Source organism: Gadus morhua, chromosome 23 (assembly GCF_902167405.1).
Source record: "Gadus morhua chromosome 23, gadMor3.0, whole genome shotgun sequence".
Lineage (NCBI taxonomy): Eukaryota > Metazoa > Chordata > Actinopteri > Gadiformes > Gadidae > Gadus > Gadus morhua.
This window is the reverse complement of record NC_044070.1, coordinates 9,874,318-10,016,597: the sequence shown is the minus strand read 5'-3', so window position 1 is coordinate 10,016,597 and position 142,280 is coordinate 9,874,318. Positions and strand designations below refer to the sequence as shown.

General features: G+C 46.2%; 7 protein-coding genes across 32 annotated transcripts in view; 2 read left to right on the top strand and 5 right to left on the bottom strand.

Annotated features, from left to right (window-relative positions):
- The window catches only part of LOC115537137 (sialic acid-binding Ig-like lectin 14), a 13,505-nt gene extending 213 nt beyond the window's left edge, over positions 1-13,292 (bottom strand). Inside the window, exons 1-9 of one of the 3 annotated variants that reach the window (XM_030348839.1) lie at positions 12,734-13,292; positions 11,920-12,069; positions 10,926-11,315; positions 3,423-3,677; positions 3,061-3,321; positions 2,694-2,814; positions 2,567-2,627; positions 1,714-1,874; positions 1-1,591 (exon numbers count right to left, since the gene is read on the bottom strand). The exon at positions 1-1,591 is cut by the window's left edge and continues 213 nt beyond it. In XM_030348839.1, coding sequence (XP_030204699.1) covers positions 1,519-1,591; positions 1,714-1,874; positions 2,567-2,627; positions 2,694-2,814; positions 3,061-3,321; positions 3,423-3,677; positions 10,926-11,315; positions 11,920-11,974 — 1,377 coding nt within the window. In that variant the 5' untranslated portion in view covers positions 11,975-12,069; positions 12,734-13,292 and the 3' untranslated portion in view covers positions 1-1,518. Of the gene's footprint in view, positions 1,592-1,713; positions 1,875-2,566; positions 2,628-2,693; positions 2,815-3,060; positions 3,322-3,422; positions 3,678-10,925; positions 11,316-11,919; positions 12,698-12,733 lie in introns of those variants that run through there. The other 2 variants (XM_030348840.1, XM_030348838.1) reach the window with 2 other exon arrangements.
- A 1,336-nt stretch (positions 13,293-14,628) lies between these two features.
- LOC115537657 (B-cell receptor CD22) lies at positions 14,629-19,247 on the bottom strand. The gene is made up of 8 exons (XM_030349702.1): positions 19,238-19,247; positions 19,011-19,067; positions 18,128-18,169; positions 16,960-17,169; positions 16,573-16,833; positions 16,224-16,344; positions 16,104-16,155; positions 14,629-15,495 (listed from the first exon to the last, which is right to left on the bottom strand). The coding sequence occupies exons 1-8, from the start codon at positions 19,245-19,247 to the stop codon at positions 15,235-15,237; spliced, it is 1,014 nt and encodes a 337-aa protein (XP_030205562.1). The 3' UTR covers positions 14,629-15,234.
- A 5,754-nt stretch (positions 19,248-25,001) lies between these two features.
- On the bottom strand, positions 25,002-30,927 carry LOC115537143 (sialic acid-binding Ig-like lectin 14). Its single transcript, XM_030348847.1, has 8 exons — positions 30,798-30,927; positions 29,905-30,030; positions 28,663-29,052; positions 27,254-27,508; positions 26,892-27,152; positions 26,627-26,729; positions 26,359-26,422; positions 25,002-25,937 (listed from the first exon to the last, which is right to left on the bottom strand). Exons 2-8 carry the CDS (start codon positions 29,957-29,959, stop codon positions 25,842-25,844), a joined length of 1,224 nt encoding a protein of 407 aa, XP_030204707.1. The 5' UTR covers positions 29,960-30,030; positions 30,798-30,927; the 3' UTR covers positions 25,002-25,841.
- A 5,222-nt stretch (positions 30,928-36,149) lies between these two features.
- On the top strand, positions 36,150-40,577 carry LOC115537591 (tubulin alpha chain, testis-specific). The gene is made up of 6 exons (XM_030349604.1): positions 36,150-36,286; positions 37,263-37,485; positions 38,085-38,233; positions 38,325-38,477; positions 39,257-39,784; positions 40,129-40,577. The coding sequence occupies exons 1-6, from the start codon at positions 36,284-36,286 to the stop codon at positions 40,423-40,425; spliced, it is 1,353 nt and encodes a 450-aa protein (XP_030205464.1). The 5' UTR covers positions 36,150-36,283; the 3' UTR covers positions 40,426-40,577.
- A 411-nt stretch (positions 40,578-40,988) lies between these two features.
- On the top strand, positions 40,989-115,661 carry scrib (scribble planar cell polarity protein). Of its 23 annotated transcripts, none has more exons than XM_030348288.1 (46): positions 40,989-41,338; positions 41,789-42,020; positions 67,656-67,773; positions 68,012-68,090; positions 69,500-69,589; positions 70,480-70,536; positions 70,974-71,037; positions 72,172-72,246; positions 72,828-72,972; positions 74,482-74,600; positions 75,533-75,732; positions 76,481-76,647; positions 76,938-77,068; positions 77,366-77,491; positions 77,896-78,069; positions 78,676-79,104; positions 81,551-81,613; positions 83,917-84,006; positions 84,133-84,210; positions 84,433-84,750; positions 86,827-86,907; positions 89,216-89,473; positions 90,581-90,691; positions 91,305-91,481; positions 91,891-92,007; positions 92,268-92,456; positions 92,958-93,077; positions 93,431-93,487; positions 94,091-94,147; positions 94,369-94,449; positions 97,772-98,260; positions 99,383-99,454; positions 100,895-100,951; positions 101,197-101,319; positions 102,506-102,616; positions 103,094-103,141; positions 103,584-103,730; positions 104,452-104,611; positions 105,572-105,902; positions 106,575-106,664; positions 106,861-107,049; positions 109,239-109,378; positions 109,928-109,965; positions 110,359-110,433; positions 112,429-112,483; positions 113,847-115,661. In XM_030348288.1, the coding sequence occupies exons 2-46, from the start codon at positions 41,862-41,864 to the stop codon at positions 113,960-113,962; spliced, it is 6,171 nt and encodes a 2,056-aa protein (XP_030204148.1). In that variant the 5' UTR covers positions 40,989-41,338; positions 41,789-41,861; the 3' UTR covers positions 113,963-115,661. The 23 variants fall into 23 exon arrangements, with proteins under 23 accessions (XP_030204148.1, XP_030204158.1, XP_030204157.1 ...); XM_030348298.1 differs by adding an exon at positions 112,684-112,717 and having other exon boundaries at positions 41,011-42,020; positions 113,850-115,661; XM_030348297.1 differs by adding an exon at positions 112,684-112,717 and having other exon boundaries at positions 41,011-42,020.
- A 47-nt stretch (positions 115,662-115,708) lies between these two features.
- kif9 (kinesin family member 9) lies at positions 115,709-131,973 on the bottom strand. The gene is given in 21 exon segments (XM_030348313.1): positions 115,709-115,834; positions 116,636-116,737; positions 117,172-117,275; positions 117,776-118,233; positions 118,699-118,866; positions 119,255-119,388; positions 119,534-119,621; positions 119,931-119,986; positions 120,334-120,438; positions 120,681-120,749; positions 120,851-120,928; positions 121,764-121,828; positions 122,182-122,329; positions 123,131-123,223; positions 123,432-123,515; positions 124,091-124,240; positions 124,275-124,376; positions 125,480-125,586; positions 125,965-126,127; positions 126,705-126,783; positions 131,762-131,973. Coding segments are annotated over 21 exon segments (2,451 nt in total). The 5' UTR covers positions 131,791-131,973; the 3' UTR covers positions 115,709-115,765.
- Positions 127,970-129,741, bottom strand: LOC115536864 (putative nuclease HARBI1). Of its 2 annotated transcripts, none has more exons than XM_030348311.1 (3): positions 128,718-129,741; positions 128,269-128,635; positions 127,970-128,096 (listed from the first exon to the last, which is right to left on the bottom strand). In XM_030348311.1, exons 1-2 carry the CDS (start codon positions 129,385-129,387, stop codon positions 128,274-128,276), a joined length of 1,032 nt encoding a protein of 343 aa, XP_030204171.1. In that variant the 5' UTR covers positions 129,388-129,741; the 3' UTR covers positions 127,970-128,096; positions 128,269-128,273. The 2 variants fall into 2 exon arrangements, with proteins under 2 accessions (XP_030204171.1, XP_030204170.1); XM_030348310.1 differs by having other exon boundaries at positions 128,000-128,134; positions 128,718-129,718.
- Positions 131,974-142,280: the final 10,307 nt, after the last annotated feature.

Genomic DNA, 142,280 nt, shown 5'->3' with positions numbered 1-142,280 from the left:
TGAAGGCAGGGGGACGCAAAGGGGAGTGAAGCAGCAGGGTGTAGGCCAGGGGACCCCAGTGAAGCAGGGTGTAGGCCAGGGGACCCCAGTGAAGCAGCGGGGTGGAGGTCCAGAGTGGAGGTCCAGGGGACACCAGCATGGGTGAATACTTTTTAAAACATGTTAACATTGAGGGCATTTAGCAGTCATTTTAATCAAAGCAACTTACAATAAGTACATTTGTCAGAAGAAAGATAATCAATATATCGCTGTCGGTACAGGAGGATGTTCAGAAACAAGTGCCAAGCACTAAGAATTGTTAGGATAACCCATTCCCTATACAACTGATTTATGTATAACATTGTTGTTGGCTATTATAACATTTAGGTTTATATATTTACAACCTTGTTTATAAAATGGTCTTCGATCTTTTAGATCAATGATGTTGATAGATGTGCAACAACAAGCAGGACTTCTGATGATTAAGCCTGTAGAGCCAAGTGTTGAGCGGAGCTTTCATTTGATGTTCTATTTAAGTAACAATAGCCTATATTGTGTATTACAGAATAGTCCTTTGTGAAGACTCAAGTCGACCTCTCATACTGAGTTCTCAGCTCGGATATTTTCCACACTACTTCTGACTTCTGGTGATACTTTTCCTCGAAGAGTCTGTGTTTGCATTCGGAATGCCACTTAATATTCCCGCTTTTTTATCAGCGCCACGGTTTCAACACATAAAAGACACAACAAAGGTTTAGTACTGCCTTGCGGGCGAATGAACATGTATTGGTCAGCCCATTCATCTTTAAAATTTCTGTTTTCGTGGTCAACTTTCCTAATTTTCGAGCAAGCCATTTTCTCATTCCAAATCACTCTTCCGGTAAACAAACGATTTGATTGGCTATTTTTTGAGTGCCGCTATTACGCACATGCCGTGACAGACGGAGGGAGGGGGGGAGTTCGGCGAGTGCATGATCTCCGCTCTGTGAAGATCTTTGCTTTTTGCTGTTTTTATGCTGTACTACGACTATTCTGCCTTTAATTTGTAATTTAGTGAGGAATGTCTTTATTAACATAATCATGCTTTGTATAGTGAAATCATAAAAAAAAAAATCGTATTATTTTAAATTGGTCAGGGGTCCGGATAGGACCGTCACTTGGTCCGGACACGGACCGCGGTCCGCCGTTTGGAGATGCCATTTTAAAGTCTACGTGTGATCAAAACATGTGGACACATTTGGTAGTGCTGGTGCACATTGATGACGTAATTTACCTGCAGTTCTTTATCATAGTTCACTTGGTCTTTGTGCATTCAACATGGTACCGGTAAGTGTCTTATCGTTTGCGCCTTGGACACTATTTGTCTGTAAATATCTGATTGTTTGAACTGCTATAGTTAGATATGTTAGACATTCTTCATAAAGCTAATTCGTTTCACTGTCATGAATCATGCATTTAGCTTCAATCTTAATATGGGGGGTTGGTCACTTTTGTTGTTGACCCAATTATTGATAGATTCAATCAGCAAGGTTGTTTGATTCAAACGCTGGGTTTTTTTTGGACAGTGCTGTACATCTCTGAGGTTTCTCCCGACTCTGTCTGGTCACAGTCCCTGAAAAGAAAACATCAAAATAAATAATAAGAAATATTCTTGCGTTCTTCTTTAGATTTAGGTTGAAGTCCCAAACCTTGAGGATTTCTATTTTCTCTCTAGTAATACCAAGAGCTGCTTACTCAGCGACAGCATTGGATCTTTGAAACTGGACCGCAGAGTAAAGGACCTGCTCTGTCGGATGTGATTGGACATGAGAGCCAGCCGACTGGTGAGGAGGCACTTCCTGGGTCTCTGAGCGAGGGAAGTTGATGAAGGAATACTGCTGTTCTCTTGGTTCTCCCTGTGCCGCAGGAGCAGAGTGATTTGCAGAGATGAGACATTGTATCACGCAGCAACAGGAAGTGACTGACAGAGCGAGAGGACAGAGGAATACATGTAGAAAACCCATGACCCTTGGTGTGTTTGTAAGGTCAGAAGTGAATATGGTCAGAAGTCAATTAGGTAAGAAGACTATAAGGTAAGAAGTCTAAGGTCAGTAGTCTCTTGTTTTGCAGGAAAATCAAGCAGCTTCCAAGGGCTGTGTGATTTTAGCATATTCATAGATTCTAGCATTAATGAGTGAATCCATCTTTGGGGGTTAACATTTTTCTAGCATGTCCTCTAAACTCGCCGAGTTCCCTCCAAGAGTTGAGTTGAACGTTAAGCCATGGCGCCTCCTCATGGTTTCCTTTGTTTATGAATTGAGATTAATGACCTATACATTGTTAAACCCTTTGCTGACTTTTTATCAGCTTTGTTTTGTTATTGTGTAACAAAACAAAGCGTGAGATGAGATGAAACCTACGACTGCATGCGTAAGAAAGAAGAACAAAGAAGCCCCACCACCATTTACTGTGTCCCAGCAGCAGCCCCAAACACAACCGGTTTCCTTTCTTTCTCACTTTTTCAATTCAACTCTCGAAGTATAGGTTTCACCTGTGTTCCACTGTGTTGGTAAAGGATGTGTTGGTCAAATGGCTTCCTGTTTCTCACCTCTTCTGTGGTATCTGGCCTTCCTCCCTGGTCACGTGCGTTTCTGGAGGCCCTCCTTCTTCTGGAAAGAGAAGACGAGTTAAAACAAGAAGTGAATGCATGTCTAATGATAGAGAGAATATCTCACCTCAACCAGAGGAAGATGAGGAAGAGTACGGTGGCCAGGAAGACTAGAACAGCTCCTAGAGTTGCGGCTGTTATCACTGATGGTGATGGGGGTGATGATGATGATGAGGATGAGGATCTCTCTGGAAAATATGGACCAGATTTAACAGTTGGAAAATTATTCATTTGTTTGAATTGACCATAAGGAGGATATACACCGGTACCAGAAGCAATGTCTATTTATGAAAAAAATATTGTAGTTTCTGTCCCCTAAACTATATAAATACAAGAAATCAAAGATTCTTATTGATATGCAAATGCCTCTTTACATTTACAATGCCTTGTGTTTTTCTATGAACAATGAGGATTATTTTGAAAACAACCTTTACCTTTCACATTAACGGACGACCAGGTGGAGTTATGATGTCCGATTGCATTATGTGCTTGGCAGTAATAGTTTCCTCCAAGCTCAGATTTGATATTAGTGATGGTGTAGTTCTGTCCTGATCCTTTCACTGAGTCATCATGTTCCTTGAACCAGGTGAACTTAGCTGCTGGGTTAGCATCACTGCTGCAGCTCAGAGTCACTGAACTGCCCTCCTCTACTTCACCAGAGGGACTCACGGTCACTGAGGGGGTCTTTGGAGCATCTGTTAAGATACATTCCAATATTATATGAATTACTAACAGTTTAACACGTAGTTCTTGGCCCTAGTGGTCAATAAGATAACATACTGTGGAGTTGACTTACACACTGAAGGAGTGGGAAAACTTTCAAATCCTTTAACAGCACATGCATAGCTGTCTTCAGAGTTAAGAATGGCCCTGTCGTCCTTGAATCGTCCACTGTAGTACCTTCCTGTTCCTTTTGTGCGTGCTGTTCCTGCATTCTCTCCATTCCTGAACCACTTGTAGGAGGTGGTAGTGATATCACAAATACTGTGACATTCCAGGTCTAGCCAGGTAGGCTTGTCCCTGTCAAGAACGACCACTTTCACCTGCAGATCTGTGACGGAGAACAAACAATTGTAATGTATTCAGCCCTAAAACCATAGTATTATTGTAGCACTAGGTCTCAAGGACGCTGAGGAGCAGGGGAGGGTATAAATACAGCAGCACAAGGCTGCGGCCTCCCTTTGTACTAAGCCTGGTTTGAGTGTTTGGTGAACCGATCGCCAAGGCAGCAGCGACAAAAGGTAGTGCATTAAATTGTGATTTTAACATCTGCTGAAACACTGCATTTTATATAGCTTCCTTTCCATGCGTTATTTATGTGTATTTAATGTAATGTATTTGATTAATCCACTACAGGAAGCTTGGGCCTTTCGTGTTGTTCTTATGTCCTGTTTAAGTGTTTGTAGGACGGCGATCATGGACAGCAGCTATTAAAGGTCCCATGACATGAAAATCTCACTTTGTGAGGTTTTCTAACATAAATATGAGTTCCCCTAGCCTGCCTATGGTCCCCCAGTGGCTAAAACTTGCGTTTGGTGTAAAACGAGCACTAGCTGTTCTGCTCGCCTTTGAAAAAACGGAGGCTCAAGCGCGCTGATTTGGAATGTCTGTGCTCATGACGTCATGAGGAATCTCGGCTCCTCCCCTTACTCTGCCTGGCCCGCCCAGAGACGTTGGCCCGCCAATGAGACTCGACCGTGCGAGCGCCATATGTGTGTGTGAATACACACACTGTAACGCAAGTGTTTCTTGTCGGTTCTTTGACGTGTCTTGTATTTCCACAACGAGACTGTCGTGGGGGTTATCTGAGCCATGTTTGAGAAGGAATTGGGGGAAAGGAACTTTGGTTTGACTCGCTGAAGTACATGAACTGCGACATGCCGCCGGTTGCCGCGAGGCACCATCGCCCGGCAGCGGGCAGCTGGCAGCAGGCAGCGCGCGGTTCAGTCGACTTCAGGTTGATGTGAAAGTGGAAGAACCAGAGACGTCGCAGAACCCGACAAAGTCGTTTGTGATTCATAATATCGTCTGGAGGCGCACACAATATATTATATGATATAGATATCTATGTATTATATGATATTATTTAGATATAGAGCTCCAGGACTGTAACGCAAGTGTTGTACACTTCCTTGTTATTTGGCGCATAACGCGTCGGACTCTCGTCTCTGGTATTTCTACAACGAGACTCGTATTGGGGGTTATCTATGTACGGAAGAGGATTAGGGCCACACATGTAAAAAAAAATTAAGTTCTGACTTTATTCTCAGAATTCTGAGAAAAAAGTCAGAATTCTGACTTTAATCTCAGAATTCTGAGAATAAAGTCAGAATTCTGACATTAATCTCAGAATTCTGAGATAAAAAGTCAGAATTCTAACATTAATCTCAGAATTCTGAGATTAAAGTCAGAATTCTGACTTTAATCTCAGAATTCTGAGATAAAAAGTCAGAATTCTGACATTAATCTCAGAATTCTGAGATTAAAGTCAGAATTCTGACTTTAATCTCAGAATTCTGAGAAAAAAGTCAGAATTCTGACATTAATCTCAGAATTCTGAGAAAAAAGTCAGAATTCTGACTTTAAAGTCAGAACTACGGGTATCTGTAAGGACCAACCTCCGTGGGAGAGACACTTTGCTTTATGCAGTAGGAGGAAACCTATGGAAGTCCAAGAAAGCCACAATCCGGCCCTAGAATGGCGCGGTAAAAGTGCACGTCCCATAGCCAACTCACCAAGCTCACCAAGTCCAGTATTCAGAATTCAAAGCATTTATTCACAAATACGTTCTATTTTTTTGACAAGCGGAGCCGACAGTCCTGTGCAAGTATGCACATTAGCCATGTGCGCCAAACAGAAGATAGACGCAATGTATAGAACTGATTGTTGTGCATTGTTGTGGATATGTAGGCTGGTTAGTTGTGGTTGTTTGTGGTCTTAGTGAAACAGCTTTGCCTTGGAGTTGGAGAAGTTGGAGTGATTGTGTGAATGTGCGAGAGAGAGCGCACCTGCCGTGGTGATGTTGGGCTTGTTGTTGGCTTATATGTGATCAATGATGTATCTGTCTGATCGTATTAGCTGTAGATGGATGGTTAAATAATGTCACAAGAACGGTCATACTGCAGGCTCTTATTTGCAAATGCACTGATTGTGTGCCTGTCTCCGATATATAATATATACCTGGCATTTATTCAGTTCATGTTCTTCTGAGTGCGCAAGAACTGTGCCAATTATTGTCGTGTTTGCATTGTAATGCACAACTTTGCCCCTCCCTGTTATAAAATAACGTGCATCCCAACAACTTTAGCCAATGCAGGCTCCTATTGCTATACCAGTTTAATGTGTGTGCGTGTGTGTGTGTGTGTGTGTGTGTGTGTGTGTGTGTGTGTGTGTGTGTGTGTGTGTGTGTGTGTGTGTGTGTGCGTGTGTGTGTGTGTTGTCATGTAGGCTATAGATATAGATTTATTGTCTTGGCTTGCTTGCATCCATGAAATATTGTAATGGTAGCCTAGCTGGCTACTGCATATCGAGAACAATCTGGGGATGAGGGCATCCCCGAATATTGACGGGTATTTCGAACACTGCCATCTCAATATATAGCCTAACATATACAAATATATCAGTGTACTAGACACAAATGTATTTTCCACTAGCTAGTGGTGGTCATTACATTGTAGTGAAACTAGTAAAGACAACACAGCTTTATGTTACGGCGAAACATGGAGGCACTGCAGCTCTAGTCTCGACAATGCGTTACTTTAGTCTGGTATTTCTCTTCACTGATTGGTTAGACAGCCTTCAAACTTAGTGGTCAAGCAAAGAAGAGGGAGGGCTCGTTCTGCATACCTAATAGCCGGAGTGAATAACTAATAGCCGGAGTTAATAACTAATAGCCGGAGTGAATGACTAATAGCCGCGGCTATTAGTCATTCAAAACCGTACGGAATTCTTGCCAAACCGCACAGGTTTTGCACTTTTACCGCGCCATTCTAGGGCCGGATTGTGGCCTTCTTGTCTTTCCATAGGTTTCCTCCTACTGCATAAAGCAAAGTGTCTCTCCCACGGAGGTTGGTCCTTACAGATACCCGTAGTTCTGACTTTAAAGTCAGAATTCTGACTTTTTCTCAGAATTCTGAGATTAATGTCAGAATTCTGACTTTTTTCTCAGAATTCTGAGATTAATGTCAGAATTCTGACTTTAATCTCAGAATTCTGAGAAAAAAATCAGAATTCTGAGATTAAAGTCAGAATTCTGACTTTTTTTCTCGGAATTCTGAGATTAATGTCAGAATTCTGACTTTATTCTCAGAATTCTGAGATTAAAGTCAGAATTCTGACTTTTTTCTCAGAATTCTGAGAATAAAGTCAGAACTTAATTTTTTTTTACATGTGTGGCCCTAATCCTCTTCCGTATCTACGGAAGAGGATTAGGGCCACACATGTAAAAAAAAATTAAGTTCTGACTTTATTCTCAGAATTCTGAGAAAAAAGTCAGAATTCTGACTTTAATCTCAGAATTCTGAGAATAAAGTCAGAATTCTGACTTTAATCTCAGAATTCTGACTTTTTTCTCAGAATTCTGAGATTAAAGTCAGAATTCTGACATTAATCTCAGAATTCTGAGAAAAAAGTCAGAATTCTGACATTAATCTCAGAATTCTGAGAAAAAAGTCAGAATTCTGACTTTGAAGTCAGAACTACGGGTATCTGTAAGGACCAACCTCCGTGGGAGAGACACTTTGCTTTATGCAGTAGGAGGAAACCTATGGAAAGAATAGAATGGCGCGGTAAAAGTGCAAAACCTGTGCGGTTTGGCAAGAATTCCGTACGGTTTTGAATGACTAATAGCCGCGGCTATTAGTCATTCACTCCGGCTATTAGTTATTAACTCCGGCTATTAGTTATTCACTCCGGCTATTAGGTATGCAGAACGAGCCCTCCCTCTTCTATGCTTGACCACTAAGTTTGAAGGCTGTCTAACCAATCAGTGAAGAGAAATACCAGACTAAAGTAACGCATTGTCGAGACTAGAGCTGCAGTGCCTCCATGTTTCGCCGTAACATAAAGCTGTGTTGTCTTTACTAGTTTCACTACAATGTAATGACCACCACTAGCTAGTGGAAAATACATTTGTGTCTAGTACACTGATATATTTGTATATGTTAGGCTATATATTGAGATGGCAGTGTTCGAAATACCCGTCAATATTCGGGGATGCCCTCATCCCCAGATTGTTCTCGATATGCAGTAGCCAGCTAGGCCATAACATTACAATATTTCATGGATGCAAGCAAGCCAAGACAATCAATCTATATATATAGCCTACATGACAACACACAAACACACGCACACACACACACAGACACACACACACACGCACACACGTTAAACACACTGGTATAGCAATAGGAGCCTGCATTGGCTAAAGTTGTTGGGATGCACGTTATTTTATAACAGGGAGGGGCAAAGTTGTGCATTACAATGCAAACTCGACAATAATTGGCACAGTTCTTGCGCACTCAGAAGAACATGAACTGAATAAATGCCAGGTATATAGCATATCGGAGACAGGCACACAATCAGTGCATTTGCAAATAAGAGCCTGCAGTATGACCGTTCTTGTGACATTATTTAACCATCCATCTACAGCTAATACGATCAGACAGATACATCATTGATCACATATAAGCCAACAACAAGCCCAACATCACCACGGCAGGTGCGCTCTCTCTCGCACATTCACACAATCACTCCAACTTCTCCAACTCCAAGGCAAAGCTGTTTCACTAAGACCACAAACAACCACAACTAACCAGCCTACATATCCACAACAATGCACAACAATCAGTTCTATACATTGCGTCTATCTTCTGTTTGGCGCACATGGCTAATGTGCATACTTGCACAGGACTGTCGGCTCCGCTTGTCAAAAAAATAGAACGTATTTGTGAATAAATGCTTTGAATTCTGAATACTGGACTTGGTGAGCTTGGTGAGTTGGCTATGGGACGTGCACTTTTACCGCGCCATTCTAGGGCCGGATTGTGGCTTTCTTGGACTTCCATAGGTTTCCTCCTACTGCATAAAGCAAAGTGTCTCTCCCACGGAGGTTGGTCCTTACAGATACCCGTAGTTCTGACTTTAAAGTCAGAATTCTGACTTTTTTCTCAGAATTCTGAGATTAAAGTCAGAATTCTGACTTTAATCTCAGAATTCTGAGAGTAATGTCAGAATTCTGACTTTTTATCTCAGAATTCTGAGAATAAAGTCAGAACTTAATTTTTTTTTACATGTGTGGCCCTAATCCTCTTCCGTAGTTATCTCAGCCAAGGTTGAGAATGAATTGGGGGGAAAGAACTTTGGCTTCGACTCCCTCAAGTCAAGAACATGAACCACGACAAGGAGGAGAAAGGGATCTTTGCCGGGCAGCGCTTAGGCACCTCCGCCTCCGGCGGTGGTCCCTCAGCGGGGCTCAAGCGGGGGACATTCGCCGCCAACAATCCCTTTCTCCTCCATGTCGTGGTTCATGTTCTTGAGGGAGTCAAAGCCAAAGTTCCTTCCCCCCAATTCATTCTCAACTTTGAATGAGATAACCCCCAATACGAGTCTCGTTGTAGAAATACCAGAGACGAGAGTCCGACGCGTTATGCGCCATCACACCAACAGCAGAACGGTTATCCAAATAACAAGGAAGTGTACAACACTTGCGTTACAGTCCTGGAGCTCTATATCTAAATAATATCATATAATACATAGATATCTATATCATATAACATATTGTGTGCGCCTCCAGACGATATTATGAATCACAAACGACTTTGACGGGTTCTGCGACGTCTCTGGTTCTTCCACTTTCACGTCAACCTGAAGTCGACTGAACTCCGCGCTGCCTGCTGCCGGCTGCCCGCTGCCGGGCGATGGTGCCTCGCGGCATGTCGCAGTTCATGTAGCCTACTTCAGCGAGTCAAACCAAAGTTCCTTTCCCCCAATTCCTTCTCAACCATGGCTCAGATAACCCCCACGACAGTCTCGTTGTGGAAATACAAGACACGTCAAAGAACCGACAAGAAACACTTGCGTTACAGTGTGTGTATTCACATTGATGTGGACGTTGAAGAACCAGGAACGTCGGAATATCGGCTCACACAGCTTTTGGCCGTGATAATATGTATTATATGATATAGATATCTGTGTAGGCTATATGATAATATTTAGATATAGAGCTCCAGGACTCCCGTGTGTTCTAGAATATTTACAGAACACGGCTAAAGGCTGTGTGCGCCTCGCCATTGCGATACATCCACTGTAAACAGAGCGCATGGTACCGTCCCTGGCTGCAAGCTGCTCAGGGCCACACCCCCACCCTCCTCCTTGACACGCCCACCGAAACAGCGCATTTGGGGGAAGCTCAATGTGCGACTGGCTCGGAGTGGCTGTAACTCTGCACCACGGCTGAATTTCAGGAACGTCTTTGAATACTGTGTTAGTTGCCCACTAATACCTATATTAAAGAATACATAAAATAGCATGTCATGGGACCTTTAACAAAAAAGTTATTACTTGCCCCTTTGTTAACATTTACTGTAATTGCATTTGAATGTATCTTAATTAATTTATTAATTGCATCAAATCTGTTTACATTTAGGCTAGCCTTTATTGTATATTTTATAACAGCAAGAAGCTAGGCCACGATTTTATTTGTGCTGCATTATTTCCTTTGGCTAACGTTGTTATTATTGAGGGCCGGGCAAGCATCATCATTTGGGCCAGGCACGTCAGTGTGAGGCAGGCTTATGGTTCTCTGTAGATCTGTGGCCTTTGTGTGCTGTGTATTAGTTCAAGTGTTATTGTGGTGCTGATTTGATACCGTCTGAGTTTGATGTGTTTTCCTCTTATTCTTGATTTGTTGTGTTAGCTGCATGCCCCTAATAGTAGTAGCCCAGTAGTTTGTATTGGATCTCCTCAGCCCTGTTTTGCCTCTCGCCGGTCATAGTCCCTCCATTATGCCCTATTCAATCTCTTATATGATTTATTATTATGCCCTTCCTGTGTTGCCATTAGATACTGTGTAGATTAAAGTATTATACATATTACTACATCAGCCTCTGGTGCTTTTCACCCTGGACCCATCCCTGTTTTGGGGACCCCTCACTCCTACATGTGAGGGTGGCTTCATCAAGACTCTATTAACGTGTTATATTCTAATAACCCATTACACACATTAATGGTATTAAGGGAATAATTATCATCACTAATTCCCATTTTGGCCACATTAACATGATATTATTGTCACGTTTACCTGTCACAGTTAAGTTCACTCCAGGGCTGCCAGTATATCCCCAATCTGTTTGTGCTGTCAGTATCCAGAGCTTGTACTCAGCAGAATCACTCGGTTTCAGGTCTTTGATTCTCAGGGTACACACTCCAGAGCACCCGGACCTGATACATCGGTCTTCTCCACAGCTGTATTCCACCCTACCTTTATAGTCGGTTTCTTTTTCTATATTAACCGGATAATTTCTGTCTATCTTGGTAAACCACAGTGATTCCAGGTTTATGGGAGAGCTCTGTGATTTAGATTTGTTGGCAGGGTATTCATAGTTGCAGTTGATATCAACCGTTGATCCTTTTGAAGCACAGATATGACTCGATGTGTAAGTAACCTTCCAGTCAGTTTTACCCTGTAGCGCTGTAAAAAACAACAAGCACATCTCATTGAGAAAGAACAAACATTTAATGTCAGGAAACTGCATTTTAATGTTCTACACCGAATATTCAATTTAAAGACCTGGATGCAGTATGCAAAAGGAACTCCATTAACCCCTGAAATGTTCAGATTATAACCAACATATCTGTACTGATATCTGAAATGATACCAGCGTAAAAAATGAAGTGGGCAGTTTTCCAGAATATTAACTAAATGAGGAGTACAAATGACACAGAACTAACGTATGGATAGGAAATATTTTACACTTTAAAAAACTTTTTTTCACAGACTCAAATATATATAGAAAAATAATGTATAGGCGTATGAATAGGCTATTTTTGGCTCCTTTTCTAAGCTTTCCCCTAATGGGATATTCTTCTGGGCTTTTTTGTCCTTACTCAGGACATATTGAGGATACAAATTCTGTTGAGTTTGTTTCAGTTCTAATTCTAGGTTGACCCCCATTTTGGCTTAAAAGGGTTGGATTATTAAATGTGAATCTCTTTTCATGTTTGTTTCAACCTCTCTTAATTTGGTTTTCATGTAAAACAGTTAATTTAAAGGTTCAGAATGTAATTGTACCAACCTGGTATTAACAGAAGGAAAGCTAGAAATCCACTAGCTGCTGATTGAAGAATCATTGTCACGCCGTCCACTCCTGCCACCTAGTGGGGGCAAGTCTCTTCATTCATTCATCTCCTGGGCTCTAAACCCGTGGGCAATCCTCCATCAACACCTATAACATCAACGCCGGATCTCCACAATCATCGCTAGATCGTTGTTTAACGCTTAACAGTAAGTACCACGTCCCTGGCTCTCCCTATGTCTAGATTGCCTAGTCCTTGTGTTCGGTCCCTCGCCCAAACAATCTCCTCCCTGTGTAGTGTTGCCGAACCCTTGCCTGTCTGACTACCCTCCTGTCTACCCTCCTGACTACCCTCCTGCTGTCGCCGAACCCTCGCCTGTCTGTCTACCCTCCTGTCGCCGAAAACTCGCCTGTCTGACTCCTCCTGTCACCGAAAACTTGCTTGTCTGACTACCCTCCTGCTGTCACCGAACCCTCGCCTGTCTGTCTACCCTCCTGACTTCGAACCCTCACCTGTCTGACCGACCCTCCTGTTGCCGAACCCTCGCCTGTCTCAGTAAAGACGCTTTAATTGATTATGCGTCATCAGCCTCCCTATGTGTCGAAAATTTGGGTTCACTATACTTGAACTGTATACTTCCCCATAACATTGATAGTTTGTCTCTCACACTGTCGCTAGAGATATTCAAACGTATCTGCGCTAGGGTTTAAAATGACAAATAAAAAAGTAAAATTCACATCAATGGTAATTTATCTGAGATAACCATCAAACGTATCTTCCCATGTATTTAATATATATCGCATTAACTCTTACCTGCTAGGCTTGATGTTTGAATGTAAAGGTTGCTAAGCATTTCAAGAAATAACATCTAGAGGAAGGAAGCTGGCCTGACGCAGAGTATGTTGTAAGCATATTTTGATAAGATGGTACACGAAAGGGGAACATTCAAAGACTTCTTCCTGTTTACACAAATAAGCACCAGAAGTAGCATGAGCTACTGAGCCTCCTTCAGAATCAAATGCAAGACGAAGAGAAAGAAGACCTTATTTGGAGCAGATTCAATAGATGGTCCAGCTCCACTGAGTCACAACGTTTTGTAATCAACAAGACGAGGTGAAAGGGGTGCGGGAGTTGCTAGGACGATCTCAAATGAAGGTAGCTGTACAGAAATGGCCCGGTGTGATGTGCCCTATGTGAATGTCTTAATAGAGCTCTAAAGGCTGTACCAACAGTACTTCTGTGTAAGGACCCTAAACTGTCCTCAGTGATTATGTTTTTAATTTTCTGAGCTTATGACACTTACCATCATTAGCTGTGGTAAAATGACCCTGACTGTAGATCTGGAATTCCAGACATAAAGCTCTTGCATGGCCTCAAGTTGAATCCAGCATGATACCACCAGCACGGTGGTCTCATGCTCTCATACTTCAGAAGACGATATCAATGTGACCACTACGGCTCTAATCTGACCCAAACTCTAACTAAAGTCAAAGCAGAATATGGCTACATCATCATGTGTTATATAAACCACACTTATGTATTTCCACTTTGTAGATCCAGAAAATGTCGACCTTAAGTCTAAACTATCACTGATCATTCATGTTCAAGTATTTTAGGAACTGTAGGAGCCAGAATGAAGAAGGAGAAAGGTTTCTTTTACTTGGTAGTTTTTGTTTTCCTCTGAGTTATATCCCTCTAGTCGCTGGACCATGCGGGTGACCTTGACATCTATATAAGGGCGACCCTACCTGGGGGGAGGGGCTTGAGCAGGAAGACACAGTCTTTGACCTTGTGCCAGAGAACCAAACTGAACCCTTGATTATTTTTGCAATCCTTATGTTGACTTAACTGCAAGAACTTTTGAGTTTTGCATTTTCATTTAGTCTAATTAAACCAATTGGAATTTTCATTAACCACTGTGTGGCTGAGCCACACAGTGGTTAATTATGGACAAGAGTTAACCACAACAGGAACTGTTTATTCCCAGTAGTGTGAGGCTGTCGACGTGCTCATTTGTCCAACACCCATACAGCACCAGTCTTATCGTCCACAATAATCTCACACTCATCCTTTCCGTTGCATCTGTGAGTTTGTTGAAATATGCTTCTATTCATATTCATACACTGGGACAGCTTGTCACAAGACACTTCTGAAAGACATTCAAGCTAGCATTTCCATGGTCATCTCTTTAGATCTCCTCATCTCTTTTCATCTCATTACACAGGATGCGATGTCATAGATGTATAGTTTGGACTTGTTCTTCAACCTGTGGTCATCAGCAGGTTGAATACTATGTTGATGGTTCATCTTGTCTGCAGACCCCATCAGTTAAAAAGTGTTAAATGTAATTCAGTTCTATTTTGTTTCTTCACTAATCCTTACGATATGAAGGTAAAACGAGAAGTTGGCCTTTGAAGCAGGTCCTGCTCCATGTCACCACACACTGTTCTCTACATGCACATCAAAGTAGGTGTTTGTGCTGTAGCAAAAAATAACGTGATGCCTACTGCGGAAAATACACTACATTTCTGATGCATGGATGTTATGGTGACATTCATGTACACAACTTCTCATGAATTAAATTAACATTGGGAAAATAGAAATGTATAGTAGTGGACAATGTTTAAGTAAATACTTGTAGGCATATAAGCTTCTCCTGTCCAAAAACACTGTACAATAATTGTTGAAGAAAAAGATTCAGTCTGACCTTCTGGTTAAATATTGCGTTAATGTTTAATGAAGCATGGTCATTGTTAGAGTTACAAGACAAATAAGATGTACTTTTTTCTTCAAAGAACAAAGGATAAGATACACGGGTCATATGGGAACAAAAGTACAGAAAACAATGTTTTATCTATAAAAACATATTGATAAAGCGTAACCATGTCTCGGGTTAGGGTTACCCATCTCTCTAACCTGATGACTAAACGTTACACAGTTTATATAGAATCAGGGGAAGGGAGGAGTACAGAAAATGTATTGTTTTGCAACTGTTGAAGACACTCCAAGAGGGGGTGTCTGTCATCATCTGTTGGAGACACTGCACTGCATGTTGTAACTAGGGTTTCTCTAAAATGGTCAGCTTTAGTTGTGGTCCTTATTATTATTATTATTATTATTATTATTATTTTCATATTGTTTTTAGTCTAGCAGCTCCCGTCCCTGTCCCTGAAAAGAACAGAGAATATATTAACTGCATTCCCATGTGAAGCATCGTACATGGATACAAAAATGTCTTTGCATCCTAAAGGTCTCAATTAGGCTGAAGTCCCAAACCTTGAGGTCTATTTTCTCTCTAGAATTAAATTTTCTGATTATTCAGCGGCCTCTGAATAATTCTTTTCAGCGGCCGCGTTTGGTCCTTGAAAGTTGATCGCAGAATAAAGGACCTGCTCTGGCTGATCTGATTGGACATGGGAGCCAGCCAACCGGTGAGGCACTTCCTGTTTCTCTGAGCGAGGGATGTGGATGACAGAATAGTGGACTTCATCCTGCTGTTTCATTGGTTCTCCCTGTGCCGCAGGAGTCGAGTGATTTGTCCGAGATGAGACGTCGTACAGAGCATCGGGAAGTGACTGACGGGGAGAAAGGACAGAAGGAAACATTTAGAAAACCCTTGACCGTTGGTGTGAGTGGTCCCACCGTTTAGATTGGACCTCAGGGGAGGTAATCGCTTGGCTGAAAGAATATTTAGAGACTTGCTTACTGTCACAGCCTCTCCTGGCACCAGAAACCCTTTCTACAACTTCCTCTTCTCCTACAACCCCTGAATCCCCATGATTCAGATTTTCCTGACCTCTCCAAGTTCCCATCATGTTGGCAGGAATGGCGCCACTGGCTGGAGGAAGCGGAGCCCCTGTTCTTAGTGTGGATCGACCACAAGAACTTGGAGTAAGGTCACACCTTATCCTTCTCCCGGTCCCCTACGCCCACTCCCGGGCCGCATCGCCCCTGGTCGGACATCTCCCAGGACTTCAGAAGGGGACTACCCCCTTCTGAAGCACCGTTCTTACAGTGTAGGACCGATTTTCCAAGATGGTGCACTTCATTCCTCAGCCCAAACTACCTCTCGCAATTTGGCTCCTTGCTTCATTTGTTCCTCGCTTCATTGGCTGAAACAATTTGAAGTTTCACATGTGTTTTTGTGGAAGATGTGTTTATAAAATGGCTTCCTGTTTCTCACCTCTTCTGTGGTATCTGGCCTTCCTCCTTTTCTGGAGGCCCTCCTCCTCCTTCTGGCGCAGAGAAGACGAGTTAATAACAAGAAGTGAATGCATGCCAAATGATAGAGAGAATATCTCACCCCAACCAGAGGAGGACGAGGAAGAGTATGGTGGCCAGGAAGACTGCAACAGTTCCTACAGATGCAGCTGTTATCACTGATGAGGATGATGATGATGATGAGGATGATGATGAGGATCTCGCTGGAAAATATTGATCAGATTTAACGCTTTGAAAATTAATTCATTTGTTTGATAGACCATAAGAAGGATTTACCGGTACCAGAAGTATTCCATTTGATGAAGAAATATTGTTGCTACTGCCCCCTAAACTATATTCATTAGACGACTTGTTACTGCTGTTAGTGAGGTTTTATTCAAGTGATTGGGTTATCTTTCAAAAATGAGGATTATTTTCAAAGCAACCATTACCTGTCACATTAACGGACGACCAGGTGGAATTATGACGCCCGATTGCATTATGAGCTTGACAGTAATAATGTCCTCCATGCTCAGATGTCATATCACTGAGGGTGTAGTTCTGTCCTGATTCCTCCACTGAGTCGTCTTGTTCCTTGAACCAGGTGTACTCAGCTGCTGGGTTGGCATCACTGCTGCAGCTCAGAGTCACAGAACTGCCCTCCTCTATTTCACCAGAGGGACTCACGGTCACCGAGGGGGTCCTTGGAGCGTCTGTTAAGATACATTCTATTATAATATGAAGTATCAACAGTTTAAACATTAAATGTACGTGGAGTTCTCAACCCGATTGTTCCATAACATCTGGCTTCATGTCAGTGCACTGTGGAGTTGACTTACACACTGAAGGAGAGTGAAAACTTTCAAATCCTTCAACAGCACATGCATAGCTGTCTTCAGAGTTAAAGAAGCCCCTGTAGTACCTTCCTGGTCCTGCATTCTCTCCATTCCTGAACCACTTGTAGGTTGGTTTATCACAAATACTGTGACATTCCAGGTCTAGCTTGGTAGGCTCGTCGCTGTGAAGAAAGGCCAATTTCACCTGCAGATCTGGGACAGAGAACAAATAATTGTAATGTATTCAACCACAAAACCTGAGTATTATTGTAGCACTTTGTCTCATAGGACGTTGAGGAACAGGGGAGCGTATAAATACAGGAGCACAAGGCTGCAGCCTCCCTTTGTACTAATCCTGGTTTGAGTGTTTGGTGAACCGATTGCCAAGGCAGCAACATCAAAAGGCAGCGCATGCAATGTGATTTTAGCATTTGCCGTAACAATGCATTTTATATTGCTGTTGCCTCCATTCAATTATTCTGTAAAACAAAAAAAAATATTACATGTCACTGTTTTATTTTAACTTCCCATGTTTTATTTCTGCTCCATTATTTTCTTTGGCTAACGTTGTTATTATTGAGGGCCGGGCAAGCATCGTCATTTGGGCCAGGTACGGCAGTGTGAGGCAGGCGTAGGGTTCTCTGTAGGTTCTGGGTCTGTTGCTGTGCTGTGTTTTATTTAAGTATAATTGTGGTTCTGATTACATATTACCATATCAGCCTCTGGTTCTATTCACCCCGGACTTGTCCCTGTTTGGGGGATCCCTCACTCCTAGTGAAGGTGGCTTCATCAAGCATCTTTTAACGTGTTAGATTAACGTGTTTACCTGTCACAGTTAAGTTCACTCCATGGTTAATAGTATATCCCCATTCTGATTGTTCTGTTATTTTTGTCCTGAACTGGTACTCAGCAGAATCACTCTGTCTCACGCCTTTGATTCTCAGGTTACACGTTCCATAACACTTGGACCTGGTATGTTTATGATCATGACAGCTGTATTCAACCCGACCTTCATAGTCCGTGTCACTTCCTATATCAACTGGCTGATTTCTGTCTTCTTTAGTGAACCACAGTGTTTCCAGGGCTGTAGCATAGCAGTGCTTTTCATGGTAAGGGTATTCATAGGTGCAGCTGAAATTAAGCGTTGATCCTCTTAAAGCGCAGACATTACTCGATTTGTAAGTAGCTGTCCAGTCATTATCACCCAGGAGCTCTGTAAAAAACAAACACATCTCATTGAGGAAAAACAAAACATTTAAAGTAATTGAAACTGCATTTTAATGTTAAATTCTGACTATTGCATTCAAAGACCTGGATGACCTACATTAACAGATGAATATTCTCAACAACTTTAACCTATAGCTTTCCTATATTGGCTAACAATTCTGTATTGTAATCAATACAGACTTGAAATTTCAAACAGTTAACGATACCCAATTTACATATTGATAGGATTTTTTATTTTGAAAAATACAATTTGGATAAAAGCACTTGAATATACAAACTGGTGTTCTTAACTAAACACACCATTCAGAAGTTTTAATATTTCGTTTTTATCTCTTTGCAACATGGGGATTGAACCTATCTTCATTTGGTTGTCATGTGAAACAGTTAAACTAAATGTTCAGAATGTAAATCTACCAACCTGGTATTGACAGAAGGAAAGCTAGAAATCCTCTCACTGCTGATCCAAGGTTCATAGTTTGTTCCTTTCACTCTGTTGCTCTAGATATATATTAAAACACACCTGCAGGTTTTAAAAATCTTTTTTTTTAAAGTTTGTATAATCTACATCAATGGTAAGTTGCTAGAGCAAACCACAATACATGTCTATGTCTTCCAATCAGTTTGAATGGTTATCCTATTGATTCTTAGTGAATTTGCTTGATACGCAAATTTTTAGCTCACATGTTAAGCAGTAAAACATTCATGTTTTTAGCTGAGAAAAACATTAAATGTTTTTTTATTTATTTAAATCTTGCCTCCTTTTCTTTTTATGTGATTGTTAAGATTGTTAAGCGATTAAAGTATGATGAAGTAAAAATACATCTTACTGTCGCGGCGGCCACTGGTATAGAACAAAAACTCAAGAACTTCGTTCCTCTTTTCCCCTTATACACGCACCCAAGTTATCGTTAGCTACTGAGCAAAGGCAAGAGGGAGAGAAAGCAGAAATACTTTCTCTTCAGTCAAGATTCAACAGATGGTGCAGCTACTTTGAATTACATAACTGCCCTATTCTGGGCAAAACTCAACCGCAGTCGAAGCAGAATACGCCTACCTCGTTGCATATTAGAAAAACAACATTTGGATATTTTCTACCTGCGTAGTTCAAGATAATATCTTAAGTCTAAACAAGGGTCAGATAGGTCTTGTTTCCTCTGTGGGCATGTGGTTTCACTTCCCTTTGTGGGTGGCTGAGGCAACTGTGACGATGGCATGAAGATGATGTCACACCTTGTTATAACGCTTTGGTAGAGGTCGCTGCCTCTGTTGGTCACTAGTTTGATCCTGCAAGGCGGATGCAGTGACAGGCCTGCATTTCTAGGACCCTAGTTGTTCAAATATTCGAAAATACTTCTTTATATCCAAGTACCGATAGCTTAAAAGTAACTCTAGTTTCACAGGTTAATCCACCCACAAACTGAACAAACCTCCTCTATTGCAGGAAGATGCTACCCCTGTTGGTTCTGTCTGTAGCAGTCACTACAATAGACACAGCTGCACGACTACAACACACCATAGGCCTCCATCTAGTGGCCAGCATTTCCAGAGTTATCTCTTGAAATCGCTTTATCTATTTTTCTCTCATTACACAGGACATGATGTCATATATGTTTCTCATAATCTGGAGACCCTATCTGTTATAGTATTAAATATAATTCAGTTATATTATGTTTCTTCAGTCATCCTTACGATTTAATGGTAAAACGAGTAGTAGGCCTTTGAAGCAGGTCCTGCTCCATGTCTTGTAGGCCGGTTGCTTTGCTACACCACACACTGTTCTCGGCATGCACATCAAAGTAGATGTATGTTCTGTAGCTGAATATAAAGTGTTGGCCTACTATGGGAAATACACTACATCGGTGATTTATAGATGTTATGGTTTCATGCAAACAATACTTAAACAAAAAAGACCAGAGAGAGAGAGAGACAGAGAGAGAGACAGAGAGAGAGAAAGTCTCACCCCACCCAGAGGAAGACGAGGAAGACACACAGAAGGAGAGTGGATACTTTCAATCCTTCAACAGCACATGCATAGCTGTTGTCAGCGTTACCAGTGCCTTTGTAGTACCTTACTGGCCCTGCATTCTCTCCATTCCTGAACCAGTTGACGTCCATGGAGAACAAATAATTTGAATGTATACAACCACAAAACCTGAGTATTATTGTAGGACTATGTCTCTGAGGAGCAGGGGAGGGTATAACCATGCCTGATTTCAGTATTTGCGCAAAGCCATCGACACACGCAAGGCAAGAACACACACGCACGTGCACACACCACAGCGACACTCGCCCAGGTAAGACGTTATGTTTTAAACATAACAGCTCCGCCGCAGACAAACTCTCACAGGTAAGACGTTCTGTCTAGACCGTAGGAAGAGACAATTTCTCACCTAGACAAGCAACGGCAGGTTGTTAATTTTGTCATATAAAAACCATTAAATGCATACATCGCGCCGACCGGCATATCAACACACAAGTGACGTGAACTTAAAGAGACAGTGTCGCTATAACACAACGAAAATATGTCAATAACACAGAATGGTGAATTATGCCTATAGAGTCAACCACAAGACTACACGCTCAAATTAAATATTACTCTCATCCTTGAGCCTCCTGGAAAGTATATATATACTGTGTGGTATCCCGGTGCTCGGTTGAGCCGGAATCCACGTACAAAACTCGCTCGGCATTGGGGTTAAAGCCATGGCAGGCATTTATTTAACAATCAACTTAACTCAAACAATCAAAGAAGGAGACGTGGTCTCTAGGGCCTCCGTGGGCCTCTAGGCTCTCTCACTGCCACGAGCCCTTCCTTCCTGCTCCCGACCCGTGCTGTGCTGTGCTGGTCCTCCTCTTAAGATGGCTCCTCCGCTTTCGGCCAGGTGTCCCCCATTGACCCTGATTGGGGAGCCGAATGGGCTGCTCTCCATCGCCGGCTGGTGGGTGGGGGTGGTATACCCAGTCCTTTACGGTACCCCGGGCCTGTCCAGGCCGAGGCTTCCGTGGCGGGATGCCACAACTGATATCCCCCTTTCCCCCTGCAGACTGTTTTAGTTTTCTTATGTTTTTTGTTTATGCTATGTGTTACTGTAGACTACTGCTGCCTGTCTTGGCCAAATGTCAAAGCACTTTTCAGCCCTGAATAACAGTAAAAGCTATTTAATAATTGATTTGCATGCATAGTATGCTTCACTTTCCATTGAACAATTACCCCTGTTAATTAAAACTAGTGGTTGAGCTCTAGTTGTAATGTAAAGCTTGAAAACTCTAGTTTATATAATTTCTCCCACAATGATACATTTCTTAAAAATTTGGTTTTGAGGGAATCTAAGGGTCAATGATCAGAAGTCTTGTAACTCCATAACACGTTGAAGAGTTATGATTGTGAAATAGTTTAAGGACTGGTATTTGAAGATTCAGTGACATCTTGTGACTAAAAAAACCTTTAGCCTCAAGTTGCCTTTGCATTCTTGTGTGTGGCCATTTTGGAGGGATATCGAAAGGGATATAACTGATGAAGTGTTTTTTACATACCGCATGCGGCATTGTTAAATACTTGATCCTGATTGGTCAATAACATTCAAAGGGTGTGCTTATTCAATAATGCGACACCTCTGCCTTTATATATTTGTAGGACAGTAAGCAGCTGGTAATGACCTAACACACATTACATGGTAAAAACAAGGGAATAGTTATAGTCATTAATTCCCATTCAGGCCACATTAACAAGATATTGTTGTCAAGTTTACCTTTTACAGTTACGGTCAAAGTATGGTAAACAGTAAATCCCAAATCTGGTAGTTTTGTTGATTTCCTGAACGTGTACTCAGCAGAATCAATCGGTCTCACGTCTTTATTTCTCAGGTCACGCGTTCCGTAACGCTTGGCACTAGCCCTGGTATATGTCTCATCTTAGCAGCTGTAATCAACCCAACCTTCATCATTTCCTACATAAACGGGCTTATTTCTGTTTCATTTAAACCACAGTTCTCCCAGGACTGTGGAATTGCAGGGCGGACCTTCGCTAGGTAGGTCATAGGTAATGCTGATATTAACTGTTGATCGTCTTAAAGCGCACACCGGACTAGAGCCCGAATAACTTGTCAAGGATGCACCCTGCAGCTCTGTAAAAAAAATAATATATCTCATTGAGAAAGAACCAACATTTTAAGTCAGGAAACTGCATTTTAATGTTAAATTCAGACTATTGCATTTAAAGAGCTGAATGCAGCATGGAAAATGAACTACAATAACCCATGAATATTGTCTAGAGAATACGGCAAACATGTAGCCTACTGATATCCAAAATGAAAAAAATTTAAGTGGGCTAATTCCCAGAATAATATCTAAATGCAAGAAGTACAAATGAGACCGAACTATTTAGCATTTTAAAAAATTAAACTTATTCCCAAAGACTATATAAACTAGTGTTATTAACCAAACCATAGCATTATGAAGTTGGATTATTATATGTGAATCTCTTTACATGTTTGTTTTTCAACCTTTCTTAATTTGGTAGTCCTGTGCAACAGTTCAACTAAATGTTCAGAATATAAATTTGCCAACCTGGTATTAACAGAAGGAAAGCTAGAAATCCTCTAGCTGCTGATCGAAGATTCATTGTTTGTTCCTCACTCTCTCGCTAGAGATATATTTAAACACATATGCTGGTTAGGGTGGAAAAATAAAAATAAAATACATACAATTAATCAGTCAATGGTAATTTACCTTAGAAAACCATCCAACAAATCTTGCTATGTATTTAATATTTATCACATTAACTCTTACCTGCTATGTATAAATGTTATGTTTGTCAAGCAATTCTCAAATCTAGAGGAAGGAAGCTGGTCTGACACAGATTCTGTGGTCAGCCTGGTTAGGATAAGATGGTAGACCAAGGAGGAACATTCAAGGACTTCTTCCTCTTTACACAATTAATATTCACCAGCAGTAACATGTGATACGGCCGTGGCTGTAGCCAGCAGATGCTCTGCTCTGTCTCCCCCTCTTGGTGCGATACTGTTTGTGCAATGGCCGAGGCATTCCCTTTTTTTACTCGGCTCTACACCTGTTGGACATGCACACCTGCCATCCATCTCCGGTCATCATCTCTGTCCTACCTCAACCCTGGTTCTTCACCCACTCATCGCCAAATCGTTGTTTCAACCACAGTGGTAGATGGACTGGGACTGGGACAAAAATTTGGCCTGGGACTTTCGGATGGAGTGGTCGTCAATGAGACCACGGGAACAGCGCATGTACAATTTTGCCACTGTGTAAAATAATAAAAACGAGTCCTTACCCGTGGATATGTGCATTGTAACTACATGTCAATATTGGGATGTGCGTGCGGTTAGAATTTTGTCAAGATCACAGGCAAAAATTGTATAAGCAATCTTGTCCATTTACAACATATTAGAAATTGCATGTGCCTAGAAAGGTTAATCAAGGATGAAAAGGTTCCAAATAGTTCAAGATAAAAGTATTTTAGTGGAATGAAAAAAGTTGGAGTTAGAAATTAGATTTACATAGTTGGATAAACACAAGTCACTTGCAGATGGCTTTGCATAGATAGGCCAAACATATTGAGCAGTACAGTTGTCTTTGTTACAGTATGTGAACCTTTCTGTTTATACTAATTTCTGTTTATTGTTTAATACCACTTTCATAGATGCTCACACCTTTTCTTGGGGGTTGTTGAGGGTGGGATGAAAAAATCTGTCAGAATCTTTTGAAAATGACAAGTACCAAATCATTCTAATTTAGCAGGCCAATAAGTGGCAATACAGTAGTGGAAATAAAATAAAACAATGAAAGACAAAGAAATAAAATACATCTAATGTAAGGCTATTATTATTGAGTTTAGTAGTTTAAGTCATTATTATACTGCCAACCATGCCCACTAGTGCACCTGTCATATCTGCTGTGTCCTGTTCCTACCTCATCATTGCTCTCCCTGAAGGTGGTATCAACCTTGGCCTTTCCACGGAAAGGCGTTGGTTAATTTTTTGCGCATCCTATTGCTCTGAAATTGCTCTTTTGTTGGCCAGTCCGCCCCTGACCTCCACCTCATTAAGCACCAATCACATTGATCTGTGAACATACAAACTGATGAAACAACACAGGTTAATATTCTGTGTTGGGAACACCTCAAGGACGGTCATACTCCTAGTCATCTAAGGGGGAAAGCATTGAAGATACTTCAGTAGATGATATCAATATCTCTGACATTACTGCTCTACTCTGACCAAAACTCAGACTAAAGTTAAAGCAGAATATGACTACATCAGGACTTGTTATTTAAACCGCACTGATATGTTTCCACTTTTGTAGATCCAGGCGATCTCAATCTAACGCCTAAACACAGTTGAAGTGTTATGTTCTCAGTGTGCATCTGGTTTTTACTTTATGACCAGTGTGTTTATTCATGTTCAAGTATTTTATTATCAACGACTCAGGGAACTCTTTGTCTTGTAGTTGGGAGGAATATGTGGTTGAAGGTATTTTTCTTTCACAGCAGTGTGAGGCTTTTGAAGTGCTCATGTTTGTGTTTCACACCCATATAGCACCAGTCATATCGGCCACAAAAATCTTACACTCATCCTTTCCGTTGCATCTGTTGCACTACATTTCTGATGCACGGATGTTATGGTTTTATGAACACAATTTCCCATTAGTTCAATTAACATTTGTGAAAATAGATATTTAGAGTATAGTAATGGACAGTGTCCTAGTAAATATTTGTTGGCATACAAGCTTCTTTGTCCAAAAACACAGTACAATAATTGTCAAAAAAATTATTCAGTCGACCCTCTGGACAGGCATTGCATTGATATTTAATAAAGCGCGATCATTGGTAGAGTTATCAACACAAATATAAGTCTTGAAAGCACAAATTGGAAGTTACACAGGTTATATTGGAACAGTGGTAGGGGGGAGAACAGAAAACAATGTATTATCTATGTAACCCTAACTCCTAGTGTACCAAAACATAACAATCTCTAACCCTAACCCTAACCTTATACCTAAACCTAACCATCTCTAATGTTATAACTAAACCTAACCATCTCTAACGGTATACCTAAACCTAACCATCTCTAACCGGGATAAACTAGGGACATGCCGGAGGAACCACACCTTTGAGGTCCATATCTGGAGATTATATACTTATGCTGAGGATTGACGTTCTATCATTTCTCCCGCAATGATACATTTCTTAAAAATATGGTGGGGAATCTAAGGGTGAATGATAAAAAGTCCTATAACTCCAAAACACGTTGAAGAGTCATGATTGTGAAATAGGAAGGACAGGTATTTAAAGATTCAGTGACATCTTGTGCTCATTAAAAACCCTTTAGCCTCAAGTTGCATTTGCATTTTTGTGTGTGGCCATTTTGGAGGGATATCAAAAAGGATATAACTCAACAAGTTTTTTACATACCGCATTCATACATGCAGCATCGTTAAGTACTTGATCCTGATTGGTCAATAACATTCAAAGGGTGTGCATTCTTATTCAATAACGCGACACCTCTGCCTGTTAACAGTTCTGGATCAATGCACTACAAATCCAACTTAAAAAATAACAGTAAAATACAACTATCAACCAGATGTGGTGGCTGACCACTGAGACCTGCTGTGTCTGATCTGATTGGAGGCTACAAGTCCTGCAGCTCTATTGGTTCTCTCTCTGCTGAAGGGGCGGAGCTGTTGGTCAGAGCTGAGATGTTTCCATACACAGGAACAGGAAGGGACTGAACAGTACACAGGAGGCAAGACAACATTTTGTTAATTTGGTTAATTAGTCAATGCTGATGGTATGTTTTCTCTCAGCCCAGAGATACAATGGAAACAGACTTTATCTGGTGACCATAGGGGAGGAACATGAGCTGTACCATTATCTGGTGACCATAGGGGAGGAACATAAGCTGTACCATTATCTGGTGACCATAGGGGAGGAACATGAGCTGTACCATTATCTGGTGACCATAGGGGAGGAACATGAGCTGTACCATTATCAGGTGACCCTTGGGGAGGAACATGAGCTGTACCATTATCTGGTGACATTAGAGGAGGAACATGAGCTGTACCATTATCTGGTGACCCTTGGGGAGGAACATGAGCTGTGCTTTGAGAGCTAGTTTGGGTCAACACTGACCCCAGACAGACCCTCACCTCTTCCTCGTCAAACGTTGCTGCTGCCTCCCCCAGACAAGATGCTCTCCTGGAGGCCCTCAATCTATTGATGGAGCAAACAGAGATATGAGAGAGAGAGAGAGAGAGAGAGAGAGAGGGAGAGAAAGAGAGAGAGAGAGAGAGAGAGAGAGAGAGAGAGAGAGAGAGAGAGAGAGAGAGAGAGAGAGAGAGAGAGAGAGAGAGAGAGAGAGAGAGAGAGAGAGAGAGAGAGAGAGAGAGAGAGAGAGAGAGAGAGAGAGAGACTCACCCCACCCAGAGGCAGACGAGGAGGAGTATGGCGGCCGATGAAACAACATAGTTTCTCACAGTGAATGCCCGTTGCGTTGAGTATTGTATCGAGGAGGATGCTTCTACAGGATAGCAACATATATTCTGATTAAAGATCTCTGATTAGAGTGATATTGATTTGTGTCAGGATTATCCCTAGAGTAATCAATTGACGGATGGGATTTACATTGTGTGTGTGTGTGTGTGTGTGTGTGTGTAGGTAGGTATTTTAAAGCAACCTTTACCTGTCACATTAACGGACGACCAGGTGGAGTTATGATGTCCGATTGCATTATGTGCTCGGCAGTAATACTTTCCTCCAAGCTCAGTTTTGATATTAGTGATGGTGTAGTGCTTTCCTGATTCCTCCACTGAGTCTTCATGTTCCTTGAACCAGGTGTACTCAGCTGCTGGGTTGGCATCACTGCTGCAGCTCAGAGTCACTGAACTGCCCTCCTCTATTTCACCAGAGGGACTCACGGTCACTGAGGGGGTCCTTGGAGCGTCTGTTAAGTTACATTCCAATATTATATGAATTACTAACAGTTTAAAACGTAGTTCTTGGCCCTAGTGGTCAATAAGATAACGTACTGTGGAGTTGACTTACACACTGAAGGAGAGGGGAATCGTTCAAATCCTTTAACAGCACATGCATAGCTGTCTTCAGAGTTAAGAATGGCCCTGTCGTCCTTGAATCGTCCACTGTAGTACCTTCCTGTTCCTTTTGTGCGTGCTGTTCCTGCATTCTCTCCATTCCTGAACCACTTGTAGGAGGTGGTAGTGATATCACAAATACTGTGGCATTCCAGGTCTAGCCGGGTAGGCTTGTCCCTGTCAAGAACGACCACTTCCACCTGCAGATCTGTGACGGAGAACAAACAATTGTAATCTATTCAAGTAGTAGTATTATTGTAGCACGCTAGGACGCTGAGGAGCAGGGGAGGGTATAAATACAGGAGCACAAGGCTGCGGCCTCCCTTTGTACTAAGCCTGGTTTGAGTCTTTGGTGAACCGATCGCCTGAGCAGAAACAACAAAAGGTAGTGCATTAAACTGGATTTTAACATCTGCTGAAACACTGCATTTTATATAGCTTTCCTTTCCATGTATTATGTATGTGTATTTAATCTAATGTATTTAATTATTCCACTACAGGAAGCTTGGGCCTTTCGTGTTGTTCTCAAGTCCTGTTTAAGTGTTTGTAGGACAGCGATCATGGACAGCTATTAACAACAAAAGTTATTACCTGGCTGCCCCTGTGTTAACATTTACTATAATTGCTTTTAAATATATCTTAATTAATTTATTAATTACATCAAATCTGTTTACATTTAGGCTAGCCTTTATTGTATATTTTATAACAGCAAGAAGCTACTAATTCATAGGCCATGACTTTATTTGTGCTGCATTATTTCCTTTGGCTAACGTTGTTATTATTGAGGGCCGGGTAAGCATCATCATTTGGGCCAGGTACGTCAGTGTGAGGCAGGCTTATGGTTCTCTGTAGGTCTTTGGCCTTTGTGTGCTGTGTATTATTTCAAGTGTTATTGTGGTTCTGATTTGATACCGTCTAAGTTTGATGTGTTTTCCTCTTATTCTTGGTTTGTTTGTTGTGTTAGCTGCATGCCCCTAATAGGCTATTCCAATACAAATAGTAGTTTGTATTGGATCTCCTCAGCCCTGTTTTGCCTCTTGCCGGTCCTAGTCCCTCCAGTATGCCCTATTCAATCTCTTATTTCATTTGTTATTGTGCCCTTCCTGTGTTGCCATTAGATACTGTGTAGATTAAAGTATTATTACATATTACTACATCAGCCTCTGGTGCTTTTCACCCTGGACCCATCCCTGTTTGGGGACCCCTCACTCCTACATGTGAGGGTGGCTTCATCAAGACTCTATTAATGTGATATATTGTAATAACCATTACACACATTAAATGGTTCTAAGGGAATAATTATCATCATTAATTCCCATTTTGACCGAATTAACATGATATTATTGTCACGTTTAGGCCTACCTGTCACAGTTAAGGTCACTCCAGGGCTGCCAGTATATCCCCAATCTGTTTGTGCTGTCGTTATCCAGAACTTGTACTCAGCAGAATCACTCGGTTTCAGGTCTCTGATTCCCAGGGTACACGCTCCAGAGCACACTGACGCGTTACATTGGTTTTCTCCACAGCTGTATTCCACCCGACCTTCATAGTCGGTTTCGTTTCCTATATCAACCGGATAATTTCTGTCTATCTTGGTAAACCACAGTGATTCCATGAGTAGGGAAGAGCTCTGTGATTTAGATTTGATGGCAGGGTATTCATAGTTGCAGTTGATATTAACCGTTGATCCTTTTGGAACGCAGATATGACTCGATGTGTAAGTAACCTTCCAGTCAGTTTTACCCTGTAGCACTGGTAAAAAACAACAAGCACATCTCATTGAGAAAGAACAAACATTTAATGTCAGGAAACTGCATTTTAATGACCATTCCATTTAAAGACCTGGATGCAGTATGCAAAAGGAACTCCATTAACCCCTGAAATGTTCAACATTTTATGCCGTCAGATTATAGCCAACATATCTGTACTGATATCCAAAATGATACCAGCGTAAAAAGGGAGGCCAAATGACACAGAACTAACATATGGATAGGAAATATTTTGCACTTTAAAAATCTTTTTTTCAAAGACTCAAATATATTCAGGGTTTTCTTAACTGTGACATTTCGTTGCCTATATAGTTTTTTTCTGTAAGATGTCCACACGTTTCAACATGACATTGTCACCTGGCTATACCGAATGTTTAGATCTGTTGTGGTATTTATGCAAATTAGCACATACGTAATTAGATTATGCAGCGTTTGCCCATGTTAACAAACAATTTCCAAAAACATGCAATGATTTTTTTTTGTCTCGATGTAAGTTATCAACTCAGGAATTTTCTAAATCTAAATGTTTACCATATTCACGTGAGAAAAATAATGTATAGGAGTATGAATAGGCTATATTTGGGTCTTTCTCTAAACTTTCCCCTAATGGGATATTCTTCTGGGCTTTTTTTTCTCCTTACTCAGGACATATTGAGGATACCAATTCTGTTGAGTTTGTTTCTGTTGTAATTTGTTCTAGGTTGACCCCCATTTTGGCTTAAAACGACGTTGGATTATTAAATGTGAATCTCTTTTCATGTTTGTTTCAACCTCTCTTAATTTGGTTTTCATGTGAAACAGTTAATTTAAAGGTTCAGAATGTAATTGTACCAACCTGGTATTAACAGAAGGAAAGCTAGAAATCCACTAGCTGCTGATGGAAGATTCATTGTCACGCCGTCCACTCCTGCCACCTAGTGGGGGCCAGTCTCTTCATTCATTCATCTCCTGCGCTCTAAACCTGTGGGCAATCCTCCATCAACACCCATAACATCAACCCCGGTTCTCCACAATCATCGCTAGATCGTTGTTTCACGCTTAACAGTTAGTACGACGTCCCTGGCTCTCCCTATGTCTATATTGCCTAGTCCTTGTGTTCGGTCCCTCGCCCAAACAATCTCCTCCCTGTATAGTGTTGCCGAACCCTCGCCTGTCTGACTACCCTCCTGTCTACCCTCCTGTCTACCCTCCTGCTGTCGCCGAACCCTCGCCTGTCTGTCTACCCTCCTGTTGCCGCCGAACCTTCGCCTGTCTGTCTACCCTCCTGTCACCGAAAACTCGCCTCTCTGACTACCTTCCTGCTGTCACCAAACCCTCGCCTGTCTGACTACGGTAGTCAGACAGGCGAGGGTTCGGCGTCAGGAGGGTAGACAGTCTACCCTCCTGACTTCGAACCCTCACCTGTCCGACTACCCTGCTGTCGCCGAACACCCGCCTGTCTGACCTACCTCCTGTCAGACCAACCCTCCTGTCGCCGAACCCTCGCCTGTCTCAGTAAAGACCCTTTAATTGACTCTGCGTCAGCTTCACTCTGTGTCGAAAATTTGGGTTCACTCGCTGTACTTCCCCATAACATTGATGGTTTGTCTCTCACACTGTCGCTAGAGATATTCAAACATATCTGCGTTAGGGTTTAAAATGACAAATAAAAAATCAATGGAAATTTAGCTGAGATAACCATCAAACGTATCTTCCCATGTATTTAATATGTATCGCATTAACTCTTACCTGCTAGGCTTGATGTTGGAATGTAAAGGTTGCTAAGCTTTTCTGTTCGAGAAAGAACATCTAGAGGAAGGAAGCTGGTCTGACACAGAGTTGGTATGTTGTCAGGCTTTATAGGATAAGATGGTACACGAAAGGGGAACATTCAAAGACTTCTTCCTGTTTACACAAATAAGCACCAGAAGTAGCATGATCAATTGAGCCTAATTCAGAGTCAAATGCAAGACGATGAGAAAGAAGAAGTACCTTATTTGTAGCAGTTTCAATAGATGGTCCAGCTCCACTGAGTCACAACGTTTTGTAATCAACAAGACGAGGTGAAATGGGTTCTGGAGTTGCTGGGACGATCTCAAATGTAGCTGTACAGAAATTGCCCGGGGTGATTTTGCCCTACGTGAATGTCTTAATAGAGCTTAATAGGCCTTCATTAGCTGTGGTAAAATGACCCTGACTATCTGGAATTCCAGACATGAAGCTCTTGCATGGCCTCAAGTTGAATCCAGCATGATACCACTTGATGAGAGCATGAGGTGGTCTCATGCTCTCATACTTCAGAAGACGATATCAATATGACCGCTACGGCTCTAATCTGACCATAACTCCAACTAAAGTCAAAGCAGAATATGGCTACATCATCATGTATTATATAAACCACACTTATGTGTTTCCACTTTGTAGATCAAGAATATGTCAATCTAAAGTCTAAACCAAGGGTCAGCAACCTTTTCAACATGCAGTGCCAGTTTGATATTTTCTCGTTAATGAATGTGCCTTAAGCAACAATATATTAAAAATGAAGCTGAATTATGACACAGCGACCAAAAACATTTCCAGAAGACCTGGAATCTTACTATTTTCATATAGTCCACAATCATGCATCAACATTTTAAATGTTTTTTTGGTTGTTATATTTGCAACATGGGCTTACAAATTATAATTACATGTGTCCCATCTTAAAACAACATTTTCAGAAACTCATTCAAAAACATATTTGCACTGTGAGAAATGTAAAAAAAGAGAATATATGAAAATGTTGGAACCATCCACATCAATATCTTAAGACATGTACAGCTATGCAAAACCATGTGAAGGCGATGCATACAGCAACAACACCACTTGCAAGAATATTTTAAATATTTTCTTTTCTATTACTCACAACATAGGTTTAATAACTATCAATTGATCCCATTTCAGAACACTGCTTTCTGTAACTAATTTTACCATATTTGCACTGGGAGGAAATGCCCAAAACAGAATAAAGTTAAAATAAAAATCGGTAGTAATGATTATGCTGCCGCATTGTGCTGTGAATTTTTTTAATAATAAAAAAAAAATATATATATACATATTTTTTTTCTTTTTCTTTTCTTTTCTTTTAAGACAGCCAATGATTATGCTGCCCCGTGCCAGTGGTGGCACGCGTGCCTAGGGTTGCCCTGGTCTAAACTATCACTATTCAAGTATTTTAGGAACTGTTTATTCACAGCAGTGTGAGGCTGTTGACATGCTCATTTGTTTCACACCCATACAGCACCAGTCTTATCGTCCACAATAATCTCTCACTCATCCTTTCCGTTGCATCTGTGTTTGTTGAAATATTTTTCTCTTCATATTCATACACGGCGGGTCGTAGCCAGGGTATAAAAAATAGTGAGGGAAATACTATGTTGATTGTTCTTCTTGTCTGCAGTCCCTTTCTGTTAAATAGTATTAAATGTAATTCAGTTATATTATCTTTCTTCACTCATCCTTACGATATGAAGGTAAAACAAGAAGTAGGTCTTTGAAGCAGGTCCTGCTCCATGTCTTGTAGGCCAGTTGCTGTGCTACACCACACTGTTCTCTCCACGCACATCAAAGTATTTAGTTTAAACAGTTAAACTAAATGTTCAGAATGTAAATCTACCAACCTGGTATTGACAGAAGGAAAGCTAGAAATCCTCTCGCTGCTGATCGAAGATTCATAGTTAGTTCCTCTCACTGTTGCTCTAGATATTTATTAAAACACACCTGCAGGTTTTAAACATTTCATTAAAAATATATAAGATGAGAAGTAAATACGAGTTTGTAAAATCGACATCAATGGTAAGTTGCTAGAGCAAACCACATTACATGTCTATGTCTTCCAATCAGTTTTAATGGTTATCCTATTGATTCTTAGTGAATTTGCTTGATTCGCGAATTTTAAGCTTACATGTTAAGAAGTAAAACATTCATGTTTTTAGCTGAGAAGAGGATTAAATGTTTATTTATTATTTAAATCTTGCCTCCTTTTCTTTTTATGTGATTGTTAAGATTGTTAAGCGATTAAAGTATGATGAAGCAAAAATACTTCTTACTGTCTTGGCGCCTACTGGTATAGAACAGAAACTCAAGAACTTCCTTCCTCTTTTCACCTTATACATCCACCAGAGTGATCATTAGCTACTGAGCAAATGCAAGAGGGAGCGAGAGCAGAAATTCTTTCTGTTCAGTCAAGATTCAGTAGATGGTGCAGATACTCTGAATTACAGTACATTACTGCCCTACTCTGAGCAAAACTCAACCACAGTCGAAGCAGAATACGCCTACATCATTACATATCATAAAAACAACATTTGGATATTTCTACTTGTGGGTTCTGTTGGTCACTAGTTTGATCCTGCAAACAAGGGGGCTGCAGTGTCAGGCAGGCATTTCTAGGACCCATAGTTGTTTAAATATAATCAAATACTACTTTCTCTCCAAGTACTGATTGCTTAAAAGTACCTCTAGTTTCACAGGTTAATCCACCCACAAACTGAACAAACCTCCTCTATTGCAGGAAGATGCTACTCCTGTTGGTTCTGTCTGTAACAGTCACTAAAATAGACACAGCTGCAAGACTGCAACACACCATAGGCCTCCATCTAGTGGCCAGCATTTCCACAGTTATCTCATGAAATCGCTTCATCTATTTTTCTCTCATTACACAGGATGTGATGTCATAGATGTTTCTCATCATCTGAATACCCTATTTGTTCAATAGTGTTAAATGTAATTCAGTTCTATTTTGGTTCTTCACTAATTCTTATAATATGCAGGTAAAACGAGAAGTAGGCCTTTGAAGCAGGTCCTGCTCCATGTCTTGTAGGCCGGTTGCTTTGCTACACCACACACTGTTCTCTGCATGCACATCAAAGTAGGTGTATGTTCTGTAACTGAAAATAACCTGTTGGCCTACTTAAGGAAATATACTACATTTTCTGATGCATAGATGTTTTGGTTTCATCTAAGGTTCTCAAACTATGGTACGCGTACCACTGGTGGTACGCGATGCGCTATCAAGTGGTACGCAGAGGAATTAGAAAAGAAAAAAAAACGTTAGATTAAAAACAATACTATGAAAATTCTAGTACGAATGCAGTGGAGGCTTCTCAAGTGAGGAGAGGGAGGAAGATCCTCCTTGAGAATAATAAATGTCGATTGCCCAGGCTACTAATGATTTAATATTATAGTATTAACACTAAAGTAGTCATTAAATATGACTATAGTGCCTTTGTATATGTAATGTTCGTTTCCCTCTGTAAAGGGACAATCACCTTTTGACAATTACTTCAGGGAGGACGTTCCTCCCTCAGCCTCCCTTGACTCCCATTAATTTCCCGAAAGTGTTGGCGGCCGGTGAATAACATGGGGTTCAATGGGAGAGAGGAGGAAAGTCCTCCTCTGAGTGGGTGTGACTAGCTAAGGGATCTGGATCCCGCCTACATCTGTTCATAGCCCATGGCTGCTTTATGAACCAATAAGGTTCTGGTTGTGGAGCAGCCTGGTGGGAGGGGTTATCACCTCAAGTCTAGGCTACGAGAACCAACCATGGACCATATGGCCGACGGCTCTCTGCCCAGACCATCCGGAACAGACTGCACGCAGCCAATCTCCGGTCTCATAGGGCTGCCAGGAGTCCTGCCATGACTGCCCTTCACCGTCAGGCCCGTTTGTGCTGGTGTCGGCAACACGTGCACTGGAACCTGAACATGTGGGGGAACGTTATGTTCAGTGATGAGTCCAGATTCTGCCTACGGCAGTTGGATCGTAGGGTCAAAGTGTGGAGAAGACGCGGAGAACGCTATGCTGATTGCTGCACCGATAGAATGACATATTTTGGTGGAGGCAGTGTGATGGTGTGGGGTGGCATCTCCCTCACTGGAAAAACGAGGCTTGTCATCATTGGAGGCAATCTCAATGCAGAGAGATGTAGAGATGAGATTCTGCAACCAGTGGCAATCCCATGTCTCCACAGTCTGGGACTGAACTCTACCCTCCAACATGACAATGCTCGCCCCCAAAGGGTGGGGTTTATCAGAGACTACCTCCAGAATGTGGGAGTGGAGAGGATGGAATGGCCGGCTAGCAGTCCTGACCTCAACCCCATTGAAAACTTGTGGGATCAGATTGGGCGTGCTGTTCGTGCCAGAGTGACCAACACAACCACGTTGGCTGACTTGCGACAAATGCTGGTTGAAGAATGGGATGCCATCCCACAGCAGTGTCTGAACAGGCTGGTGACCAGCATGAGGAGGAGGTGCCAGGCTGTTGTGGCTGTGTATGGTTCTTCCACACGCTACTAAGGCTCCTGTTTGTGAAATGAATTAATTGTTTAATTGCAAATATGTCTTGTTTCTTCAAACTTCAATCATCCAATCCACCAAACACCAAACGAGTCAATGGCAGAATAAGCTGTTTGGCATGGGCAGAGAAGATTTGGCAAATTTTTCATGGGCACAACCCACATACTCAGCTCTGCTGCTCATCCCACAAGTGGATATTCCTTACAAATGTCTTGTCTTTGAAAGGGAACTATGCAGGCTTTCAAACGGAGTAAGATTTATTGCCAAAAAGCATTGTGACCACAGAGAAATAATCAACCAAACACAAATTTCCTTACTTTTTGTGCTAAGTTTAGTTAAATAAAACTTAGATAGCTTATAGATAATATTTATTTATTTAATAGCTATATTTATTTATAGATTATATTATACATTATATATTATATTTAAAATACTTTTATTTACTAAAATGGACTCCCATTGTTATGGTTACACTGATTTGCACAATGACATAAGCATTTACTCAACATATTTACATTTAAATCAACGTAGAGGATGGTAGTAGACAATGTTTTATGTAACTTTTATTAAAGTAATATTTTCTTTTCAATGTTAATGTTCAAAAGTGCCGCGACTCGACCCCGGATAAACCTTAGAAGATGAGAAGCGTAGAAACGTCAAATGAAGACGGTTAACTATTCAAGACAGGAGTTCGTGTCCAATTAAAGATTAGGAAAGAATGAGTGACGGTTCAGACAACCGTCACGTAGCCAATCCTATCCCAAAGGGGGTGGGTCCAATGTCTTTATATCGATAGTGGTTCACCGCTTGGTCACGTTCAGATTGTTGTCTACTTGGTTCTCCTGCGGCCTCCTGTTTTATTTTTTAAAAGATAAGAAAGACAGTAGAAATTTGTTAAATATGGTAAGTTGCGTTACTATATGGTAGTTGTACCAATTTGCACTTAACATCAGGTATGTTGGACTCCTTTATCTTAAGACATGGACAAAGTGTATGGTAGCTTAGCGTTCAGGTAAAATGTCGTTAAATTTGTCCGGCCGACCCGTGTCGCTGGTTCAGCTCTACCGGTTTGGAAACGACTGGATTCATCACGGCTTAACACAACTTTGAGTATATTTTTATGTAGGTTATGCTGTGAGTTAAACGTCGTTCCGTCAACATCGATAGTGGTTCACCACTAGGTTCAGATAGCTGCTTACTTGGTTCGCCTGCGACCTCCGTTTTATTCTTTGAAAGACGTTAGAAATTTGTGAAATATGGCAAGTTGTAGTAGTATATGGTAGTTGTACTAATTTGCATGCAACAAACGTTGTGTTGGATGATTTTATCGTAGGAAGACATGGACAAAGTCAATGCCTCAGGCGGGCCGGACACATTTAACGGACATTTAAAAAACAACAAAAAAAAAACTGGCATTTTTTCAGGTAAAATGTCCGTTAAAAGGCCCGTTTGATGTTTCGACCCGTGTCGCTGGTCCAGCTCTACCGGTCTGGACCAGACTGGATTTATCACAGCTTAACACATATTTTTATGTAGTGTATGCTATGAGTTCACCGTCGTTCCGTAAACATGATATTGTTTTTTTTAAATTTGCCGCGCAATGGAGGCCGCCTTGTCGCTGCGCCCTTCAGTGAGCGCCATGTGATTTGATTTAATGGGGATACACTCGCCAGTATTACACCTCCAAAGATAGCTTGGCTCGTCCTTCGTATCTGCAGTCCTTTTGGTTTCACTGAAGTCCACGTGTCTAATGCGCAGCACCGCCACAATCATTTGAGATCAACAGTCGATCCGTAAAAATAAACCCTTTTCAAACCGCTAAAAAAAGTGTCTGAAAGGAGTGCAAGAAAGATTTCAGACTGATGTTCCATCGCTGTAGCGGGAGTGCATCTCCATCCACGTGGGCCAGGCCGGAGTGCAGATCGGCAACGCCTGCTGGGAGCTGTACTGCCTGGAGCACGGCATCCAGCCGGACGGAAAGATGCTCGGCGATATACCCATCGGGAAGGTGGACGACTCCTTCAACACCTTTTTCAGTGAGACCGGGGCTGGGAAGCACGTCCCCCGGGCTGTGTTCGTAGACCTCGAGCCCACTGTCGTAGGTACGTTAAAATGTTTAGAAGGACACAGCAAAACATCAGTATAATGGCAGTGGTCTATGGTCTACTGTCGTGGTTTAGACTTCAATTAAAGGTCTCTGACTGGAGATACTTTTTGCTTTCAGTTAACTTGAATGTAGATGCATATTTGATAGTAGTTCATTAAGTGTGACTAGTGAACATTGTTCTAAAATACGCAAACGTTAATCATTTGTGCCTCGGATGTTTTTAACCCAACCTGCACCTGTCCGATGCGCGGGATCTTTTTTTTTGTTGTTTTCAGGTAAGTTTGCACATAGGAGCTTGCTTAATGTGATGGTCTGGTGTGGTAAAGGATCAGATGCAACATTCAGCTGTACAAAGATATTTATTAGTGCTGTCAAGCGATTCAAATATTTAGTTGAGACTATTCCCGGTGGGCCGTTAATGTTTCGGGGCTGTCGGGCTGATTGCTGCGGGATAACAATATTGCGTTTCTAAAAGTTCCTTGCAGCGCTAAAAAATTAAAGCCGTTAAAATTGGTTTGCGTCAACGTGTTAAACTGACCGCACTAATATTTATATTTATCTCTTTGTGTCAATCGGTGTATTTGTGTTTCCCAGATGAGGTCCGCACAGGGACTTATCGCCAGCTGTTCCACCCAGAGCAGTTGCTCACTGGCAAGGAGGATGCTGCCAACAACTACGCTCGTGGCCACTACACCATCGGCAAAGAGATAGTAGACTGTGTGCTGGACAGAGTCCGAAAGCTGGTTAGTCAGAACATCAAGGCTTGTCCAGTGTCCACATTAAGTATACAAACCATGATGAAGTGCACTGAGTTGTTGTACATCTCTCCCCCAGTCGGACCAGTGCACTGGTCTGCAAGGCTTCCTCATCTTCCATAGTTTTGGCGGGGGCACCGGCTCTGGGTTTGCCTCCCTGCTCATGGAAAGACTCTCTGTGGACTACGGCAAGAAATCCAAACTGGAATTTGCAGTCTATCCTGCACCTCAGGTATGGGTGTACTGTACAGTCCACACCAGAGCATGTGAGCGGAGCGCCGCGCAATTCCCGCTCCCCGCTCAGGAGGATGTCCGCTCATTCGCTCTGCCGCTCAACGTTGTGCCAGGGCGCTCCGCTCAAAACCGCTCCGCGCTCATCTTAAATTTCCTGCCGCTCCGGCGAAATCGCTCCACGCTCCGCTCAAATTTGCTTCCCAAACTCCATCTTGCTACTCTCGCGGGCACACGAGGAGCCAGTGTTGCGGGGGGGGGGGGGGGGGGGTGGAAGGGTCTCACGTGACGCGTTTTATCCAATCAGGTTGCTTGGATGCTCCCATTGAAACCCATTCTATTCTACGTGAACCACCTACATGTAAGCCGCTAGAAGCAGTTAAAATCGGAGTGGACTGGAGCGGAGTGAAATCCCCGCTCCGGCCTTTGAATTTAAAACCGCTCTCCGCTCCAACCCGCTCCCACCTATTTCTTCCGCTCCGCTCCACCACCCGCTCCACGCTCCGCTCCGCTCACATGCTCTGGTCCACACTGTAGCTTAATTTAAGCTAATGGGGGAATCTCATCTTTAAACTGCCTAAAGTTCAGTCAAGGTTCTCCTTATACACCCAACATTATCTGAGATGAAAGTGCATAATTTTTTTACATAACTAAATTATATACAGTGACCGACATTTTTAACATGGATTTATTATTTCTCCAGGGAGAGGTCGCAAGGAAGTTCTGCTTATGTTTGCACTCTTCGCTAGAGCTTACAGTTCTCCTACCTTTGGTGTCCAGGTGTCCACGGCAGTAGTGGAGCCCTACAACTCTATCCTGACCACCCACACCACACTGGAGCACTCGGACTGTGCCTTCATGGTGGACAACGAGGCCATCTATGACATCTGCCGCCGGAACCTGGACATCGAGCGCCCCACCTACACCAACCTCAACCGCCTGATGGGCCAGATCGTCTCCTCCATCACCGCCTCGCTGCGCTTCGACGGCGCCCTCAACGTGGACCTGACGGAGTTCCAGACCAACCTGGTGCCCTACCCCCGAATCCACTTCCCGCTGGTCACCTACGCCCCGGTCATCTCTGCCGAGAAGGCCTACCACGAGCAGCTCTCCGTGGCGGAGATCACCAATGCCTGCTTCGAGCCGGCCAACCAGATGGTGAAGTGCGACCCTCGCAACGGGAAGTACATGGCCTGCTGCATGCTGTACCGCGGAGACGTGGTGCCAAAGGACGTGAACCAGGCCATCGCCACCATCAAAACCAAGAGAACCATTCAGTTTGTCGACTGGTGCCCCACTGGCTTCAAGGTACCACAACACTTCAGTACCAACGTCTGTTACGGAGGGCATCGAGTACTATAGTATATACATCATACTGTTATTGTTTTTCAATTTAGTAATTTAGGTAACTCTTTTATCCAAAGTGACTTGTAGTGAATTCAGATTCATGTGCAGCTGGGGGTTAGGGGCCTCTGGCTATCCATTTATTGACCACAACACTACCATGCCCCTACCATGCACTACCATCTTCTAAAAGATTAGAAGATGGAGAAAACACCACTATGTATTAAACATAAACTCAAGCTGGTGCCTGATGAACTGAGTCCCTGACTGTATGGTTACCTGATGACCCTATTTGCTCTCCCTGTCAGGTTGGGATCAACTACCAGCCCCCCACAGCGGTGCCAGGGGGGGACCTGGCCAAGGTCCAGAGGGCCGTGTGCATGCTGAGCAACACCACAGCCATCGCTGAGGCCTGGGCACGACTTGACCACAAGTTTGACATGATGTATGCCAAGCGGGCGTTTGTTCACTGGTATGTGGGGGAGGGAATGGAGGAGGGGGAGTTCTCTGAGGCCCGTGAGGACCTTGCTGCACTGGAGAAAGACTACGAGGAGGTGGGGTTGGACTCTACTGAGGGAGATGAAGAGGAAGGAGACGAGTATTAAAACACTCACCCACTGAAGAAGGTTGGCTCTGTTCTCCGTGGGCCTGTTTTTCCTATCCCTAGACTAGCAATAAAATGAGTTCATAGCTTTTGGGAGTTATACTTGACTGTTATTTAAATTTGTTAATGTAAAATAAATACGCTTGAATAGACGTCCACTGTTTTTGTTTTGGTATGTATTCTGTTCTTGAAAATAAAGGATATTGCAGAAACACAACTACATCTAACTATTGATTAAACCGAACTGGAGCAGGGACACATGTTTAATAGTGCTCAAGTAAATAGTTTAAAAAGTTGGTAGGAAAGTATGAAAGCCAGATTTCAACAACAGCATATGAAACATGACTGAACTTGAAAGTAGACTATTACGCATCTTAAATGGTGTAAATAAGTTGGCGCCAATGACGGCAGAAAGAAATGTATAAACAACGTACTTAGAATATTATTTAAATCCATGACTACACTTTATGGATTAAAAAAATTCCCGTATCCGAACTCCGCAAGGAGGCGCTGAAAGCTAGCTGGCTTTGTAGCCCCATCAGGGGGCTGATGCTGCGCTGCTACTCGTCGAGCTTAGCCCAGCCCCCCACACGCCTAGCCGGCCTGCTCCAGAGGGGAGGGAAGCGCTGCAGTCGCTGAAGCTCCGCTTATATCTTGCTCCAATATTTTAATTAAGTATTGGTCGGAGTCACTTTCTTTCGTGACGTGCATTCTTATCTAGTCCCTGGCACGCTCTATGGTGTTTTCAGCGTTTGCCCGTTGAATAAGCTTAACGTCCGCTGGTTACAAGGCGTAAACGAAGTGCATTGCTAAGCTAATGTTGCTAACGTGAACTAGCTCGCTAATAACACAGCCGGTGAGGACGTCTTCATCCCCGGGTCAACCCAGCCATTTGCTCCGTGGGACATTATGCGGTAGTTATTCGTTATAAGCATAACACCAACTTCTGTTGGTTTGTATATCAACTGTTTACTGTAGCAATGCTAGAGCTTCATAGTTAGTTGCATGGCTGTTTGTCAGTGTTTTCAGCTAGCCACGACAGGGACGTTGGATTGGATGATTATATGGGTAGCAACACAGGCTAGCATCAGCCACTGGGCAGGGAGTTCAAGTGAGGGAACACTTTAGACACAGCGAGAGTTCCTGGCTTTATGATAGTGTAAGTTCCTCTGCGACCAACGCCCCCGTATCTGCACGGCGGTGGACTTGAACCGAGATTTTAAAAAGCGTTCACAGAAAGGATTATTTTTCTCTTCCCAAACTGGATATTGGCCTCCTCATTTGGATCGCCGTGGAAGAGGAGTGTCGCGACATTGAATATTTTTTTTAGGCCTGATTCAACTGTGATTCCTCGCCTACAGCAGTATTTGCGTGCTGGTCCCTTCGATGTGGAGGATTGAGTAGCACCGGCAACCAGATCCCCCACGGCGGACGGACATGCTGAAGTGTATCCCTTTGTGGCGGTGTAACCGCCACGTCGAGTCGGTGGACAAGCGGCATTGTAGCCTGCAGACTGTCCCCGACGAGATATTCCGTTACAGCCGCAGCCTAGAAGAGCTTCTCCTCGATTCAAACCAACTAAAAGAACTACCCAAGGTATGCACCATCTTACAAATTCTTCCCCCCACCTCCGTGTGAATGAGCCCAATGTCAAACATCATATTTCCTAATTTTAAGCTGTGAAGCAACAATTGATGTATGTATTTATGTTGGTGCATGCTGTGATCGTAGACTGTTGAATGTTATGTAGTTGGGACATCTGTGCGCTTAGTTATTTAAAGCGCGCGGACACAAAGTTGAGCGGTCTCCCTTGATGGATGCTTGCTTTGTGGAGAGGCATGCAGAGGAGCGTCCTGCTGCAGAGTGGGCGTGCACGGGCCAGCTCGGCACGCCGACTGAGCGCTGGCGTGCACTTTGTTGCCTGTAGTAACGGCAAGAAGTGGTCGGCGCGGGTTTGGCGACTGATCGCTACCAGAGGCATGCTTGGAACTAGTCTCCCTCACTCACACTCTCCTCCCGCCCACTCGTGTGTACTATGTGGAGGATGTTAGCCGTTGGTGTTTTTGAAGTGAGGTAAAATCGTTGAACATTTGTCCTTTTCATTCCCTCCTGAGTTGTGGAGCCTCAAGCACTGACCAGAGACCACACAGCACTCATTATGCTGAGCTGGCCACCATTGTTCCCTCCCCTGGACAAGGACAGCTCTGTGACGCGGTTCAGGGGTTCACACAAACACATTGTGTGGAGAACATGATGCCAGTCGGTTGCATACACTTGGACAGTTGGTTGTGAGGGAGAGCGAGGTCAATTGAACTCCTCTCGGCCAAAATACGGTTATTTCCTGCAAGCCATGTCTTTGTAGTCCCCTGAGAATGGTAAACAATGGACACGCTCACTGTTTGTTTTGGCCCGTCGTACAGATGGGCCAGTGTGCCACTGCTCGTTTGGCGTTCCTCGTGGTTGGGATGCTGTATATCTAGGGATGTCGTCGTTGACCAGTTGGTTTCACCCCTGAATGAGTCACACACAAACTATTTGACTGTTTAGAGCATACGTTCTTTAATCTAGTTACCCCAAAAGACCATTCTGTTGTGTCCGTCTGACATCTTCCCACACACTCGGAAATCTTCCCAGCAGAGAACATCCTAGTTTAGTTTACCTGCCGGAATTGAAGATCCTCCCCAGTCCTCGCCCAGACCCCTACTTGCATAGCCCCCCATATTAAAAATGGCCGGTCTACAGAGCTCAACGACGTGCTTGCTAAGTAGTTCAGCTCGTCTGTCTGCTGGTCAGATCAGAGAGAGGAGACCCTTGTGGTGACAGCTTAAGAGGGTTCTGCTTGAGCCGCAGGGCCGTGAACTTCCCAGGCACAGGCCCCCGTCTGAGTCGCACCAGAGAGGAGGCTGCCATTAGAGTTTGAGGAACTTGACAAAAGACCTACAGTTAATTATTAATCCGTCCTCATGCTCGTGAGGAAGGTGGGGGAAGGGGGGTTTCCCAACACAAAAGGCAGGGATCTTCCTGACTGGGTTAAAGCCTCTTGAGTGAGCCACAGTTCCAGCTCTGGAGCTGAGGGTTGCTCCACAGGTCCGGTGGAAAGGAACACTTGGGGTCCAGACTCGCCCTGGCCACCAGACAGACATAAATGGGCAGTGACAGTTAGGCTTGCTGCGAGCGTGCGGCGTGTAGACATAGAGCATATGGCCTCTCTCCGGTGCCGGAGAGGGGTAAGCTTCTGGAAGGTCAGAGCTGGGCCGGGCTAGGCTGGGCACCGCAGTAGCAGTGAGTGACTGGTTGTATCGGTTAAAGGCCTTTCCCTGTGGAGGTGTCTCTGCATCTTATTCCCCCCGTGTTCTCAGTCTGTGGCTCTCCGGTGTGCAGGTAGGTTAGTTGGAAGACAATGGCTTTGTTACAATGGCTTTTGTAATTAAGTCTACAAACTACGTCCCTTGCAGTTAATTCCCAATTCCCATTGCATTCCCAAATGTTCCTAGTTCATACTGGCGTACTCGGCAGATTACTAGTAGACCGTTGTACACATCTCAAACGCTGCACCATAACTTACTCATATACGTGTGCGTCTGTAGGCATTTTTACACTGCCAAGCAGCTTGGCATATGTTACAATGTTCACTGTCTTGCCTTTCTAAAGCCGAGGGGATATATTCCCTCTTTGTCAAGGAGCCGGCTTTCTTGTTTCCTTGTGGCCGAATCATTTGCATGCTCCAAATGTTTTTGTTTGTTTATTATTTAAGCCACTCGCATGCGAATGAGTAGACTACATCTAAGGCTAGAAACGCGATTAACTATTTACAAGTGCAAAAACGCCAACATATCCTTTATTTTGCTGACCCCATGTTTGTTATCCCGAAAAAAGCCTCATAAGGAAAGTTCCTCTGCTACTTTCGTAAATTGCACCATCTTTCACCGTTGTCTCTGTTGTAGAGAAAATGCAGCATCACCTCTACCCAAGTCCTGCCCTTGGTACCGCAATGTCTAATCGCATTTACATGAAAATGAACCCCCCAATATGTGTAGGGTTTGAGAGGGGACATTGGGGTGCGAAATCAAAACTGTACAACCTCGATCAGTGTAAACGTGTGGAAATTTCAAATAAGACGGGCGTATATGGCAGTGTAAAAACGCTTAGTGGTTGGGTGTACTTAAACGCACCTTGTTATACCAGAACTCCCATCGTGATCTATAGGAGCTGGGTGGAGGTCCATGAGAACATCTGTGTATTGTGTGGGTGGTGGGGTGCCCTTGACACGTGGTAGTGCAGTTAGATCCTGTGGCATGAGGGGTTTAAAAATGTGAACAGATGGAGATTTACACGCCTTGGCAGGTTTGCTTTACGTCTGTCTCTCTCTATCTTGTTCAGTCTATGTCTCTTTCTCCGTCTGTCTCTCTCTCTTGCTCTCTCTCTCCACTATAAAGTGTCTAAACACCTCTCTTCTTTGTATTGGCAAGTCATGCGGAAAACATCTCTCGTATCAATATAGGATTGATGGCCCAGTCAGAGATAATAAATACCATTTTGGCCTCATACCAGTTTAAATATCAAAATAAGAGCAGGCGTCCTCCTCTTTAACTACGTGTTGGTGAATGGAGCCCCTGAGTATAGTACTCGTACATGTTTTGTGTGAACTGGCTATGAATAAAATCCCTTACAAAACTATTTAATTCCTTCCTAGGATGAGGTAGTGCAGTGGAAGACTATAATAGTAGTTCTACGAGCTTTACTGAGTAGTAATCATGTTGTAACGCTCTAAGAGAACAGGCTGTTGACATGTTTCCAAGTCTTTTTGTACAGAGAGAGGGAGAAAGAGGGATGGTCCTGGCTCCTCTCATTCGAGATGGGAGCACGGCCTCTCTGGAGTACTCCGAGGAATTCCCCTCGTCCTCGGCTCACTACTGTACAGACCCGACACACACCAGCGCTGCTCTTATACGCTCCAATACATCTCCGGTTTCACTCTGACGCCTTTCACTTAGGCGCCCTAGTTTCTCTTTTCCTCGGTTGTTTGTATTTAGGGAGTTGTGTTGAATGCATTTATTAAAAGACATTTTAATAAATGTCTTTCTTGCCCTCGTCAAACTGTTGATCTGGAGGGGAAACGCTCAGCCTGTAGCTGTGGCTGCAAGATCGTGTTCAGGAAGAGGGAATTATCTTCTTAGCCATCCGTGAGTCCCATGACAGGGTACAAAGTAGTCTATTCAGCGCGTCTCACTGGACCCTCTCATATCCAATGTCATGGCTGTTGTCTGCAAAATTTCCTCCACCCTGCACAGGGTCTCACCCCGTCCAGCCCGTCTCTGTTGGGGCTCGGTGGATTAACTTAACCTGGGTCTCATCCTCATCCGCACTTCCTGAGGAACCACAGCATCGGTTCTCATAAATTACGATTTCTTTTTTTAAATTGTACATAAAAAGAAATTGTTGATTAAAAAAAATAGTAAAATATGATCTGTGGTATTTCCATTCCAATTTTCTCTATTTTTCATTGCATTGTTTGTATTTCTTTACATAAATAATCATTTACAAGTATTGTTTTTGTGTGTGTGTGTGTGTGTGTGCGCATGTATAGGTGTATATATAATTAAATAAATAAAATGCATAGACAAAAAAAAATTAATAAACCTGAAGCCGGTGTTCAAACCACTGAGATCACCTTTCCATTAAACCCTATGTTCCGGATCATGTTCTGTTGGGTCTCCAGCTTTTACGAGCGTCTGAATGGGGGAACAAACACCACGTGGGTGTGTCTCCTTGGGCTGTGATGGGTATTGTCTACTTGGCTAAACAGGTTTTTATGCGTGGCCCTGTATTATTAGCACACCCCGGCTAATGGTACGTTCATCTGCAAGCTATAGCTATATCCCACTTGACTGGTTTGTTGTCGCAAGATGCCAGAGCACAAATTACTGGCTCTTGTAGGACGGGCTTGCCCTGCCATCATCTGTTCGTTGGGGATCTCAGTTACTGTCAGTATATATAGTAATCGCTGTTAATCGCATAGATGTTCATCTTCATAATAATCAAATGTCTCTTTATTGGATGATAAAGTAGATCCATACTTATCTTTGAACCCTGCAAACCCTGTTATGATTTTTTGTTGTAGACACTACTGTGGAAATGATGTGGTTGTGTGCATTAATGTATAGAAAAGGCCCTCTGTCATACAAGCCAATGTTTCTTATTTATCTCGGATTTCAGGACCAAACCATATCATGGTAATGCCATTCTCTGCTGGGGTTGTTGTTCATGGAGCAGTCTCAGATATTGCCTCTAGAGAGATAGAATAGTTGCTGAAGTAGTCTTTGGAGTCTGTGTTCATTCTTGGTCCTTACCCTGTTTCGATCACACTGGAACAAATTTTGGAGAATAGAAAAGTTCTGTTTGACGGTGTTCCAGCTAACTAGGCTAATATCCCCTCAAGGGCTTCCAGGTAGATGTGGCGCTGTGGTCCCTCCTGATTGGCTGGCTGAATGGGGCTGGGCCCTCCTGATCAGTTGGTGGGAACCTGTCTAAGACGGTTGATGAATGAGAACGGCTGCATGCTTGCCCTACTGTAGAAACCTCCTTCATCACGGCTGCTCTTTGCTGCCAGTAAACCAACACTGACTTGGTATATTGAAACATTAACTCGGCTATGTAATGTGCACAGTCCACATCGGAATAGGATGGTCAATATTTGACCAAGGATCCACGTGTTCGCCCCTTTCTTCTCGGTGTGGCAGGCCTCAGAGCTGGGCGGTGCCTGTGATATTGGGATACCTGTTCAGTATGGACAAACCCCAATGTGGTTGTTTGAGGCTTGGCATTCAGGTTACCGGACAACTACTTTAAACATCCTGTGGACGCACATACGCTGATTGCAGCTGCTAGTTTCTTTCATATTTTATGTTGCTAATGTGTCTTTTAAAAATACCTTGCACGCAACCGACTCCTGCCCTCCCTGAAGAATTGTGGTGTACACAGCATTTGATGAATAAAAACGCTTTGACCCTCCCCAAGAAACTAAAACTACTGACAGCTGCCATTATGTTGACATAATATACGTTAAGACATTCTCATGAACATTAGCAGACAAATGAAAGCCTAGCGTTTCTTCATGCCTCTCATGGCCCCTCCCCCTCCTCACATTCCATTGGTCAGATTCATCACGACAAACAAAACACAGGAAACAACTCATTGTGGCCATTCATCTCCTGGTGGTGGATCTCTGGCAGATGAGTTAGTGAGCCACCAGCAGGGAGGATGGATGGATAAAGAGATCAGGTCTTTTCTAATGCATGAGCACATTCAGAAGGGTTCTTTGTCTGGAGAAGTGACCAGCTGGTCCAGCCCAGCCTCCACCCTCTCTTGCCCCATCCCCCACCGTAGAGGAGGTGCGAAGGGGTAGGGTGTGGGTGTGATGAGCCTCTACCGTAGATGGATTAACAGGAGGTGGTTGGGTGGTGGTGGTGGTGGTGTCTTGGCTCCCCCTTTGGAGGAAGTGGAATCCTGGTTCTACATGAGTGGAGGGGTGCTGAGTGGGTCCTCCTCTCCCTCTGGGACCGGACACCCCCTCTCCCAGACCCTCACCCCCTCCAAGGAGGCCAGCAGGGCAGGCAGCGTCATATGGGATCGGTTAAGCCCTCTAAAGCTCTTTAAAGATGGATCTCCACATGGGTTGGTTTTAGCTCTGGGTGACACAGCACCACACGTGCAGGATATCACACGCACACATGCGCGCACGCACAGACACACACACACACACACACACACACACACGGTGTGACTATTCCCCCACTCCACCAACAATACATAATATTAACCCCCAAGGAGGTAATCAAGTTAGGACTATTACTTTTTATTCATTCGGCAGTCACTTTGATCCGGTTCTACGATTACATTTTTGATACATGTCACCAAGGAGCAGATCGTGGCGAGGAATCTTGCTTAATGTCCCCTGGCTACTGGCAGGCTGTGGATATTGGGGTTCAAACCTGATAATGTTCAGAGTCTTGCCACCCTATACAATACTTCCCTGCGCACAAACTCTTGATGGAGCAACACATATCCACCATCCGAGTTTAGCGGGATTAACGTCATATCTCCGAGTTGTAGTCCAAGGCCATGGTTGCATAGCATGGGAATGTGTATCAACAATACAGACCGTCTGACTACCCTTTATCTGGGCCTGGAACTTTGTTGATCCCTCTCTGCCTAACTCTGTCCGTCTCTTATGCTCTCTCTCGGTCTGTCATGCTCTGTCTCTCATGTTCTGTCCCTCACGCTCTTTCTCTCATGCTATGTCTCAGTCTCCGTCTCTAATGCTCTCTCTCTGGCTCTGATGCTCTCTCTCTGTCTTTGTCTCTCAGGCTCTCCTTAAATTTGTCTGTTTGCGTCCTTCTCCCCATGTCTCTGTGTTCCTTTTTCAACGGCTCATTATGTCTGTCTCCGTCTGTCTCTGCATTGGCCTTCATATCACCTGACCAAAAGGTGAACGGGCAGGTGAATAACATACGTCTGCGGTGAAGGTGGGGGTTGAGGTGGAGGTTATGCACTGCTGACGAGCGGATCTGCAGTTGCAGGGTGGACTAGTGCTGCAGCTGCTGCTGCTGCTGCTGCTGCTGCTGCAGGACAGGGGAGGAGCATGTTGGCTCTGTGCTATCGGTACACACAGACCCATTTATCTGACCTATCAGGGCTCTCTCTGTGTTCCCGCGGTTACCTCAGGATTTATATCCACCTGTCAAGACATCCCCCTGGAGAAAGGAAGAGAAAGAATAAACCAGTAGGAAATGGCAGAACCAGGTGACTTTAGGAGGGATCGGTCCTCTACGGCAACAGGGGAATAAGATGCTCTTTAACGATGTGCGTCTGAATTCACCTTACGTCACATTGGCCAGGGATGCCTGCTAGATAGGAGTAGTGGATAGCCACAGAAAGTCGATGGACGGTCACAACTACCATTAATGCATGGTGCTTCTCTAGTCGACAAGGTCCATACGTAGGAAGTGGAGAGCATGCGGCAGATTAAACGAGGTGGTTGGTGTTTAAATTTATCTTTGACATTTCTGTGGCGTTGGGGACGCTGGTCCCAGAACGTTTGATCCAGCAGGGGCCCTGGGCCCACGGCCCCGGTCTGGGTAGCGGCTCTCTGAAGGCCACTGCGGGCCCTCTGGCGTCCTACTTGGCACTATAAGCGACCGCAAACAAAACCCTGCTGTTTATCTGCACGCCACACACACTTACCGGAGCCATCCGTCGCTTTTGTCTTCCTGTCGCTCCCGAAGCGGACACCCTGCAGCACTCAGGGCTGCACGCTGGGCAGGCCGGCCAGTCGATCGGCCGGGACGGCCCCTAGCTGCTGTCTCTGACACTGTTCTCTATGGTCGTCGTTCACTGTGGTTTATCCCTCGGATGACTATGTCTAGTCATCCGCACACTTTGCTTGATTGACTCTGGTCTGCTTATCTTTATGTCTAGTCATCTGGTTACTGTGCTTGTTAACCGTGGTCTGCTTATCTTTATGTCTAGTCATCTGGTTACTGTGCTTGATAACCGTGGTCTGCTTATCTTTTTTTGTCTAGTCATCTGGTTACTGTGCTTGTTAACCATGGTCTGCTTATCTATATAATATATCTAGTCATTTGGTTACTCTGCTTGTTAACCGTGGTCTGCTTATCTATGTATCTAGTAAACTGGTTACCGTGCTTGTTAACCTTGGTCTGTCTTTCTGTATATCTAGTTATCTATTACCATTTCTTGATTACTTTGGTCTGTCTATCTGTGTATCCATTCCAGTCATCTGCCTACTTTATCCGGTCACCTTGGTCTGTATTTTTATGTATCAAGCCATCAATTTAGACTGCTTGATCACCCTGGTCTGTCCATATAACTATCGGCTTATTAATTTACTCTGCTAAATTTGATTTGTCGTTCAATCCATATATCTTGTTATCCTCTTGACGCTCTTGATCACGCGAGTCTGTCCTTCTATGTATCTATCTGTTTACTGGGCTCTATTAGCATGGTCTGTCAAACTAGCCATTGTCTCCTTTATTTAATGCCATTCCTTTGGAGGGGGAAACATTGGCAGAACGGGCTGGCAAGCCACCATCTCCATTTGAGCTGCTTGGTGGAGGCCTGTGTTATTCTTGTTGGTTCCTGTTCTAATTGGGAGCGCCCCCTGTTTTGCTGCAAACCGAAATCAGCAAGTTAGGAGGTGGAATACATTGTTCTGGGTCCTAGTGCCGGGCTCCACCCCTCACCAAGAACATCACAACATGCCATACATTTTTGAATGTAGATACGTTCAACTTCTCTTGTTTGAATTCAACCATGTATATCAATGACTACAGAAACATGTGATTGCCGTCAATAGCTTCTCTGTTAGCAGCCTAGAACTAACTATGCAATGCTGGTGCAAAATCAACCCTAGTACACACACCCTTGTTGGCCCAGTGATGTTGTACGGCCCCTCGACAACGCTGACTTTGATAACAACATGGCCGGCCTTGGAACACTCTTCTGGGAGACTGGCCGTCCCCCAGCGCTCAGCATCCTGGGTCTTTGTCTCGAGCTCCAGCGGTCCTATCGCAGCACCGTGTACGGTGGCGCTCTCTGAAACTTGTGACGGCACAAGAGCAGTACTCGGTTGATTGGGTTTGGCGGACTGGTGAGCAAACACAACACGGGTCTGGTCCGGCTGACCGGGTCTGACGTGGTGGAGGTGGGGGTGAGGGTGGTTTGGGGTGGCAGTCTGGTCAGGGGCTCGTGGGTGAACCCTGTTTGGAACCATGGGATAAACTCGACGGGGAGGGGGGGTCCCGGGAACATACAGGAGCTGTGTACGGACGTGTATGTGTGTGTCATGCTTGCATGTCAAGCACAGGAACTAACAAGGAATAATGGGTGAATAGAATGGATGTTGTCACACGAGAGAATGCACCCATGCGCTTGTGTCTGTGTGTGTGTGTGTTTGTGTGTGTGTGTGTGTGTGTTTGTGCATATGTGTGAGTGTGTCAGCAGTCTTTTTTAGGCACCCTCAAGCCCTTTTGTCTGTCTTTGTTCAGCCAGAAGCCTGCACAAAGTGATTGTCTGTCCACATATTTGCACGTTAATATCTTGTAGCTCCAGCACTTGCCAGGGCTGCCTCGTTTGTTTATGATATTGGGGGTAGTGGGGGCCGGCCGGTATTTTCACGGCAGTTGAACTCGGTCAGCGAGAGGGAGAGAGGGCCGGTGTTATTCTGCTGACGGGGGGGGGGGGGGGGGGGGGGGTGATGACGGTCGGGGCATTGTGTTGTGTGAAGGTCGGGGTCCGGTGATCCGCAGCAACGCTCTGTCGCCGCACAATGCAACTCTTGAGAATTTCGCTCGGCCTTCCGGTCTCCCAGCCAGCTCTAATTATACTCTCCGCTGCAACACTGTTTTGGGTTGGAAAACCAAATTACACTACAAAATAATGTGGGTCGCCCAGGGCCGACGCCCAGAAACATGAGTAGGTTTGGTCGGGTCAACCATGGTCTGTCTCTCTCTCACTCACTCACTCACTCACTCACTCACTCACTCACTCACTCACTCACTCACTCACTGGGAGGGTCTGCAGTTTTGACCGCTGTTCTCCCATTTTAAGACGTTACGCAAGTCCAGAAAAATGGATTCATGCCAATTTCGGGATTCTTTGCTTCTTCGAGCTGACTTGGAAATTGGAAGTAAATGTCAACGTAATGTTTGTTGAAAAATATTGATGGCATTGGCCTACAAGAGGCGCTTAAGTGTATTTGCCACTTTCATATAAAAAACAATGGCGGAGACTGACAGACCTGTAGAGCTGCAACGTTAAACCATATGTCAAAGCCATACTTTTAACCACTACGTTAGACCCATATGTTAAACCACTACTTTTACCTATACATTAAACTTGTACGTTAATTCATAGCGAGGTCCCTACCAGTAGCATGAGGAACACACAGATGAAGTGTTCTACGGGGGTCGAGATAGCCCCAGTCTGCTGAACGCCGCTAGCTCAATAGAGTTGTTTGCTCTAAGTCATGTGACTTTCCAGGATATTCAGGCATGCCTGGAATCTCCAGGAGGCTGCCCTGCCCTCTCCAAAACCACACACGCATACATTCACAAACTACCCCATGCACGTTCGCACACATGCGCATTCCTTGTGGCAAATCTCACACACCAACCGTTTGCTAACACAAACAAAGTAGCGCGATACGTGTGCTTCCTGGACACAGAGACAGCCAGACAGACAGACACAAACTCTGTCTCTCTCACACACAAACTCTGTCTCTCTCACCCAATAACTCTGTCTCTCTCACACACTAACTCTGTCTCTCTCGAACACACACACGCATGCACGCGTGTTTAGCCACATCTCCAATCAGCGGTGCAGTTTACAGTTCTTAAAAGTTGTCCTGAGACTGTGTCACGGTGATTAAAGTGAACAACTCTAATTCCTCTAGCAGTTTAATTAAGGCTGCCGTCTCTCCCTCCCCCATAGGATTGGCTGAGCTGGGGGAAGGGCAGGAGACTATAAGCTGCTTCCCATGGTGTGTGTGGGTCTGGTTGATCGTGTGCATATATACAGTATTGGTTATGGATGGTTAATGTTCAGGTAGAGGTTGTTTTAGATAGGAGGTCACGTTGAGGTCAGTGTTCGGTGGGGGTGACTTCCAGGTAAGGGTCAGGAGAAGGGAAGCATGTGTATGGAAGTACTGTCCAACCCCATCTGCTCTTTATTGACCTGTCTCTGTACTGTCCAACCCCACCTGCTCTTTATTGACCTGTCTCTAGTCTGTACTGTCCAACCTCCAACTGCTCTTTATTGACCTGTCTCTGCACTGTCAACCCCCACCTGTTCTTTATTGATCTGTCTCTGTGCTGTCAAGCCCCACCTGCTCTTTATTGACCTTTATCTGTACTGTCCAACCCCACACTGCCCCGTAGTGACCTGTTTCTGTACTGTCCACTGCCCACCAGCTACTTAATGACCTGTCTCTGTGCTGTCTATCCCATACCTGATCCTAACGAGTCACTAGTAAAAAACATCTCATAAATGACTTGATAGTAGGACCCAACAGCCACTTAATGGGGTTTTCGTACAGGATTGTTTCTTGGTAGAGTTTATATTAGGGCTGGGGTACCCAAGTACCATTCTTAACGGCCTAACCGAGGGTCATTACATTGATGTAGACGGACAGACGTATATGTAAACAGACATTAAAGTATGGTATCGGACTAGTACTCCTTTTCCTTTCTCTATGAAATTTCAAACATCATATTTGATCATTGTAAGGGCATGACCTAAAAGATAGACCTCAAGAAAAAATTAATGATTTAACACTAGAGAAATGCGTAACTTGTATAAAATAGTGCCACGGCCCATATAGTCCACGCGAAGGCCGGCGGAGTGTTTCAGACACACAGGCTCACCAGTATACCAAGAAGAGGTCCTCAACCCAGACGATGCTTACAGTGGAGGCTTCAGCTCTAACACCCATGCATGCTCCCAAGGGTGTATTTTACTGCCACGCAAAAGTCCTCCTGGTTGTGTGTCCCAACGTCACACTGCAGCTCCACCACCCCTCTGCTAGCTCCACCCCCCAACCGTGACACCACTGCTCCTTCAGAGCGGACACACGCAACTCTGCTTCATCACAATAATCATGATGATGATAATCATAACAGACCGTTGGAGACGGTCACCCTGGCAACCTGAAGCTGGGGAGTGTGTAGTAAGCGGTGGGTGTGTGTGTATGAAGTGGGTGTGTGTATGAAGCGTGTGTGTCTGTATGTGTGTGTGTGTGAGTGTGGTAAGCGTGTGTGTGTGTAGTAAGTGGGGTAAGCGGGGGTGTGTGTATATGAAGCGTGTGTATGTGTGTAGCAAGCGGGTTTGCATGCGTTTGTAGTAAGCTTGTGTGTGTGTGTGTGTGTGTAGCAAGCGGGTGTGTGTGTGTGTGTGTCTGTAGTAAGCGGGTGTGCAGTAAGCGGGTGTGTGTGTATATATGAAGCGTGTGTGTGTGTGTGTAGTAAGCGGGTGTGTGTGTTGTAAGCGGGTTTGAATGTGTTTGTAGTAAGTGTGTGTGTGTGTGTGTGAGTGTGTGTGGCAAGCGGGTGTGTGTGTGTAGTAAGCGGTTGTGTGTATATGAAGTGTGTGTATAGTAAGTGGGTGTGTGTATGTGTGTGTGTAGAAAGCGGGTATATAGGTGTGTGTAGAAAGCGTGTGTGTGTGTGTGTGTAGTAAGCGGGTGTGTGTATGTGTATGAGGCAGGTGGGTGTGTGCGGAGGGGGGGTTTGGGCAGCTGTTCATGCTGATGCAGGGATCAAGACAGCCGTGCGTATGTCTTCCTGTCGACTTAGTGCGGGTGTTATGGTAGTTGCCACTTGTGTGAGTGTGAGTGTGTGTGAGAGAGTGTGAGATGCACGTGGGTTGAGTCCCACTCTTAGTGTGCGTGTGTCTGTCTATTTAGTTTCATGGACTTGTATGAGCAAGGGGGATTCTAGGTAGCTCCCGGTGCATGCGTGTGTGTGTGTGTGTGGGGGGGGGGGGATTCTAGGTAGCTCCCGGTGCATCTGTGTGTGCGGGGGGTATTCCGGGCGGGGGTGTGTGTGGGGTGCTCCCTGATCCCAGGGCGGCTGGGCGGTAGGTCGTGGGGACAGGGCTGTAATTATGCTGTCTCCATGACGTATTGAAGGTTTGGCTCGTAATCCGTGGAAATGACATCCCCCTCTCCCCCAAGAGTCTGTCTGTCTGTCTCGTGTGTGTTGTGGGTTCATTGTTTAACCTGTGTTATAAAACTGGAGAGAGGGAGAAAGGGCCCAGTCGACATTATATCCTCAAGATTATATGATCTAGAATATACACTCTCCGTTATTCTCAGAACAGTCATGCAGAATACTTTAATGATAAGGACCAAACCGCAGTTTCGTTCTAGAACTACCATCTTCACCATTACCTCATCCAAGCCGTATGGACATGTAGACAATTTGTCTAGTGCGCATCATAAATAACGGACGCGTAGGTCAAAGAGTTGTCCCGTTCCTCGCTCAAACTTAAAGGCTATAGGCTTTCCTGTTCCTCGACAACCATCACCAAGGCCTCTCCCCTCTCCCTGCCTTGCCCCTTAGAGTGCTAAGCAAAGTGAGGCTAGCTTTTCTCTACACCTGACTGTCTCAGGGCCCAGTCACCACACCAAGGCTGGCACACTTTAACACTTAAGCAGCCCAACCCAAATTTGACCTTCACAGAGGCGACTTTGGCCTGCTGTTGCTATGGGATGTCGGTCCTAGAAGGCAGGTTTTGTGCCATGCCACGGCAGAGGGTGACACTAGCTTCATAGCAGTCTGTGGGTGTGTACTTAACTCTTTAAACCTAGCAAATGATAGGCCTTGAAAAGACGCTTGACCAAGGGGAAAGTGTAGGAACGGTTAGTGTGTCACTTTTGTCCCTGGTCCAGTGTTAATGACCTATCATTTGCAATAGAGTCTACATTGCTGAGGGGACCTGGTCAAAGGTGAGACCTGGTCAAAGGTGAAACCTGTTCTTTGCTGGTGCTGAAACACCAGCAAAAGAATGGGGAAGTGAACCGGTCCTTATACATCGCGAGGAAGTGAACCGGTCTTTATACAGTATAGATCTTCACAAAGCCGCCTTTCCTGATCCGATGGAGGAAGTGCACCTAAAGTTTACCAAGCAAAGAGTGTGGGGCATTTTGAGTCATGGATATACAGTGTCCACTGTGGTTTTCCAGGGAACACAAACTCACACAGGTGTGCCTCAGGTGAATCAGAGGAATGAGGTAAACAAGAGTACCAGTGAATATTGGTTCAAATCTCTGCTTCGACAGACGTATGCGAGAGATCAAATCTCAGTTAAAGAGCCTCCTTTTGACCACCGGTGGTGATGTTCTACGTCGACAAGGGCAGTGTGACTGATCTTACATTTCTTTTAATCTTTCTTTCAAGCGCTACCGAATACAGACAGACGTTCTCTGCTGCTGTGGACGCCCTGCTGACGGTTTCACCCTCTGACATAGTTTACTCCATTCTAATCCACGAATCGGATGTCTTCAGGCTCTGTTCGTTTTTCTGCACAATTGTTTTGTATCGACCCTACCTTCTCCTCCTGCCTAGTTTTGTTGTTATATAATACAGCTAATAGTAATACCTCTGCTGCCGATATTGTTAAGCAGCCTACCTCTTCAGTGTTATCAGAAACACAGAAAAATGTCATCACTAATGATCAACTGGTATCTATTGTACTTTTTATTTTATTTATTTTGCACTGATGGATTTTTATGAACTTTTATCTATTGCGCTGCTTTAGTTAGCACATTTGCTATTCTTGTTCTACCTACCTCTAACAGATGTAAATAAGCTTCTAGCTAAAGGGTTGATTCCAAATAATTGTGAGCTGTCCCTGTAAAAATTCAATAAAATAGCCTAGCTAGCTGTTGTGTGTGAGTTGTCTACCACCCTGGCCTATCCCATCTCTAGCAGCTCTGATAAACTACCATTAACTGCTAAAATCGGCAAGCTAGCTAGAGGCTGGTGTGTCAGACTTGTCTACCACACCTGGCCGAAATCCCAGCTGGGGCCGCTCTGATGGCCGGTATGGAAACCTGCAGCTAGTGTAACAGCCTCTATAGCCAGGGTTAATGTTTCACCCCAGGGCCAGATAAAGGCCTATCTGGTACCATTATAATTACCACAATCTGTGCTGGGCTCCGCCAACTTCCTGGTGCTTTTATGAAGACCAATCAGTGAGAGAATAGCAGAGATACAGCAGCATAGGATGTTGTGATAGTCTGGATGTAATCAGGGTAAACAGGCAGGGGATTGGAGCACTTTGTTGCCAATGTACTGCCGTTAACAGGACAGACTTAGCTACTGTTAGATGTGTTTACATGGTTTGATATACTTGGAACGCCGTCCTGTACGTCTACTCCCAAGAGTTCCTCTAGGCTGAGGCTCCTCAGAAAGCTCACTCTGCTTCCAAAACGATCCAACTCAACCGTGTTTGCACTGAAACTTTGTGTACACACCCCCAATTTACATATACGTGCTACCTGTACAGCGCGAGACCAAAGACATGGGCTGAGTGCTGGGGAAGCCCGCCGCCCAGATGCTGTGGGAGATTTGACTGCAGGGCTGCAGGCTGTTCAAATACGTGCGTGTGTGTTTGATCGGCGCCGTGTGTGTTGACAGTGCGCTGTCCGAACAGGAAGAGAGTTTTTAAACAAAGACAAGAAGCCCAGGCGGCGTCGAGAAGGGCGGGGGGGTAGGGGGGGGGATAGGTAGGCTGTTGCCATGACGACAGAAAGACGGATCAGGACCTTCACAGGAAGGGGGTTGAGGTCCTCGTGTGGACTGTAAACAACAGAGCTAGAGAGGCGCTCAGGTTTGTGTTTTGTTTGTGTTTTGGTAGGTGATGTGTTGGCAGGGAGATGGTTGGCAATACAGTTTTCCGTAGATGTTGCTGTCACTGGAACATGAAGTGTAATAGCGAGCTTAAGGTGCAATATCGAACATTGCGCTGTCGAGTCTTTGACATTGCTACTTCTATTGGGGACATCGCGTGTGTGTGTGTGTGTGTGTGTGTGTGTGTGTGTGTGTGTGTGTGTGTGTGTGTGTGTGTGTGTGTGTGTGTGTCTGTGTGTCTGTGTGTCTGTGTGTGTGTGTTTGCGGTGAATGTAATCAGCCCCATGCTGGCTAACGCAGGTGTAATTTGAATATCAGGTTTGAATGCAAATCTCCTCTGAGGCGCCACACACACATCTGCACCTCTGCAAATCACTGGTCAACTCACCTGTGATTTTCAGTTCTTCAGGTATTGTTTCTTTATATGGCCATATTGTGTTTGTGCCATGTAATGTGACCAAGTTAGATTATATATTTATATATTTCATGAGAATTTATTGAATGCATAGTAACGCGTTGTTTTAGCATCACTTTTATCCAAAGCATCCTGCAGTCAGTCAATATACATTTTTTGTCAGCCCAAAGAAACGTCTGTTGCATTCACCTTTTGATTCAACGGACAATACATTCAGCCATTTTCAGCCTTGAGGCGAACAAGGTCCAAATCGCCGGGAGCGCCAGTCGTTGGTAAGAAGATCACACCTTTCAGAATCACGTGGTCGAGAGGACGCCCGGCGATGACTGCTTTGTTTTGATCCTCGCGGTGATTAAACCCTGGTCACATGTCATAGGTCGGGAGGTCAGAGAGGTGTTGCATGGCGTTGTTTGGTCTAACCCTGGCTTACAACAACAACAACACCACCGAATAAAGCCACCTTCCCGCCGCTGGAGGGATTAGCTTAACGTGTGCGTACAGGATGAGTCTAGATGATAAACAACGTGAGGAGAGCGACCACGGCCTGCAGGAAACACTCTGCATGTCTCCTTACCATTGATACTCTTTTCACAGAACCAAGCTGACCTACAGCCATCCTTATTCTAAGCTGTACTTCAGGGTTCCCACAAAAAAAGTAAAGCAGAGTGGGAAATGCTTTGAGAAAGGGGCTAGCGACGCAGGGCTGTAACCTCAAAGTCCCTATTCAAGTTGTCGTTACTGGAGTCGACTCAAGTACTGCAGGTAAAACAATCGCGGGTCTAAAAACAAATTATAATGTTAGTATGTAAGCATTAACCAAACTGTAAACTGAACCCTCAAACAACAGTGTGAAAGCGGGGCAGAAAGAGAGGCCAGCTCAAGCAGTCCACCCCGCCAGAGCCACGGTGACGGCGCTCGCTGAGTCTGCCCCTCGCACCTTGCTTTGTATGCTTTATTGTAAGTGTTTAGTGCAGACTTTGCGCGTGTAGTTCAGCGAAAATGCAATTTGTTTGTAGAGGTGGACATTCGTTTAGCGTAGATGCTGCGCCTCACCTATATACACACTATGTGATACCCTGCATATATTTGGGTGTAAGATAGTGTGGTGGCTGCAGTAGTAGGGCAGACCCTCTGCGACAATGTACTGGGTTTGATTCCCAATGACTGCAGCCTACCTGTCAGCATCCTAGATCTGGATACGCTTGCACAGGTCAACGTGGATCAAAGCATCTGCTAATAGTAGCAGTCATATTGTTGTTATTCCTAGAGTTGTTCCTAAGCCTGATTTCGGAAATGCCTCTGATGCAGCTAAAAATGCTGGATCGGGCATCAGGGAGTAGGGATGTCCTGATCCAGCTTTTTGCACTTCTGATCCGATACCGATATTGTAGCTTTTAGCATCGGCCGATACCGATACCGGCCGATCCAAGCATGTATTAAAGATTAAAGATATTTACTTATTTTGTTGTACTACTCATGTTGAAAAGGGTTTTACTCTTAAGAACAACTAGCCAACTTAATTAGGTTAGTGTGAATAATCCACAATAATAGTAATGAGAAGCTGACCTGTTTATTCAGGGTTAAATAAACACAAAATAGACAAAATAATAAATAGTCAAATTACCAAACACACACTGAATTGGCATCAGTGCTCTGTTCTTGAACAACAAGAGTGTAAACAATATTGTAAACAATATAACATTATATATAAAAGCAACACACACAAAACCTGAGTAGAAAATAGTCAAATTACCACACACACAGTGTGCGCTAGGTGTGCTGAACAACGCGGACCGGATTTGGGGGGAAAAGCTGAAAAAAACTGGAATGGATTACCTACATTGGTGCGCTTGAAAACACGGACCAGAGTTTTGAAAACAAACTGGATCGGGAGTCCGGATCGGGATTTTCCCGTGCAGTCCGATCCGATATTGATATGCATTTTTTTGCTAATATCGGCGGCCGATCTGATCCAAATATCGGATCGGGACATCCCTAGGAGTACACAAGTCTATGTACCGATCTGATATGACGTAATGTATTAGCCCCTTTAAAATCCACTTTAATATAGTTTCACCCGGCGTGAATCCATTTTTCTTCACTTTCTGCTACTGGCAACTACTGTTTGAGAGCAGCGAAGAAGAATTGATTGCCACCGGTAATTTATCCACAGGAACAGGTGCCAGAGGTGACTTGGCGGTCACCACATTCGGTAGTCGTCCTGTGTGTGACCAGACCTGGGTTGTTTCTGAGCTCCGATAGCGGTGTGTTAAGCTGAGGGGATGCTGATCTTCGGGTCTGTTAATAACCCGATAGCTGGCAGCTCATGGGTTTGCAACAAACAGTACAGTATGTTCTGTTATAGCACGGCGTCCTCGCTCTCCTACCCTCTGCGTCTCTTTCCATCCGACACTATATATACACCCTTTTCTCCTGCTAAGGATTCTCCATGAGTCGATTGCTCACTTCCTCACTCTCTCACTATGTTTCTGTGTGTCTTTTTCCATCGCTAATTCATACGTGTCCCCGTACGCTGTCTCTTTCCCACTTTGCCTCTGTCTCTACTACTAATGTCCTTAAAATAGACACCCGTAAACACGTGGGCAACAATGTGTGCACACACACTTCCACTGTTCGCTGTGGAGTGCTTGCAGGTAATCGCATTAGGGTCTCTTAAAAGTGACACACACGCCGTCGCCGCAAAGTGTATAGATGTTTTTAGCAGCGCTAACCTTGCCGTGATGGATATTTCCGACCTAAACGCACCAAACGCACCGTGACAACAATCACACATGCACGCATGCATCCATAAAGGGTACATTAAGGTAGCTCGATCCGTCCTTCACTGTTGGCTCTCTACATGCATGTCACTTACAAGAACATTAGTTTATGTGTCGGTCTAATTACAAGGTACATATTCATGCATGAATCACACACGAAGACACATCGCGCATGCCAAAAGACGCACGCACACACACACAGAGCAACCATTCAGAGAGCCTATATGCAGCGAGAATCTGTTGTTCTATTCTTTCCTCATCGATAATGATTCACCATCAGCCTCTTGTTTAGAAAACACACACAGACACACACTCTTTGAGCACTCTCTCTTGTGCACTTCCCTGTTGTTTTCTCCCAGTCAGTGCCCTCTGTTCAACTGTAACCTCTTCATCCCCCAGTACATCTGTCTGTCTCTGTCTCAATACAAGAGCTGTTTGGGAATGAAAAAAAGCATTCACATTGCCAAAGCAGTAAACAATATAAAACAAAGGAAAAACAACAATGTCAGCCAAAAAAGGTAAAAGGCTATAAATAAATGACTGATTTATATGTGACAAATAAAATGCACCAAACAAAAATAAAAGTGACGTATGACATACTATAAAGAACCCCCCCCCCTCTCTCGCTCCCTTTTGACATTATGGAAATCCCCTGACCCCCCTAAAGAGAGCGAGATAGGGCAGTTATGGGGTAGAGAGAGAGAGAGGGGGGGGTGAGGGAGGGAGAGGGAGAGGTCAGTGATGGGAGAGAGGGGGATACTGGGGAGAGAGAGAAAGAGAGGGGGGAGGGCTGAAGTCATTGAAAGTCTCTGTGGGATGGCCGGCCTGGCCTTTGTCCCTCCGCCATAGAAAGAGGTGTGTGTGTGTGTGTGTGTGTGTGTGTGTGTGTGTGTGTGTGTGTGTGTTGAGGGGATGATGGAATTGGACTGGGGGAGTCGTGTGCATGGCAACAAGAGGTCATCACCTATGCAGATTGATCCAGGACTCCAGGAGTGTGTGGCTCTATTCCCTGGTCTTCAGAACCGTCTCTTTATCAGACTCCAGATTTGCGATGGACCAGTAAGACACTGCAGTGCTGTCGTCATCAGTCTCAACCGACTGACCCTCACTCCTTGATTGTTCTGTAAGGTTCTGTAGCCTCAGTAGGGGCCCGGAGTGCGGATCCGGTGGTCAGGAAGCGTTCAGTCCCATCAAAACAGTGAGCAGTGGTTATCTATAGGCATGCATGTCTTAATGAGGCTGTGCACTGGCCTGTACAAGCTACCCAGCCAACCAAATCCTCCCAGCGCTTAAAAGGGATCGCCCGCACACCCTCCCTCCCCACCATAACCCCGTCTCACCCTCCCCACCTCTCGTGGTGTGTGTGTGTGTGTGTGTGTGTGTGTGTGTGTGTGTGTGTGTGTGTGTGTGTGTGTGTGTACACACTTGTACACAGGGTTTAGAGCGGTTGGGGAATACGGCTCGAATCTTTGGTGATGCTCCCTCTAAATCAGTAAACAAGAGGGGGTGAATAGAGGGCTCTTTTCCAGTTAAAAGCAGGACGACGACAGGTGGAAATGGCAGTACGAGAGGTTGAATAGTCTGTAATTCCACTTCCTCCCGAGGGCCCCTGGGAACGGCGTGCCATGTGATCAAACGCCTTGAGAGTTGGTTAGCTGTTAATTCCCAGCAGAGGGAATACAGGCTCCTCCTCCTCCTCCTAGCAAAGGGATTAGCACAGGCCCAGTGGCCCTCCAGCCAGCGCCATGCTAAAGCCCCGCACTTGATCTCATTGTTACACCACTCACTATGCCAGCGGCTCTTCTGCTTTCAGAGAAGGAGTGAGAGAGAGAGAGAGAGAGAGAGGGTAACGGACGGAGAGACCGGAGGAGGGAGTGTGTTGGAGATCTGTGTCTGTGAACCAACCTCTCCATTTGGGGTTGATTAGGCAAGCAGATCATTGCTAAGCGCTGTGTGTAGCTAGGCTGGGCTGTTTCACTTGTTTCGACCAATCAGGATGCTTGAGGCGAACACAAACAAACTCGGCCAGCAGTAGTAAACTAAAAAAAAAGTGTCTCTTAAGGTTACAAATCAACACAGTGTAGACTGGCCACGAGAAATACACTGATTTAAATCCTCCCCTAAAAGCTTCCTCCACTCACGTGAATGAGTTTTCTTGGGAAATGTATCTCTGTAACGAATTGAGGAAACAAGGCATAACCCCCCAGCCTTACTTGGTTTCTGGTCTGGGCTCTGTGGCGTCCCCCCCCCCCCCCCCCCAGAACATGTGTTAGGACTCCTGGATCCCAGATTATAGTTCTTAACTAGCCTGGTTTAGTGCTATGTCTGGGTTAGTTCTATGTTTTTAGCTAGCCTGGCTACGGTCTTCATCTGAGCTAGCCTGGCCTAGTGCTATCTATGTCTGGGTTAGCCTGGTTTAGTGCTATGTTTTTCTAGCCTGGCTACGGTCTCCATATGAGCTAGCCTGTTCTAGCGCTATGTCTGGGTTAGCCTGGTTTAGTGCTATGTTTTCAGCTAACCTGGCTTAGCGCCAAGTTTTTATAGCCAACCAGGTTTAGCGCTATGTTTTTTGCTAGCATGGCTTATCGCTGTGTTTTTAGCTAGCTAGGCTTGCGCTGTGTCTTTGCTAGCCTGGCTTCACTCTGGATTGTGTGTGGAGAATGTGAACATGTGTGTTGACTTGAATACCTGCCGTGCAGGATCTGCACTGAGGATTCATTATTCGTGTTTATCTTCAAGTCACAAGACTGTAGACTCTGGCGCTCTCAGATAGAGACACAGTCTGTAACAGGAGCGAAACACATACACATGCGCAGAACCACACACCCACACACAAACTCTCAATCAGACACACAAGTTTATGTTTAAATACGCACTGCAATCCGATATAATATTAGTGATGCTGTGTATTTGAGCGCTGAGAATGCAAACAATCTAGTAATATTATTTACTTTCCTTTAGTTGTGTGTATAGTAGCAATTAGTTTGTTTACCTGTCCTCGACAAGACCATAATAATTGATTTCTTCATGCATTGTTTTTCCACTTGCACAGTGGAAGTACCTCATCGCACTGCGTTGAACCCTGGACCTCTCCTACACTTGTTAGGGGCTGGCTTTTGCATAAAAGTTAATTTTAATCTTTAAGAAACTTAATAGCAATTCCTGGAATCCTCTGCGGTTCCATCAGCATTCCTGTTCTAATTTTGTTTTTAATTCCTTTTTTCTTACGAGACGAGACGTTTTATTTGGGAAAGAACTGCCAGTAAAAATCTATTTAAACAAAAAAACAAAAAACTCAAACTTTCAACACAAAAGAGGTCAAATGAGTGACCCACCCTTCAGTCAATTAGCAGGAACTATGAGTCACCTCCCCTCGCCGGTTGTAATTGCACCAAAGCGATGCGTAACTCAAACAGACGGCGACTCCTCTGTGTTGTCCTCAGACATTCCAGCCCGGCCCTGGCCCCCTGCCATCGGGCTCTGCGGCCGGGGTTTGGACCGGGCTCTGACCGGGCTCGGAGCAGAGTTCTGTGGCGCTGGACCCGCCTGGAGCCCAGGGAGGGTTAATAGAGAACCGGCTGTTCTGCGGCCCGCTGAATGGCGGTCTTTGTGCGCGTTTGTAATCGTCTGTTCACAGACCTGATTGCATTACGAACCCAGACACCCCCCCCCCCCCCCCCCCCCCTCCCCCCCCCGCAACTCCCTGGTATTACCAAGCGACTAGGACTTGGACGGGATCCACCACCAGGAGGAAGGGGGGTTAAGGAGGCGAGGGGGGAGGAGGAGCCTAAGGATTGAGGGAGGAGAAGGAGGCCAAGGATAGAGTTGAAGGTGAAATAGGGCGCAGGGAGGGAGGCAGGAGGTGGAAGGAGAGGGCTGTGAAGAAGGAGGAGGGTTGAGGGTGTAGGAGGAAGGTTAGCGGACTAAGGAGGGAGGGACGAAGAGCAATGGAGAGGGGATGCGGCTATCAATATAAAATCGCTGCTCAGACATGGCTCCTCACATCCACAAATTGTGGCGTTATACGATAGGGGTCCCTGTCCCCGACACCATCATCCAAATCAACGGCTTTCCAAAACGAGCTCCGCACATCGCATACACGTGGCATTGTACTCCCAAGTGGCCGGGAACGCTAACCGTCTTTCGGACGCAGCCTTCAGCCGCTTCCCAGACAGAGCACAACACGTCCACACACACCTCGCCTATGGTGTCCCTGGGTCATGACGTCAATGAGTATACTCCCAGGCTCTTTATAGGCACGGAAATACTTTTTTATCTGCGTTTGAGGGCTAAGTCGAACGTTGTGCTGCTGCGACCATACGACATCAAGGTTGAAGTTGCTTTAATATAATATGCACAACAATTACGGATGCAGTCGCTGGCAATGCAATTGTTGAGTCTCAGGCTCCTTTAACAGTGCAAAAATAAGTATTAGAGAAACACAAGTAAAGAGATCTAAATAAACAAAAATAAATAAATAAACTACTAACTACTACTGGATATGAAATAATTAGAATAAAATAAAAATATTAAACTATAACGCATCAATAGTTTAGGAGGATCTCAACCATCTCATCCCAGTACCTGCGACCGATGCATGCAGTGTATGGTAGGTGTTTGCAGCACAAAGAGATGCAAGTGCCAGCTCGAGCCGCAAAGGGCCTTCAAAAAAAGGCAGGTGACTTTGGCAACAGCCATCTCATCTGACACGAAAGGGCCCCAGTTGCAGGCCATCAAAGATGCGGTGACATATTACATCGCAAAAGACATGGTCCCCATTTATACAGCCTAAAAAATGGGTTATTTGAGAGGCTTCAAACAACCATATACTGTATATATTTTTTTTTGCTTTTTTGCGATTTAGAGAAAATCTTGTTTGATTCGGATATCGTCCATTAGTTCGAAAAAAAATCCATATTTCTTCGGGACGACACTGCTGCCCAGAACTGGGAGGATGGTTAGCAGGAGGAACCAGGGTAGAGGATGAGGAGGGGTGAGGGTGGTGGGGCGCTAAGCTGTTGATTCCAGAGCTTTTATAGAGTCTGTCCAGACTCTATAAAAGTTGGCCCAGTTGGAGGAATCCTAGTCAGTGTTGCAACGCCTCTCCTCCCTACTAATGTTGACTCGAGAGAGATAAGAGACAGAAATGAACCAATCCAAAGAGGCCACACAGGGGGTGCAGGCACTGACCATTAAATACTTTTCAATACTTTTTCTGATGGGAATGTTGTGCATGCCACAGGCCACCGCACCCCAGCCAGCCCAAATAGAGCAGAGCAATCCAGATCAGGAAGTAGCTGTCACCACACCACAACAGGCCATGACATTGTTCCTCAGGCTGTTATTCTAGAGCTGTCCTTTTGTGTGTGTGTGTGTGTGTGTGTGTGTGTGTGTGTGTGTGTGTGTGTGTGTGTGTGTGTGTGTGTGTGTGTGTGTGTGTGTGTGTGTGTTAAAAGTTTGTAAAGTGTGTGTGGGCTGGTGCCTCGTTGCAAACAGGTATTCCCAATGGATCTTTCAAACTTTGGTGTGCGGTTTCTCCTTTACTTCTGTGATGTGGTCGATCTCTCTATCAGTGGGTCTTGGATGTATACATTTGTGTACTTCAGCTGTATGTACACTGTAATAATGGTTATTGAAGTCAGTGTATTAAAGGTGTCCATAAGCCTAATACTACTACAAACTCTGTGGGTGCTGAACAAGCTTTGAACACCGTTGCTGTGGTTCCCCTGTACTGCAGCCAATTGCTTTGGGTTGTTGAATGATGACGGCATCATTCTGCATTCTCCTCTAGCCTATAGGAAAGCATCGCTGAATCATCACCTCTGTTGATTTCCAAGCTAATTCCAGAATGTGTGTGTGTAATTTGTGTCTGAAAATGTCACAGTTCACCTCTGTATTCCTTCTTTTATTTCCCAGTATGGGTCATTGTTAAGTGTCTGGGAGTTTGGCTCCGTAAGACGAGATGAAGTGAGAGAGTGGGGGCATATTCATCTTCATCTGGGAACAACCATCTGACAACTGGCATGTGGAAGGAGAACTGGCTGGTTATTGAAAAACCCTGAATAAAAACAATATTTTCTTGCAAAAATACTGACGAAATGACAACTGGTCAAGGATCGGTGTAATTTGTGAACTGCAAAATCGTATATCTTAGAGATAGGGTTATCCGTCACACACGTATTACCATTTGATTAGGGAATTTAATCTCTGAGGGAAGCATTGGGACAACCACATGCACAATTAAGAACACTTGAAGTGTGTGTGTAGTCTCATGTCACTGAATCTAATTGAGTATGTTCTTAACTTATCCAATTTGAGTGGATGTGATTGAATCCTATGTGAGCGGTCCTGTATGTGGTTGTTTCATGTCGTCTATTGGGAGGTCTTTAAATGTCCCCCGATTGAATCTCCCCGCCTGTGTTCTGGTAACTCTGGCTCTGACCGGGTGACTCCATCTCTGATCTGGTAACTCTGGCTATGATCTGGTGACTCCGTCTCTGACCGGGTGACTCCGTCTCTGACCGGGTGACTCCGTCTCTGACCGGGTGACTCCGGCTCTGATCTGGTGACTCCGTCTCTGACCGGGTGACTCCGTCTTGTGTTTCAGCCGTTCTTCCGGCTGCTGAACCTCCGGAAGCTTGGCCTGAGCGACAATGCCATCCAGAAGCTTCCTCCAGAGGTGGCCAACTTCATGCAGCTGGTGGAGCTGGACATCTCCAGAAACGGTACGCACAGACACACACATATAGACGTACACCCGCACACAGATTCACACACACAGCTACGAACAGACACACACAGAAACGCCAAACACACAACGCACACACATACATATACGCATACAAGCACCCATATACACGCACGTACGTACACACACAGACACAAACACACACATATGTACGCATGCATGAACACACACATGCTGTCATTGTCTCACTCTCTCACTCTGGTTTTCTCCTGCAGACATTCCTGAAATCCCAGAGAGCATCAAGTTCTGTAAGGCCTTGGAGATTGCTGACTTCAGTGGGAATCCCCTTTCCAGGTATTGGTCCCTCTATCACTCCCTATTTCTTTGTTATTCTCATGTCCAGGTAGTAGTCTCTCTATCCGTCTGTCTCTCTCTCCTTCCCCTGTCCTGGTAGTAATCTTTCTCTTTCTCTATCTCTCCTTCCCCTGTCCAGGTAGTAGTCCCTCTATCAGTCTGTCTCTCTCTCCTTCCTCTGTCCAGGTAGAAATCTTTATCTTTCTCTCTCTCCCTCTCCTTCCCCTGTCCAGGTAGTAGTCTTTCTCTCTCTCTCTCCTTCCTCTGACCTGGTAGTAGTCTTTCTCTTTCTCTGAGATTCAGCTGTCCAGGTAGTAGTCTTTCTCTGATATTCTGCTGTCGAGGTAGTTGTCGTTCTCTTTCTCTCTCTCTCCTTCCCCTGTCCAGGTAGTAGTCTTTCTCTTTCTCTCTCTCTCTCTCTCCTTCCTCTGACCTGGTAGTAGTCTTTCTCTTTCTCTGAGATTCAGCTGTCCAGGTAGTAGTCTTTCTCTGATATTCTGCTGTCGAGGTAGTTGTCTTTCTCTTTCTCTCTCTCCCCTTCCCCTGTCCAGGTAGTAGTCTTTCTCTTTCTCTGATATTCTGCTGTCGAGGTAGTTGTCTTTCTCTTTCTCTCTCCCCCCTTCCCCTGTCCAGGTAGTAGTCTTTCTCTTTCTCTGATATTCTGCTGTCCAGGTAGTAGTCTTGGTTACCTGTGCACTCTCTGCCCGTCCTCTGACATTAGCAGAGTCTTTCTTAAGGCTGGGCAGCTCTATTGCTAAAGCCAGTGAGCTAGCCAAGTGTTTTTGGGGAGTGGCTTTGGAGGGAGGCTTGAAGGGAGGGTTGTTTTTCTTACTTTCGGTTGGATACTTTCCAAAAAAACGTTATTATATCTGACGTAAGTCAAGTATGTCTTGGTTTCGTAGTGCTCCTTTTTCCAACAGTAGCATTATAAGCACCAAGTCAAACACCATTACCAATCATCCATTGATTGGACTTTGGCTTGTTTGGCGCAGTGAGCCGTTATCTACAGTCACCTGGCGCCCGGCCAGAAAAACGGTATTATGTATCTCTCCTGTCCCCAAAAACCCATGGCATGAGGACCTAGGAGAGGCCTCTCTGTTTGAGACCTCTGGCCGTTCATCACCAGCGCACAAGCTGTCTTTACTGGTGGTGAATACTCCAACAGATGGAGCTAAAAAGTGAACTGTGCTCTCTCTAGGGCAGTTTAGCGGAGTGGTTAGAGAGTTTGACTCCCAGGCACAAGGTTCTGGGTTGGATCCCCAGTGTACACCAGCCTTTTAAGCCTCCTAGAGCAAGATGCCTTTAAACCCTTATCTGCCAATTGTATTTTAATAACATTACCAAATGACCAAGTCATAATGAAACCTTTTAATCTAGTAAATCTCATAATTCCTGTTTTGTTTTCCCAGATTACCAGATGGATTCACACAGCTGCGAGCGCTGGCTCACCTGGCACTCAACGACGTTTCGTTACAGACGCTGCCCAACGACATCGGAAAGTACGTATCCCCTCGTCTCAGAGACCTGAGCCTGTATATCAGCAGAACCCGAGCTAGGATGGAGGGAACCGCAGGCGAGATTCGGTATTCAGTCCCCCAGGCCAGCTAGCGCTTTGATCAAAGATGGCCGCTAGGTCAATAAGGTCCAAAGCAATAGAATTCTTCGATCAATGATGTCTGTTTTGGCTACATTCATATCAGATCAGACAGATCCAGTTCAACACACTACCTTTAACCTCCCTCACATCTATGTAACAACTGCCGAGTTGACCGGGTCATCCAGATGAACAACATGTCTGAACATCATTAAGTGTTTTAATGTCTGATTATGTCCAAAGTGATGCTGCCAGTTTCAGTAGCCATTTAAACGGGTTACATTTCCCTACCCAGCGGGCTACAGAGCTCAGTATCCATGCTCTGACAGATGGATCAGACCTATCTACATGCCAGATCAGCCCCTACCAACAGATGTACCATCTGACGGTTAACCATCTCTACCCCCCTCACCACCCCCCACTGTCTCAATCACCTCCATCAGCCTCCATATTTACATTCTTTCTCTGTCTGTCTCTACCTCTCTCTCTCTCTTACTGTCTTTCCCCCCCTCTTTTCGTCCCACCACTCTCTCCTTCTCTCTCTCTCTCTCTCTCTCTCTCTCTCTCTCTCTCTCTCTCTCTCTCTCTCTCTCTCTCTCTCTCTCTCTCTCTCTCTCTCTCTCTCTCTCTCTCTCTCTCTCTCTCTCTCTCTCTCTCTCTCTCTCTCTCTCTCCCCCCTTCTCTCTCTCCCCCTCTCTCTCTCTGTCTCTGTCTCTCTCTCTCTGTTTATGTGTGTGTGGTCTCAGCCTCCCTCTGGCTCTCTCTCTGAACATGTCTCACTCTTTCTCCACACAGTCTGGCCAACCTGGTGACGCTGGAGCTCAGGGAGAACCTACTGAAGTCCCTTCCCACGTAAGTGCACTGTTGGTCGGGTAAACACTGGCCGTGCTCAGCCTCTTATGGTGTGGAGGCAGAGATGAGACAATAACTCTCACCACCGGTGTTCCTGCAGACTAAACGCTCTGGGATCCAGTGGATGTAGACAGCGTTACTGTGATCTGGAATCTGACCTACAGTCTAGTTCCCTGGCTGGAGGCAGTCACATCAGCAGATCTAATGATATTTAATTTCTTGAAGCATTTTCAGAGGAACCGAACACTTAAATAAATAAAAACTATAGCTGTCCCCTAATTGCTTCAGGCCTTGACAAAGGTTGCTTTTTGATTGGCTGAATCCGATGACCTCGGCAGAAACAACCTTTGGTTAGGCTGAACTGTTTTGGGTGAAGTGTTTTGGCAGCATGGTTTCAGCACACATGACTGGATGACTAATTTCCTGTTCCTGTCCAGGTCTTTGTCCTTCCTGGTGAAACTTGAGCAACTGGACCTGGGATCTAATAAGCTTGAAGAGCTGGTAAGATAAACTTTCATGCAAGCACGCACGCACACAAGTACGCACGCACGCAACACACGCACGCACGCAACACACGCACGCATGCATGAGCTCTGTCTCCCACTCACTCACACAAACACCCAGACACACAATAACTCTGTCTCTCACACACACAGCAAACACACACACATGCATACAAAGGTAAACACGGACGGCCAGACACAGGAAGTGATATTTACTCAAAGGTATATATATATATACATGCTGTACTCAGGGGTGGAAGTATACTGTACGGTAGGATTTATGTACTGTGGTACTCTCAGGTGTATAGATATACAGTACATGCAGTACTCAGGGGAAGACGTATACTGTAGGATGTATGTGCTGTGTTCCTCTCAGAAATATATACATGCTACACTCAGGCCAGGTAGATGCATACTGTACTTTGGCATGTGTACAGAGAGTGTATGGAAACAGCGGCCTGTTTGAGTAGACAACAGTAAACAGACCCTGGACAGAGCAAACTGTTGACATCCTCCTTGAAGCCTTGTTTGTTCTTTTTTCTTTTTATGTTTGCCTACATGTCTGTCTGATCTCCCTTTTTTTCCCTGCTTGTCTTTCCTTTTTCAAACCTCCATGGCTTTCTTCGATTGTGTCCATCTGTTTGTCCGTCCTCAAGCCTGCCTGTCTCTCTGTCTGTCTCGCTGTCCTTCTTCCCGTCTGTCTGTCTGCCAACTGCGTACCGGCTTATAATTAAACTGACGTCATGTCGCTTGGATTTTCCTGTTCCTAAATATGTTTTGATAGGTTTTAAAGAACAGGCTTTGAAAGCCTAAAGAACACGGTTTTGAGGAGCAACTGATTCTGATCTTTCAGGGCCGAATGTGTTCGACAACCGTTAATCTGTACCAAGATATTATTCTGATATGGGCGGGTCTTTCAACCCATTATGGGATCTTACATTATAAACCACCAATGAATTAAAACCCTGAAATCAGTCAAAAACACAATAAAAATCGGAATCACAGAGCTACGTTTGATCGATTCAAAATTGAAAAGCATAAAAGTGTGTTTTAAGGTTTGGTTCAGAATGATCCACTTGTTTGTTCAGCTGATTATACAGTCAACATCTAGTCATAACCTCTCTCCCTTCAGCCGGACACCCTGGGAGCTCTGCCAAACCTGAGGGAGCTGTGGCTGGACAGGAACCAACTGTCTTCCCTCCCCGTGGTGAGTCCTCCCCAAGTCCTCCCTGCTCCACTGGGATAACCAGGACCTCAGCCCTGGTCCAGTACCATGTACTGGTTAACCAGGACCTCAGCCCTGGTACAGTACCATGTACTGGTTAAGAGGACCTCAGCCCTGGTCCAGTACCATGTACTGGTTAAGAGGACCTCAGCCCTGGTCCAGTACCATGTACTGGTTAAGAGGACCTCAGCCCTGGTCCAGTACCATGTACTGGTTAAGAGGACCTCAGCCTTGGTCCAGTACCATGTACTGGTTAAGAGGACCTCAGCCCTGGTCCAGTACCATGTACTGGTTAAGAGGACCTCAGCCCTGGTCCAGTACCATGTACTGGTTAAGAGGACCTCAGCCCTGGTCCAGTACCATGTACTGGTTAAGAGGACCTCAGCCCTGGTCCAGTACCATGTACTGGTTAAGAGGACCTCAGCCCTGGTCCAGTACCATGTACTGGTTAACCAGGACCTCAGCCCTGGCCCAGTGCCAGGTACTGGTTAACCAGGACTTGTGTGCATGTGTTTGTATACATGTGTGTATGTGTGTAACTGTCCCCATGTGTGTGTGTGTAGGAGCTGGGTAACCTCCGGCGGCTGGTGTGTCTGGACGTGTCGGAGAACCGTCTGGAGGAGCTCCCTGCTGAGCTGAGCGGTCTGCTGGCCCTGACGGACCTGCTGCTCACACACAACCTGCTGGACGCGGTGCCCGACTCCATCGGTAACCACGGCGACCATCGTGGCCTTATTGATACACAAACTGTCAGCAACGCTGATGTTGGGGAACACCAGGACGATGAGTGTATACAAACGACTCAAATAATGTATTTCCTGGAATGACACAAAGGAAGACTCTTTCAGTCTATCAAGCTTAATGGTGGCTGTCATTTCATTAACAAAAAGTCCCTTTTATAAATCCATCTCAATGGATTGCATCAGAATCACACTCTTCGATTTCCCTCGTCCGTCGCCAGCCAGTCAACCAGGTGCCAGTCAGGCACAGCTTTGAAATCCACATCCTAGTGGAGCAACACCTGACCAGCACCTGCCTGCGCAGCACCTTGTGTGAGTCAGGTGTGGTTCCAGGGAACTGTGTCATATTGATCCAGTATGTCGTCTGCGGCGCACTGGCCTGATAGAGAGAAGAGCAGCACTGCCCTCTAGTGGTGGGGACACGCCGGTGAGCGGTGTCCTAAAGATAACATAACTCAGAACCTGAAATTAATTCATACTGATGGAGCCCTTGTGGACCATTATACTATTAAGGAATACAGCCAATTCGTTTGGCTCTGCTTCATAGCTGGCCTCGGGTATTGTGTGATAGGGTTGCGTTCAAAGACAGCGTGCCGAATGTTGTTCAGAGCGTCTCTTTATTTAGTAATGTGATATGTTTTCCACTAAAATAGAGCATTATGGGAACATTGCATAAAATCAGATCATTCAGGATCCTGAGTCCTGATTTGAGAACCCTCTATTCCTCCTCTTTACTATCATTCAACAGTGTAACATTTGGTTGTATTGAAGGAAGACTTCGGAATTTCTGAACCTGGAGCTTGTTCTCCTGTCATTCTGGGTCTCGGGGACTAATTCGGAAAACAATCTTTGACATTGGTCCAGTATTGAGCGAGAACGTTGCAATGTTATCCTATGTGGCTGGCAACGCATCCCGTAAATGAAGGTAGTAGTGCTCAGACAACTAACAGTGCTTGTTTTGCCACTGACGTGCTCCGATGTGCATTCTAAATGTCTGACCACATCATCACACAGATCCTTACAGTGGAACACGGCGTTTGCTTATCTCTGGCTCAATCCGGTGTTTTTGTTATTGTGCATAGCCATGTCTCAATCGTGGCAAAGTCTCGCTCTGAAATCCCAAGTGAGAGGCATCGAAGCCCTCATACACAAACCCGACATCTGGTTAAATTTCCACCATTGCTTTGCGGTGGTTTGAAATAACACTCAGCTAAGTGCAACAAACTCTTGCCGGCCCGCAACTCTCTCAAACTCAGACTGGCGTCACCACCGTCCTAGATGTTGGTTAATGGGGAGCGTCCCTCTCAATTTACCACGCCTTGCTCAGACTTAGTGGGGCACTCACAAAAGCGTGGCTTTGTACATTATAAAGGATGTGATAATGTCATTTGTTGTTGAAAAGAAGATATAACATGACTTGTGGAATTTTACATGTTCAGCGGTCTGATCAGTGTTAACATTAATGTGAATCCTGCAGGCTGCCTGCGGCAGCTGTCCATCCTGAAAGTGGACCAAAACCGCCTGACGGAGCTCACTGACTCCATCGGAGAATGCGAGAACCTGACAGAACTGGTGCTGACGGAGAACCTCCTGCAGGTAGGGCGAAGCCGACCGATGCCATGGTGATCACCGGTCGCTCACCACTTTGCCAACGTTTACGGCTAGCTCCAATGCTAGCCTGGTGCTAGCTCCAAGGCTCAGCTATAGATCATCAGTCAGTGTGCCTTCACCCTCAGCACGCTTCCTAAGCTCAGCGCTATCCCAAATCAAAGCAAGCCCAGCGGTTAGCCAAATCGCTGCTATCCAAATGCTAGCATGTCACCCAATTGGGAGCTCTTGTTGCTTAGCTCTTAATCCAACGCTTACCGACAGCCAATCGCTAAGCACTAGCCTATTTCTAAGCATTTAGACCTATACACAACAATAGCTTAAAGTGCACTGCTCACAAAACATAAGCGCAAGTCCCATGTGAAACCTTAGCCCAGTATTAACCAATAGTTGCCATTAAAAACCATTAAAAAACATTATTTAAAAGCGATTTAGCTCGTACAAACCAGATCTATTATTGTTTTAACCCCTCTATTGATGACTACTTCACTCTGTTTTCCTTTTGCTTTTAATGTCCCACATTACCACATTTCACATCTTCTCTCATGATCTCTCCTTCCTAACTTCTCCTCTCTATGTCACTCTCTTGCAATTTAATGCAAAAAGCTTCATTGTCATTTAGCATTTATGTTGTCAGAACAGTTTTCAATTTAAAAGCAAAAATGACAAAAATCTGCCTCAAATAAAAGGTTTCTCTACCTCTTCTCTGCCTCAATCTTACTCCTTCTGTCCCTCCATCTATCTCTCCATCTTCTTTTACTCTCACTCATCCTTTTCCTTCCGTCCTCCTGTCTCCTTCTCTTTCGAGTGCCAACTCCACAGGCTTCATGAAGCCATGCATTCATAACCTCAACACACACAGACACACACGCGCACATGTGTGCGCCGCTAAAGCATCCTAACACGCCTCTCCTCTGCAGGCACTGCCTCGGTCGCTGGGCAAGCTGAAGAAACTGACCAACCTGAATGTGGACCGCAACCGGCTGGGCAGCGTCCCCAGCGAGCTGGGCCTGTGCTCCAGCCTCAACGTGCTGGCCCTCAGGGACAACCGGCTCAGCCGGCTGCCCGCAGAGCTGGCCGACGCCACAGAGCTCCACGTGCTGGACGTGGCAGGGAACAGGTACGGCTTCACCCAGGGGGTAGGGGCAGCCCCGGGAGGCTTTAGGTGCTGGACGTGGAGGGGAACAGGTACGGCTTCACCCAGGGGGTAGGGGCAGCCCCGGGAGGCTTTAGGTGCTGGACGTGGAGGGGAACAGGTACGGCTTCACCCAGGGGGTAGGGGCAGCCCCGGGAGGCTTTAGGTGCTGGACGTGGAGGGGAACAGGTACAGCTTCACCCAGGGGGTAGGGGCACCCCCGGGAGGCTTTAGGTGCTGGACGTGGAGGGGAACAGGTATGGCTTCACCCAGGGGGTAGGGGCAGCCACGGGAGGCTTTAGCCGCGGCTGGCTCTGGAGGACAAACTCTGTGCAGCTCACTTTGTTTAGCTTTATGGCTCATTTGGAAATGGTTGAGTTCTTCGAGTGATTTAACCATCATAGGATTGTCGCGTTGAAAAATCCCTGGTCAGTGGTCACAATAGGTCAATGTATCCTGGATCTGTCCTGATCACTGCCATCTGTGTCCATGGATGCACTTGCCTCACAAGAACATGAGAGGTGTATTTAATCTATACCTGTTGGCTTGAGGTCATCCGAGTTATCAGTTAAATCCCAGTTTGAATACAGTTAATCTGACTCGAAACCAGAACACAGGGAATCTAAATTGAATTTATTACATATATTCATTGTTCATGAACGTTGAACATTGTGGATGAAGTTTCCTCCATAACAACGAGGTGAGTGACGACTGAACCCCTGTGGGCCTCCAGGTTACAGAACCTGCCCTTCGCGCTGACCAACCTGAACCTGAAGGCCATGTGGCTGGCGGAGAACCAGTCCCAGCCCATGCTCAAGTTCCAGACGGAGGACGACGAGCAGACCGGGGAGAAGGTGCTCACCTGCTACCTGCTGCCCCAGCAGCCCTCCCCCAGCCTGGGTGAGTCCCTGCTCCCCCCCACCCCCCCACCACCAACACCACCCCACCCAACGCACTGCACCAAACTCTGCACCGCGCTACACACCCGACCCATCTGTATCTGTGAGGATCTAAAAAACTATACGTTTTTTCGATCGTCGTGCCCTTCACTTTAACGTTCACTCACATCCATTAACAGACAAATGTGTGGTGAGAGATCCATCGAACAGAGCCGTTCTCTCATCCCGCTCTCTCCCTCTCTCTCTCTCTCGCTCTCGCTCTCTCTCTCTCTCTATGCTTCTCCTCCCCAGAGAACCTGCTCCAGAACAGCGTGGAGGACACGTGGACGGACAGCAACCTGAACCGGGTGTCGGTCATCCAGTTCCAGGAGGAGACCAAGGGAGAGGAGGAGGAGGACGACGAAGCGGCCGCAGAGAGAAGGGTAAGGCAGGACAGAGCCGGGACGCTCCTACGGACGTCCTAGAGGCACGGCAGTGTAGTAGTGGGTCGGCTGTTCAGACTCCCAAGTCGAAAGGATCTGCAGTCTGACCTGGAGGCCATTTCTGCTACCCTGTCCCTCGTCGCCAACAAGCACATTCTTCACGCCCTATTCTTTCTTTGTTTTAAACCATTTGGTGATGAATGCTTGTTTTGCTCAATTCTGTGTTATTCGTAACTGAAGTAAAAATGTATATTTGTACGATATCCAACTGGTTGTGTGTGTGTGTCCGGCCTGAAGGGTCTCCATCGCCGAGCTACGCCCCACCCCAGTGAGCTGAAAGTGATGAAGAAGGTGATCGAGGAGCGAAGGAACGAGGCCTACTCCTCCAGGCCTGACGGGGAGCCAGACTCTCCTGATCACCAGGTAGGACAGCTGACCAATCAGCAGCCAGAACGACCTACCGCCGTAGTTACAGGAAGTCCAGAAGGGGCGTGACCATGGTGACACGTGATCAAAACGGAAGATAAAGTGTATTTTAGTTTCGAGTTCTGTTTTTTGGGCGTTAAAAGTTTCAGTTAAGGTTTGAGTCAGCGTCCACCACTAGGTCTTACATCGACCTCATGCCGCACTGCAGTTCGGGTCAGCTGAGGGACTGTAGCTTCCATAGTTTGCATGCAAAAGATTTGGCAGGAAATAGTGCACCATCCTGTTACTTTCAGTATACTATTTTTGCATTTATACATACTATTCTCGCCTGCTATTTAGTATGCTAGCTCTGGACTCAGCCGCTGGTATACAACAACAACATTGCCGTTGCTTGGTTACAGGGGAAGCGGCTAAGCGACCTGTCCAATCAGAGCCAGGAATCCCAGGCTTCCAACAGCACAGTCTCGGCTAACTCCCATGAGGAAAGGCGGGGATTAACCACCCAGGGGGAGGAGCTAGCCGACGGCCACGCCTACCAGGAGGATCTGGATGAGATGGAGGTGGAGTACATCGAGGTGAGTTCCTGATGAGATTAATGAAATGGAACAAACCTACAAGTGTCTGGGTCTCAACGGGTCCAGCCTGAGGACCCACATGTGTAGTTAACGGGATAGGTCAAGATATCTGTAAATGTGCGGTTGCATGTGTTACCCAGATTAAGACGAATCGTTCTGAATCCAAATGCATCACTGTGTGTCAAGAAAGGGAGTTTGTTGGATTATCTATTGCTCTCTTTGAGGATCACTCTGATAAATTGTGCTTTATTAATTCCAGAAGGGAAATTCTGGTGTCGCTGCAGAAAGTACAGGACAGTAATAAGAAACATTTAAAAAAAGTGATACGAAATTATTAAGAGTAAGAAATACATAGTATTTTGTCATTTCAAATGGAAAGATGGACACTTGCTCACATACCCTTTTCTGTCATTTCATTTTCATTTGGTTATGGTATTATGGTCAAAAGTATTATCCGCCAATATTTGTAGTGAAATATCACATGAGTCTGATGCTGCAGTCGTCAGCCATATGCAATCCCTGAAAGAGCCAAACATTAGCCACGCCCCTCGCCACTTCTCTACATTGTGCGTTATCCTCAACGCTCGCCCCCCTCTCTCCCGCCAGCCCACCGTCCACTTCGCCGAGGAGCCAATCACCTGCGGCGGCGGCGAGCGCGATGACGACGACGACGAAGAGGAGGAGGAGGGCGACCGTAGCGACGAGGAGGGCGAGCGGCGGCCCGCGGCGGCCGAGAAGCAGCGGCTGATCCGCAAGGACACGCCGCACTACAAGAAGCACTTCAAGATCACCAAGCTGCCCAAGCCCGAGGCGGTGGCCGCGCTGCTGCAGGGCTTCACCCCGGAGAGCCTCCTCCCGCCGCCGCCACGGCCCCACCAGGAGTCCCGCCCCCAGGAGGAGGAGGAGGAGGAGCCGGAGGAGGGGGAGGGGGAGGGGGAGGGGGGTCCCGTTACGCCAGAGCGAGAGAAGCACCACAGGCCACAGGAGGCCCAGCTCGAGGACAGTCGGCTCCAGGTCAACACCAGCCAAGCTAAGGTACACACAAACACACGTACATATAGTGCACGGCTAGAGAGCAGCCAAACACCGTGACGCAGCTGCAGTGGCGTGGGTTCACCAGCGGGGGCGCTGTTGCTGTGGTTGCATTTGAATGTCGGTGGCTGCTCTTTAACGTTCACTGTTGATATTTATTTGCAACAGATAAAAACCTATTCTAGTTTCTTTAGGTTTAGTTTGAGCTTTAGCTGAATGACGATAAGATGTACTCTAGCAATCCCAGATGAAAAATCTGGGTGTCTACTTCACTGTTAAACGTTCAAAGTTCACTGTCTTTGCTACGCTGCCATTACCAATGCCTTGCCCGTTGCCCCTATGCAAACGTACCATGCATTGAAGCGCCGCGCACCACACAACCACTGCCATCTTGCTACCTGCATTCATACTGTGTTTGGATTGCTAAATCCTGAGTCTTGCCAGCGCATGCAGGGTTGTGCCAACAAGCCATTCGGCCCTGGTCTCAACAGCAGCCCTGTTGAGACACAACCGGCTTTTAAGTTGCTTATCATCCAAACTATGGCATGTGACATCATCCTGACACTTGCTTAAGCCAATCAAAAGACAGCAGTGGCAATACCCTATTTCACCGGAGGGGTTGCTGTTTTTTATTTTTATTTATTTTAGACTTTGGTTCCTCTTTAAGGTCCCATGGCATGCCACCAGGTGTGGTGTGATTAGCCGGTACAAGCCGTTTTGGAAATCTGCCCCTTATGACATCACAGGTGGGCGTGTCCACCTAGATGTGTGACAGACACGCCCACCTGTGATGTCATAAGGGGCAGATTTCCAAAACGGCTTGTAGCGGCTAATCACACCACACCTGGTGGCATGCCATGGGACCTTTAACATGGGCTTGGTTCATATATTGAGGATGAAGGATGAGTGATAGCAGAAGTCCTATGCAGCGTTGATGAAACGGCTCAATACAGAGTTGAGTTAACAGACAATAGAGATTCAATGACCAAACAGCCCTCTCCAAGACCAACCGTCCATTCCCTCCTGTTTAATTTAATGTGTCATAGGCACAACTGTGTGTCCGTAGCCCGAGTTGAATCTTCTCCTGCATCGTTGAAGTGATTACGTACAACGTCCTGATTAATCAACAATAACCAGCCAATCAAAGTGCCCTAATGCTAACTGGGATCATGCTAATCTGCCCATTGTAATCTGAGCTGCTCCGTTCCCTGGTCCTTTATAATGATATGCTAATGCTAATGTACATGATGTGCTAATGATAATTTAAATGAATCTAATGCTAATGACATCAAATGGTAATTCACATTTCTGGAGCAACAAAATTCAGGCCATTTAGCCAATTTTAACTTTTGGTGGCCATATTCCTGCCTTTTAATTATGCGGGAACAGGAATGATTAATCTGTTTGCCTAATGTTGTTCCGATCAAATGAACGTTGTTGTGATTGGTTGTTTGCCTGTGTGACATCACTCGGCCCACCCAGAGCTCTTTACTGGCAGAGTGGGGACGTTGAGATCCGGAGAGACCGTTAGAACCTTGTTGGGTGGGGGGTCTGCCTTTATTGATGGGGGGGGGGGGGGGGGGGGCGCGCTTTTCTATTATGTATCTTTGGTAGCTGAAAGGTCAATTTTTGATCTACGTTCTATGCTGTAGTAACACATGCTAATCTTTGCTAATATTAGCTAATGTGATCTTATGTTTGCTCTTGACAGCTAATCTCTCATGTTGGATAACATTGGCTCATTTTAGCTAATGTTAGGTAATGTTTGCTTATATTATCTCGTGTTGGCCGATATTATCCAATGATGGCTAATGTTTGCTTATGCTACCTAATGTTAGCCCAGGGCTCGAAATACGGTTAGATCTCCTCGGCCCATTAGTCACTCCCAACTGTCAGGAAGACTGGCTGATCCTCCCCCCATCCCAACCTCCCTAATATACATTCAAACAGTAACATCCATACTCGCCTCTAAATACACCCCATTACAGACTCAAGCTAGCTTCAGACCGCACCGTGACTCCAGCAGGGAGCAGTCTGTGTAGACGATGGGGGCGGGGGGAGGGGTATAGCCTGGTGGTGGGTCGGTGGGTCGGGGTCTACCTCTGCTTCCTCTGGTTTCTCTCTGTTCTCAGCCCCTGGGGTCTCCACTTCACACTCTGCCTTTAAATGCTTCTGGTGGTGGCAGGCGTGTGTGTGTGTGTGTGTGTGTGTGTGTGTGTGTGTGTGTGTTTGTGTGTGTGTGTGTGTGTGTGTATATATGTAAATGTTTGGGCGTGGTGTGTTTGGGAGTGTATGTGTATGTTTGTCGAAGTGTCTCTCTGTTGAAGTGTTTGTTGAGCTGTGTGTGCGTGTGCAAGTGAGTGTCTGGTGCGTGCGTGCTGAGTTTGTGTGTGTATTGAGATGTCTGTGGGCCTGACTAATCCGCATGCTTGTCGCTGGTTCCTAACAGGGGGTGTCCTTTGATCAAGTCAATAATCTGCTGATTGAACCTGCTCGAATTGAGGAGGAAGAGGTCTGTACTCTCTCTCTATTTCCCCCCTCCACATCCACTCTCTCCCCACCTCGCTCGCCCTTTGTCTCCCACGCACCCGCTCCCTCACTCACCCACCTGCTCTTCAAGGGAGTGGGCGGGGCCAAGCCGGGGATCATGCCATCTCATTAACCCCAACGAGCCAATCACGAGCCAGCTGCTTGCGACCACTCATTTTTAACATGCGCCGAGTGAGAAGCAGGAAGTGGTACTATGTTTTTGTGTGTCTTCTTATATTTTGCCATGAAAGGATTTAATATAATGAAGCAATACTGTATCATTGGCATTCGGGTTAGGATTATACACGTTTTAATGTGTCATGGCGGACGTTTTTCTGCAATGTATTGACAATTGTGGTGAATAGACCTTCAGGCCTGTGTTCGGGTTTCTACCACATCTGAACTGCTCTCTCCCACTTAGTATCTCCTTCTATCACTCACTCTATTTTAAACTCTTTGTGTCTCTCTCTCTCTCCTTTTTCATTCCTTCCCTTAGGCTGTGTGGTCCAGGAGGGAGACTCTGTTTAGTTAGTTGTTAATTATTAATAATTTAATACATTATTAAAGGCCTGTCTGAACGGGGAGCAAGCGCTGTTAACCAGGGGGGCAGTAAACCGTTCTCAACAGAGAGATCCATCCTCTGGTTCTAATCTAAAGCACAGCCTGTGGTTGTTTTCCATGGCTTTGGTACCAATGCTGTTACTGCCATCTAGTGGTGGAGTGAACCAATGGTTACTGACCTACCCTTTATTCTATCTGCTATGCGCAAGGTCCCAATTAAAATCATGGTGATTGATGCCATTGTCGTAGTACAGCTTAGGTTGCATTAAATATATATTGGGCTTTATTAACTTGGTATGTCACGATCATATCTAAATGTATATATACCCTGGAACTGGCTCGCACTAGCTCATGCAAAGACATAAACTAACAGACATTATTTGTCTCGATATAATAGCCAATCTTCATTATGTAATAAGTGTTACGATTTAGTGACGCCTTTCTTGATGTTGCAGTGTTTAAATGCTGAAATCACGAATAATTTATCATGGGCGATTATGCAACGACAAGCTTTGTAATGTAGAGCGATGAAATATTGATGTGAACAGGACGTGGTCGTGTGCTTTATGCATTAACAGCAGTATGCATTAGGTTAGCAGGCCGTTCGATCGATAATCACATTAGCAATGATGGATATGTTCAGGAGTACAACCCAGGACCCACCACAATCGCTCTGTCTGTCGATCTCTCCGTCTCCATCTCTGTCTCTCTGTCTCTCTCTCTCTCTCTCTCTCTCTCTGCGTTTTTCTCACTCTGTCAGGCTCTGTCATTACCCTCACTCTGTCCCTCTTTCACACTCTTTATCTCACCCCTCTCTCCCTCTCTAATATTTCTGTCCACCCATCCTCCATCCTATTGTCCACTGTCCTCCATCTTGTCTATTGTGCACGGCTTGTCACCCGAGTCCCCACACACACTTCCCATCCTCTCCATGACTTGAACTCTCTGTTAAGATGTAGTCTTGTGGATTCGTTTTCCCTCAATGCATCTGCAGTGTGCATGTGTTCAGTTTAAGTCTGTGAGGTCCAGACTAAAGGAAGTTAGATGTACAGGAGACAGTACATCCTCTATGTCTTGGGACTATGGTCAACTCAGTGACAATATGGATTATTATTATTTTTGATTTGTTTGCCTCTGGCACTCCTAAAAACACCTGATTGTCAACATGTTGTTTCAATGTGTTGATGATGAATCTACGTAATTCAATCAGTAGTCTGTTGTTACAAGAACTGTTGTGTGTATAGGCAGACTAGTACATTCATCTGCCAGTTGATACTGATAATCAAATAATATTTGTAAAAACAATATCCATATTTACTCATACATATTATTGCATATTATAAATGTAACAATGACTGCAGCCATCCATTCACTGAGATGACCTCAGCCCTGACCCATCATAGAGTTGCATGTCCGTGTGTGTGTAGTCCTTCGGTTCCCAGTTAGCCTTCACCCTCTGGTGACTACCAGAGAGCAAACCCCACAACAACTCTTTAAGTCCAGTCACAAAATGCAACAAAATATTGCTTTTTTTTAAATCCACACCAAATCAACGTACTGATTGATTATAGGGAAACGTGATTGATATTGATTTTTGATATTTTAATACAAGTTGCACTGGCTTACTGAGCTGTTGAGCCGTGGCTTCTGGCGTTGCTTGTATATTTGCAGTTGCAATGACGCGTGCTGCCCTTGAATGCTAACCCCTTTGTCCCCGGCCTTTAGCACACTCTGACCATCCTACGGCAGACTGGGGGTCTGGGGATCAGCATCGCAGGAGGGAAGGGCTCCACGCCCTACAAGGGGGACGATGAGGTAGGTCAGCCTCCCTGTTCGGGCCCTCCTGTGCTCCAGATGACGTGGGCTGAGCCACTGGCCCCTGAAGCACCGTTGTTAATGAAGGGTCATGTTAAAATAAATGTCTATTTGGTCCGTCTCCAGGGAATCTTCATCTCGCGGGTGTCAGAGGAGGGCCCTGCAGCCAGAGCGGGGGTCAAAGTGGGAGACAAACTACTTGAGGTAAAATGCTAGGCTGATGCTAGGTTGACCCTAAGCTAACGCTAGGCTAACGTGCGTTGACAGCTTCAGGCTATGGTCGAGGAGTGGCAGATCCTGACCTTTGTGATCTTTCCCTCTCCCTGGTCTCCACATCTGTCTGTCTGTCTGTCCGTCTGTCTGTCTCTGTCTCTCCCCCTCCCCCTCTCTCTCTCTCCCTCCCTCCCCCTCTCCCCCACCCTCCAGGTGAACGCCGTGGACCTCCAGGGCGCCGAGCACCACACGGCGGTCGAGGCGCTGCGCAGCTCGGGCGCCGCCGTCTCCATGTCCATCCTGCGGGAGCACATGGTGGAGCCGGAGAACGCCATCACCACCACGCCGCTGCGGCCCGAGGGCGACCACTTCCCCCGGGAGCGGCGGAGCAGCGGGCTGCCCTTCCTGGTGGAGCCCGTCCCCGCCCCGCCCCGGACGCGGCTCAGCGCCTGCCTCGTGCGCAACGACAAGGGCCTGGGCTTCAGCATCGCAGGGGGCAGGGGCTCCACGCCCTACCGCACCGCCGACACGGTGAGACACCCCCCCCCCCATGCCCAGACAGACACTGTTTCAAATGTGATGGGTGACAACGGTCAGACACCCGGTGTTAAACAGGAAGAATATGATTCACCAAAGGGCTGGATGAATACATCCGCACCAGAGGGATGGAGGGGGATGTAAGAAGGAACCTGACTTCACCTGTGGCGCGTCGGATCTACGCCAACATTCCTTTGAGTGCGGACTAGCCACTGAGCATCTTGACTTGAGTTTCTTCCAGACGCTGCAAGGCCTAACTTGTGACTATAGAGTTTATCAGTCGTTTGGGTCACGTGGTGATGTAGTTCAAATGACAGAAGAGGCTGAGACTAGTGCTACAGGCTAGAGTTGAAGGTAAGGGCTACTACTGCTTTAGCTACATGCTTGTGTGACATGCTAGTAGAGGCTTCTAGTTTCTAGGGCATTGAGACTGCATGTGGGTGCCTAGTGTGGCTGGCCTGAGATGATGCAGAGGAACATGGAGCCGATTTGATGATATATTTGGCTAGTTTGGTTGGTTATTATTAATACCACTGCAAAAGCTGGATAAATATATGTTCAGAGATGTCCTTTTTTTTTTATCTACAACATCTACACTTCATACAAATCGTTTTAAGATATAAGCTAACTTACCAGCTAATGTGAGACAGACAGACAAACACACACTTAGATGTGTTGGGGTTGATGGCAGCCATCTTTGTTCCTACGTCTATTCTGGCCCAGTGTTTACGTCCATCGTCACGGGGATGGGAGATATGAATAGCGGGGCCCGACACTTGATCCGGCCGCTGTAACTGGAGGGGTGGGAGGGGCGGGATGTATATTTGGGTCAGTGTCGGGGCAGCACTGTGTTCCCTCTATCTCAGCTCAGAGAACTGAAGCGGCCAGGAACGAGGACGCATTCACCTGGGGTTGAGGTCTGTACGGCTCAACGGGCCAGTGGCTCTGGCTCTGGGGTTGTGTTGTTGGTGGTGTTGATGTGGATTCTTGACTCTGATTGTTTGCTTCCTGCTTTCGTCCCCTGATCTGGCATCTGTCCACCAGCCAGCGCTCAGCTGGACGTTATCGGCTTGTCAAGGACTCTTTAACCAGCATGCAACGTGGGCATAAGATCGGCTGGATTACACTATTAATGATCTGCTTGTGCGATAAGAGCCAAGTCTTTTTAACGATGCGCTTGAGTTAAGGGTTGACCATTTAGGGGATTCGTATGCCCACTGTACTGTCTTGGATTTAAGTTTTATTTACAGAGGTCTTCTCTCTGAGGGACCTCTCTGAAGTGCTACCACCAGGGAGGAATGTCGGAATAGGAGGTCTATATTTGGTTTGGCTGAGCCAGATAGTCAGCTACCTCTTCATTCATCAGGACACTAGAGCCATGTGTTAATGGGAGGAATACACTGTGATTTAATTTGATGGTTTAGCATGTCTGAGCCAGTGCAGAGATGTTTAATAAGCCCATACACTCGCATGTCTTGTTTGAAACTGTAGTTCTAGGCTTCAAACACACTGACTGAGTTTTTTGTTTTTAGCTTTCATTATTATCAGAAGACAAGGGACTGCCACCAATCTAGTTTGAACGCTAAACAAGTAGATGTCTCTAGATACGAAAGGGTTGCTAGTGAAATTCCCAACTGTCCTCTTAGCTATCACCTTCTAACTGTTATCAAGCAGAGCCCTGCTCTGGACCAGCTGCTCGGTCCTCCCAGGTTTACGGACGTCAACGTGATTGCATGTGAAGGGTTGACCGTGGTGCATTGAACGTGAAACCCCTTGAGTGTCCCCGGTGGCTGAGTGCTATATTAATCGGTGAGGTCGGCCCTCACGTCTGTGTATGCAACGCTAGATCAACTTGTCAGGTCCCCACCGATGTATCTACGTGAATGTGCGTGCATGTGGTTGTAACGCTAGACATCTCGTCAGGTCGCCACTAATGCACTGCAGACGGTGTGTGTGACCGGTTAATTGTGATGCAGGCCCTGTGAGTGTGCCCTGGTGGCTGACTGCTGCTATATTCACCCGGTCGGTTTCCCCCTGGCTTCCTCTAAGTATGTATTGGTGGTCTTCCAGGGGATCTACATCTCCCGTATCGCAGAGGGAGGGGCCGCCAGCCGGGACAGCACGCTACGCGTCGGAGACAGAGTTTTATCCGTGAGTACCGACAATGACACACCTCCTCGTGTATGTGTGTTGTTAATGTTCATATCTATCGAGTAATTTGCAGAATGGTGGCCTTGATGACCGACCGGTGCTGATTTTACAACAATACTAAACGATTATGCACATCATTCTGGAGACGTCCTCCCCCTCACATCTCCTGTCTGTGCCATATGGTAGAGAAGTTGTATTCTTACTGTGGCACAGATGCAACCCAAGCATGGCCCTACCCTGGTGGGCTCATAGTCCTACTATGGTGCGCTCATAGTCCATTCTCTTCTGGGCTCACTTTCTTACACTATTGGTCGGTCTGCGCTTGGGTTTCATGTCAACTAGATACAGGAAATGATGTAATCCTACTGTGTTTTCACTCATTAACAACATCCTTTAGAACAGTCAACTGGAATAGTCCTCATGCCAGGGCTAGCTTTGGGTCTCCTTCGGAACACATTCATGCAACACAACAACACCACCGCTTTTCACCAACTCACGCCAGTCAGAAATAGCATTTGCATGAACACCTGTAGAGGATCTAAAGCAAAAACCTCCATCTGCTGACAGGCTTCTGCATGGCTCATGTTCTCTCTCACAAGTCTGCTTATCTCACCCCAGCACTTCTTGTCCTTCTCACCTACTTTCGTCATCTGCATGTCTGTCGTCTTTAAAAGCATACACAGAGATGATACCAAAAGATCTCTGGCACTTAAAAAGATACCATCATTTTGGTGACTGATTTGGGCATTACTAGATATAGCATCTGGTTTGAAGCTGTGTGCTTTAAACCCATCACTTTTACTCATGCTGCAGATTCCCAGATTTGAAGGCATACAGATAATCATTTAAGACGAATTTAACGTACATCTAATGTTGAGAGATGCCTAACTACATCTTTGAGGAGCTGGCCCTTGCCTTCAGCTCTCCCTTTCCTCAGCTCCTCTTTGTTCTCTTCTTTTGTCCTTCTCTTCTCTGCCTTCTCTCCAAGTCTTTAACAAAATGGCTTCCTAACTGATCTGCTCTGCTGTTTTCTCCAGCTCTTCAGTCTATCTTTTTGTCTACAGTGTATTATGTCTGTCTGTCTGTCTGTCTGTCTGTCTGTCTGTCTGTCTGTCTGTCTGTCTCTTTCTTTCTCTTCTCTCTCTCTTTCTCTGTCTCAATCTTTCTTTTTTTTCTCTCTTGTTGCATGTCCACTAATGCAAGCCACAAGTCAGTATGTTTCTGCCCATGGCCTGCTCTGGTGGGTGTGGCCTGCTCTGGTGGGTGTGGCCTGCTCTGTGGGTGTGGCCTGCTCTGGTGGGTGTGGCCTGCTCTGTGTTGGGTGTTCCCTGCTTGGTGGTGGGCGTGGGCGGGGGAGATGTGTGGGGCAGAGTCTCGTGGCTTGCTGTTGTGGTAACTGCCTGCATTACCATGGCAGTGAGGCCCGCCTCAGCCTATCAGAAAGAGCTGTTACTGTCTGGGCAGCGCCTAGCCTCTGTCACGTACAAACAGGACCGTTATGTCACTTCCTTCTACCCGCTTCATATTCAATAGTCAGGGAAACTCCTTAAAACATTGTTCCTTGCCTATGTGGACTTAAGATCAGACCACCTTGGCTGGAGCACGCGCCGCGTGCTTAACTGTGTTTTAAGTGTACAAAGGCAAGGAGGTGGCAAAAGTGTATAAACTGCTCTAGGGTCAGTCAAGGAAACAGGTTATGAACAGATTATTTGTCTTAGTGCTTTTACAGACTGATGCTAAGATACAATAAGCTAGACAGGTACCTACTTAGGTTGGTACTTAAGCTGCTACAGAATGCTAGCCCAGTTGCCTTCTATATTTGGCTACCCACCAAACTAAGCTAGGCTATTTAACTGTCCTAGTAAAAAGCTAGCCCAGTGAGGTACTACGTAACAAGTCAACACAATATAGCTATCTCAATAAGCTATCACATTGATTTCCAGCGGTAGTTCACTGCAGCTATGATGTAAAAGCTGGACGTCTTGGCCTCCAGCAGCTCTCTGCTCCCCCTCGCTGCTCTTCTGTCTCTGCTGTCTGCGCTGCTGGGTTTCCTGCTTCAACTAACCTCTCTCACCATCACGGTGCCCCCCTGGCACCGCTAGTCAGGGCATCATAGCACACCTGCACTCACACACACACACACACACTAAACCTCCTGGTTAGTGTTTAAACTACAGCCAGCTTGTCTGCACGTCAACGTTGACCAACGATCAAGCTGGTTTGGTCCTGAGGCAGCCCTCTCCGTTCCATTGGCTCCGAGACTGTGAGCCGTCTCCTCCCTGATTGGTTGGTTTTGCTGTCGATCCAGATCAATGGTGTAGACATGACAGAGGCCAGACATGACCAGGCAGTAGCTCTTCTTACTGGCACCTCCCCCACCATCGCCCTCGTGGTGGAGCGGGACCAGACCGCCCCTGGGGGGTCCCCGGGTCTGTCCCGGGGCCGCGCCCACTCCCCGCCTCCCCCAGAGCCCTCCGACTCCCCCGACAACGAGGACCCCACGGAGGACGGCCTGTCGCCGCAGGGCAACCACCTGAACCGCCTGGAGGATGAGTATCCCATAGAGGTAAGACCGTCGGCCAATCAGAGGTGTTTGTTCAATGAGACTACCAATCACAATGTTCGTTCAATTACTGAACCGATTAGAAGGAATTATTGAATCAGTCAACCAATCAGAACCTTTCTTCATTGAGCAAGCCAATACCAATGTAATATATCAAATACACTGTAATAACGCTTTAATATACACACACATACGCCATTGCAGTGTATATTTGAGTAAAAAGGCTCCAGCTTCCATGGTTAAACGTCTGTTCATCTGGATTCCCGTCCTCACTGCTGTCCAGCGGCACAGAAGAGTGTGCACGGTATGCCTGGTCGGATCCACCGGCGTGACCGGAGATGTGAATGGCTCCATCCAGTCACATCCCTGGTGACGTCTTCCCTGTGTCATTGTGGTGGTGTCGGTGGGCACAAATGTAGACGTAGAAGCCCCCGTGTTTGCTAGAGAACCCCCTTAATCAGGCAAAGCCATAGAAACACCACTTCAGATCACCGTAGTATACTACTTGTAAAACATTTATTTTGGGGGCTCAGGAGGTAAGGCACGTTGTCTGGTAACCGGAAGGTTGCTAGTTCTATGCCCATCTCATCTTAGTGTCACTGAGCTGCAGCCCTAACCCTAACTGCCACTGACCTGGCTGTTGCCTTGCTTGGTTGACACAGCTATCAGGATGGGATTGTGTGCATGGATGATCACTTATTGTAGAGTGCTTAAAATTACCCCAGGTAAAAAAAAGAACAAGTACAGTCTATTTGCCTTTTTTTCCATGCGTCCCGAGGGGAAATTAAGATGTTCTTTTAAGTGTTCTATTTATTTGTCCCTCAAGGTTAAATAAACAATCAATATAGATTTCATTCTATCCACAGTATTGACCTCTTTCTCCAATATCTAGCTCTCTCTCTTTATAAAATCTAGCTCCATCTAACTATGTTAGTTAGCTTTATCTTTATGTACCGGTATATAACCTAGCTCTATCTAGCTAGGTTAGTTAGCTTCATCTCTATCTGGAGAATCTTTCTCTATTTTTCTCCACAGCTGGTCAAATGCTTTTTCTATTCCTGTTTTATTGAACCCACCCCTGTAAGAACTGCTCTCCTCGTGTCTCCACAGGAAGTGATTCTGGTGAAGTCAGGCGGTCCTCTGGGACTCAGCATCGTGGGGGGTAGCGACCATGCCAGCCACCCCTTCGGCATCAACGAACCCGGGGTCTTCATCTCAAAGGTGAGAGTTTAATTTTGGAATGGTCCGGCGGCTGATCACAACGCGTCCTCGTGGTGCTGGGGGTTCATTACATCAACATAACTGCTACTGACAACCCTGGGGAACAGCAAACACACTCACAGGAAAGAAGGTGGCTTGTTTATTTACCTTCTTCCACTCTAAGCTGAAACAACTGACATAGTTCTCTGCTTCAAAACAATCCGACTCATCATTCACTCAACAAGAACTCTATTGGCATGTAAAATGTTCTTTGGTATGCCACAAATAAGAAACTCTTTGAATAAGTATATATAAATATCTCTTCCGCTAATAATATCTCTGCTTTCACCATGCCTCTCTCCTCTCTACCTCCATCTCATCTCTCCTCTCTACCTCCATCTCATCTCTCCTCTCTCTACCTCCATCTCATCTCTCCTCTCTCTACCTCCATCTCATCTCTCCTCTCTACCTCCATCTCATCTCTCCTCTCTACCTCCATCTCCTCTCTCCTCCTCTATCTCCATCTCCTCTCTCCTCCTCTATCTCCATCTCCTCTCTTCTCCTCCTCCTTCTCTCCCCCCCTCCATCCCTTCCCTCTCTTAACCCTCTGCGTGTGGCGTCTCCCTTGCCACAGGTGATCCCCGAGGGCCTGGCGTGTCAGAGCGGGCTGCGTGTGGGCGACCGCATCCTGGAGGTGAACACCATGGACATGCGCCACGCCACCCACCAGGAGGCGGTCCGAGCCCTGCTCGCCAACAAGCAGGAGATCCGCCTGCTGGTCCGCCGGGACCCCTCCCCGCCCGGCATGGAGGTAGGGCAGGGGTCCTGGGGGGAGCCTAACCCACAGACGATGGCCTGGGTGATCTTTATCAGAGTTTAGTCTGGATGTTGGGAATCATTCGATGTTTTTTTTTTTTTTTTGGGGCATTTTTATTATTTGTGAAAAACGTGTTTATCATTTGTTTTGATACCAGCATCTCTATGACTACTAGTACTACTACTACTACTACCACTACTACTACTACCACTATACGGTGTAGCTATTGGTATTGTATACTTGTTTTCTCAGTGTTTCTGATGAATAGTTTCTCTCTGTGTGTGTGTGTGTGTGTGTGTGTGTGTGTGTGTGTGTGTGTGTGTGTGTGTGTGTGTGTGTGTGTGTGTGTGTGTGTGTGTGTGTGTGTGTGTGTGTGTGTGTGTGTGTGTGTGTGTGCCCACAGGAGATAGTGATCCAGAAGCAGCCCGGGGAGAAGCTGGGCATCACAATCCGGGGAGGGGCCAAGGGCCACGCGGGGAACCCCTTCGATGCCACTGATGAGGGCATCTTCATCTCCAAGGTGGGTGGTCTGGAGGTCCCCAACAAGCCAAGCGCCCTCTCAATAAGCCACTGTTCACGCGTTCATATTTCTTTAGTGCCACGTTGAGATTTAAGTGACTAAGTTAATTCTGTATTCGGTTTCCCCAACGGCATCGTGGGAAGGCAAAGAGAATGAAAGTGAAAATAATAATCAAAAAATAAATATCTATTTTTTGATTAAAGTAGCTACTGTTGGTACAGGTGCTTGACATTCAACGGGCCCTCCTCTGCCCCCTACAGGTGAACTCCAGCGGCGCAGCAGCCAGGGACGGCCGGCTGCAGGTGGGCATGCGCATCCTGGAGGTCAGCAACCACAGCCTGCTGGGCATGACCCACACGGAGGCGGTGCGCGTGCTGCGGGCCGTGGGCGACACCCTGGTCATGCTGGTGTGTGACGGCTTTGACCCGCAAACGGTGGCAGGCGTGGAGGTGAGGGCCGGAGATGCATGGAGGGTGTCTGGGTGGATTCACGCGTTGGAAAGAACTTGGTTCAGTTCATGAGCATCAGCGCATAACTTTGGGTTTGAGGTTCGAGATGGTTAAGTTAAGGTGTTAGGTTAGAGATGATTGTTAACTGTGGGTATGAGGTTACAGATGCTGTATGTGTGATGGTTGAGTTAAGGTATAAGGCTAGAAACGGTTAGTTTATGTATACGGTTAGAGATAGCTAATTAAGTTATTACGTCAAAGGAGGTTAAGTCTAGGTATTAGGTCAGAGGTGGTTAAGTCTAGGTATTAGGTCAGGTGGTTAAGTGGAGGTAATAGGTCAGATGTGGTTCAATGTAGGTATTAGGTCAAACTTTAGTTATTATCTCAGAGGTGGTTTAAATGGAGGTTTTGGGTCAGAGGTTGATAAGTTAAGGCCATTTTTCACTTGAACCCCAAACGATGTCTCTAACTTTGAAATTCCTCTGTTTGTCTGATCTCCAGGCCTCCCCTGGAATCATCGCCAACCCCTTTGTGACGGGCATCGTCCGTAAGAACAGCTTGGAGAGCATCTCGTCCATAGACCGGGACCTCAGCCCGGAGGAGATAGACATCATGGAGAAGGTGAGATTCTGGGGAAGCAGACCTCCGCCAACACCTTCTCTCCCTCCCTTTAACCCTTCTAGCTTCAGAATCAGAATTACTTTTATTACATTCTTATTGTACAAGTACAGAAGAGTAAAATTGTTATGCTTGGTACCTCAACACACTTAGCAGCAACAATACAATATAAAGTAAATAGATATTAAAGAATCTATAAAATAAGTAAAAATAAGTAACAGAAATAAATAACCAAAATGTAAAGTGATCGTGTGGTAGTGGTACCAGCCACGGTACCTTCATCCTAAGGCCTTACACTTATTATAAATGCATCAAATCTGTTTATTCACTGCGTCCTGTCTCCTCTTGTCCCTCAGGAGTCAGAGATGGTGCGAGAGACCTCCCAGTGGGAGAGAGAAGAGATGGAGAAAGTGGTGAGAAAAACGGAGGAGGAGAAAATCAGTTAGGGAGTGGTTTGGGTACGGACTAGATTATAGTGAGAGTACGGATCAGTACACTTCAGATCAGTTTGAGTGTTCTTGTACATCGGTAGTGCGGCCAGAGACCAACAAGTCTGGAGTGTCCAACAGTGAGGCGCTATTTCCGTGGGGGACTGAATCCTTCACCCTCTCCCCCCGTGTTTTTACGACGCTAAACGTTCTACCTCGCATGCCCCGTCCCTGTCAATGATCCAAACGAAACACAGAATCACCTTCTAATGTCTATGGGTTCTATTCTGTTTTTTTTCTTTCTCCCCCTCACCCCTTCCTCCTCTTCCCCGTTATGGTTTGACTCTGGGTGTGTTTGGACTCACCTTCATCTCATCCTATCACTGCTGCCATAACTCCCACCCCCCCCCCCCCCCATACACCCCCATCCAACCCTTTTGTTTGTCCCCTCCTGGCTCTCTGTCCATCGCTCCCCCTGTTCATCTCACCTCTGTCGCTTGTGTTTCATTACCATGTGGTTGCTTGGGTGTCCGTCCTCCTCCTCTCCCCGTGCCCCATCTCCACCTCCCCCCTTTTCTCCTGGTGAAGGAGCGCATGCGTTTGGAGCGCGAGGAGGCAACTCGCCTGTTGGAGGAGGAGACGGAGGTGAGACCGCCCCCAACGCACCGGTTCCCCCCCACCAGATGAGACCTCGCTGTTGGGCTCGCGGTCCAATAGGCCTGATCCCTCTAGGGTGTCTGACGTCTTTGAGGATCGTGTATGACGATAGTGTGAGATGTTTAGCAAACGCCGGCCGTCAGCGGCGGCTGCTCCCATCGGTGCCCCGCCCTCTCCCTCATCTGCCTCTTTCTGATTGGTTTGTTCAGAACGTCGGGGCGGGACCTTTGAAGCTGGACTACAAGACGCTCGCCGCTCTGCCGACAACCAGTCTCCAGAAGGTCAACAGGGTGAGTTTAACAATGTTTTAAAGAATTCTCTCCTCTGTTCACAAACCCTGTTGAAGTAATGAGACGGTGAAACCTGTTATTAGGACCTTTCGGTTGACGAGATGTCAGGAACTCTATGAGGTTTGTATGTAGGGGGTACGGGTTGCCTGAGTTTATGTTGGGGACCGCGTTGGTGGTCAAAAATAGATCTCCACGGACCTCCACCTCTCCATGGCATCCACTTGGTTCAGCCCCTGGGAAACCTTGTGTGACCTGGGGCCAAGGCGGTTGGCCTTGAGGGGGCTGAGAATGTCTTAACGTCTTGGTCATCACCCCTTAAGCCCTGCGATACCTTCTGGATCACGCCAGGTCAAGCTCACACGGATACTGGACGGACTAACGGATGGATGGGATGGCTATACTCTTAACAACAACAGACCCTATTTGCCGCAGCGACCAATCAATGGACGGTTTGAAGAGTGAGATCCGTGGGGGGGAACTGCACAAATGAGGCCGAAAAAAGAAAACAGTTTGTCAGGTCACGATCAACTCTCACTTGTTTGGCAGTTGCCAAGGCGTTCTGGCACTCCAAATGTCCACACATGATTTTGTGGAAGAAGCCCAGTTTGGATCCTAAAGTGATGTAGAAGTACCATTGATGGGTTGTCTTTGCGTCGTATGATAATATCCTTTGTCGGGGACGGTTCCCTTACTACCACGCTAGAGCATGGAGCAGCATGGGCCAGTCTGGCCCCACTGACCTCTGGCAGATGAAGGGAGCTGGGCAGAGGAGGAGGAGGGGGGGCAGGCCAACAGCTGGCTACTGTCGGCCCTGCCTGCCCCCTCTCATGGTCTATTTTAACCCCAGGGCTCTGGCTTGGAATTGGACAGTTTTATGACGGGAGGGGTGGGCTCGTGAGACAGAGGGTGAGAGTGACCGCCTTCCCTGGAGAAGGAGAGGAAAAAGGGTTTCAAAGTTGGGGGCTGGAGTTAAAGAGTTTGTTCTGGACACAGTGCGGACGTTATCCTGCGTCTTACAGTGAGTATCGGGGCCCTTTCCCTATTCCCTCTCCGTTTCTCTTTCTTTTTCTTGCCTTCTGTCTTTCTATTCCTTTTTCCTGTATTTTTTTTTTCCTTCTTCAAAATACGTAAATGTTGATCTTCCTACGTGACACCTTTAGACAAATGTGTGACTATTTTAGACAAATACATATCTCTGTGTAATGAACCTCACACTAAAGTTTTGGAATTGCTGCATATTCAGTTTGAAATTGCTTGGCACATTTGGTCCAAAACCTTTTAGCTCCCACAGTGTTCTCTACATATAGACGTGTGGTTGGCTTGGCTTTTACCAGGAGGGCTTAACGTTGACGTGATGTTCAGCTGTTCCGGCTCTTAAATATTGAAGCAGAACTCAGGTTCTTCCACCTGTCTCCCCCTGACCGCACCACAGAGATCCTTTATCCTCTGCTGAGAGAAGGCTTCAGCTGTCGGACATATCAAACTTTCTTACTCAAAGGAAAAGCAGGTGCTTGTAGACTTTTGAACCTTCTAGTTTGAACTTGGCCAGATTTCCATTGAGTTTTTACTTGGTTACAAATCACAGAACAACGGTTGTTGCTTGTTAGTTCATATTGGTATGCAAGTCTTGTTATCTTACGCACCATGACTGGATTCGATCTCGGTTCCTATGTTAACCGTGAGTACCGTCATCTCATGCGTACAGGAACCCCCCCCCCCCCCCCCCCCCCCCCCCCCGGTTCCCGTAAGTACACCACAGATGTGGACCGTCATCGCTTTGGCGTTCCCCCCCAGGGTAAGACCCTACACCCTCCCACAGCTGTCTCCAGCGGGGCCTGTGAGCCGGTGCCAGAAGCGCATGGGTTCGCATTCCAGCCCACTGACCCCCATAGTGCCACCGCTTATAGCCCCCGCCCGCATGCCGAGAACCCAGTTCCTGTGTCACAATGCTCAAGTTCTCCGTCCCGCTATTTAGATGGTCACCAGATCTGTCACGGCCATGTCTGCAAATTCTTCACGCTGAAACACACTACACACTCACCTTCACGCCCTCTTGTTACACAGGGCCGTCACACTTGGCTATTTTCTAATTCAACAGAGTAGCGCGTCCGGGACGTGTTGGCATACAATCGCGTTCCACAGGATCAGCTCCATTTCAGTGAAAAATGTGTGGAGAAGTTAGAACGATTTAGATACCTTTACCAAACCTGACCATTGGAGAACGCAAACCCTGGACCAATGATGTCAATGGTCCAACGTTTTCATGGCAACAGAGTTGATGTTGCAGAGTATTCTAGGGTGTACTAACTAGACTGTAGTGGACTAATCTAGAATGGGTTAGACTCCAGTGTAGTGGACTAGACTACATAGTGTTCTAGACTTTAGTGGACTAATCTAGAATGTGTTAGACTCTAGTGTAGTGGACGAGACTACATAGGGTTCTAGACTGTCACTGAAGTAGTGGACCGTTCTGGGCTATGGCGGACTAATCTAGAATGTTTTGCACTCTAGTATAGTGGATTAAACTAAATAGGGTTCTAGACTGTACTATAGTGTACTGTACTCTACTGGAATGGACTGTACAGTACATTGTGGGGACTATCAGCTGGTCTGGGGCCCATGGGAGGTGTCCAGGAGTCTGGCCGTCTCTGGGAGACTCATAGCCATGATAACAGGGGTTATTTCAGGATGGAGACGGGAACTCCAGTCCTCGTCAGGCTCCATTTAAAGGAGGCTGAGTCCCTTATCCTGATGGCCTGGCTGGCTGGTTAAAACATTCATGTGCATGGTTAGCTCGCTGTTCTATTTTCATCACTGACTTAAAAACATGGGGGATGGCATTATAGAATGTGTGTATTATAAAAGGAAATATTTAAGAATGGATGGTGTGGCCATTTTTAATTTATATTTAATGCTTTGGATCAACAACTCGGTTGACTCTGAATGTGTCTGGTGTGTGAAAACATGAGACGGGTGTGGATCTAGTGATTGTAAATGTGGATTTGATGGCCAGCCGGGCAGCATGAACCATTGGAAGAGATGGGGATGAGACTGAAGATTGGCTTTGATTGAGTTGAATGTACTACAGGGCTGGGAACTGAACATGGAAAAGGCCATGTTTTTCGGCAGTTTTGCATTGTTTATTCGCTACACGTCAGATCTAAAAGGACCTTTAGTTCACTGTAGAACGTCCTCTGCACAAAACCCTCCCTACCCGGTTTGAACTCTTGGTTTCTCCTCCTACTTAAGTGTCTTCTTTTCTATGCTTTTTCTTTGCTCCTTCTCCTTCGCCTCTCTCTGTCCCTTCTGTTCCCTCGCTCAGTTTTCCCCTCCGCTCAGCCGTTCTGATCCCATGGAGGCCGTCGTGCAGGCCCAGTGCCTTCCCTCACTAGAGCCCCTGGGCTTTGGCCTGGGTCACCCCTCCGAAACCCTCTACCCCACGGACCCCCAAGACACCCCCCTCTACCCCAGCGACCCCCACGCCGCCTCCCTCTGCCCCACGGACCCCCAGGCCCTCCCCGGTATGACCCAGGAGAACAGCCTGCTCCACGCCTCCCCCCCGTCCCCCGACGTGACCTCCTTCAGCCAGAGCGACGCCACCATCTCCCTGGCCTCCACAGGCACCTCCCTGAACGGCGAGGAGGACGAGGACGAGTGCCTGGTGGAGACGCAGTCCATCTGCTTCAGCGAGAACCCCTTCCTGGTGGCCAATCGCAGGGGGAAGGGCCGCCCCCCCGCCGAGCGCATCCTATCGGGTCCCCCTGTCGGGTACGGCAGGGGGGGCAAGCTACAGCCCTGGATGTACACCAAGGCAAGAGGGACCGGCCCCGCTGTCGGCTGCATGGAGCGCCGCTGGGGACTCACTCTAACACGCTCCGTCTCACTTCCTCTATGGCACGTTAAGACAGGATGTGGGCCTCCACGTCACAGAGGCCTGGTTTGTCTGTGTGTGTGTGTGTGTGTTACTGATTGTGAAACTTATCTAAAACCATTCTCACCTTCTTGAGGAATGGGGGAAACGGTTTGCTGTTTTGTGGTTGTGGTTTGGCTTTGGGTTTTTATGAGTTCACACAGCACGCTTTGAGGACTAGTGTTTTTGCTCATAAAATACCACACACTACAACGTGTGTGTTTTCAGGAACCACTTTAGAACCCAACGATATGAGAAGGGCTCATATTAAATACCCTAAACTTACAGCATGTGCGGTTGGGACGTGTGCTGTTACCAAGACAGGCTGAGCTGTTGAGCACGGAGTGTCGATCGCTTCTTCCCGATGACTATAGGTCGGGAATGATTAGAATGTCATTCCCAGCAGCTGTCTTGGGAATTAAGGAGCGTTGGAGGGTCTTTGGTCTAGAGGGAAGCCGACCGGCACTCCGTGGGAGACAGTGGGACACTCGTTCATCAGCCCACTGTTAGCTGCGCTGGGGCGGGATGGTTTGGACTCGGACAGGCTCAGTTGATCCAGACAAAAAGGTTATGGGTTCGATTCCCAATGTTCCCAACCTACCTGAAATAATCCATGCGCACGATGATCCCTCATCCCGTCCTTCACCTGTGTTGGATAAAGAGTCTCCTAAAGGAATATATATCTTGTGTATCATCCCATAAGAATTACTTCTCCCCACAAAAGCAGTGGGTAGGCGTAATGTTGACCGCTCCACCAGACTAACCTGTGTTGCTCTGCTGTTAATACACTGCTCTGAGATGTTAACACCGCTATGAGATGTTAATTCACTGGTTTGAGATGTTAACTCTTCCCAGTATTTTGACCTAATCGTACTGCTCAGATGTACAACTGATGGGTAGACTCAACTGGCCTTTTAAGCTGAGCCAGAAAGTGGCAGGACTTTCAGCCTTCCAGGCCTGGGGTCTGCCTCTACTACGAGCCATGCAGGGGGCTTACATTGTTGTGCTTGTGTTTCTACCTAGACATCTAGCTCCGATCTGCCACGCACTGCCAGCCCGGTGAGGGACGGCTCCTACTCCCCCAGCATCCAGCCGGTGAGTCCATCTCCCCAAACTCCCTCCACTTTCCCCCCATTACCCATCCGGGACTCACAGAGTACGTCTCATCTCATATTCCAACCAACCACTCGTCTGCACCCTACACCCCATCTTCACCCCTGCCTCCGCACCACAGTTCAAACCTTCCCCCCAGGCGCGGGGAGCAGGTGATGGTTTGAACTCCTCCGCCGCTGTACCTTGCCCTAGCTTTAGACAGGATGTAGCAGTAGCAGTACTTCCTGGTTGTGTTGAATAGTGTGTTCTCCCTGTAGCCCAGCCACCCCCCGTCCACCAGCCTGCTGGCAGGCAGGGAGACGCGCTTCGTAAGTGAGCCCCCCAAGGTTCTGGTGTTCTGCGCTCATTGATTGATGCTCGGGGCCGTGTCTGTAACCGGGGGGCAACTATGGAGACTTTTCTGGGGGTTGTGCCCGTGATGCATGGGAGCTGGTGTAGGGTTGAGGTGTAGGGTTGTAAGGGTTGGATATTATGTTTAGGTGTTCGACAGATGGTATGGATTACAGATGGGTATCTTTAGACATTAGATCATAGAGGAAGTTAAGACTTTAGATCATAGATTAGGTTTAGACATTCGGCATATTTTAAATTTAGGCCTCTGATCATAGATGAAGTTCAGGCATTAGGTCATAAATTAAGTTTAGGCCTCTGATCATAGGTGAAGTTCAGGCATTAGGTCACAGATTAAGTTTAGGTATCAAGTTAGAAATGCCTACAATTTGGCATTAGGTTAGCCATGGTGGGGTTAGAGTTAGTGGTCAGAGAATTTAAATCGGGGGGAGAACAATGCATTGTGGGAATAATCCCTACCAAAGTCCACCTAGTTGCTTCCATGTAGTGTTGAAGTCCAACCAAACCGACAGAGCCATCCCTTCCGCTAAGGGTCACTGATTAAGCCAATCTGAAAAGAGCTTTTTTGTTGCTGTCTTTGACCAGAGATGGCGCTGTAGGTGTGGTTGCTCTCGGTGTTGGGTTCCTCTTCAGAGACATGCAGGGGTCTAACAGCTGCTGCCCTGCTGCCATGCGCTGACAGTGTATGCGGTCGCTGCTTCATGAGTGCGTTAGTCTGGGGCTTCGTCTGCTGCTAATCCAGACTGGATTAATATAGATTAAACTGGATGTGGATTATAGACCTGATGCTCCAGTCTGTGTCTTTTGACTGGCTGTGTTTGAAATGAACTTAAATTCAGCTGAATTGGTTGACTTTGCTAAAATATGCATTAAACAACATGCTTGCATTTGTTTTGAGATTTTGGAGTGTGAAATGAAAAAGAGTTATATTGGTCTTGGAGTTAAGGTGCGTGCGTGAGTGTGTGTGCGTAAGTGTGGGTGCGTGCGTTGCACATGCTGGCTGCCACCCGCGCCGTGGGCGTGCCGGGTCCTATGATCTCGGTGTGTGACTTGCTGTGTGTTGTGTTCCAGGCCAACGTTCACTACAGCTCCCCGGGCCCCACCGCCCGGGACAGCAGCCCCTCATCTGTGAGTGTGAAGCGTCATAGCGCCTACACCATCGCCGCCTCCATCACCCCCACACCATCACCAGCACCAGCAGTTAACATGGGGCTCATATAACTGTTCCCCATCATCAACCTCTCTCTCTCTCACTGTCTCTCTCTCTGTCTCTGTCTGGTGAATCAATTAATCAATTAACAATCACAACCCGACTAATAATTGCCAAATAAACATAAGAAATAACAAAGCACCCCCTCTCTCTCTCCCTCCAGACCCGCCCGGGGGCGATCCAGCCGGCGGGCCGGGTTTGGTCCACCCCGTCCCCGGCCACGCCCGACGCCAGCAGCCCCAACCCCTTCCAGCATGGCCCCTCCCCCATCAACTCTCAGACCTCTGTAAGACCCCTCACCTCCACCTCCACCATGTAGACCTCCGGTGTCTGTCCTCGCTCCACCCACCCCTCCGACACCACCACCACCACCACCATCGCCACGACAAACCCCCCCCCCCCCCGCCTCCCCTTACCCGCGCGCTGTGGGTACCGCACAACACCCACACTGCCGTAACCGTAGCAACGCAGGGCTACGACGCAGGGCGTGAACCTAGAAGAGATTGCAGTGGTTTGGTTTACATTACACAGGCTCGTACCAAAGAGTCTGTTTAACCAGGTTATGTTCAGGTAACTAGGTTATGAATGGGTATCTAGGTTGTACACCGCTGACTTGGTTGTGTACAGATAACGAGTAACTACGTTATGAACAGTAACCTGGTTGTGTAGGTTAACAAGGTTAGGATCAGGTTACCGGCTCATTATCAGGTAACCAGGTTATGTACTGGTAACCAGTGTGCCTTTTATCCTGGGTTGGTTGACATGGCAACCACTAGGCACAGGAATCACAGGGCCCTTCCTGTGTCCCTCCGGAATGGTACATATTCCTACCAATCCCAGAATTCCTTACGGGAATGTGCTGTTCGTTGGACAGTTGGACCTAGCAGGCTTTGTAAATAGAAGGGTTTTGTTCAGTGTGCTTGATACTTAAGGTAAGGTTATCATATAGCCAAATCTCTAGAGGAGACCCAGACCAGTTGAGACCAGGCTACGTTCCGAGCCCTACCATATGTCTGTCCGTCCGTCCGCCACAAGAGAACCAGCCACACACCTGTATCACCCGTCTTCCTCCTCCTCGTCTTCTTCTACCGGCTGGTTGTTCTCATAGTTTTCCTCCCGTGGTTGTGTCTCTTGGTCTGTCTGTCTCTCTTTGTGTCTTTTCTGTCTGTTTCTACTTTTCATCTCGTCTCTGTCTCTGTCTCTTTCTCTCTCTCTCTCTCTCTCTGTCTCTGTCTTTGTCTCTCGCTCTCTCTCTCTCCCCCCCCCCCCCTCTGTCTGTCTGTCTCAGTGGTTTCTGCCTGTGTCTCTATCTCATCTGTCTCTCTCTCCCCATCTCTCTGTCTCTACTGTCTCTCTCTCCGTCTGTCCGTCCTCCCTGCCGTCTGTCTGTCCCCCTCGCCCCCACCATATTGAACGGCCCCTCCCCTCCTCCATCGCCCTCCCTCCCCCCCCCCCTCCCCCTCCCGCTGCAGCCTCGCGGCCCCTCCCCCGTCTCCCACGGCGACTTCCCCATGAATATCAAGCAGGCGTACAAGGCGTTTGCCGCCGTGCCTCACGCGCCGGCCACGCTGGAGCCACCACAGGTAGGCTGCCCCCCCCCGGAGACCCTCCCACCCCAGGGGGTCTCCCCCCCCCCCCACGAGCATGTTGTGCAGATTGGTCCGTCCCCTCGTCATGTGACGTCTCGTGGCGTGTGGAATGCCTCTGTCCTCGTCGGTGTGGTGTTGCACATCCGTGACGTGTCGTCGTCGTTTGGAGTCGAGGTGTTGTCCTGAGCTGTGATTGGATCCCCGCATCGAACGTCGTATCACCCCCCCCCCCCCCCCCTCCCGTTTCTTTAACACCGCACCGTTTGGTATTACATTTTTCTTGATCGGATTCGTCACCCCTTCCCCTTTTTCTTTTTCTCTTACTTTCTCTTGTTTATTTCGTTCCTCTCTTCTCCGTCTCCTGAGTGTTCCCTGACTGCATCTTGTCGTGTCAGTCTCCAGAAGGGCTCTAGTTTCCACTGAGAACTCACACTCCCTGTTCCCTGCTCTCCCCCCCCCCCCCAACACCAGGACCTGTACGGCGGGAGGAACCACGTCCAGCAGGCGTCTTCTCCTGAGGTGAGGGCCTCTTCCGGCTTAGACTCGGAGCACACCACAGCTCAATGCAGAGCGGCTCCCATGGGAAAATATTCAGTCAAATGCAACCTTATGTTGAAGCAGAATCTACACTCGCACTGAATCATAATGAAGTAATGGCGCCATCTATGGACAATCTGTTTTAAGGAACACTGGAAATGCACTCTTATAGAGGCATCACTTTGGTGGACAGATGGAGGTTATAAATGTATGAAGTCTGCATGTAAAATAGGATTTCCTCAACTTGCCAGTTTTCAGTTTATCCCCGTGGCAACAACCCTAAATGTATGCCTATCACCATGGACACAAAACAAATGTCAGCCCATAGCCACGGCGACCGCGTAATGTCCGCCAATCGCCACGGCACGCGCACCCTGACGTCGCTGCCCGTCGCCGTGGTAATGACCTATGTGGCCCTTTCCAGTCGGCGCGGTTCAGCGAGGTATTTGAGGACGCCGTAGACGGGGGGGAGGGGGGCGGGGGGGCGAGGTCCCCGTGCCCCCCGGACCACCGGGACTACCAGAGCATGGCGGCCGTGCCCCGCTTCTCCAGGCCCTCCATGGTGCCCCAGGTACAGCCCTCACAACCCCACCAACAGTGTTGCCAGATTGGGTCAGATTTCCCGCCCAATCTGGCAACCCTGGCTGCAGCACACTGCAGCCAGGGTTGCCAGATTGGGCGGGAAATCTGGCCTGATCTGGCAACTACGCCCCCCCGAACCGTGGCCTCCGCCGGGGGTGGTGTAGGAGGTGGTGTAGCAGGGGGCTTCTGCGGTGGAATCAAAACGGAACGCTCGCCAGTCACCTGACTGAGAACGGGCTTGGGGCGCTGGGTGCTGATTGGACGGTGCCAATGATTTTCTCCCCTGAACATGCTGGAGTTTGGGGGCGTGGCTTGTGATGATTGGCCGCCCTGTGCTACGCCTCAGACCAGGGTCTGATCCAGGCTGATCTGGGTCTTCTTGACATCTGCTGATGCTCTCTCGCTGCGTCGCTGCCTCAACTCCTGTTTTTCACTAATGCTTAACATGGTGTCCAATAATGAATATTCTCACCTATGGGGGAAATCGACGTCCTGCAAAATGACCTCATTCAAATTCACTTTATTCAATATCGACTTAATTTGAAATTACTATCCAAATGACCTCTCAACGTTTATTTCTCTTTTCACTGCAAAATTGCAGCAGCTCTCTCTGCTCTGTGTTTCCCCCCTAACTCTCTGACCTCTGACCCCTGTTCTAACCTCCCGGACCCCTTGTGACCCTTGTGGATGTTTGCCCCCTGCCCCCCCAGACGCCCTCCCCGGGGGGTCCGGACACCCCGGAGCAGCGCTCCTTCCGGGACCGCCAGAAGTACTTTGAGATCGACGTGAAGCAGACGACGCCGGACAAACCCAAGCCCCGCGTGTCGCTGGTCGGAGCCGACGACCTGAAGAAGATGAGGGAGGAGGAAGGTCTGCTTGCTTTTATTTCCTTCTCACTGTGGCGGTGTAATGGGCAGGAGAGTTGTGGTTGTTGGGCGGGGTTTGACTTCCAGCTGTAGGGTCCTGGGTTTAGACCCCCGATGTCTGCTCCTTAATGACCTGTATTAAGGGTCTTACCCCCACCTGCTCCTTAATGACCTGTCTTAAGGGTCTTACCCCCACCTGCTCCTTAATGACCTGTCTTAAGGGTCTTACCCCACCTGCTCCTTAATGACCTGTCTTAAGGGTCTTACCCCCACCTGCTCCTTAATGACCTGTCTTAAGGGTCTTACCCCCACCTGCTCCTTAATGACCTGTCTTAAGGGTCTTACCCCCACCTGCTCCTTAATGACCTGTCTTAAGGGTCTTACCCCCACTTGCTCCTTAATGACCTGTCTTAAGGGTCTTACCCCCACTTGCTCCTTAATGACCTGTCTTAAGGGTCTTACCCCCACTTGCTCCTTAATGACCTGTCTTAAGGGTCTTACCCCCACCTGCTCCTTAATGACCTGTCTTAAGGGTCTTACCCCACCTGCTCCTTAATGACCTGTCTTAAGGGCATAACCTCTACCTTCTCCTTAATGACCTGTCTTAAGGGTCTTACCCCCACTTGCTCCTTAATGACCTGTCTTAAGGGTCTTACCCCACCTGCTCCTTAATGACCTGTCTTAAGGGCATAACCTCTACCTTCTCCTTAATGACCTGTCTTAAGGGCATAACCTCTACCTTCTCATTAATGACCTGTCTTAAGGGCATAACCTCTACCTTCTCATTAATGTCTCTGAACTCGTTGCTAAATGGTTGTAATATTTAAAGTCCCTTAGACCGTTTGTTGGTTTACTAAGTGAAACTGGAAACGGAGGCCTAAGAAGGCGGCCCCAATGAACACATCGCCCCTCTGGAATGAACCCAAGAGCCCTAGTGACCCCTGACCTCTCCCCCCCCCCCCAGAGCGGCGGTTTGAGCAGCGGGCGCGGGAGTACCTGATGGACGACGAGGACGACGATGACGATGATGACCTGGCCCACATGAAGGCCACCGGGAAGGTGCTCCTGGACGGGGTGGAGTACCGCGTGGAGCCCCTCGCCACCACCACCCGCCTCCCCTCCACCCCGGGGTACAACGCCACTTCCCCCGGCTACGCCTCCACGCCCCCCGGCTACGCCTCCACGCCCCCCGGTTACGCCTCCACGCCCCCCGGTTACGCCTCGACCCCACCTGGCTACACCTCCACTTCCCCGGGCTACACCTCCACGCCCCCCGGCTACTACAGCGGCTCAGGGTAGGAGGCGGCTCTCTACCCTAGCGACCCTGCTCTCCTCCTAACCTGCCCCTTCTCTCTGCAGCCCCGCCTGCTCCCTTCTACTCCCTCCTAGTCTCCTGATGGTCCTCTCCTTCTATCCCTCCTCTCTCCTCCTCTCCTTCCATCCCTCCTCTCTCCTCTCCTTCCATCCCTCCTCTCTCCTCTCCTTCCATCCCTCCTCTCTCCTCTCCTTCTATCCCTCCTCTCTCCTATCCTTCTATCCCTCCTCTCTCCTCCTCTCCTTCTATCCCTCCTCTCTCCTATCCTTCTATCCCTCCTCTCTCCTCCTCTCCTTCCATCCCTCCTCTCTCCTCTCCTTCTATCCCTCCTCTCTCCTCCTCTCCTTCCATCACTCCTCTCTCCCCTCCTTCCATCCATCCCTCCTTCCATCCCTCCTCTCTCCTCTCCATCTATCCCTCCTCTCTCCTCCTCTCCTTCTATCACTCCTGTCTCCTCTCCTTCCATCCCTCCTCCCTCCTATCCATCTATCCCTCCTCTTTCCTCCTTTTACGTCTATCAGCAGAACTCTTGACGTGACGACGGGTTCATATATAAGCACCATTATGCTATGTAACAAATGGATTGAACCCTACTGGATCCCTCATGCCAGTCTAGGTACGTTTATGCTAATATCTGTTGTTGTGTCTGCAGAGCGTCCTCAGTGGACGGGAAGGGAGAATCCCAGAGGAACTCCCTGGAGGACGGGTTCAGGTTGGACCAGCGGCCCACCTCCATGACCGGGTAACTAGCACCACTATGACCCACCCACTAGTAGTCTCTAATATAACCCCATCGACTATCACTCTCTAATCTAACCTTCCACTAGACGCCACTAACTCATAACTAATATGACCCATTACCAATATAATATAGTAGTCAACGGTCTACAGTAGTCTATATTGATCCTGTGTGTGTGTGTGTGTGTGTGTGTGTGTAGGCTCGTCCCTGCCTACACCGCTGAGCCGGCCGTGGCGCCGGTCCGCACGGCGAAGGCCGAGCGGCGCCACCAGGAGCGTCTGAGGCTGCAGAGCCCGGAGCTGGCGGCGGCGGCCCCGGACCAGGACCTCTCCCCCGCCGAGAAACGGGCTCTGGAGGCCGAGAAGAGGGCCATGTGGCGGGCAGCGCGGTGAGACCCCGGCCCGTAGCGGAGCACAGCTCTGCCTGGTTTAGCTTAGCTTAGCTTAATCGTCGCCCTGCGCTGGTTCCCAAGTGGTACTCCGTTTAGGGTCCTTTAGCCTAGCCCAGTTTGGTTTGGTTTAACTCCTTTAGCTGAGCTTTGGATTCGCTCAATTGAGTTCATATCAGTTTTGCTACAATCCCACGCTAAAAGAAGGCAATTTGACAGTTAGGTTTTATTTGGGGGTGCAGTCCAACTATATATGTACAAATCCTTTACGTTTTCTATTCTGCTTGGTAGATTAGTAACTGGTTGTCACCAGTATTCTAGTGCTTTTATTGTTTGCATCCGTGGGAACAGAAGGGGGGGTTTTTACTTTCTATGTTTAATGTGGGGCTAAATTTCAACTTTGTTTTTTTGATTGAACTCAGGGATATGTTGGACTGTGGTTTGTTGACCACATGTTGCGGTTGGGGTATGTTTGTTTTAGAATCGATCTGATCCAACCTCTACAGACGTTAACCATCGGTATCTACACATAATGGATAATAATTCCACACTCTGATTCTTCTGGCCTTACTCTGGCTGGTTTATCCCTGTTGACTACCCTGCCTTGAACTAAGACTAAATATGTCCAATTAAATCTCTGTCCTTTGCTAGTCGCTACCCAATGTGTCACAACTCTCACTTCACTGGGGTCAATTCCAGGCGTTTGTTGACTCAGTGAGAGAGACGTCAGTCTCTCTTCCTCTCTCGCCCACTGTGTCCCGTGGATGAGTTCCCGACTATCTCTGTGTCTGTGTTATATCTTTGTTTTTATCTTCCTTTATTTCTGTCGTTCTTGTCTCCTACCCTTGTTTCCTCCTCCTTCATCCTGCCGTGCCACCCTCCTTTCCTCTCCTTTCCTACATACCTCCTTCTCCTTTCTTACCTCCTCCTCCTTTCATCCCCACTCCTCCTCCTCCCCCCCTCCTCCTCCTCCCTCCCATCCTCCTCCTCCTCCCCCCTCCCCCTCCTCCCCCTCCCCCCTCCTCCTCCTCCTCCCCCTCCCCTCCTCCTCCTCCTCCTGGTGATGGCGGTGGTGTGTCTGGGTGCAGGCCGTCTGGTCTGGAGGAGGATGTTAGGCAGTATGAGCAGGACCTGGCCAGGAGGCTGTACCAGGCCAGGGTGAGGGCGTCTCAGAGCCCCTCCGCCCCCCCCTCCTCCGCTGACACCCAGCCCAGGTCTGCTCCCCGGGCCACCGCCGGGCCGCACGCACGGCATTGTGGGAGTGTGCCGGGTGGGGGAGGGGGGGGGGGGGGTGCTTTGGCATGAGATTGGTTTAAAGTTTAATTTTAAAATCAACCCAAATCCAACCGGAGCGACACGCGAGCAAACACATTGGAACCCCACACAGCCTGCTTCTGATTGGCTCGGTCGGGGCCGGCTGATGTCGCTCCATGCACGGCGTCACCTCGTCCTGAAATGAGCTGGTCAGAAGCGGCTGCAGTGCCAGTGTTCAGCCAGAGACGGCGCTGTTCCCTTCGGTCTGATCTCCAGTGGTTGGTTCCTTTTCAAAGAGGGGGAGCAGTAGAGGCACCCGCTCGCCCAAACACCGTCACCGGACTAGCTCACTTGTGCACGGCTTGGCTTCTCCTTCACCGGCTTCCCGCCTTCCACCCCTCTGTCCCTTCTCTTCTCTCTCTGCTCTTCTCACTCTTCTCTCATCAGTGCATCATTACTCGGACTGACCTTGAGCCCACAGGGTAACCACCTAGTAGTGAGGCGATGCTCCTCACCCTGGAATGCGCTGGGTTTCCTCGGGTCACGGTTTGAACGCAACATGACCGCCGAGGACATTACACTACAAAATGTCCATGTTCATGTTGACCGGCCCCTTGAGTGACAGGCCTAATGTCGAGAGGCTTAATTGTTCCGATGAAGGGGCTCCTGATGTGGACCAGCCATCATCGCTTACCCCGTAGTGACAGCACAAGTTGAACGTTTGATCGATAGATCGATTGATGGATCATCCTCCCAGTCGACCGCACCGGGGTAGTCTTCGCCTGGGACGTCCCAATAGGAGGGGTCCAGCCAGACGCATGACGGATAGATCGGCTCACCAGTTGGTCCAGTCCGCTCGGTGGGCCGATCTATCCCAAGACCCATCCGGGGCGGGTTGACCGGGCCCCATCTGACTGTGTTGCCCCCCCCTGCAGGATGAAGTCTCTGGAGCAGGACGCCCTGAAGGCCCAGATGGTCATCGCCAAGTCCAAGGAGGGCAAGAAGCGCGGCACGCTGGACCAACTGACGGAGTCGCCGTCCCCCGCCCCCACCCCCTCCCCCACCCCCATGGAAGGTAAACACAACGTCACCAAAGGGACACCGCCCACTGCGGTTTACACGCGACGCCGCTCCAATAATATGCGTAGACGGGAAGCCGTGTAGTAGTGACATCACCACTGGTCACCGGTGGTACAGCGAATCAGAAACCACGTTGTGCCATGACCCGCGTTTCACCGTAGATGGCGCTGTCCCTGCAGTGCGATTTGTTTGTCTTTTTCTTGTGTTTATTTATTTATTTAGTCTTTCTACAACATAGAGGTATCCTCGACTAAGGTTTTGAATATTCTAATCATATCAGTCAGGTCGGACCCATCATCGACGGATCATAATCATATACTCTTTTAAAAAAAACGGACTCAACAATGCCTAATTTTAGGTGGCTTTTGTTCAAACACTTGAAAATAATACTTACCGACAGCCTCTCCCAACATATGAACTACCAGTATGAGCATCATGTGTGTGTCTGTTCATGTCAGCACCTGTGTTCAATTAGACCAAAGGAATAGGCTACTATTGGACTACTGGGGTATTAACCCGTTTTTATTGTGCATTCCCCCGACAGAACTCATCCCTCGAGGAGTCACCTCCCCCGGCAGACTGGTAAGAGGCCCTCTTATCCTTACTTACTGATGCTCCCTTCTGTTTGGTATCCACCGTTGGAGTAGCCTCCCCGACGGCACAGGAAGTAAACGGCGGCCCTGTAAGACACATGGAAGTTGACCCCCCCTCCCCCCCACCCCAATGCCTTGCTCATGGGCACATGGCCAGTCCACGCTTTGATCACGCTCACCCCTTCTACCCCATTCCCTGGCTGGCTGCCTCACCCTTTTTCTTAGCTCTCCTCTCCTCTCTCCTGACCACTACCCTCACCCTCCTCTACTCTCTCTCTGCTCACACTCTCCTCTCCCCCCCCCCCCCCCCCCCCATCCTCACCTCCCTCCCCCCTCCATCCTCACCTCCCTCCATCATGCTGTCCACACTTTGTCCCTCCAGTCCGTGTCGTCTAAGAAGTTTGACTACCGACAGTTCGCAGCCATTCCTTCTTCCAAACCTGTTTACGACATCCAGGTACCGGCTGCATGAGCACCTCCCCCCCGCCCGATCCTCGCTTCCCCCCCCCCCCGCCCCCCCCCCCCCCCGTTACTGAGAAGGTGTGGCCGTGGAAACCCTGAGTCTGTTTGTTTTTTTATTCGGGGGGGGGGGGAGGTGGAGCTTGTTGATTGGCTGAGGCTCTCTGTGGGGGTGTGGCTAACACTGCTCTCTGGACTCAGGGATGTGTGTTTGTGTTGTTTACAAAAAGTGTTATTGATTTTGTAAGAATAACCTCAAACGTCTCCCACCAGTAACCACACATCACTGTTCCCTGGCTCGCTGTTCAACCAGTGAGGCCATCACCTAGCCCCATGCGGGAGCAACACTCCGTATGATCATGACCCCTTTACGGTCACTGGGTCGTCCCCTCTGAGGCCTGTTGGCAGAACGTAAACATGACGGCAGGCTCCATATCTGACCCTGCAGGTTAGTTCATCTAAAGTGGAACCCCAAAGATTAAACCCACAAAAGTTTAAACCAAAACAATTAAATGAAGTAAATAAATAAATCAACAAACGAACTAACCTGCCAGGTACAAAAGGAGAACTATTTATCAGACACCTGCAACAAAGGAAGTCAGCTCATGTTTTCAGGAATCCGGAGAGCCTTTAACTGGATGACAGCGTGACCCAGAAACGGATATGATAATACGGAGCGTTTGTTCACAAACGGGGCGACAATCACTTCATTTTAACACTCACCAATCCTACTTCTCATGCACATGTCTAATCAAAACCCTACAAACAGGTGATTTGCAATCGCCCTTTCTGATGCCACATCACCAACTGTAATGGCAGCACCCACTGTTACCACCGGGGGGCTCTGTCCCTACCGCTTTCACCTCAGCATTCAGTCACCCATTTTAACCAGGATGAGCCCTGGGTTCAATGACCACTAACTGCCACCCACCTTCATTAAGGCTTTCACCCCCACCCCGGCATTCCACGCATGGCTCAGACACCAAGGCTTTCCTGTCCTTTTAACCAACACACTTGGAGCTTCTTGATCTCCACCCGGCCAGGGCAGTCTGTGTGCTGGCGACGGCATGCTGTGCTCCCCAGGGGTGAGGCCTGGTTGCGGGGCGTGGCTGTGTGTATGTTGGGCCTGTCAGGCCAGGCTAACGCTCGGCTGTACTGTACCGTGGTGCAGTGAGGCGTCTCTCGGCTTGGTCTACTGGAGCTGACCCCCTGTTGGCTGTGATTGGTTGTGTTTGACGTCACCGTGGGCACTGTGGGTTGTTGTTCAAAAGTTGAAATGTGTTTAAGTAGTGAGCCACTGTTTACACGGACATGGGTCACTGGAAACCAAATAACACCACTTTGAAGTTCGGTAGTAATAAGTAAACCTGAATAAGAGTTTTTGCTTAATGTCTAAATGTAATCCCAGGATGCTAAAGTACTAAAATGTTGTCGTTAAGTGCGTAACAACAGGTGTAACACGCTATCTGGGGCGCCCAGCTGAAGAGGTAAGTCTTCAGCTGGTTAAGGGCTCTCAGGTTGAGACTGTAACTCTACAGATCAAGTCATCTAGCTCTGGGTGCTGTCTAGTGTTGCCGGGAACTCTTGCAACACTCTTCTGTTTGCCTTTGTGTACAGTCTGTAAGTGGTTAACTAACATGGCAGCACTTTCTGGAAACCTTCCACAGGGTTAAGGGTCAAAGTAACATCTTCACACACACACTAATTAAACGGCTCCCAGTTTCCCAACCAGGTGTGACGGTGATTGATCAGTCTTTGCTGAAGTCGACCCGTTAGTGACATCACAAGTGGGCGTCCAATTGGTCTCCTTTACCAATTGGCAGTCTCTTGGCACTTGAAATGTCTCTAATTGGGTAGATTTAGAACTCCTGGTGTGTGGGGAAAAAGGGGGGCCCTTTAAATACGAGGGGACTAAATGTTGGCACACACACACATAAACACACGCCCCTACACGGTTGTGATTCTTTCCTCTCTCTCTCTCTCTCTCTCCTAGTCACCTGACCTGGTGGATGAGCCCTGCTTCATAGACGACGGCACCAGCAGCCCGGGTGAGTTCCTGTGGGAGGGGCTACAGTCAACAGCCAATCGTCATCCTTAGACTCATCTCTAGGGTCAGCGCCACAAACTGGTTGGAGGCTGCTCTTTGAGAAAACAGAAAAACTGCTAAAAACTGTGTGTGTGTGTGTGTCTGGAGAGGGGTGTGCAAGTAGCCATGCAGACTGGTGTAATAATGTGTTCTCGTCTCCAGGTGACTACCTGGGATAGACCCCCCCCCCATCTTGGTAGGACCCCCAAACGTGTGCCGTGTGTTAACGGGGCCGAGCTTGGTAGCCTAGGCATGGGGGTTTAGCGGGTCTGTGGGGTTCTCGCCTGGCTTGGTGTGGTGTGTCACCTTAGATGGGGTCCGTGGAGGACTACTGGGTTGGGGTCTCTGACCTGGCATCCGGTGGAGGTGCCTGGGTGTGGGAAAGAGAGAAAGAGAGGCCGAATTCATACACTACAGACCAGGGGTCACCAACCTTTCTGAACCTGAGACCCATGGGTACTGAGTCATACGAAGGGCACCCAGTTTGATACGCTCTTCTGAAATAACAAATTTGCTCAGTTTGCCTTTAGTTGTACATTATTATTAATGTTAATGATACTTATCTATGTGAAGACACTGAGCATTTTAAGGATTTCTCACAATAATTATCAACAATGACTTAAAAAATGTGGGAAAGAGTTGTTGAAGAATGAGTAGTGCTGTGTTTAGAACAGGCCAGAGGGGGCCTCATCTGGTCCTTGCGGGCGCCGTGATGGTGACCCCTGCTACAGAACAATGGGCGTTACTGGATTTTGCTTTTCGTTCTAACGATAATGCGCTATACAATATCAAATTAACCAAAAAAACAATCTACCATAAAACAGTAGACGTTGTGACATCACTCTAGACGTACCTGTGCGTGTTTTGTATTCCAGCCCAAGTTTTCTACACTAGTTGACTTTTCCAATTGATCACCATTTCAGAGTCACGGTCTCGATGTGATGTACATTTAATAGAATCCTGATATTAAAGGAGTAAACACGACCACTTGAAACACAACGAGTTATGAGATTAGCCAGTAAAGTGACAATTAAATCAACGAAATCAAGTGCATGTGTAATACTACGTTTGACCAGTGGGGGTGCTGCTACTTCAGGTTTAACTTGCGGTGTGTACTAACTCTTTAAATGTATACTCTTGTCTGCTGTTTCTTCACTTGCATCTCTGCGTCATTCTTTCCACTTCCTTGTTTCTCTTCCATGTCAGCTTCCTTTAGTTTTCAAGATGGGCTGAGGTCTTGTCGTTAACACTATTGTGTGTGTGTGTGTGTGTGTGTGTGTGTGTGTGTGTGTGTGTGTGTGTGTGTGTGTGTGTGTGTGTCCCAGTAGCAGCTGTGAACCCAGAGGAGGCGGATGCGGGCCCGGAGGAGGTGTCGCTGTACAGCAACAAACGCAAGCTGAGACAGGGCCGCCACAGCCTGGAAGCCGCCGTCCCCACATAGCCCCGGAACACAGGAACACACACACACACAACGGCTGAGGACCACCGGATGTGTGGAAACCACGACGACAACGACCATCCAAACTCTTCACTAGTAGTCACTTCCTGCTGCGTCCACGAAGGCGGGGCAGGTCAGGAAATGAGTCACCACACAAGATGGGCGTCCCAGCACACTGGTCCTCGTCGCCATGCCAACAGAGCCGGCAGTGTGCGTTCATTGCGACGCCTGTGAGGCGGGGCGTTGCTATGGGACGCGTTGCTAGGGGACGAGTCGCCGGGACGATGTTTAGTTTCTGCTGATCTTTTTGTTTTGCTGTTTTTTAAAAAAAGAGAGAGAAAAGTAGACTGGAAGAAAATAATCGTAGCTGTAATACTAACTTTGGGAATGTTATTATTCGGAGTGACTAGATTGTAAATGTTATAGGGGTAGCGTGCGCGTCCTGCTGCCTTCACGTGCACGCGTCGCTCACACACACACACACACACACACACACACACACACACACACACACACACACACACACACACACACACACACACACACACATAAAAATACACTACAAGATTCTAACATCCAAAGTTTATTTTGGTCTGGAACATTTTAGTCTTTGAATCTAATCCTTTTCCTACTGCTGTAAGCCCCTTCAGAGCACAAAGTCACGTCGATTATTTTTCCTTTTAACCTATTTTAACACTATCAAGCTATGAAGGAAGTAACAGCAAATATCACCCTTCTATTTTGTATACGCATTTTAAAAACACATTTTATGACGCCCTGCGAGGCAACTAACGAAGAAGGCCCCGGCCTACCCGAGAAGTGGAGCAGAGAGCTTTAAGAGTCCTGCGCTAGCCACCCTGACGAGACGCCAGCATTACTGTTCATCCACCGCCGTTTACATCCACAGGCTACAACGCTAGCAGACAATACAATGTAAAAGAAAGCTACCGCTAGTTCAGTCACAGCGCCATCGCCAGGGGTCTTATGGTACTTTCCTCCCGTCCTTTTAAGGGCGTCGCTGTAAACTATAAATCATTCTCTTCATATCAGGAGGCTCTTGAGGGTGGCAGGGTTATAATGTCTATTGTTTTGAATCCGTCTTTGGTTAATTTAAATCTGATACCACTGAGAAATCCTTTAATATCGTGTGAATATTGTATGGAAAGCTAACTCGGGGGGGGGGGGGGGGGGGGGTGGGATAAATGAACTGAGCCATGCGGGCCAGTGGTTACCGGGCTTGCAACTGGGAGCTCTCTGCTTGTATATTGGTTTTAATGGTTTTAAATGATGGGAGAGACCTCTTCTAGGCACAACTTTACTTTAACCCCCCTCTCTCTCCAGATATCAAGTCGTTGGGATGTTCTGGCAGCGAGCTGCTCAGGCGTTGTAATTTAATCTAGAATCTACTAATCACAGCTTTCCATGTTGAGCTGACTGAGATTCAGTTTTTGGTTGGAAACATTCGTGAATGTCTTTTTTTTTATATAAATATTATAGTTGAGTAGGTAACGCTTTCTCCAACACGTTGGGATTCACCTTTTTAATGCTGTGTTTGTTCATCTGTTCTCTGTGGGAGGGGGGCGGGGCAGAGATATTATGGGGTGGATGTGTAGAGCTCATACCAGACTGTAACTAGGGGATTTGTACAACCAAAGAAGTCTATTTTGTGGTTCAGGAATAATAAATTTTACTTTTCATTTAATAAGCCGATTCACCGCATTGTGTCTTTTGTTCAAATAAGAGCTTTTCAAAGGAATACTGCAACTTTTTTATTGTGTTCGATGGTCTGCACAAAAATCTGGTCCCCTAGGCAAAGGGGAGAAGCGTGGTGGGAAGTGTATTTGGGAGAGTTCCTGGAGGTCTTCTGCTCTTCCTCTGTTGGGAGGGAGAGCATAGTTTAAATCAGTGGTTCTGAATTATTTTCTATCATTCCCTCCTAGGAGACAGAATTTTTTTCACAACCCCCCTGAATTGAAGTACTATTGAGAACCTTCTAATATTTATTTATCTGTACAAAACCACTGTATGAGTTGCTGGCACCAGCATTCTGCATACATTCACCTTATCAAAATAGATGAATAAAGTTAGCTAACATTAGATAACATACAAAATGAGATAACATCTGCAACAACTTAAAACAATTTCCAAGGGCAAATGATTCACTGGGGTTTGCATTTAATACAAAATATCTTTAAACCGTAAACATTGGTCACTTGTCAGCTTCATCAGCTTATTCCCTTTCAAAAATATATGACTTCTAAACTATTTTTTTTGTGTACAATATATGCAACAATATTTAACATTAACATAATTCAAATAAAAAATAAGTTATTTATAAAATAAAATGACGCTAAATCCCCCCTGCCCCTCACCCCCCCCCCCCCCCCCCCCCCCCCTGACATTTAAACCAGTGCTTCTCAAATGGTGAGTAAAGTAAGTTAAGTTTGAAAAGAGATTTCAACATGCGTGTTGGTGGGGAACCATCCAACATAGTGAAAGACCTTTTATTTCGAATGTGCCAATTCACAGCCTTTCAACGCTTCCCTTCGTCCATCGCGGTACGAATGGAGTCAGAACGTGGAGATCTTTACCTCCTCGTACTTCAGGTCTAGTGACGGTTTGTACCGAGGGATGTGAACATACGGACGCTCCCAGGAAAGGAGGTTCTCCACTCACCCGTCTGAGGCTCCGGCGGTGGGCGTTGTAGAAGGCCACGGCGCCGGGCCCCTCGCCTCGCCTGCTCTGGACGTGCTCACAAGGACGCCGCTCCTCGTCGCCCTGACAACAGGAAGCACGATGAGGAAGTGTACATAGGCGGCCTACCACCTCGCCCAAGGCTTCTGCTAAACCATTAGCCAAGTAGCTCACAGTTTAGATACCATGGTGTTAACCAATATATGGTGATAGAAACACTTGCTGTCACCGTTATGTTAATATTTATTTTGTAACAAACATGTTCCCAAATCTTATCTCCCATAATGCCTCAGTGAAGGCAGCATTTTCTACTTTATTAAACCAACATCCAAGCAACGTGCAGTCTCTGAGTCAACACTGATCACCGCAACCGCCCTTTCCGATCGGCAAACAACCATTGAGCGACGCTGCCGGTGGTGTAAGAACCTAGCTCCAGTTTCAACCAAACCCCAGTCCCCTGGGTGAGTCCCAGACCATCCACAGCCTCCGCCCCAGGGCAAGCCGTGGAGCAGGCTCACCAGGGAGGGAGAGCGGTCCGGGGGTACGAGCCCAGGCGTGATCGAACCCCCTTCCGGGACCTCCCGGGGCGACAGCAAGGAGTTGGGGTACCAGCTCTCAAACTCTGTCCAAGCACAAGATGAGAGTTCACAGCTTAGGGTGAGTTGTGCAAATACAACAAAAACAAATACAATTCAGTGTAGCAGCTGCTAAAGTACGCGATGCAAAGCATCATTTGCAGACACATCATGAAATGCCTGCATGACTTGAGGGAACCAAGTAATGCAGGGAAGTAATGTGGGTCTCCTATGTGGAGACAGTACTGCATTACTCTGGTTTAGTACTCCTGGGGTGTCCTATGTGGAGACTTGGTACTGCAGTATTCTGGTTTAGTACTACAGTACTACTGGGGTCTCTTATCTTGAGACGTAGTACTGCAGTACTCTGGTCTAGTACTGCAGTACTCTGGTGTAGTACTGCAGTACTTGTGGGGTCTCCTGTGTGGAGACAGTACTGCAGTACTCTGGTGTAGTACTGCAGTACTTGTGGGGTCTCCTGTGTGGAGACAGTACTGCAGTACTCTGGTGTAGTACTGCAGTAGTCCTGTGTGGAGAGGGGTCTGACCTGAGAGCAGGCGGACCCTGCAGCGGTCCACCAGGTGCTGGCAGTAGCGGACCTCGGCCCTCGCGGGGCCCAGCTGGTCGTGGTGCTGGCGGTACCGCGTCCTCAGGGCCCCCAGACGGCCCACCAGGGCCTCCTCCACGTCCTGGGTCTCCTCGGACCCCCGGAGCCGGCCTGCGGAATCACCACCCCGGCTTTATTGGCGGGTCGGCCCTTCAAAGGCTTCGTCACACTGTCTTCCCCGTCGCCATGGTTACGCACCGTGAGCGTGGCGGTGCCGCTGGACGTCCTCCGCCGCCGCGTCGATGTCCCTCTTGGCGGCGTTGAGCTCCTGGCCGAGGAGGTGCAGGAGGGCGCGGCGCTCCTGCAGCACCTCCTTGTTGCTCCGCAGGAGGCGGTGGAGGCCGGCCCCGCCCGACGCCTTGAACTCCTCGAAGGCCTGGGCCTTGGTGGGGGGGGAGCTGCAGGCGGAGGGGAGAGGTGTAGAGCAAGGCTGGGACTTTAACGGACATGGGTTTAGTGCAGAGAGAGAGAGGGCGGGACTTTCGGTGACATGGGATAGTGGCGAGAGAGAGAGGGCGGGACTTTCAGTGACATGGGTTTAGTGCAGAGAGGGAGAGGGCGGGACTTTCGGTGACATGGGATAGTGGCGAGAGAGAGAGGGCGGGACTTTTGTTGACATTGGTTTAGTGCAGATACAGAGTGGGCGGGACTTTCGGTGACATGGGATAGTGGTGAGACAGAGAGGGCGGGACTTTCGTTACATGGGTTAAGTGCAGAGAGAGAGAGGGCGGGACTTTCGGTGACATGGGTTAAGTGCAGGGGACTTCCTACACTACAGAGGGATATCCGTTTCCGTAGACAACTATACAATTCATGATCCTCTCTCCGGCTGGCACTAACGTGACTATGGTTGGCAAACATACTCTGTCCTGATTGGCTCTGCCTCCGGAGGTGGTGCTTCCTGTACTTCCTGGTCGGGGGGGTCCGGTTCGTCCTCAGGGGTCTGGGGAGGAGGATGTATCCTGGGACTGGATCTGGTCTCTAGTGCCTTCCCATGAACAGGACTCGCGGCTCCAGGCTTTTTCCCCCGGCTGAACCCACGTCCATAGAGGGAGGAACACAAAAAGAGGAAAATAACCACAAGGGTTTTCAAAATAAAAGTCCTGTCATGTTTCTTCATAGTAGATTGAACTCATTAGTTTGAACCTCTGGGTTCAAACCCTGATTTCAAAAGAAGAGACAACACTTTAAGAAATGTGTTTATTTCCAAGCATTTAGTCTCACAAAGGATGTTCATATCCTTTGTGTGAAATCGCTCGTTAAACAAATAACGAGCTTCTGTTTTCTTATTGTTTCCTATTCTGCCCACCAAAACACCTCCCACACCACAAATATTCGTGAAAGATAAATGTTGTTTACTTCCGACAACAAACGTGGGTTGAGTGCATTCCCCATGGCTCTCCTGGGTTGGGGACTCACCTCGGCGGGGCTTCTTTAGCCTTCTTGCGTTTGCTCTTGACTCGGGCGCGGCCGGTCATACCCCCCACCCTGCGGCTGCCGCCCACCTCCTCCTCCTCCTCCTCCTCCTCTTCCTCCTCCACTTCATCCTCCTCCTCGGGTTGTAGAGACGTTTCACGAAGCAGAACGAGATAAGCACAGCTGTCATCAGTCCTCAGATCTGCCGTTGCTCTTTAAACCCGATCGGGAGGCTGGATAGGTCTACACTACAGAACCACTTCCTGGTTTGTTGTTCCTGACCTTGGGATTGGCTGAGTCGTCGGCCCGGCCTCTCTCCACCAGCGTGTAGGTCTGAGAGAGCTTGGCCTTCACTCTCTGCTCCTGCTCTCTGTTAGAACACACACACACACACACACACACACACACACACACACACACACACACACACACACACACACACACACACACAATAGTAGGAGATTTACAAGGGGAGCAGGTAAGGGGGGATAATGCATGCTCAGGGATACCTACTGGTAAACCGTTGGGTTTCAAACCCAGAACTAATGGGCTGAGAGCCAAACCCCCTCCCCACTAGACCATCCTGCCCCATCTAAAAAGTCCTCCTAGTTCTGCTGTTGTCTTGACGATGGCCCCAAGCCATTCAGTAAACAGAGCTTGCGGTCACATGACTACTCACTGCACAGCCAGTCTGAACTGAGAGAAGACCTCCTGCAGCTGTCTGACACTGACCACCTGAGGAGCAGGAGGAGGAGGTTAATCTACTAGTCTAATCTGGGTGTCTGGGTGGTTAACCTGAGTGGTAATATGGGTGTTTGTATGTTAATCTGGGAGTTTGTGTGGTTCATCTGTGTATGAATCTGTGTTTGTGTGGTTAATCAGAGTGGTCTTCTGGGAGTTTGTGTGGTAAATATGAGTGTTAATCTGGGTGTTTGTGTAGTTAATTTGAGTGTTAATCTGGGAGTTTGTGTGGTAGTGTTAATATTGGTGTTTAGGTGGATAATCTGTGTGTTAATCTGTGTCTGTGTGTGTGTGTGTGTGTGTGTGTGTGTGTGTGTGTGTGTGGGTAGTAAATCTCTCACACTGATGGCCTCAAGACTTCCATCCAGGTACCGCTGCACCTGGTCCTGGAGTTCCGCCTGTTGGGCCTCGGAGAGAGGCTGGTACCTCGCCCCCCCTCCATTCACCTGGAGTTCATTTACACACTTTAAATAACAGCTTTTACATCGAAGGAACATACGTGATGGTAAGGTACTAAGAACCTATTTGGGTTTATTACCACAGCCAACATGACAACTCATAAAATAAATAAAAAAGAGAAACTAGGATGGAGAGGCGGCCCATAACATTCATTCATTCTGAAATGATTAACCAGCGAATAGGTGGAGGTGGTGGAGGTGGTGGAGGTGGTGGTGGTGAAGCTACTCACCAGGAGATTCTGGATGGACAGCTCATCCCTCAGCGTCTCCACTTCCTTCTGGAGCCTCTTCACCTCCAACTACAGACAGTTAGGGTTAGGGTTAGGGTCAAGATCCTGTGTCTCTGTGTAGGCAGCGGTGGCACTCGGTATAATGAAGCCTATGAGAGTGTGTGTCTCACTGCAGGGTCAACGTGTTGGTTGATGGACGGTTGGCTTTTGACACTCTTCATCCGACTGGCGAACCGCAGCGTGGACAGCTGCAGGACACAACGCAGCACTGGGTAAACAAAGGAACGATGACCCTAGCATTCATTAGGGTTCATTAACCCTAACCACCAACCATCACCTTTAGCAAACAACTCAGACAACAGACAAACAAACACCTCAGACAACAGACAAACAAACACCTCAGACAACAGCCATACAAACACCTTAGACAACAGGTAAACAAACACCTCAGACAACAGACAAACAAACACCTTAGACAACAGGTAAACAAACACCTCAGACAACAGACAAACACCTCAGACAACAGGCAAACAAACACCTCAGACAACACGTAAACAAACACCTCCGACAACAGACAAACACCTCAGACAACAGACAACAAACACCTCAGACAACAGACAAACACCTCAGACAACAGACAACAAACACCCCAGACAACAGACAACAAACACCTCAGACAACAGACAACAAACACCTCAGACAACAGACAACAAACACCTCAGACAACAGACAAACAAACACCTCAGACAACAGACAACAAACACCTCAGACAACAGACAACAAACACCTCAGACAACAGACAACAAACACCTCAGACAACAGACAACAAACACCTCAGACAACAGACAACAAACACCTCAGACAACACGTAAACAAACACCTCCGACAACAGCCAATCAAACTCCTCACACAACAGATACCTTAGACAAAAGGTAAACAAACACCTCAGACAACAGACAAACACCTCAGACAACAGACCACCAAACACCTCAGACCACAGGCAAACAAACACCTCAGACAACAGACAAATAAACAACAGCAGGAAATCCTATCCGAAAGAGGAAGTCGAGCCGTGCTGCCCACCGTCTCGTCCATCTGCGTCTCCTCTCCGTAGATGTTGGCCACCAGCACTGTGTTGCAGTTCCCTCCTGATGACAGAAAGCATCCAGACGTCCAGACGTTAGCCAAGAACCTTACAGTGCAGGTTCATAACGCCGACCTACAGGTAGACCGTGGCCATCTGGGATGGAACCCCAAGCTGCTGGTTCCCAACCTTTCTGTGCCTATGATTCCTGAGGCCAGAACATTCTTTCTGACCCCCGTGCACATCATTTGACCCCTATCAGCTTGGCGCCGCTCTAAGAGGTGAGCAGCCTGCTGCACGGTAAGAATCATGAGGCAGTCTGTGTGCATTCACAGGACCTTTACAACACCGGCCAACCTTTTACATTACTTTTTTATCACAATGTGTGTGTGTGTGTGTGTCCGTGTGTGTGTATACCCAGGGAGTGTTTGAGTGCGTGGGTGAGCTTGCTCTGTCTGAAGGGGATGTGGTCTCTGCGGGGGTCCGCCAGGGCCAGGATGGTCTGCTCCAGGAAGGACAGAGACTTGTTGATGTGTGTCGCCTCCCTCAACGTCTGCCCCGCCCCCTGCACACACACACACACACACACACACACACACACACACACACACACACACACACACACACACACACACACACACACACACACACACACACACACACACACACACACACACACACACACACGCTTACACACAAATAACACCCATAAGGAACACACCTTTTATATACACGTGAACCGCACCACTTTAAATATACACAGATGTTAAGAACGTACACACACACACACACACAGATATATATATATATATCAAACACATGTTTTATGTACCCAAAAAGAAAACAAACTTTAAATACACTCACATACACAAACACTTAAAACAAGATCTATCGACACAGATTGAACACGCAGACACACATTAAATGTATAGACACTTTAAACACACATAAGTTGAGAACACACATGTTTAGAACTATATAAACAGTACACAAAGACTGCTCTTACGTTGAACCCATTCAATCATTTGTACAGGCAGAACCAGATCCCCCAGTGCCGGACTGTTAGCCAAGTGGCAAACCCAGGATGGGTCCTCAGTGGGTTGCGGGGCACACTGGATGTACACAGTACTAGCACCTATTCTCCCATCCCCCTTCCCGCCTGGAGGGGACACGCCCACTGATGATTTCGCACCTCAGGTCAAAGGAAACCTGCTATTTTTCGGCTCCAATTCGGCACCAACCTTTTGAGGTGCCGAGGCATTACAATTTGGTCTAAATGCTCCGCACGGTTCTGTCGAGGTTCGCACACCGGAAACAGAAACCCGCTGTCTGCCAAAGGGGGGTCTCGGCGGACCGGACCACTCACCCCAGTCCTACCCAGGCGCTCCGACCCGGCCAGGTCCACTAGGCTCAGCTTGGAGCGCAGGAACGTGGTGCCAGAGAGAGACCTGGAGCGAGACTACCGCAAGCACAGGGACGACAAGCAGACATACGTGTGTTAAGACGTTAGAAAAAGAAAGTGTTAATAAAGAGGTTCAGATACTTGTCACAAGAGTTCTTGGATGTAGCTGTTTCCCGCCGACTATGGATACAACATAACCCCCCCCACAAACCCACATTTACACCCTGGTACAGAGGTCAAAGGTTAAAAGTTAAAGGGGGGATACCTGTATGTGTAGGGTGAAGATGCAGTGGGACCTGGAGGAGTGGTTGTTCATAGCGTGAGCTCCCATGATGCGATTCAGCTCCCCCTGGACATGACAACCACACACCAACACTGTATTACACACCACATGAACAGCGCTCTCATCCCTTCTTGTGAGTGAGGATAGTTCCTTTAAGGACAACTAGGAGGAAGCATCGGGAAGGAGATAAAATAAAACACAGCCAGCCAACGTACAAACCAATTACAGTGGGACGTGTTCCACACAGCGTCTTACAGTAGAAGGTGTTTCACACAGCGTCTTACAGTAGAAGGTGTTCCACACAGCGTCTTACAGTAGGAGGCTTATCACACAGCGTCTTACAGTAGAAGGTGTTCCACACAGCGTCTTACAGTAGAAGGTGTTCCACACAGCGTCTTACAGTAGAAGGTGTTCCACACAGCGTCTTACAGTAGAAGGTGTTCCACACAGCGTCTTACAGTAGTTAGAAGGTGTTTCACACAGCGTCTTACAGTAGAAGGTGTTTCACACAGCGTCTTACAGTAGAAGGTGTTTCACACAGCGTCTTACAGTAGAAGGTGTTCCACACAGCGTCTTACAGTAGAAGGTGTTTCACACAGCATCTTACAGTAGGAGGCTTATCACACAGCGTCACCTCCCACCTCAAACAGCAGGTCCAGGGCCTCCTCCTGGCTCTGGACGGGGTGCAGGGACAGACCCCTGATGGACACCCGCCCACCGGGCTCTTCCATCAACGCAAGACCCGGCCGGGGAGCGGGGCCCGGGGGGGGCACTGGGCCCGGGGGGGGGCACTGGGCCCCGGGGGGCCAGGTGCTGGGGCCCGGCCAGTGTGGACAGCAGGTCCGTCAGGGTGTCGTTGTAGACCTCCAGGTAGGACAGCTGGACAGAGAAGATGTGGTCGCTGCGCTTCGCCACTTCCTGAAACACCTTGGACAAAAAGAGCTAAATAAGTACACAGTAGACATAGACATAGACAAGAACAGAATTGTGGCCTACCTAGCGATTCACATTTATATAGCGCTTTTCTAGCAGTGGCCACTCTAAGCGCTGTAAAATATTGGCTAACATTCACCCATTTATGCACATATTCACGACTGACGGCGTTGTCAGTCACACAAGGGCGACAGCCAGCTCGTCGGGAGCAGTTAGGGTTAGGTGTCTTGCTCAGGGAATCCTCGACACTCTGGGATTCCCTGAGCAAGAGCCGGGGATCAAACTAGAAACCTTCCGGTTACCAGCCAACCTACTGTACCTACTGAGCCATCGCCAAGTGTGGTGGTATGTGTGTGTCACCTTCTCCAGATATAGACCATACCGGACCAGGAGTGTGTGTTACCTGCTCCAGACCAGGTGTGTGTGTTACCTGCTGCAGACCAGGTGTGTGTGTTACCTGCTCCATACCAGGTGTGTGTTAGCCTGGCTAACGCCAGGCCTCATCTCAATCTACATTGAGAAGAGGTCTGGGAACCACACATTCATTTTCTCTTATTTGAGGCGTGGTTTACGATTGCCAAGAGCCGTTTATTGGGCCCTACGAATGTCTATCATATGAGTCTGTACGAGGCTCAAAGCCAATCATATAAATGATACCAGATGACGTATGTAGAGTGACAGAAATTCGATGAGGAAGAAGACAATGGGTGTGTTGAATAGACGTCTTCATCGTCTTGCCATCCCCCCCCCGTTCTGTGATTGGTTCCCTATCTCAGGTGAAAATCGGATCCATGGAATCCAGGCTGCCTAGCAGCGCGAAAGGCAGCATGGGTATACCCAGGTGTGTGTTACCTGCTCCATAACAGGTGTGTGTGTTACCTGCTCCAGAACAGGTGTGTGTGTTGCCTTCTCCAGACCAGGTGTGTGTGTGTTACCTTCTCCAGACCAGGTGTGTGTGTTACCTTCTCCAGACCAGGTGTATGTGTTACCTGTTCTAGACCAGGTGTGTGTGTTACCTTCTCCAGACCAGGTGTATGTGTTACCTGTTCTAGACCAGGTGTGTGTGTTACCTTCTCCAGACCAGGTGTGTGTGTTACCTGTTCCACCGCGCGGGGGATGATCCCTCGCTGGCGGTAGGACTCGGTGGTGCCCGTCATGGTGTAGGTCTTTCCTGCGCCTGTTTGGCCAAAACACAAGACCGTACCTGGTGGGAACCAGAACAGTGTTAATGATAAACCCACACTATCTGGTCACAGGGGAGGGACTGAGGGGAATTCAGTCTAGCAACAACATAAAAAGCAAAGACGCAGTCTTCCCTCATTCTCATTGATGCAAACATTTTAAACCAAATAATTAACGTTATTCTGCAATTTTTCGGTAAACACTTTGCTGTTCTTGTATGTCTGCTGAATAATGTGTTTGTGTTTTAATGTGATTCACGTAGAAGAGGGTTCTCTGTCCCAGCATCAACTCCTATATGATTAAACCTTTCCTCAACCTAATTAAGATCAGAATCAGTTCTAAACTGATTATAAACGTTATAATGGATAAAACGTTATTAAATGCCGATGTTTGGACTGACCATTGTACCCGTCCAGCGCCCCCAAAACCACCTCCTGGCCCACCCTGGCGTACACCTCCTCCTGGGACAGGAGGTGCAGCACCCCGTCCAGCTGGAAGCACCAGGAGCTGGGGGCGTGGTATCCTCCACACCGCCTCCCTTTGCTCTGGTGGATCTGCACCGTCTACGGCAAGCCACAGGAACCAAAGAACAAGGACAGTTTTAGCTGGCTTGAGCTAGAGAGCTAGATATTTGTTTAAGAATGAGCAATTAGCGATTATACTCAACATTAAATCGTTAACTATTGACATGACCTAGCCTATAATGATAGTAAAACGGTAATAATAATATGTCTACACACATTTCCAACATGAGAGATAGACATTTGACCTCACCTTTGGGCTTCCAAGTTGTATATTTTAAATATACAGTATTTCTGCTAACCTGCTGCTCAAGGTGAAGGTTAACAGATAGGCTACTACGGATACACCCATAAGGGGTTCTAATCTAAGCCCTCGGATGTTTGGGTTCAAACACCTTATTTTGGGATTCAGACGTGTTAAAGAAAAAGTGGCTCAATGGAAAAAACATCCAAATGTGTAAGGTCTACATTTAGTCTCATTGTGTATTTAAATATAGGCCTATATTTCTTATCGTCAAATGTTTACCTATACCGTGATGCTTTTTATGTCCTGGTAATGGTTCATTTGATTGATTGGACACATTGAGGAAAGGGTCCGATTAAAGTACAATTGTCTTACTTTTCCATCGGGGAGGATTTCTATGAGCTCTTGAGCAAAAGTGGCGGTCGGTCGGCTTCTCACGAACACCTTCATGATCCTGAAGACAGTAACTTATATCACGACCCGATTCTTCGCAATGCTACTGCTGCATCACTATAGTCTGATCTGGTACCAACCGTTACACTGAATGACGGCCATTTATCTTACACACTCATGTTTATGTTGACGAGAGCCATGACAACGACCTGACCCCCCTCCCCGGAGACATGTTTTAAAATAATTCATATTTATACATATATATATATATATATATATATATATATATATATATATATTATATATATATATATATATATATATATATATATATATATATATATATATATATATATATATATATATATATATATATTTATACCACGGTCTGCGGGAATACTCGATTCTGATTGGATGCAGGGTGTGCATTAACTCCTGATATACGGACACCTGGGGCCTCATGTACAAAGACTTGCGTGGATTTCTGAGTAAAACTTTGCGGACGCCAAAATTTGGAAAGCTGCTGCGCACAAATAAATCCGGATGTATCAATCCTTGCGTAAGCACGATTTCACGCAGATTCTCTTTGTACATCCCAATTAACGTGAAATTGTGCGCACGTGCACGAGCCCGACTCTCCGCCCAGTCTCCTCCCTCATTTAATATGCTAATTAGTATAAACAGGCCTGCAGTAGTGCGCTTGTTAGGAGAAAGGAGATAATGGATAAAGCAAGAAAGAAGAACTTTAGCGAATGCGCGGTGGAAGTGCTGATTTCGGAGGTAGAGGCCAGAAATAAAATCTTGTTTGGCTCTCTTTCCTCCGGAATCAGCACTAAAACAAAAAAACTGGCGTGGGAATCGGTAGCAAAATCTGTTAATGAGGTTGGGGCGGAAAGCCGAACTGTGGCGGATATAAAAAAAAAGTGGTCGGACATAAAAGTTGATGTCAAAAAAAAGGTCTCTGCCCACCGGAGAAGCGTGGGTCAGACGGGCAGCGGAGCCGGAGTCGGGGAGCTCGCCCTATTCGAGCAGAGGGTGGCCGCAGTGCTGGGGGATCGGCTCCTTTTTGGCGTGGTCCCGCCAGCCGAAGGGGATTCCGACTTGGCCCAGGATCCCACGGAAGGTACAATTGTTTTCATATATTTGAAGAACTTTTATACCTGCTAGTATAGGCCCTAGCCTGCATTTCCGTATACATGATTAATGTTTAGCCAGCAATAAAACGCGTTCTCCTCAATGTGATTGTAATTTATATACATTCTTTAATCACAGACAGCCAAGGACCAAGTGGCGCACAGCTGATGGTGCCAGAGGAAGACCCCCAGCCAGGCGTGTCCGGCGTCTCCGTCTCCACTGCCCATTGCCCCCCTTCTGCTGCCAGTGGGAAAGGCCGGGTTTTAACTCGCGCTGTGCTGGACTCGCAGGAGGAGCTCGTTAAGGGAATTCAGGAGATGAATTCGAACCTCAAAGAAATAACGGAGGCCTTACAAGCAATTAGTCTCACATTCAAAGAACTAGTTAAAAAATGAATGTTGTCTCCGTTTACCTTTTTTATATTCTGCCTATTAACTGCTGCCGGATTCGAATGGCCTCTACATTGGGCTGCGCATTGTTTGGTCCGGGGTCCGGGTCTTCTGGGAGGTCCATTACCTCGCGTAATGGCACGCCGTGCCTGTGCGCAACATTGTGCAGAACCCCACATGCCTGCACAATGCGGCACACCTTTTCAGGGTGATAGAGCAGCATTCCCCCGCTCCGGTCAAGGCAGCGCCACCGGCTCTTCAGCTGCCCTATCGCTCTTTCCACGACTGTCCGAGTGCGTGCATGGATATCATTATATCTCTGCTCTCGGACAGTCTGTGGGTTGGCGAGGGGGGTTAACAGCCATGGCCGTAAGGCGTAACCGCTGTCTCCTTAGGAGTAATAGGTACAATTACAGCATAGGCTACCCAACATGTCTAGTAAATTCACTTTAAAGTGTTTTAAATTGCTTACCAATTAGCCACCCATCACACACTCTTCCAGCCTCCAACCTATTCCCAACCGAGCTGTTTCTCAGGACGAATGAATCATGGGTTGACCCAGGCCACCTTGCCACGATATTCGTAAGGCGCATTTGGGCATCACAGATTATTTGCACGTTTAAGGAATGGAAGTGTTTCCTATTAACGTACTCATATTCCCCTTCAGATGGCGCCTTTATTGCAATGTGTGTGCAGTCGATCGCTCCGATTACATTGGGAAAACCGGCTATCGCTGCAAATTGCGCTTTGATGTTTGCTTGGTTTACTGCATCATATGGAAACCGTATATACCTGGCTGAGATGCGGATGATCCCGTTTAAAACAGGCGGAATGGCGCGGCTCAGAGCTCCCTGACTCATTCCTGACCGGTCAGCCAATTCCCTCTGGAATGATCCTGTTGCTAGAAAACCAAGCGTAGTCAGGACTTGTATTGGAACTGGCAATGCGTGACTCCTCGCCGTCTGCCTCTCCAAACCCGGGCTCAACTCAGTACATAGTTCCAAGAGGATAGCTCTTGGAAATCTGAATCGGCTGATAAGCCAGTCATCATCATGAGCCAAAAAATCGTAATAATCACGGAACACTCGTTCATTTCGAATGTGACCATTCGCAATATCTTCTAATAAGGCCAACACTGCCATTGTCAACCTATCGATTATTGCCACATTTTGCACCTGCTTTTATATTCTCATTTAATTTGATGCATGTTGACGATAGGTTGTTCCCATACACCCAAGGTGTCAATAATATACACATAATTCGAAATTGGCCGACTGGTTTATTGATGGATTGATTTTAAGTAACAATCTTGCGCTTAATCCACTCAGCATCATATAATAATATTGCAGTCAAGAATTTCACAACAAATGTGTGAAGAGAGATCATATGTCATGCGTGGTCCGGAAAATATGTAACGTTTAATAAACAAGCCATCACTGAAAATAATATTGCTGGGGGTTCCTTTTAATTTCCTTTTCATTCCAATATTGACAATTTAGTTTATGGGTCTGTTTAAGTTTAGCCTAACAACAGTGTCACATTATGCGTCTCGACAACAATAACGCATTATTGAAGTGCATTTAAGATCACGCATCCCGATGTTCAAATCCACTTTGAACTCGCCTCATATTGCAATATTACTTCTTGACTCGTGATCGCGTAGGCCTCATGTTGTTGCGCTGATTTGCCTCTATGTGCCGCCAACTGACAATGCAGCAGAAATGTGCGTAAGCCAGGCATTTAGTTTGCGTGGAGAACCGCACTTTCTCACGTCAAGTCAGTCTTCGTACATCCGAACGTTTGCGTGAGAAGTTGCTTACGCAGCTTTTTTGTGCGTAAGCAAGCTTTGTACATGAGGCCCCTGGACAAGTAGTTCCGTCAAATTGTCTGTTTACCGTTCTCAATTAATGCGCTAGCTGGCGTATCGTCTCTAAAATAGTAGTAACCATAGCAACGGAAAACAAAACAAATCTCAGCGGACTATAATACCTCCCGCTACCTCCCGTTCTAAAGTCGTAGCTATGGTCCGTCCTAATTACTGGAGGAGTGAACAACGTTTCCGTTGCATGAGAACCCAACGGGCGTGTAATGGTGGTTCCGGGTATTAGTCGGACCCTCAGGCGTAACCAGGGAAACAAATGTATGTTTTGTGGAAAACTTTATATTCAGATTGTAAAACGCATGAAAATATAAATGAATGGTCTTAATTTGGTCACCGTTGGTAGGTGACCGTGGTATAAGCGGGATAATGCCCTTCGAGGTGTCCATTATCAGGAATTAATGGACTCCGCTTCGCGTCGGACGGTTCACGCCTCCACGTCGTCCATTAATTCCTGATAATGGACACCTCGTCGGGCATTATCCCTTACATATATATATATATATATATATATATATATATATATATATATATATATATATATATATATATATATATATATATATATATATGCTGTCTGTATTCCAGACCCATCCAAATTACATTTTAAAACCCACACCTATTAAAAATGAAGTCATTGGCATGAGATGTACGGCTAACCAATGGCATGGAGGCACTGGGCGTGTCGGATAATTCAATAACACCCCTTCCCCCCAAATCCAGAATTTGCAACAGAAGTCGTCTAACTATTATTTTAACAACCCAATTAAAACTCAAACTATAGCACATTTCAGCAAATAGCTACTTAACTGTATTGATGGCTTGATAAGGACTTCAACATATAGTGGGGCGTGTCAGAGCCTAACCAAATACATAATCATAATTGTTGCCCCATACACCATAAGCTCCTGTTGATATTTACAATGATCTGATATAGAAATAGTCATTAATAATCACAGGGCTCAGGATTTGTAGTCAGTGCGCCCAAATATTGAAATGGTTAAACCTGCACTATGTAACTTTTCCACTAGAGCTAATAACTCTATTAAACAAGAATCTACAATTTCAGAACTAGATCGTTTTCAAGAATAATACGCCGATCTACAAGTCGATCCATACAGTGAGTTGTTCACGATAAAGCATTTTCATTTGTTCTGATAAACCTTTTGACATTAACAGTCATTTGAATATGGTGCAGCCACAACTCATTCACTAGAGAGGCTGCTGATAATAATCAGCCTACATAATGCAGGTTAACACCCTTCTATTAGTTTCCACTATCTACATCCATCTGGCTGGGTCTGAGGCTGCTATGGTTTGCTTCGTCACAATGACTGGACACTAACCATCTAGAACTGCTTGATACGGGCTAACGTATCTAGAGGGAAAACAATCATGGTGTTTTTTTCGCCCCGCATGAGACTACATTAGCATCAAGTGAGCATTTTGTTGCAAGCTCATCCATGCTTCCTCTACTTAACTTAGAATGTTATTTTGCTTTCCAATGTAAGTTGCGCACTTTCCTTGCACATCTTTCCATTTCGTTAGTAGCGTACGTCTTGTGTCCCCATGACTGCATGTTGCACGGCTCTATTGTGAAGCGACAAATTAAAAGACACCGATATGCAGTCCCTCACCCTTTTCCTTTCCTCCCCCAGGAATCCATCTGTGCCGCCCAGTTGATCACCGAGGACGAGGGCTTGGGTCGGCTGGCCCACACGGTGCAGGTCTTGGTGGACCTCGCGCCGACTGCTACCAGCCACCGCCGCGCTAGCAGACCGGAGCCGCTCGGGGCGGACAGGCTAAGCACTGCTCAATCCTTCTCTTAGCTCCAAGTATTTCAAAATAGAGATTGAGCTTCCTTCATTGGTCTTATTTAGGTCCACACAAAGCCGATTTCATGACAAAACCGCAAAGGTCTTGAACGGTTCGGCCTTCCGTCCACACGAAGCCGGCGAATCCGCTGACCGAAACCGTAAACTTCTGAAACCACCCTCGGAGTTGGTTTCAAATCTACCCGGTTTCGTTCTGAATTCGTGTGGACGCCTGAAACCGACTGAAACCGTAAACCATGACGTCATCGCCCCACCCCTCGACCGTCTAGCCAACTGTTTATTTAGCAGGGTGGGAATAGTTAGGGAGATCCTGACAGATCAAGGCTCCTGCTTTATGTCCCGGGTGTTAAAAGACCTACTCAGTCTGTCTGTTACAGATCCGCCTCCTCCGGACCTCCGTCTACCACCCCCAGACCAACGGACTGGTAGAGAGGTTTAATCAGACCTTAAAACACATGCTGAAAAAGGTAATGGAGGTCGATGGAAAGAACTGGGACCAGCTACTCCCTCACGTCCTGTGCGCCATCAGGGAGGTACCCCAGGCCTCCACCGGCTTCTCCCCGTTCAAGCTACTCTACGGGAGACGACCGAGAGGGCTCCTCGACATCGCCCGGGACGCCTGGGAGAGCCAACCCTCCCCCCACCGCACCATCATCGAGCACGTGGAGCAGGTGCGGGGCCGGATGGCGCAGGTGTGGCCCGTGGTCCGGGAGCACTTCGGACGAGCCCAGCAAGCCCAAGCTCGGGTGTACAACCGGGGGGCCCAGCTGCGCACCTTCGACCCGGGCGACCAGGTCCTCGTCCTCATCCCGACCTCCGAGTGCAAGTTCCTGGCCAAATAGCAGGGACCCTATGAAATCATCGACCGGTTGGGCGAGGTCAATTACCGGGTACGGCAACTGGGGAGACGCAAGACCACCCAGCTGTACCACATCAACTTGCTGAAGCGGTGGCAACCACTGACCACTCCGCGGGATCCATGCGGGACATGGTGCTCCAACATCTGGATGTCTTCTCAGAGCGACCCGGCAGGACCACAACCGTCAGCCACGACATCCGGACAGAACCGGGAGTCAGAGTCCGCCTCCGACCCTACCGCATCCCGGAAGCACGGCGCGCCGTCATCAGGACAGAGATCGCCCGCATTCTGCAGATGGGGGTCATAGAGGAGACCCATAGCGCCTGGTCTAGCCCTGTGGTTCTGGTTCCCAAACCAGACGGGACCCAGCGGTTCTGCAATGACTTTCGCAAACTGAACGAAGCGTCTGCCTTCGAAGCCTCGGGAGAAGACGGCGTTCGCCACACCAGACGGGCTATACCAGTACACCGTCCTCCAGTTCGGGGTGCATGGGGAACCCGCAACCTTTCAAAGGCTGATGGACCGGATCCTACGGGCCCACAGAGAATACGCCGCCGCGTATATTGATGACATTGTAATACACAGCAGCACCTGGACCATCCATCTCCACCACCTCCGAGTCGCCCTGGGGGCGCTCCGAACTGCCGGCCTCACGGCCAACCCCAAGAAGTGTCGCCTGGGCCTGGAGGAGGCCTCCCATCTGGGCTATCAAGTCGGGAGGGGCTGTGTGAGACCCCAGGACGAAAAAGTGTAAGCCATCCGGACCTGGCCCGGGCCAACCACCAAGAAACAGGTGAAGTCCTTCCTGGGACTAGTCGGGTACTATCAGAGGTTCATCCCCACGTTCGCAACACTGGCCATCCCCCTCCACGAGCTGACCCGGAGGACTCTACCCGACCGAGTGAAGTGGACGGAGGAGGTTGAGGAAGCCTTCTCCCACCTACAGCAGGCTCTCTGCACCGACCCCTTGCTTATCACCCCGGACTTCAGCCTCCCCTTCGTGGTACACACGGACGCGTCTGAGGTGGGGCTGGGAGCCGTTCTATCTCAGGTCCGGTCAGGAGAGGAGCACCCGTCATGTGGTGCGGTGACACTGTCATTTTTCTTTGGTCGTCATGAAAAAAACCATGAGGGGTAACACTGTTGTTTTCTATTGGTCGTCATGAAAAAAAACATAAGGGGTAACACTGTTGTTTTCTCTTGGTCGTCATGAAAAAAAACATAAGGGTAGCACTGTTGTTTTTTATTGGTCGTCATGAAAAAAAACATAAGGGAAATAATAGAAATACACACATACACTTTAATGTCATGTATATCCTCTTTATTGATGATTGATTATTGTGTAATGTCATCGCCTAAGTGGTGCAGTGGAGTGCACTCTGCCTAACCCACTGGTGGCCGCGGCTCAATTTCTGTGGAAAACACAATATCTTTCATTTGAAACGTAATGCTATCATGTCTATTTCACTGTCATATATAACCACAGACATATTTGATTTACAAATCTCAGTGGGAAGTGGAGAGAGCTGTGAGCTAACCCCCTGGAGACCGGGCTTCAAGTCTGGTTGATGTCCTCTGTTGGAAGACTCTCATCTCTATTTCATGCGAATTATAATGTCCAGTATAACCATTGTGTTGAATTTATTCTGTGTCTTGATGGTGCATTGATAAGTTAGGAGGTTAACACTCTAAACAGCTCAGGTTCGGATCCACGCAAAAACGTCGACAGGGGTACCACTGTTGTTTTTTATTGGTCAACATGGAAAAAACATGAGGGGTAACTCTGTTGTTTTTTATCGGCCGTCATGAAATAAACATTAGGGGTAACACTGTCGATATTTATGAAATAAAACATAGGGGGTAACACTGTTGTTTTCCTTTGGTCGTCATGAAAAAAAACATAAGGGGTAACACTGTTGTTTTTTATTGGTCGTCATGAAAAAAACCATAATAGCTGTCGTTTTTTATTGGTCGTCATGAAATAAACATAAGGGGTAACACTGTCGATATTTATCAAATAAAACATAGGGGGTAACACCATTGTTTTTCTTTGGTCGTCATGGAAAAAAACACAAGGGGTAACACTTGTTTTTTATTGGTCGTCATGAAATAAACATAAGGGGTAACATTGTGTTTTTTTTTTGGTCTTTATGAAAGAAAACATGAGGGGTAACACTGTTGTTTTTTATTGGTCGTCATGAAAAAAACATAATAGCTGTAGTTTTTTATTGGTCGTCATGAAATAAACATAAGGGTAACACTGTCGATATTTATCAAATAAAACATAGGGGGTAACACCATTGTTTTTCTTTGGTCGTCATGGAAAAAACACAAGGGGTAACACTTGTTTTTTATTGGTCGTCATGAAATAAACATAAGGGGTAACCTTGTGGTTTTTTTACTGGTCGTCATGAAAAAAAACATAAGGGGTAACACTGTTTTTTATTGGTCATGAAAAAAAACATAAGGGGTAACACTGTTGTCTTTTATTGGTCGTCATGAAAAAAAACATAAGGGGTAACACTGTTGTTTTTTATTGGTTGTCATGAAAAAAAACATAAAGGGTAACACTGTTGTCTTTGTCAAATAAATAACCGGCCGATAACCTAATAAAATAAATCATATATAACCTCAGACATGATAAAATTATAATTCTCAGTGGGTAGTGGAGAGAGCTGTGAGCTAACCCCCTGGAGACCGGGGTTCAAGTCCGGTTGATGTCTTCTGTTGGAAGACTCTTATCTCTATTTCATGCGAATTATAAATTCAAGTATAACCTTAGCAAAGAGTTTATCCGGTGTCATGTTGGTGCATTGTTAAGTTTGGAGGTTAACACTCTAAACAGCTCATGTTCGGATCCCTGCCAAAACGTTGACAGGGGTGGCACTGTTGTTAGTTATTGGTCAACATGGAAAAAACATAAGGGGTAACTGTCTTATTCTATCGGCCGTCATGAAATAATTATAAGGGGTAACACTGTCGACATTTATCAAATAAAACCTAGGGGGTGAAACTGTTGTTTTTCTTTGGTCGTCATGAAAAAAAACACAAGGGGTAACACTGTCGTTTTTATCAAATGAAACATGAGGGGTAACACTGTCGTTTTTATCAAATGAAACATAAGGGGCAACACTGTCGTTTTTCTTTGGTCGTCATGAAAAACACCATATGGGGTAACACTGTTGATTTTTATCTCATGAATCATGAGGGGTGACACTGTCGTTTTCCTTTGGTCGTCATGAAAAACACCAAATGGGGTAACACTGTTGTTTTTTATCTCTATTTCATGCGGTCGTCATGAAAAAAAACATAAGGGGCAACACTGTTGTTTTTTATTGGTCGTCATGAAAAAAAACATAAGGGGTAACACTGTTGTTTTTTATTGGTCGTCATGAAAAAAACATAAGGGGTAACACTGTTGTTTTTTATCTCTATTTCATGCGGTCGTCATGAAAAACACCATATGGGGTAACACTGTTGTTTTTTATCTCTATTTCATGCGGTCGTCATGAAAAAAAACATAAGGGGTAACACTGTTGTTTTTCATTGGTCGTCATGAAAAAAAAAAAGGGTAACACTGTTGTTTTTTATTGGTCGTCATGAAAAAAAGACATAAGGGGTAACACTGTTGTTTTTTATTGGTCGTCATGAAAAAAAACATAATAACTGTTGTTTTTTATTGGTCGTCATGAAATAAACATAAGGGGTAACACTGTCGATATTTATCAAATAAAACATAGGCGGTAACACTGTTGTTTTTCTTTGGTCGTCATGGAAAAAAACACAAGGGGTAACACTGTCGTTTTTTATTGGTCGTCATGAAAAAAAACATAAGGGGTACCACTGTTGTTTTTTATTGGTCGTCATGAAAAAAAACATAAGGGGTAACACTGTGGTTTTTATTGGTCGTCATGAAATAAACATAAGGGGTAACACTGTCGATATTTATCAAATAAAACAGGGGGTAACACCGTTGTTTTTCTTTGGTCGTCATGGATAAAAACACAAGGGGTAACACTGTGGTTTTTAATTGGTCGTCATGAAAAAAAACACAAGGGGTAAAACTGTTGTCTTTTATTGGTCGTCATGAAAAAAACATAAGGGGTAACACTGTTGTTTTTTATCTCTATTTCATGCGGTCGTCATGAAAACAAACATAAGGGGTAACACTGTTGTTTTTTATTGGTCGTCATGAAAAAAAACATAAGGGGTAACACTGTTGTTTTTTATTGGTCGTCATGAAAAAAAGACATAAGGGGTAACACTGTTGTTTTTTATTGGTCGTCATGAAAAAAAACATAATAACTGTCGTTTTTTATTGGTCGTCATAAAATAAACATAAGGGGTAACACTGTTGTTTTTTATTGGTCGTCATGAAAAAAAACATAAGGGGTAACACTGTTGTTTTTTATTGGTCGTCATGAAAAAAAACATAAGGGGTAACACTGTTGTTTTTTATTGGTCGTCATGAAAAAAACATAAGGGGTAACACTGTTGTTTTTTATCTCTATTTCATGCGGTCATCATGAAAAACACCATATGGGGTAACACTGTTGTTTTTTATCTCTATTTCATGCGGTCGTCATGAAAAACACCATATGGGGTAACACTGTTGTTTTTTATCTCTGTTTCATGCGGTCGTCATGAAAAAAAACATAAGGGGTAACACTGTTGTTTTTCATTGGTCGTCATGAAAAAATACATAAGGGGTAACACTGTTGTTTTTTATTGGTCGTCATGAAAAAAGGACATAAGGGGTATCACTGTTGTTTTTTATTGGTCGTCATGAAAAAAAACATAAGGGGTAACACTGTGGTTTTTATTGGTCGTCATGAAATAAACATAAGGGGTAACACTGTCGATATTTATCAAATAAAACAGGGGGTAACACCGTTGTTTTTCTTTGGTCGTCATGGATAAAAACACAAGGGGTAACACTGTGGTTTTTAATTGGTCGTCATGAAAAAAAACACAAGGGGTAAAACTGTTGTCTTTTATTGGTCGTCATGAAAAAAACATAAGGGGTAACACTGTTGTTTTTTATCTCTATTTCATGCGGTCGTCATGAAAACAAACATAAGGGGTAACACTGTTGTTTTTTATTGGTCGTCATGAAAAAAAACATAAGGGGTAACACTGTTGTTTTTTATTGGTCGTCATGAAAAAAAGACATAAGGGGTAACACTGTTGTTTTTTATTGGTCGTCATGAAAAAAAACATAATAACTGTCGTTTTTTATTGGTCGTCATAAAATAAACATAAGGGGTAACACTGTTGTTTTTTATTGGTCGTCATGAAAAAAAACATAAGGGGTAACACTGTTGTTTTTTATTGGTCGTCATGAAAAAAAACATAAGGGGTAACACTGTTGTTTTTTATTGGTCGTCATGAAAAAAACATAAGGGGTAACACTGTTGTTTTTTATCTCTATTTCATGCGGTCATCATGAAAAACACCATATGGGGTAACACTGTTGTTTTTTATCTCTATTTCATGCGGTCGTCATGAAAAACACCATATGGGGTAACACTGTTGTTTTTTATCTCTGTTTCATGCGGTCGTCATGAAAAAAAACATAAGGGGTAACACTGTTGTTTTTCATTGGTCGTCATGAAAAAATACATAAGGGGTAACACTGTTGTTTTTATTGGTCGTCATGAAAAAAGGACATAAGGGGTATCACTGTTGTTTTTTATTGGTCGTCATGAAAAAAAACCTAATAACTGTTGTTTTTTATTGGTCGTCATAAAATAAACATAAGGGGTAACACTGTTGTTTTTTATTGGTCGTCATGAAAAAAAACATAAGGGGTAACACTGTTGTTTTTTATTGGTCGTCATGAAAAAAACATAAGGGGTAACAGTGTTGTTTTTTATCTCTATTTCATGCGGTCATCATGAACAACACCATATGGGGTAACACTGTTGTTTTTTATCTCTATTTCATGCGGTCGTCATGAAAAAAAAACATAAGGGGTAACACTGTTGTTTTTTATTGGTCGTCATGAAAAAAAACATAAGGGGTAACACTGTTGTTTTTTATTGGTCGTCATGAAAAAAAGACATACGAGGTAACACTGTTGTTTTTTATTGGTCGTCATGAAAAAAAACATAATAACTGTTGTTTTTTATTGGTCGTCATGAAATAAACATAAGGGGTAACACTGTCGATATTTATCAAATAAAACATAGGGGGTAACACTGTTGTTTTTCTTTGGTCGTCATGGAAAAAAACACAAGGGGTAACACCTTCGTTTTTTATTGGTCGTCATGAAAAAAAACATAAGGGGTACCACTGTTGTTTTTTATTGGTCGTCATGAAAAAAAACATAAGGGGTAACACTGTGGTTTTTATTGGTCGTCATGAAATAAACATAAGGGGTAACACTGTCGATATTTATCAAATAAAACAGGGGGTAACACCGTTGTTTTTCTTTGGTCGTCATGGATAAAAACATAAGGGGTAACACCTTCGTTTTTTATTGGTCGTCATGAAAAAAAACGTAAGGGGTAAAACTGTTGTCTTTTATTGGTCGTCATGAAAAAAACATAAGGGGTAACACTGTTGTTTTTTATCTCTATTTCATGCGGTCGTCATGAAAACAAACATAAGGGGTAACACTGTTGTTTTTTATTGGTCGTCATGAAAAAAAACATAAGGGGTAACACTGTTGTTTTTTATTGGTCGTCATGAAAAAAAGACATAAGGGGTAACACTGTTGTTTTTTATTGGTCGTCATGAAAAAAAACATAATAACTGTCGTTTTTTATTGGTCGTCATAAAATAAACATAAGGGGTAACACTGTTGTTTTTTATTGGTCGTCATGAAAAAAAACATAAGGGGTAACACTGTTGTTTTTTATTGGTCGTCATGAAAAAAAACATAAGGGGTAACACTGTTGTTTTTTATTGGTCGTCATGAAAAAAACATAAGGGGTAACACTGTTGTTTTTTATCTCTATTTCATGCGGTCATCATGAAAAACACCATATGGGGTAACACTGTTGTTTTTTATCTCTATTTCATGCGGTCGTCATGAAAAACACCATATGGGGTAACACTGTTGTTTTTTATCTCTATTTCATGCGGTCGTCATGAAAAAAAACATAAGGGGTAACACTGTTGTTTTTCATTGGTCGTCATGAAAAAATACATAAGGGGTAACACTGTTGTTTTTTATTGGTCGTCATGAAAAAAGGACATAAGGGGTATCACTGTTGTTTTTTATTGGTCGTCATGAAAAAAAACCTAATAACTGTTGTTTTTTATTGGTCGTCATAAAATAAACATAAGGGGTAACACTGTTGTTTTTTATTGGTCGTCATGAAAAAAAACATAAGGGGTAACACTGTTGTTTTTTATTGGTCGTCATGAAAAAAACATAAGGGGTAACAGTGTTGTTTTTTATCTCTATTTCATGCGGTCATCATGAAAAACACCATATGGGGTAACACTGTTGTTTTTTATCTCTGTTTCATGCGGTCGTCATGAAAAAAAACATAAGGGGTAACACTGTTGTTTTTTATTGGTCGTCATGAAAAAAAACATAAGGGGTAACACTGTTGTTTTTTATTGGTCGTCATGAAAAAAAGACATACGAGGTAACACTGTTGTTTTTTATTGGTCGTCATGAAAAAAAAACATAATAACTGTTGTTTTTTATTGGTCGTCATGAAATAAACATAAGGGGTAACACTGTCGATATTTATCAAATAAAACATAGGGGGTAACACTGTTGTTTTTCTTTGGTCGTCATGGAAAAAAACACAAGGGGTAACACCTTCGTTTTTTATTGGTCGTAATGAAAAAAAACATAAGTTGTTTTTTATTGGTCGTCATGAAAAAAAACATAAGGGGTAACACTGTGGTTTTTATTGGTCGTCATGAAATAAACATAAGGGGTAACACTGTCGATATTTATCAAATAAAACAGGGGGTAACACCGTTGTTTTTCTTTGGTCGTCATGGATAAAAACATAAGGGGTAACACCTTCGTTTTTTATTGGTCGTCATGAAAAAAAAAAAAAGGGGTAACACTGTTGTTTTTTATTGGTCGTCATGAAAAAAAGACATAAGGGGTAACACTGTTGTTTTTTATTGGTCGTCATGAAAAAAAACATAATAACTGTTGTTTTTTATTGGTCGTCATGAAATAAACATAAGGGGTAACACTGTTGTTTTTTATCTCTATTTCATGCGGTCGTCATGAAAAAAAACATAAGGGGTAACACTGTTGTTTTTTATTGGTCGTCATGAAAAAAAACATAAGGGGTAACACTGTTGTTTTTTATTGGTCGTCATGAAAAAAAACAAAGGGTAACACTGTTGTCTTTGTCAAATAAATAACCGGCCGATAACCTAATAAAATAAATCATATATAACCTCAGACATGATTAAAATATAATTTTCAGTGGGTAGTGGAGAGAGCTGTGAGCTAACCCCCTGGAGACCGGGGTTCAAGTCTGGTTGATGTCTTCTGTTGGAAGACTCTTATCTCTATTTCATGCGAATTATAAAGTCAAGTATAACCTTAGCAAAGAGTTTATCCGGTGTCATGTTGGTGCATTGTTAAGTTTGGAGGTTAACACTCTAAACAGCTCATGTTCGGATCCCTGCCAAAATGTTGACAGGGCTGCCACTGTTGTTAGTTATTGGTCAACATGGAAAAAACATAAGGGCTTACTGTCTTATTCTATCGGCCGTCATGAAATAATTATAAGGGGTAACACTGTCGACATTTATCAAATAAAGCCTAGGGGGTGACACTGTTGTTTTTCTTTGGTCGTCATGAAAAAAAACACAAGGGGTAACACTGTCGTTTTTATCAAATGAAACATGAGGGGTAACACTGTCGTTTTTATCAAATGAAACATAAGGGGCAACACTGTCGTTTTTCTTTGGTCGTCATGAAAAAAAGACATAAGGGGTAACACTGTTGTTTTTTATTGGTCGTCATGAAAAAAAACATAATAACTGTTGTTTTTTATTGGTCGTCATGAAATAAACATAAGGGGTAACACTGTTGTTTTTTATCTCTATTTCATGCGGTCGTCATGAAAAAAAACATAAGGGGTAACACTGTTGTTTTTTATTGGTCGTCATGAAAAAAAACATAAGGGGTAACACTGTTGTTTTTTATTGGTCGTCATGAAAAAAAACAAAGGGTAACACTGTTGTCTTTGTCAAATAAATAACCGGCCGATAACCTAATAAAATAAATCATATATAACCTCAGACATGATTAAAATATAATTCTCAGTGGGTACTGGAGAGAGCTGTGAGCTAACCCCCTGGAGACCGGGGTTCAAGTCCGGTTGATGTCTTCTGTTGGAAGACTCTTATCTCTATTTCATGCGAATTATAAAGTCAAGTATAACCTTAGCAAAGAGTTTATCCGGTGTCATGTTGGTGCATTGTTAAGTTTGGAGGTTAACACTCTAAACAGCTCATGTTCGGATCCCT

What these genes read in the sequence shown, in the direction of transcription:
- LOC115537657 (XM_030349702.1), bottom strand. An exon ending in GACAGCTACTTACAAATCGA is followed by an intron (nt 17,170 to 18,127) that starts GTAATGTCTGCG and finishes TCTCTGTCCCAG; the next exon opens with ATCTGCAGGTGAAATTGGCC. An exon ending in GTCGTCCGTTAATGTGACAG is followed by an intron (nt 16,345 to 16,572) that starts GTAATGGTTGCT and finishes AATATTTTCCAG; the next exon opens with CGAGATCCTCATCATCATCC.
- LOC115537143 (XM_030348847.1), bottom strand. Translation starts at nt 29,959, where the DNA reads ATGAATCTTCCATCAGCAGCTAGTGGATTTCTAGCTTTCCTTCTGTTA. An exon ending in TTTCCTTCTGTTAATACCAG is followed by an intron (nt 29,053 to 29,904) that starts GTTGGTACAATT and finishes GTTTTTTACCAG; the next exon opens with TGCTACAGGGTAAAACTGAC. An exon ending in GTCGTCCGTTAATGTGACAG is followed by an intron (nt 26,730 to 26,891) that starts GTAAAGGTTGCT and finishes GCTATCCTGTAG; the next exon opens with AAGCATCCTCCTCGATACAA.
- LOC115537591 (XM_030349604.1), top strand. An exon ending in CCTCGAGCCCACTGTCGTAG is followed by an intron (nt 37,486 to 38,084) that starts GTACGTTAAAAT and finishes TGTGTTTCCCAG; the next exon opens with ATGAGGTCCGCACAGGGACT. An exon ending in TGGACAGAGTCCGAAAGCTG is followed by an intron (nt 38,234 to 38,324) that starts GTTAGTCAGAAC and finishes TCTCTCCCCCAG; the next exon opens with TCGGACCAGTGCACTGGTCT.
- scrib (XM_030348308.1), top strand. Translation starts at nt 41,862, where the DNA reads ATGCTGAAGTGTATCCCTTTGTGGCGGTGTAACCGCCACGTCGAGTCG. An exon ending in AAACGGTGGCAGGCGTGGAG is followed by an intron (nt 92,457 to 92,957) that starts GTGAGGGCCGGA and finishes TCTGATCTCCAG; the next exon opens with GCCTCCCCTGGAATCATCGC. An exon ending in GTCTCCAGAAGGTCAACAGG is followed by an intron (nt 94,450 to 97,771) that starts GTGAGTTTAACA and finishes TCCCTCGCTCAG; the next exon opens with TTTTCCCCTCCGCTCAGCCG.
- LOC115536864 (XM_030348311.1), bottom strand. Translation starts at nt 129,387, where the DNA reads ATGGCAGTGTTGGCCTTATTAGAAGATATTGCGAATGGTCACATTCGA. An exon ending in GTGTGATGGGTGGCTAATTG is followed by an intron (nt 128,636 to 128,717) that starts GTAAGCAATTTA and finishes ATTACTCCTAAG; the next exon opens with GAGACAGCGGTTACGCCTTA.